The sequence below is a fragment of the Pseudorca crassidens genome, chromosome 6 (assembly GCF_039906515.1).
Source record: "Pseudorca crassidens isolate mPseCra1 chromosome 6, mPseCra1.hap1, whole genome shotgun sequence".
NCBI classification, from domain to species: Eukaryota; Metazoa; Chordata; class Mammalia; order Artiodactyla; family Delphinidae; genus Pseudorca; species Pseudorca crassidens.
Genome location: NC_090301.1, coordinates 1,390,430 through 1,517,844, shown reverse-complemented (window position 1 = coordinate 1,517,844; position 127,415 = coordinate 1,390,430). Strand labels below are relative to the sequence as shown.

At 53.9% G+C, this 127,415-nt stretch overlaps 4 protein-coding genes and 1 long non-coding RNA gene across 6 annotated transcripts in view; all 5 read right to left on the bottom strand.

Annotated features, from left to right (window-relative positions):
* Nucleotides 1-16,752: 16,752 nt before the first annotated feature.
* Nucleotides 16,753-65,833, bottom strand: NDUFA10 (NADH:ubiquinone oxidoreductase subunit A10). 2 transcript variants are annotated; one of them, XM_067740019.1, is made up of 10 exons: nucleotides 65,675-65,833; nucleotides 62,007-62,175; nucleotides 61,047-61,262; nucleotides 60,420-60,506; nucleotides 58,387-58,508; nucleotides 56,374-56,453; nucleotides 52,532-52,586; nucleotides 50,316-50,401; nucleotides 41,563-41,671; nucleotides 16,753-17,187 (listed from the first exon to the last, which is right to left on the bottom strand). In XM_067740019.1, exons 1-10 carry the CDS (start codon nucleotides 65,747-65,749, stop codon nucleotides 17,119-17,121), a joined length of 1,068 nt encoding a protein of 355 aa, XP_067596120.1. In that variant the 5' UTR covers nucleotides 65,750-65,833; the 3' UTR covers nucleotides 16,753-17,118. The 2 variants fall into 2 exon arrangements, with proteins under 2 accessions (XP_067596120.1, XP_067596121.1); XM_067740020.1 differs by lacking the exon at nucleotides 41,563-41,671.
* A 4,383-nt stretch (nucleotides 65,834-70,216) lies between these two features.
* On the bottom strand, nucleotides 70,217-92,294 carry LOC137225970 (olfactory receptor 6B2-like). The gene is given in 4 exon segments (XM_067739927.1): nucleotides 70,217-71,060; nucleotides 71,063-71,551; nucleotides 72,373-72,424; nucleotides 92,208-92,294. Coding segments are annotated over 4 exon segments (1,002 nt in total). The 3' UTR covers nucleotides 70,217-70,686.
* A 4,255-nt stretch (nucleotides 92,295-96,549) lies between these two features.
* Nucleotides 96,550-101,324, bottom strand: COPS9 (COP9 signalosome subunit 9). Its single transcript, XM_067740018.1, has 3 exons — nucleotides 101,167-101,324; nucleotides 99,157-99,229; nucleotides 96,550-96,813 (listed from the first exon to the last, which is right to left on the bottom strand). Exons 1-3 carry the CDS (start codon nucleotides 101,227-101,229, stop codon nucleotides 96,776-96,778), a joined length of 174 nt encoding a protein of 57 aa, XP_067596119.1. The 5' UTR covers nucleotides 101,230-101,324; the 3' UTR covers nucleotides 96,550-96,775.
* A 4,463-nt stretch (nucleotides 101,325-105,787) lies between these two features.
* Nucleotides 105,788-106,713, bottom strand: OTOS (otospiralin). The gene is made up of 3 exons (XM_067739808.1): nucleotides 106,627-106,713; nucleotides 106,488-106,514; nucleotides 105,788-105,972 (listed from the first exon to the last, which is right to left on the bottom strand). Exons 1-3 carry the CDS (start codon nucleotides 106,682-106,684, stop codon nucleotides 105,788-105,790), a joined length of 270 nt encoding a protein of 89 aa, XP_067595909.1. The 5' UTR covers nucleotides 106,685-106,713.
* Nucleotides 106,714-125,583: 18,870 nt separating this feature from the next.
* LOC137225720 (uncharacterized) overlaps nucleotides 125,584-127,415 on the bottom strand; it is a 2,872-nt gene continuing 1,040 nt past the window's right edge. The window contains exon 3 of the long non-coding RNA XR_010943986.1: nucleotides 125,584-125,786. This is a non-coding gene — a long non-coding RNA (uncharacterized lncRNA). The remainder of the gene's footprint in view (nucleotides 125,787-127,415) is intronic.

Here is a 127,415-nt window from a genome sequence, read left to right as displayed (position 1 = left end):
ATATGCGTTCGTTCACATTCTTTTTCTTCTAACAGTTTAAAAACTGTTTTCCAAGAACCACGAATGTCCAGGCAGCCACCACGTTGACAGAAGCGAGATGTTTCTCGCTTTGCCATCGGCACGGTTTCCGGGGCGCCGGTCAGAGGACGGTGGGCGGGTTTCTTTGTGCGTTTGGCTGCTTTCGACAACGAAGCTGTGAATCCTTGTGTAACGTAGGTCTTTCTTTGGGACATGTTTCCAGAAGTGAGACTCTCTGGTCAGCGTGCGTCACAGATTGCATCATCCATTCATCCGAAAGTCATTTCTCAGGCTCACACCGTGAACGCCAGCGCCCTCCACTCTAGAAGCTTCCCGAGGTGGGGCAGACAGGCCTGTGGGCAAAGGGTTGCAGCCCCGAGCGACCTGAGTTCCGACAAGGGCCCGTCCGGGTGGAGGCAGCGCCGCGGCCCCTGCCGAGGTGGAGCCGGGCAGGACCAGGAGCCCGGGGTGGGGTGGGGATGCGGGTCCGCAGAGCTGGGGGTCCATCACGTCTTCACTCCTTCAAGGCTGACAGCAAGTCTGGGAGCCACACTCCCCCCACAGTCCTGCCCCTTCTTCCCCATCTGGACTGGGCGCTTCCGACACTGGCCAGAGATCCTCCAAGCTCTTCCACGTCTACCCGGGAGTTCCCACTTCCTATGGTGTCCTGAGGGAGACCAGGGCCCTGCGGAGGTGTCGTCAGGGGGAAAGAGGCCTCAGCCAGGCCCGGGGGAGCACAGGCAGGGCGGCTGCCTCGGTGCTGAGCCGTCATCTCTGACGTGCAGCCAAAGGGCCCCTCCCTGGCCCGCGCCGGTCCTCACGGTGCTGGTGCGTGGGGGGTCCTGCAAACTCCTGTGTGAAAACGTCTCAGGTCTGCGGATGCTATGTCGGGGGAACATCCCGAACATCAACAAGATAGGGACGTTCGTTCCCCAAAACCGCGGGCAAGAGAGAGGCATCGGGAGGACACCTTTCCTGGGACAAGCGGCTCTCACACTGAGATGGTCTCATGTTCATTTTTTAAGTGAATTAACAGTGCAGAAGGCCGGGAGTCCCCCATGGCACTACTCCTCTCCTGCCCGGGCCGGGAGGGTGGGCACAGGGCTTCCCACCTCTGAACGTGTAGGCCTGAGCATCCCCCTGTGGGTGTCACACGCCTCCTTCCCGGGAGACTCCTTCCCCGCTAAGCCTCCCTGGGCGCGCACTCAAGGGGCCTGCCTGCCCTTCCAGCAGCGCCGCAGGCGTGAATCAGAGCGAACCAAAGCCACCCAAACACATTTAGTGAAAGGATTGGAAGTAACCCAAGGGAAGAGTCCTTCCTAATGTGGACACTGCCCTGTGTCATTGGGTAGGAACATTGATACAGGCGGTCCCCAACTTAGGATGGTTCAACTTCTGAGTTTTTGACTTTACGATGGTGTGAAAGTGATTCGGGTTCAGTAGAAACCGTACTTTGAATTTTGGCTTTTGCGTTTCTCCTGGGCAGTGGTACGTGGTCCGATCCCCTCTCGTGATGCCGGGCAGTGCACCTCCCCGTCGGCCCCGTGATCACCAGGTGAACAACCGATACACTGACAGCTGTTCTGTTTTTCACTCTCAGGACGGTGTTCAATAAACCACATGAGACAGTCAGCACTTTACTGTGAAATAGGCTTGGTGTTCAATGGTTTTGCCCGATTGTAGGCTGACGTAAGTGTTCTGAGCACCTTTAAGGTATGAGGCCAAGCTGTGATGGTCAGTAGGTCAGGGGTATTAAGTGCATTTTCAACTGACGATATTTTCAACGTAGGATGCGCTTATCAGGACATAACCTCGTTGAAAGTCACAGATCTGTGATTCACGGCAGAATAAGAGAAAGGAACTGCTCTCAGCTCTATCCCAAGATCCCCTGGTCCCGCTGGCCAACGGGACCCCGAGGGGCTGGCTCGGGGCACGTTAACTGCTCAGCTTTTCATTGCGTATTTGCTGATAAACGCTTTTGTAGCCCCCACTGAGCTCACTGGCCTGTAACATCTTCCCACAAAGTCAGGGATGACATCGGCAGGCATGTCCTGACCTGGAGGAGACCCTGCCACCTTCAGAAACGTCCTGGAAGCCGCCCGTGATTTAAGGAAGCTGTCACTACCTGCTCACCCAGGGCTCAGCAGAGCTGGCCAGGCAGCGGGCTGTGTGCTTAGCAAAATGCTGACTGTGGACCCAGCCGTTATTCTTCTGCTCAAGAGCGCTCGTGAGGATGCGGGAGGGTGAGGGAGACGGGGAAGGAAGGACAGAGACAGGCAGTTAGGATGGTTTTGCTGAGAGTAAAGCACAGTTCCCTACACACACCGACTTAAACAGGAACGCTCCAGAACCCAGGATCTCCCGCGTCCCTGCTGGTTTCCTCAAGGCTACAAGACGGCTGGACGTGGAGGCGGGGAGAAGTCCAGGGGCAGGGGGTGGGCAGCTCGTCCGGTGCCTCCTTCTTAAAAGTGATGAACTCTTTTCCAGAAGCCTCAGCAGCCCTCCCCTCCTGTCTTGTGTGCCAGAACCGGGTCACGTGCCCCCTCTCGGTGAATCAGGAGTGGAGGGAACAGCGTGCCTCATTCCTGGCTCAAACTCCAGGGTGAAGGCGTGGACCCAGGAAGGACACGGAGGCTCAGCCAGCAGAGTCTACCTCGACTCTGCTGGGCCTGCGGGCAGGGATGCAGGAGTGTTGACTGGCAAGCGCGCCCAGTAACACACACGGAGTAACGAGGGCAGCGGGGTCTCTCGTCCACCACCTGGTTCCTGTCCAACCATAAAGTTGGGAGGAACACTGCTTGGTGGAGGGACATCACACAGGTGGTGCCACGCATCCAGACGAGGAGGATGTGGGGGGCCTGTGCCCATCAGGGTCCCGGCAGAGAGCACCCATCCTCCCTGGGGGCGCTCAGTGGGAAGAGAGGTGGCTGTCTTAGGCCCCACAGGGTCTCAGCTGGGCGGGCCGTACCCACCCCGGCGTCTTCCCGCAACTTTCCAAGGAGGTGACTCATCCAGCTCACCCCACAGGGCGGCTGCTGAAACAACTGTGGGTTCTGGGGGAGCAGGCAGCAGGGCTCTGCGGAGGAAAGGAGCAGGAATACCCGCCCGCAAAGCTCACGCAACCAGGAGGTGATGCTGCTACGCGCGGCACAGTTCCCCGGGGTTCGCTTATCCCAAGGTTTCCACCGCTGCTTAAAGCATTTCTGCTCTTGCCACACTTTTCTGTGTGTATTTTTAAGAAAAATCTCATTGTTTTGGTAAAAATTATGCAAGTTCATTATAAAGGATAGCCGTGCAGAAACACTCAAGAAATGGTAGGAGATGGGGCTTCCCTGGTGGCGCAGTGGTTGGGAGTCCGCCTGCCGATGCAGGGGACGCGGGTTCGTGCCTCGGTCCGGGAAGATCCCACGTGCCGCGGAGCGGCTGGGCCCGTGAGCCATGGCCGCTGAGCCTGCGCGTCCGGAGCCTGTGCTCCGCAGCGGGAGAGGCCACAACAGTGAGAGGCCCGAGTACCGCAAAAAAAAAAAAAAAGAAAGAAATGGTAGGAGATGTTTGTAATGTGCACAGTTTCTAGAATAGAAAAGGATTTTCTCCATGTCAGCAACAAAAGGACCACAGCTCTCCCAGCCAGAAAGGAGCCAAGAATGCAGCAGGCGACTCGGAAGAAATCGAGCTCGGGCACGAAGCAAGACCCTAACGGATGACCCTGCCCACACCCCTCCCACGGGCAATCGTGCGTCAAAACCAGGGCTCTTCAGGGAGAAACAGTCAGGGAGGGGGCGAGCCCGGCGTGGAGGGGTGTGGGCAGGGGCTGGGAGCAGCCTGCATTGTCACGTGCAGACAGAGCCGCCAGGAGCCTGAGAGCAGATCTGGGCGGCCCGCCCGGCAGAGGCCTGGCTCCCGGACGTGCTGAAGTGGGTTCTGCTTCACCTGATGGAGGCCCTACCACCAGAACAAGGTCAGAAGGCCTTTCCTGTGTTGGAAAGATTCATCTCTGCCCGACAGAAGAGCCAGTGAATGAGAGGCAGCTATGTCCCAATAAAACTTATTTACAGAAACAGACGGTGAGTCGGCCCACGGGCCACAGTTAGCTGACCCCTGATCTAGAACATCACACACGCCCAGGGCCAGGGAAGTGAGCATGGAGCGCACAGGCCTCATCGGGGGGGTCTCCTCTGCTTTGGGGATGTCCTGTCACCTCTACTCCTGGCCCAGAGACCTGAAGGAGTCGTCCGGTGCCACCTGGCTGTCAGGCACCCGGAGGGAGGAGAGAACAGACGCTGGTGAGAACGTGCAATACGGCCCATCAGTGAGATCCTCCTTTGACACGTTTCCCAAAGAAACACTCGCATGGCTCCCTGAGGAGTCAGGGGTCCCCTCAGCGGACAAGATAACTTCTAGAAAGAAAGTCATGTCTCTCAATGGAGAGATGTAAAAAGGAACACATTAGAGATTTTATTCTATTCATTGTAGGAATAGGACTGACGTTATAACTGGCTCAGAGAGAATCCGAAGACCAGACACGGATGGACCCGGATTTAAAGGGACAAGGACATCGTGAGAGGAGGTGTTGGTTAGCGTCCATGGGTGGTGCAGGGCTTGCCCATCTATAAGGAGTATTTTGTGCTCTTCAGTCACCTACGCCCCACAGAGCTGGAAAACAGCCCAAAGCCCACGACAGACTAGAATCGAGTAACCTTGACCGCGTTCTCTAGACAACGTACAGTTTAATGTTGAAGTGGGAACGTTCACACCCGCAGGGTTGTCCTCACAGCGCTGCCGGAGTGTCCGTCCCTGTAGAAGGTACACCACCACCGAATCCCACGGGGCAGTTAGGGATGACCAGCCAGGTGCACATGGCATCAGGACGGATCTTTAAGACACAGCAGTGGGCAAAACATACAAGCAGCGCAAGGAGCTGTAGATCCCATAGACACGCGTGTGCATTAAAATGCCTGCACACAAAACAATGCATCAGGCAACACACACGAACGGCACAGATGGGCTAAGCACAGGAGCCCCGCGGCCTCTGTCAGGGGAGAGACGGGGGACGAAACACATCAGCAAACGAACGAGGAGGGGCTGCCCAAGTATGACGACGCACCAGGAACCGAGAGCCTGGTCATCTCAGTCCTTGGTGTCAGACGTCCCTCCACGCCATCTACACAAAAAATCACGTAAGGAAGGAGGAAAACAGGCCAAGGTCTTCTCTTCAGCAAAACCACCATTCACATAAGCGAAGGCGACACTTTCAAGTGCGTACATACAGAAGGATAGCTACACTTTTATAAAATGAAATCTTACTATAGATGCTACCTCAAAGTATATTTAATTTCATTTAATGTTAGGTTTAACATAATAGAAGTAAAACTAGTGCATTTTCTAAACTTGAAATATTTCTGCACCACAACAGTCTGTACCTTTGATTTTAAAAATCCCTTGAAATGAAAAAAAAAAACAAACCACCAAAACTGGTTTTGCATTTAGAAAGATCACATCATGTGCACACACACGTACACGCGTGCACACCCACCCACACGTGTACACCCCATATGTGTACATACACCCCACTACGTGTGTACACAGGCGTACACACACAAAACACATATGTGCATTCCACACATACACACACACATACCCCCCCACAGGCACACCTTTTAAGTTCCTTTTGCTGGAAGCTCCACTTCAAGAGCACCGATTATCCTTATGTTGGATTGTCTTGTCTATTCTTAATGTGAATTAGGTTTACACAGTTCTTAATAAAAACCTATTTAACTTACTTCATTTACTGGGTCATCTAAACCAGGCTGGGTGTCCCCCTGCACCCGGAGCTTCTGAGTCAATACGGTCTGCCTGAGAACCTGCATTTATAACAGAGTTGCTAGCACCGCTGGTCCAGGGACCACACTCCGAGAACACTGCTTTTCGTCCCCTGCTTGACTTCAGCCTTGTCTGTTTTGCTCCTTGCTCTCTGTAATTCATTTATTGGTTCTTTATTGATACTGTTTGGTTTTCAAGTTGTTTTCTGAGGTCTGGAACCTTATTTTCATTTCTTAGCCTTTGGTATATTTTTGATGCTTATCTTATGAGTCCGTGTTCTTATCAAACTATTCTCTCAGCCAGAGCATGGGAGGAGGTTTCGTTCTGTTCCCTAGCTGTGTTTTTCCTAAGTTGGGTGTGTAGTCATCTTTGCAGGCTATGACCCTGTCCTGTGCACTGAGTCACTTATTTTCCCGTGGTTGTTTGCACACAGCCTGGCCACCCCACCCCTTTCCATCTTGTTCAAGCCTGAGCGACTGTGTCCAAGTGTCCCACTGCATCTTTAACCCTTGTCCCTCCAAGCCTGGCAATGATGTTTTTTTCCCATCGGAGGCACAGACATTTGTGTTCTGGATGACTTGGGATGCTTGAGGGGCTGGTGGCAGAAGGAAGGTCTCCACGACCTGGGAGGGGTGTTGTTAGAAGCCCGACCTTGCTTCCCCCTGAAATCCCGTGAAATGTCCTGGACTCACAGTGGGAGAGTGGCACGTCCAGTCCCAGATCCCAGGCCACTCCCATGGCCAGTGTGCCTGGAGCCTCCCCTTCCCCCAGGGAGGGTCAGCCCACAGCCTGCCCCATTTCTGCTATGCCACAACCTCCCAGGGTCCGTATGTGCAGACGATCCAGGGTTCCCAGCCCCCAGTCACCAGCCGGCGTGTTTCCAAGGCAGGAGGGCGGGCCCGGGCGCCAACCGGTCTGCGCCGCCACTCTGCCGTGGAGCCCTCCCCTCTTTCCTCAGCAACCTGTGTCTGAAGTTTATGACCTAGCTTGTTTTTTGCTGGGATTCTTTTTCTAATTTGTCATCGTTTCCTTTTTATTCGTTCAGGGACTGGGGGCAGGAGCCTCTGCCTCATCTGCTATCTTTGACCTTTTTTTTGAATGTTCACAAGCAGGGACAACTCTTAGCCCCGCAAGAGCATATCTGATTTGGGGATGCTGGGGATGTCCCTGAGAAGGGAAAACGTAGTGCTTTAGGGCCACGACTGGAGCGCAATCCAGGTCAAAAGAGCAAAAAGTAATATCAAGGCCAAGAAGGGAGACGTCCCCCAGGCAGGTTCCGGATCTGACTGACGTCCTCCCAGGCGGGACTCGGGCTCCTTAGAAAGCGAGGCACTTCCCAGACGCCCTGCGGCCGGCGAAGCCCGAGGCGGGTGGGCTGTGCGACCTGGATGCCGCGCCGGGGCTCAGACGTTGCGGTGCCCACTGCTCCTGCACGGCCCGCCCCGCCCTCCTCTTGAGCTCCTGCCCCCTCGGTACCTACCACCCACCCCCTGCAGCCGCGCTGACTTTCCAGACGCAGGACCGGTCGCTCCCCGCTCCTGGGAACTGACTCCAGGGCTCCCCTGCTCTGCCACACTCCCCACCTCGGCCCACCTCCGGGACCCTGGCCCATCTGTACATGGCCCCCCACCCCTTGCTGCTCCGGCCTCTCAAGAGTGATCCTCAGGGCTCTGTGTGCAACCTTCCACTCGGGCCCCTTCCCCCCGTGCCCCGTCACATCCTCGTCCCCCGCAGGCGGCCGGGGGCCTTCCCACCTCCCTCAGTGCTGATCCCTCTCTGCAGAGTGCCTGGCACCCACTGGAGCTTTATAAAGGTGGGAGCGCGAGTGTGGGCAGGTGAGCGTGGGAGCCTGGAGCTCCCGCCTCTTCACGTCAGGGCCCGGTTCCCTATGCCCCTTCCCAGGGATGGACCTCGGCACGCAAGTGCTCGGGGCAAAGAGCTGAGGTCAGCCCTAGCCGGCCACCGTCGCCGGGGGACCTCAGACTCCAGGTGCCCTGCTCCCTCGTCCCGGGGCATCGCGGGGCCTCCCCCGGCATCCTGAGGGTCTGCGGCCACCCAGACTGGTCCTCCCGAGGACACAGAGCACGGATCCAGACCCAGGCTGCTGATACAGGCTGGACAACCCCTGCCGGGCACTGCGGTCCTCCTGCTAGGAGCCCCAGGCCAGACCTGAAAGGACCCGTGGATGCTGAGGCCTTTCCCATCACTCGACGTAGCGGGAGAGCATCCCACGGGGTGGCGGGGTGGGCCTCTGCCCCCCGCTGGGGACCCCTGAGTGCCGTCCCAGACGGTGGAGACCCCCAAGGCCCAGGCTGTCAGACTTGCTCTCGGCGAGCCCACGGGGATGGGTTTTCTCTCCTGTGTTAACTCAGCCCTGGCCTAGCCAGGCCAGGGAGGTGGGGCTCCCACCACGCTGGTTTGGGAGTGTTTTTCTGCACGGGAACTGGCAGCCTGGATCAAAAAAATGATCTGCAATTCAATAGAAGCTGGAGTCTTCCTGGGAAGCAAGATCGAACTCTGGGAGCACGGCTCCAAGGCCCCCTGGCAGCGCTCGCGATGGTGTCCCTGGTCTGGGGCCGCACTGAGCTTGGAGGGAAATGGTCTGCCGCCTGCTACTGACTCAAGGAGCCGATGGTAAAGCAAGGCCGGGTCTCCGGTGCACCCACCCAGAGCCTTGTCAGAGCACAGGCGTGGCCGTGAGACCCCGGGAACCCACAGGCAGCTGAAGCCCGCGGAGCCCTCGAGGCGCCTTCCCCTTGGAGATCAGGAGGGTGGCCAGGCCCTTTCCTGCCCTCGAAGACACCGACTTGGGAATCTGACTGGTGTAGGAATCAGAAGCACAGACCCACTCTCCCACGCCCATCTGAGGCTGCAGGCACTGGGCTCGGGCCGCCACGGAACCAGAGACACCCCAAAGCGGGTCCACGTCCCTCACTGGGTTCGGGGGTAGCACCCATGACACCCCGCTTCTTCATCCTGGTGTCCGGGGGCCCCTCGCGCTCTGCCGTGTCCTTAGAACAGGCAGACACTTGAAGGCTACCGTCCCACAGTTTACAGGGAAACCGTTCTCACGACTCCCACACCTGCTTCAGGAAGGTGTCCTGTCGGCGTCCAGCTGACCACGTGCCGGCCACGGCTTCCGTACCTCTCCACTCCAGCCCGGCTCCCTCGGCAGGCAGTTGATCTTGGAGGGCCCTGCCGCAGAGGATCCGCTAATTAAGTGAAAACTCCTGAATCAACACAGACGGTGCCCACGGAGGCCTCTCCTCGCCAGGCTGGAGGTTGCCGGGCTCCGTGGCCCCTTCTCAGGTCCACGCGTGTCCTCGCTCGCGGGCAAGCTCGGCCGAGACCACGGAGAGGCGCAGGCATCAGAGCTGTGCCCACCACTGCCCGAGGTCCGGCCACAAGGAATCAGGGAACGTTCATTTTGGAAGAGGGAAAACCAGCAAAGCAAAGTGGCAGAGGTACCAACGCCAGCGGCCCCGTGAGATGCCCGCAGCACTGGGCCAGGGTCCACTGCTCAGCACGCTCCCCCCGGTGCCCTGAACCCCCAATACGGGGCACACTGGCCACTGGGCTCAGGTGAGAAACCCCAGGGTGGGATCACAACTTCTATCCCGTCTGGGCAGGGGGCACCGAGCGCCGTCACACTGTCTGGGAAGGTCTTTAAGGACGTGGAGAAAGAGAACACAGCTGACTCCGAAGTCCTCTTCCTTGTTGCCGCCTGGAATCCCTAAATTGTGTAAAACGGTCACACAGTACTGGTGCATCAGGAAGTGGGGAGGAAGGATTGTAAGGAAACGGGGTACTGATGCCACCGGCTGGGCTGGGGCACTTCCCCAGAGCCCTGACCTCCAGGGCCCCGCCTGGTCATCACCCAGACAGCAGGGAGGGCAGGGGGTGGGAGCGTTCCTCTCCGGTCCTGACATCCCCTCCCGTCCCCACGGTCGGGGCTCGAGCAGCAGCTGGTAGGACGTGCCCAGCTCAGTGGGGCCACGGTACCCAAACTGCGCTTGGGAAGGGGCTTTGGTGCCCAGCACTCCTGTCCCTGCCCAGCCTCGGGGTCCGGCCCACGGTCCACACGAGGTATGTGCACGGTGACCCTGCCGGGCCCGGCCCACGCCGTCACGCACGTGGCCCCGACGCTGCATCTCAGAGGAGCTGGGCCATGGGTGGAGCAGCTCGCGGAGAGGTACGCAGCAGAGGCCCCGGGAGACAGAGGCTGCAGGCAGGCCCGGGGAGGGGTTGGGTGGCCGGCAGGGCTCCGGGGACCACAAAGCAGGGCGGCAGCAGAGGGCGCACCCCAACCCGGGTGAGGAGGAGGCAGCGGGTGTCATGGACAGTGAAGGTCCGGGAGGCCGGCGGCTCTGGCGGGGACCCTCCCCAGGGAGCAGCCACCACGCTGGGCAAGCCCATGGAGACCGCTCAGAGCCGCCCCCCAAGGTGTGGGCAGCCGGCCTGGGTACGGGCAGGGTGCCCCGGGGAGGGCAGGGCCCACCTTGGGAGCTGCTGGATCCCAGCGAGTGTGGGCCTGGCTCACGACGGCCGGGGCTGTCGACAGCTGCTGGGACAGCAGGGTACAACCCCGAGGTGGGTCTCAGTGCCGAGCACCTTCTCCAGGGATGGACCTTCCCGGCCGGGCCCCTCGGGAGACGGTCAGGACCGCCAGGAGCACTGCCAGGCCATCCCCGTGGCCTTTAAAGGGCCTTTCAGTCGTTGTGTTATGGGGTTCGTGGTGGAGAGACTGGCGGCCCCCGAGATGTCCATGTCCTGGTCCCAGAACCTGTGGCTCTGACTCTGTGTGGCAGACGGGGCTCTGCAGATGTGATCGGGGACCTTGAGACAGGACCCCCGGCTTATCTCGGTGGGCCATGTCCTCACAAGGCCCTCAGGGAGGGAGGCAGGAGGGCCAGAGCCAGAGGAGACGTGTGGACAGAAGCAGAGGCCAGCGGTGCGAGGAAGGGGCCGTGAGCCAGGGCCTGCGGGCAGCGCCCAGAAGCTGCAAAAGCCAGGGAACTGGCCTCTGTCCACTGAGCCTCCGGGAGGAACCAGCCCTGCCGGCAGCTGGACCCAAGGCCCACTGCGAGAGGACACAGGTGTCCTCTGACCCCCTAAGTCCGTGGCGGCTGTGACTGACGGCCCCACCCCAGGCCCCGCCGAGTGCGCCCTGCAGAATCGCGCGGGGCTCCGGGCACCCACCGTGGGCCCCTCCCGCCTGGACACCCGCTCCATGCACCGGACACCGCCCTTCACAGGACGGCTCCCCACCGCTGCCTCACCCGGGCTCCAGGCCTGGCCCTGCAGGGAAAAGCCAGTCCCCCGGCGTCCCCATGTGCGCTTGCCACAGCTTCCTCTGGGGTACGTCCCGGCCCCGGGGTGGGGGGGGTGGTCCACCGCCAACCGGCTTCCAGAGCAGCGGCGTCGGGGCACAGGAGCGGCTCCTAAGGAGGGCGAGGTGACTGCACACTCGGCCGACCCTGCACCTTCGAGGGAAGCAGCAGCAACAGACATGGACCCACGAGAGAGCAAACGTGATGAGACTTGTTGGCGGAGAGAAAAGGGCTGTTTTATGTTACAACAAAGAAGAAGGTCTGGGGTCTTTCCAGCCACCTCTGACCAGGTAAAGACTATCATTCGATTTTTTTTTGTACTCACAGATGTAAAACCTGCTGACAGCTGGAAAAAGCCAGAGCAAGACCAGAGATGCCTGACTGCACGGCACGGCTGGCAGGCAGTGACTGACGCCATGACGCTGGCTTCGAGTTCGTTCTGGAAACAAGGGTCCTAAGACCCAGGCGTCACCGCCGTCACCGCCGCCACCCCTCCCTGCCACGGGCAGCCACGCTTCCTCGGACAAGCGGCTCATGTGCCGGCTTTTTGCACTGGGGATTTCTTGCCAGCTGGAATTCTTTCTGCATCTAAGCTACATTCTCTTGGCAAGACTGTCCCCCTTCGCAGAAGGGATTCATTTTCGTTTCAGCTTTGACGGGTGCGTTGCAAGTCTTGCTTTTTATTTCAACAGAAACGGGTTTATTGCATTTATCTCCTAAGAAAGCAAGCCTCACATGAAGTACACAAATACTATAGACGTATATATGTGGAAAACTGCCCTGAGAGCAGGTCATCTCGGCAACCTCAGCACTTGGGGGGCTGGGGGTGGGGGAAGACCCTTCTGCAGAATGTGAAGGGGCCAGAGGAGGGTGGAGGGGCCCTCGGGGTGCCTGGCTGTGTGATGACCGGGCGCCAGCGGGGGCGTCCAGGCCTCAGGATGGCAGAGAGCTCATGGCAACGGGACCAGGATGCGGCTGTCCAGCGGCCAAGCCAGCGCTCGGTGCCCAGGCCTCCTCATCCGGGTCCGGCCCACAGGGCCCCTCAGCTCCAGGCTCACAGTGCCCGGTACCCGGACGGAAGAGCCTACGAGGTGAGGGTGAGAGTTGTGAGTCCACTGAAGACCCCCCTCCAGGGCCGCCCACAGGCAGCCTAGGCTGAGGAGGCGGGGAAGCTGAGGGCGGCACTGGGGGAGGGGGCAGCCACCGACCCACGAGCTCTGCGTGGACTCCGCCGCCGGCCCCCTCCGCAGACATGCTCTCCTCCGGCGGCAGCACTGCCTCCCCGCTGAGGGACCAAGGGCAGGAAGGGCGGCAGCAGCAAGGCTCGGGGCTGCATGCACCCACGCCGCAGGGGGATGGGCTGGGTGCCCCGGGACTGGGACAGGAGAGGAGGCAGCAACAGGACAAGGGGCCGGGGCCAGGTCAGGGGCCTGGAGTCATCCCTGGAGACACATGCCGCGCTGACGCAGACACGCTCATCCCTGGCCCCCGACAGAAAACTGAGCTCTGGACACCCCCCTGCTGACGCGCCGCCCACGTGAGCCCAGGTGAGCCCCCAGGGCCACACAGGTGAGACGCACAAACTCAAGCAAAAACACTGGCGTCTTCACCACGTGTCAGGTGACTCCTCTAGAGGGAGAACAGGTGGGAGCAGCAGCGCAAGCAGGAGGGGGCTTAGCACTGGCTCCCGTCCGGCCAGGGCCCTGGCCTCACTTAGCACACGTCTGGGAGATTAAAGTCGACGTCCTCCTTCAGGCTCCCAGACTCCCACGAAAGGGCTCCAGCTGTACACTCCACTGCGACACTCGGAGAAGACGTGGCCTCCCCGGCCCGAGTGTCCCTGCGTCTCGGGAGGGAATGCTCAGCCCGGGCGAGGCTGCCCCCGGTGACCCCCAGCCATCTCTTCACGGCGCTTCCCAAGCAGACGAAGGCTCAGCAACGAGGAACGGGCACGTGCTCACCCTCGTGTACTTCTGGCGTGGGGACTGACTTTACAAGAAGGCCCAGTGGAAAACTCGGAATTTAACAGGACCCTGGCCTCTGCTCCCAGCTGTCCCCACGTGCTTCCCTGCCCCACCTGGTCCCCACCCACCAGGCTCTCCGTCCACCTCCGGATGCAGCTCTTGCCGGGGGTCACATCCCCGGCCGTCTTCCCGGCCCAGATCCTCCCAGGACCTCGGCCCGGCCACCTCCCAAAGCCACACTGTCCCCCGACCTCAGCTCCCGAGTCGGTGCTGGGGTGCCCCGGGGGCCGGCCTGGACCTCCTCGGCCGACACGCTCACCCTGCCGGTCACCGAGCCTCACGGCGTCCAGCGCTTCTCCGCACGAGGGACCCGACATCTGGAGCTGCGGTTGGTGTCTGTTTCTTCTTTGCCCTCCGTCCAGGGCCGCACACGGTGCCTGGGACCCAGGAGGCTCCACACACCCACGTATTAAAGAACCCACCGCCACGCAAACCATGCCGAGGAAAAGGCCTTTTTAAAAATGAAAAGCTGGGATTTTATTAGTCACTAGCATAGCCTCGTGATTAACAAAAAGTTAATTCCATGCAACTACATGGTACCAACCTGAGTACTTTCCAAATTACCAGCAGCAGCCGGGTCTAAGCACGGAGCTTCAGAACCTCAACTAGGAAGCACCACTTGTGAAACACACGTCATTCCTCTTATTACAATTTTTCGTCAAGAATTTCAAGACTAGTAAGTCAACGGTATAGATGTGGCATTTATTTACGTGTTTGAAGGTAAAGTCTGACCACGCTTCACTGCTTCCTGAGGGGAGAATCCTGAGGGCAACTTGAGCCAAACTGCGAGCCCGGTGACCACGCTGCGCGGGGAAGCGTCACCTCTTCCTACAGCCCCGAGGGTCCCAACACCCCAGGTTCATCCTGGCCAAGCCCCCAGCACCTCCCCGAGGAAACCTCTGGTTCAAGTCCTGGATGTGGACTTAAAAGCACACTTTCCTCAGCAAAATTCAAAAAAGTATCAGGCGGTCCCTGCAGCGGGGTGGCACCAGAACCGCTGCCCTTGCGTTTTCCCAATGTCCCCGAAGGAAGCCTCAGGTTCCCGCCTTTCATTTGCAGCCACGTGAAAGCCCCGAATCCCTCGGGCGCACGCTTCCATTCACCCAGTCCTGACCAGCCAGGGGCTGCCGCCCACACAGGCGTCTCCTCTGAAGCCCAACGTGACAGTAACTGCAGCTTTCTCTCCACCCGCGCTCTGCCAATGCCCGAGTCTCACTGATCTGCACCCAGTGCGAGCACGGACCGTGCTTTCCTACAAAAAGGCAGCTGAAGGCTTCCTTCGTTCTGACACGTACAAACACCTCTAAGGACGACCAGCCCAGAAACGGGTAACTGGTAAGGACACAGGACACAGCAAGGTCCCAAGCCAAGCTGGTGGCTGAAGGTGGGGGGGAGGCTTTGACAAACAAAAGGGGCTTTTTGGCAGGCAAGGCAGGCGCGCCTTTCATTCCTGTTGTATCACAGACCCCAGCCCTCGAGATCAGATGAGAACAACGTAACCAGAGAGTCCTCGGCACACCTGCCGTCTCAGGAGCCTCGTCACCTGCCCTCGCTGGGCCACACGCCTTGTCGGCACGAGGCTGCGGGCCCCAGCGGGTGACTGCTGAACGGCTGCGGCCAGCGGGGGATGGTGAGGCCGGGGCGACCCACCGGCTAGGGTGGACGGAAGAAACCGTCTGTCGTTTCCCTCTGGGCAGCCGCCGTTCTCACCTTTCTGCTTACAAAACCTGATAGAACAAAAAATGTACTTTAGGAAAAGAATGAGCACTTTTTCCTCAATACAGAGTCTCTCGCCTGGAAACACACACCTGCAAGACATGTAACCGCGTCGTTCCGTCCCGATCCTCGAGCAGGAAACACTCAGAATGCAGTCTGACTGCCACCCTGGGTCTGCTCAGGGCTGCGAGCATTCTTGTGAGGCGACGACGCGGCAGCTCTGGGGGAAGACGCGGCGTCGGCCGGGCCCCTCGGGGCTTCAATGTGCAGAGACTTGGGCACCATCCACTTGCTCTTCTGCCCAACCTCACGGGAAAGGAACCACCGAACGTGACACCATTCACCCTCTCAGCCCCACCAATCACAGAGCCACACCCCGTCGGGGGTGTAGGCTGCCCCCAAAGCTGGAACCGGCCTTGCCCGCCCGAGAGGCCTGTCTGCCACCCAAGTCCTCTGGCCACACGCACGCCGACCCCGGCGGGAGGGACACTGCAGGGTGGCGGCGAGAGAAGGGACGCGCTGGCCCGTTACGGCCCAGACGCCAGAGCAGCCAGGACAGTAGAACGTGGTCGCCTCTTCCGTCCTGCCCTCTCTAAGGGGTCTGTGCGGCGCCCGGGCCGCGAGACTGCAGGACTGGCCCCACGCCTGGCGCACTTTCAGTCAACCGTGAAAGCGCTTTGGGTTTAGTGAAATGCAAAATGTCGCCCACTTAAATCTAGACTCCAACTCGGAGACTGCTGGGGGTCTTTACGTTCAGTTCTTAAAGTCCAAAGAGAGAGGGGGAGACGGGCGAGGGGAGGGAGGGAGGGGAAGGAAGGATGGCGCGGGGCCAGCGGGAGCTCCAACACGGCCACGCCGGAGGGCACCTTCCGCAGTGAGGATGCCGTCTCGCCCGCGCCGTCCGGGACGGAAGCCGCGGGCCACGTGGCTTCCGAGCACCTGAGCTGTGGCCAGAGCAACTCGGAGACTGCTGGGGGTCTTTACGTTCAGTTCTTAAAGTCCAAAGAGAGAGAGGGGGAGACGGGCGAGGGGAGGGAGGGAGGGGAAGGAAGGGTGGCGCGGGGCCAGCGGGAGCTCCAACACGGCCACGCCGGAGGGCACCTTCCGCAGTGAGGATGCCGCCTCGCCTGCGCCGTCCGGGGCGGAAGCCGCGGGCCACGTGGCTTCCGAGCACCTGAGCTGTGGCCAGAGCAACTGAGGACGTGGATTTTAATTCATTTACATTTAAATAGACACGTGCGGGCTCGGAGGGACCATGCTGAACACAGTGGGGCTCCACAGTAGAAAACCCAACTTAACAGGACTCACAGCTTAACTCCGCAACTAAAACGCGGACCTCAGCAATTGGCCTTCAGGAAATCTTACTTTTGTTTCTAAGTTTCAACAGAGGTGGATAAGCAAGTGCGATTTTCTCTCACGTGACTCAGTTTTGATCAACAACTTGACTTTTAGGTGATAAAGAGAGTATGTTTTGCTTTTGTGTTTTTCCCACTGACACTCTGTGCTTGGAAGTCCCCTCAGGAAGGAGTCGCACCACCAGCGACGGGGGCCGTCACAGGAGACTCTTCCCAAAGCCCTTTCACAGCCAATACTCTGCTCTGTGAATCTAGGGTAACTGCTTCCTCTTTTTGGTATTTCCTCTTTGCTTTTTTTCCTTTTTCTCTAATGTGGTAGTTACATTCTAAAACAAAAAGAAGAAATGCTTCAGAAAAACTCTTCAATCCTAATATATGTCTTGATCAAACCAAACCACATCAAAGCCAACTGTTGGCTAATGGTAAGTGTGTGTGCGTACACACGTGTGTGGCGCGTACGCGTGTGGGCAGATGTATAATGGAGGGATGTGCCACAGGAACGGTTTTATTTCTTGAAGTCTGAACACACAGTGTACAAAACCTGCCTGACACAGAGCATGACTGTGACGAAATGAGATTCTCCAAGTGACACCTGCTCTTTCCAGCAGACTGTTTCTCCCCAGTGATCATCGTCCCAGAATAAAGCTGGAGGGCCCCCCTTTAAACGGGGGTGCCTCCTTCCACTCCCGTAAGTACACTGCAGGGCAGACTGCCGTCTGCTGGGCCGTTTCTTCCGCTGTGCAACTTCAGGATCATTCACTCCCACCCCCGATGTTAAGCTACGTGGAGTCCAGGGGAGTCAGGCGGCCCGGGTGCACCTCCATCCTCGCGAGGCAGCTTCCACAGAGGCGGCCGTCACTTCAGCCAGATCCATCTGTCCCCCACGTCCTCGTTGTACCCAGGGCTGTACCTGCGGCCCGGCAGCTGCGGGAGGGAAAGCCGTGGTCACCAGCAGTTTACAACGTCCGTCCGTCCCCGCAGCTCACCTGACGGCTTCCTCCACTCCACCCTTGCCCTCCCCGCGCCGGCAGGGCCTGCTTCTGGCGGTCCCACTGTAAGGGTGAGGGGTCCCGCGGAAGGAAGCACAACACGACCCTGCCCTCGGGAGCCTCCATGCTGCTGGGAGGGTGGCCGTGGAGCCTCGGGCAGAAGAGGCCCTGACCTAGGGGAGCCGCAGCTTTCGGGGGGGAGAGGGCGGGAGGGGAGATGTCTCAGCCCCTCTCTCTGCCCCACCTGCCCGTCTCCTGCCAGCACCTCCTGCCATGGGCCCCACCACAAATCGGGGGCAGGGGCCCCAGGGGTGCAGGGCACACACAGGGTGGACCTGGAGGGGCACAGAGGCTCCCTCACATGGCCAGGAGGGCTCCCAGGGGAAGGGAGCCTGCGGCGAGGACGAGGGGTCCACAGGCTGGGATGGCGCGTCACGGGGTTGGCCTCCACCGTGGAGCATGGAAGCCTGGCTCTGAAGGCCAGGCTGGAAGGAGTCTTGCGTGGGCCGGGCAGGGAACAGGCAAAGCACAATGAGATTCATCCAGTTAACAGTGGGGACAAAATACGGAGTTTTCTTTTTCCTACCTTCCAGTTAATGTGGTCCAACAGTAGATAAGTACACACTACATACTGCACACAAAAATCTTCCACACTTTGCCCTTGAGAACAAGTACTGAAGCAGCTTAAGAAAGAAATCCGCCTTTCCTTGATTCTCATCAGCAGAGGGCATTCATTACCAGCCACACCGAGGTGGAGGCAGAGGCTACAGTGCAAGGAGGGCGGTCACAGTCACACCCGAGGCCAGACACAGCCCTGCCTGGACACGCCCCGCGGCCACACTACCCATCCCGGCACTGAGCCTGCGTCCCCTCTGGCAGGTGCACAGGCCTGCAGTGGGCGTGCGCGGCTGCAGGACGTGGAGAGAAGTGGGGACCTGTAAGTGGGGAGGACCGAAGTGCAGGCTGACCGCAGCTTCCGGCCCTGGGAGCCTCTGTGCACAAGGTCTCGTCCAGGTGCTAGGAGCATCCTGGGTATACAACAGAGTTGAAAAGAAACACCCGGCTCCCCCCCAGGAGTCATCCTCTTGGGCGGAGACTGGGAAGGGAGCCAGTGGCACACGACGGCCCAGGGTGCCCGCCAAGGGGGAGCCGGCGGGGGGCGCACACGGAGCAGCAGAGCCCGGGGACGGGGTGAGCGGGGACACCTGGCGTGGCCACGGGAGGAGCAGGGGACAGGAGTGGCGGGAGGACCCGGGAGTGAGGGCGGCGCCCCTGCTCTCCAACTCCAACAGGCACTGCGACAGAAGGTGGTCGCTGGGCCGGAAGAGCTGCAAGTGCGGCCCTGCGCGAGGGTCTCAGCGACCTCCACGGGCCTTAAGGGCTCAGGAGAGCCTGGGCAGCACAGCGGAGCACGAGCGGGGGAGAGGCGGGTGGCGCCCCAGGAAGGCGGGCACCCCCCCAGGAAGGCGGGCACCCCGGTTGGCTCCCAAGCGGAATGGAAGCAGCGCGTGGGCCGCCGCGGGGAGACCACCAACGGGAAGGTGGGGAGCTGAGTCGGTGGCCGAGAAAGCGGGGCTCTGCTGGAGACCCAGGTGCACAGCTGCCGCCCCGGCATCTCGAGGGAGGGGCCGCCATCCCAGCGAGGACGGCGCGGGGGAGAACCCGAGGAGAGGAGGGGCCCCGGAGCCTGCGAGCAGGGGGCGCTGTGTGCGGAGACGGGGTGTGAGCAGAGCCTCTGTGTCAAGGGGGTACTGAGATCGCAAAATGCCCCCTAGACTCCCACGCCCTCACCCCCAGACCCTGTGCCTGTGCAGACATGATTCAGCCGGGACCTCGAGGCGGGGAGACCGCCCTGGACTGACAGGTGGGCCCAGGGTCATCATGAGGGTCCTGGGAGAGGGTCAGGTCAGGAGATGCGGTGGCAGAAGCAGAGGTTGGCCTGACCGGGGACGGGAGCCAAGGCGCGAGGGGCCCTAGAAGCTGGAAAGGAAAGAAGCAGAGGCTCCCCAGAGCCCCAGTGGGAGCACAGCCCCTCGCCTGGGTTTGTGCTCTGACCTCCAGAACCGGAAAATGACACGGGCACCTTCTCACCCGCTCCGCTGGTGGCCGTTCGTTACAGCTGCTACAGAAAACCCATGCAGCTTGTTCTGCGTTTTATGACAGAGACACTGGGCGTGTCTGTACAACGAGAGAGAGGCCGCGGAGAGCGGCCACCCCCTGGGAACAAGAACCAGGACGGGGGCAGAGGGGCCACAAAGCAGGAGCCGCGGGTGCATCTCCCCACGTGGTCTCTCCCTGTCTGTCCACAAAGACGTTCCCAGCCAACTGCTATGAATACACAACTGCTGCAGCAATAAAAGAACAATCTTAATTTTTATCACTCCGTAATTTTTATCACACCAGAAAGTGGTTTCTTTTCATCGGAAAGGTTTTCAAGCTTCGCCGACACCAGCACACCGGCACCGGGCCAGCCCCCAGCACCTGCTGAGGAAGGGCCGGGAGGCCACAGCTTGGCTCTCCTGTCTTCTTTGCAAATCAAATTTTAAACCACAGAGCAGAGAATAAAAACTCGCAGGATGTGGAACCGCTGAGTGCAGCCAGCGTCTATTAACTGCATCACAAAATCTGCTCTCTGGACCTCCTGGGGCAGCACCTAACTGGCCCTTCATACCCAGACAAGGGTCCCCAGACCCTCAGGGTTCCCTTTCAGTGCAGTTAAGCCAACAGAGAACCCCAGGAGGGCTCCCATTTGGGATGCTTCACAACGAGAAAGCAAAACAAAGCTGCTTCCTTTTCATCACCTCATACCTGCATCTGCTTCTTTAAGCCAGCCTTCAAACCGCCCAGCCCCAGTCCACCACATTCACCACTTGAGAAAACACGCTCTGTGGCCCTGTGAGGACGGAGTGGCCCAGGACCTCCTGGCGGGAGCATCTCTCAGAAGCTGACGCGGGCACCTCGTCCGACCGTCAGCACGAGAGCGCGACTCCTGGCCGCGGGCCCGCAGTCAGTTTTGTCCTGGGCCAGGCCGGGGAGCCGCAGGCATGGTAGGTCTGAGCTCAGGGTGGTGCGGCTGAAACAAAGTGATGCTGCTAAGTTTGACTGTGAGGACACTTTGAACCCTGGGTGAGTTGTGATTTTAGGAAAAGGCGCCCATCTCTACACGCTACAGGCCGGGACGGCATGGGTGCCGCGAGCGGCTCAAGAGGTCTGGGCTCACAGAGGCTGCTCCTCCCAGGCGCTGCTGCCACACGCAGCTTAGAGATGCCGGCACGGGCTTAAACTGGCAGCCGCTTGGACAAAAGCCGGCTGAGAAGAGAAACATATACGCTCTCACCCTCCTGGAGGAGACCGTGCGCTCCTTCTGCATTCGATACACTGCGTCCTGGCTGCTTTGAGACACGGATGAAAGCCCCATCTTCTCTAACCTTATAACATACACAGAACATATAAACCAGTTGGGAAGTGGGGTGGTAGCAGGTGGAAAGTGCTGGAGGAGTGGAGGGGATGCGGAGGTCCTCCCTGACGGACCCGGACAGCGGAGAAGAGGACACGGTCAGGAGGACGGGGGGGCAAGGGTGACAGGAGGGGGTGGAGCGCGTCCTGCTGGAGCCGCCGGGCGTGGAAAGCTGCTCCCTGATGGCCACGACCTCAGTCGCCTTGGCCTCTAGCGGCGCCACTAGGGACAGCCCAAGCGAGAGGCCAACCCATGCCAGGTGATGCCTGTAGTTCCCGCCACGAGGGAGTAACAGGGCCTGGACTCAACCCCTGGCCACACGCATCTGGAAACTGGGCCACCTGAGTGTGCTGGTGGCACTGCTGAGTGCCAGGGGGACATGGGCTGAGTGCCGGGGGAAGGACCGGGGCAGAAAAGAGCCACGTCCATCCAGCGCGTTTGGTCTCTAGCTGAGCAGCAGGCAGGGTGCGTGGGGCGGTGCCCCCGCGGCGGGTGGAGAGCACCCCAGGCAAAGGACGTCCCAGGGTGTCTCCGGGTGAGCGGTCCAAGAGCTGCCCTGGGGCTGAGCCAGCCAGAGCAGAGGGACCGCTCACTGCACACCGGGGACCAGGCTAACCCTTCCCTAGAAGACAGGCTGCTCTAGACCCACCAAAACGGTTAAACATCAAGCCCCGAAAGCTTAAACTGACTTGCAAGTATCTTAACTGCCTGCCATTCAACAGAATGAAACAAAACCTGGTGCTCATAAACATAAAAGCTCATGACTTACGGCAACCGATGTTCTAGACACGTGAGAGAGAGAAATGTAGCCTGTAACCAGGGGAAAAAAAGTCAAGCAGACTAAGGACATGACAAAGATGATGGATTAGGAAACAAGGACATTAAAACAGCTATAAAAATACTCAATGTAATCAAGAAATTAAATGGAAAAGGAAAACAATGAAAGAACTGGAAAATATAAAAAGAACTTCTAGAATTTAAAAAAACCCAGGATTCCCGAAATACAGATTCCACTGGGTAGGTGTGGCAGCCATGCAGATGTGCTGCTCAGATGCCCTGCTGCGAAGAGGCCCGAGTGGCCGAGGGCCCAGGTGCTGACCCTCTGGGCCCGCCACCCTGCTCACGCAGAGGCCACGCCTCCCACGTAAGGGTGCAGTCCACGACCAAGAGCAGCAGAAGTTCCATGGCAGCCCATCCGTGGGCCGTGGGCCTCTTTCAGCAGGAGCCTTTGGCTCTAGGACACCCCGTCGGCCTGGCCAAACCCTTCCTGGACTGTTCCTCCCCAATCTCCTCCTCCCCGCTTCCCTGTCACAGGGCCAGACTCCTTCCACTTCAGGTCTGGTCCCTTTATCCTTCACAGGGGCTTCCCTCCAAAACCTCATCAGTGTTTACTCCCATCCTGGCTTCTGTTTCTCGGAGGACCCAAACTAACGCAATGAATTAATAGCGTTATTACATGTAACCGCAGAAGAAAACAGCAGTGAACTTGAAGACTGAGCAACAGAAACTATCCCAAACAAGACACAGAGAGAAAAGGTCAAGGACAAATGGACAGACCCTTAGTGGCCTGTGGGACAGGATCAAGTCATCCAGCATATGTGCACTCAGAGTCCTCGATGGGGGAGGAAAACGATCTGAAGAAATAACGACCAAACATTTTCCAAATGATAGGAAAACTAGAAACCCTCACCACCAAGAAACTCAGTAAACGCCAAGCCGGACAAACAGAGAGGAAACCACAGGAGCGCATAATAATTAAAGAGAGAGTAAGGGAAGGTCTTAAAAGCAGCCAGAGAAAAAAGCTCCATTAGGTACAAGGGCCAAAGATAAGAATAATTTCATATTTCTCATCAGAAACTGTGCAAGCCAGGAATCTATGCAGTATCTTCAGTGTTGGCAGAAAACAACCGTCAACCCAGAATTCTATGATGAATGAAAAATCTACCAAAATGAAATGGAAATACATATCTTTCTAAACAACGGCTAATAGAAGTCATCACTAGCAGGCCTGTAGTAGGAGCTCAGCTATTGAAGGGGGCTCTGCTCAGCCAGGTGAAACCTGGACCTGCATGAAGGAACCGAGCACAGCAGGAACCACAGCTGCAGGAGGAAGGGCAGGAAGGAGGAAAGACGGAATAAAAAGCTCGAATGAACTGTTTAAAGCCAAAGTAGTAACAGTATATCCTGAGGTTCCTAACATGTGTGGAAGTGAAATACACACGCGTAACAGCACAGAGGACAGAAGGGGGGAGAGAAGCCGGCTGCGAGGGGCTCGCGTCATGTGTGACGTGGCCCGATGCTGGCTTTCTGGGGGACCGTGACAAGGTAAAGGTGTGCACTGCACACCTCACAGCAGTCACTAACGATGAGATAAAGAGGTGCAGCGGATAGGTCAACGGAGGGAATGAAACAGAACCACGTTAAACAATCAACTAGCACACAGAAGCCAGGGAAAGAGGGAGTAAGACGCTGCTGCAGGGCTGAAACGTGAGCAGGTCAGGAGCAGCGGGTCCCTCAGCAGAAGCGCCTCGCCCTGACCCAGGAAGCCCCTCCCCGGAGGCAGCTGACAGCACAAAGGTCACGGGCGCGCCCCCTTCAATGGATGACCTCGGTGCCGGTACTTCGGCTTCTGCTCAGAGAACGTCTCACTCTGCAGCCCCAGCTGCTACTGCGCACAGTTACCTACCAGCTGGAGAATCACTCTCAGGGAAGAAGTCCCGTAAGAAAACTGCCGCTTTATGAAAACTAACGATTCGGGGGGAAAGAACACTCAGTGAGTCTGATGACCCGATGCCCTTGGAAACACCATTCGGGAGAAAGCCGACCCCACCCCCGCGGCTCAGCCCCCATCAGACGAATCGAGGGTCCTCACGGGCCCACAGCGAGCCTCCTGGACGTGCGCGGACCCGCTCTCCCCAGCACTGGCTGCCCTCCCTGGAGCGCCCTCCTGAGCATCTATCTCTTCCTCCTGAACGCCTGCCCTAAACGATGCCCGCTCCTCCACGGCACCTTTCCTCAAGCTGAGGGAGCCAGCACCACTCCTGGGAACTCCCGAGTCCACCGTCCCATCTTATGGGTACCCACCTTGGTGATGCCTGCCGCAATGAAGATGGACTTGGATCCTAGAGGGCGGCCTGCCTGCCAGTCCCAGCACCGCCTTGGGATCGGACACGGGAGGTCAGCAGGCAGGCACTGTCTCGGAGGTAAAAGATGTTAAGTGACGCACTCGAGGTCACCGGGCGAGAAGAGGCAGGCTGACACCCGAGCCCAGATGCTCTGACTCTCGAGTCCAGGAACGTCTTGCCCACCACCCCCTGCAGGTATCTGCTGTATTAAATGGCGTCTCCGTGCGCTGTTAGCACGTGAAGTCCCTGCACCACGTGGAGCTTTCCCCTCCTGTCACCCGGTACACACTGAGCTCTGCCGCTGTGAGACTGCAGGACGCATGTCAGGGTCCAGTCCACAACTATCCTGCCCTGGGAAGGCCCCGCTTTTCCTGCCCGTTTACGTGTGCCTCAAAGAACTACCCGGGGAGCGGGGGCACTTTTATTTCTTAGCACCACCTCAGGGGTAGTCAGTGATGCTCGGGGTTTCCTGGTTGGAAGAGTTTTCCTGGAGGACTAAGTATATGTCGTAATTCTAGCGTCAAATCCTGTGCTGTATTACCGTAAAAAGGAGAATTTTTTGAAAAAGGATGGACCACGCCTCGCCTCTTCTGGATCTGCTCTACTCCACTGGAGCAGTAAATGGTACTATTAGGTACTATTGACTCTGCTCTGTCTAGATGCACTAAGGAGCTGGAAACTACTAACTAACTGCGGGGTGGCTCGGGGACTCCAATCGCCCACCCCTGTTACTCATTATTGCATACGAATGCTGATGAGCCCGGCCAAGAATTTCTCATTAATTTTAAAGAAGAGCACCAGAGAAATTAGTTATTAAAGTCACTTCTCTGATATACAATTTCCCCAATTTTCCATTACCGTTAAACATAAATCAAGTATAAAAAAAATGAAATCAACTTCCAAAAAATCTTATTTTATCAAAGTCCATTTTCAAAAACAATCTTTTTATTTTAAAAATGAGCGCCTCCTATTTTTAGCACACGAACACCACAGCCTATTACACATACATCCACACTGAGGTCCCATCTTCACACCACACGTGTCACAACATCATACACTTTAAATGTCTGAATCCATTTAACTCATATTAACCGCGAAGAAGCAAAGCTCCTAACTCAAGCGCCCGTTCAAATACCTGGAAGCGGGATGTGTCCTAAAAATTCTAAAACCCAAGTAATGACTGGACACACGCAAAGTCCAGGCACCCCTGGTGGGCCAGGGTGCGTGTGAAACACTACCCTATCATTTCGCACCAGCAGGTCCCTGAGAAAACCTGCAACTGCACACCAGTCAGTGCACCTGGTAGAAAGTCTACCTTTTATCACTAACTTTCTTCTCCAAGGGACATACGTTACTTCCTGCACGCAGAAATACAAATAACGGGACATGGAGACGAACACTGGACTTCGATCATGGGCTTTCCACGGGGCATGCACTGAGGGCAGAGGGGTGCGCGCCTCCTCCAGCCACAACTAATGAAGGACAGACTGAAGACACTGAGCACCTACTCTCACGTTAAACGACTTCTAAACTGAGAATCGGTATTTTAACATAAAAGATAAATACCAAATGAAGCCCTAACTAAGGTTTGAACATCGAGAGGAAACATGAAACGAGCGAGCCTGTACCTTTCTTCTTCGGCGGGTTTAGGCACATCGATCCTAAGGCCTTGCTGTTCACTGCGGCTTTGTCTTTATTAAGGTGAACTTCGTAAAGGCAAGAACATACAGTGTTAACATATTAAAGTTATTAAACGTCTCTATTTTTAAAAATGGTAAAGAGGAACTTGATACGGAAAATGAAAATAGTAACCTGAGATAGTAAAGAAATAAAAATAGCAGGAGAGAAAACCGAAGATCCTGTTGTCCTAGCAACTGTCTTGGACAAGATCGGATTCATGGAAGGAACGCAGTATCTTAACAGCATCTGGCCTCCTTAAATTGGAAAGAGATGGAATCGGTAAAGTGGAGACCGACTCACAGCTTGTCTACCCCAAGGGAGGGCTGCACAGTAACAAAAAGTGACCTGGCACAGTGCCTGAAAAATGACTTAAAAGAATTAGCAGGCGCTCATGCACACACTAGGTATTTACATGAATTTGTCTATAGGGTCACTTCCAAACAGAAAATGGGGGGGGCTGTGTGCATGAAAACTGCGTTGACACATGCTTCTCAGGCTCCGGGGACTCACGCCCCTGAGAGCCCCGGGCAGGCCCTGGACACCAGAGGGGAGGCTGAAGGCCAGCAGGACCCCAGCCGGTCCAGCCACAGGACTGAGCCACACGCCCAGGCCACCAGATCCACCAAACCAAACCAAACCGACGTTACGAGTTCTTCTGTTCTATGAAAACCCGAGCTCCCTTCTCTCCTAAAAAGGTCGCTCCGCACTAGTGGAGGCCCCAGGGCCACCACACAGCTGAAGGGGCAGTGCTGACACGTGAACTGTGCCACGAGCCGCCGGCCCAGGCTGCACGGGAGGCCCCGTGGCCCCAGCCGGGACGTGGGCGTGAAGGGCTGCCTGCCATGGACGGCAGATGCCGTGGCCTCACCTGCCCTCCCGGAGCCGCGGGGCCTCACCTACCAGCGGCGACGAGAACTGTCCTGCCTTCCTGTGGGCACAGCGCGGGGCCCACCCACACGGGGGCTCAAAGCTGGCCAGCGAGGCCACTTCCTCGTCAGCCTCCTCCCCCACCCCGCTCCCGTCCCGTGCCCTCAGGCCCGCTCCCACCGTGACCCTCTGGCCTCACCCTCAGGCCAGCCTCCCCGACTCCCGCCTGCTCCCGCCGCCCCGGGTGCCCCAGGTGCGCGGCCGCGGGGAGATGCCTTCCTGACCCGACCTCCACCCCGCTTCTGCCGCACACCTCCTCCTACCAGTGTCGCCCTGGGCTGGCCCCCGAGCCTCACGCCCTCCCCTCGTCTCTCAGGTTCTCCTCACAGGGCTTCTTGCAGTCAGTGATTCTAAACAAAGCCCGCGGCTCATCCCAGGGGCCCACAAAAGCCCTTTCCCCGCAGCGAGACTCAGGATCCCCGAGCAGCCAGGAGCCCCCGGGACCTGCCTCGGTTCCCAGTCCTCACCACTCCCCCTTCCCGTCATGAACACACGCCCCGGAGCCAACACACCAGCCCCCCTGCCCGCGGCAGCCCCGTCCCGGCGGCCTCCAGCCCTCCAGCCTTCTCCTCTCGGAGAAGACCCAGGCCCCCAGGCTCCTGACGACTCGGCTCACCCCCTCGTCCTGTAATCCCAACACCCGGGCCACCACCGTGAAGCCCTCTCCCCCGTCAGCCCCCAGCGGGAACCTCGTCGCATCCTGTGTCCACGTGTCTGTCGCCCCCACCGGTCGGTGACTCTCCAGAGCTCTGTGTCCTTAGAGCCGCGTCTGGCACTGAGAGCGCAACGAATGGGCGCCGGATGAATACACAGGACAGGGGAGCTCCCAGGGCCCCTTCCTGGCTCTGCGGTGTGACAAGCGTGGCCACCACGGAAACGTATCACTGCACGCTGCGGAGCCAGAAAGCACGCGCCCAACTCCAGGGCTGCAAGAGCTCAGAGGCCCCATGAAGAAGTTCCCGGAAAAACAGGCCCCTTCCCAGGATATGGGCCACCTGTCGGGGCATAAGTCATGCAGAACGCATGCCCAAATGTCAGCGTGCACCTCAAACTACACAAGGGCAAGCAAAAGAAAGAATTACAAACGCCCAGGAAGCAAAATGAGTTGCCTGGGCCCTGTGACCTGGACACTTCCCAGCTCAGGCCCCGGCCCCCCTGAGTCTGTCCAGCCTCTAAAGGAAAGCTATCCATAAACCAGAGTGCCTGACGGTCTACAACGAAAGGCCACTGTTGCCACAAGCAACTCCCCCTCTTAGGAATCCCCTGCACCCCCACATCGTCCCCACTGCCACCAGCATCCAGTTCAGAGCACACCCAGGTGTGGTCTACACTGCTCCCCACTCTCTTCCTAGGACCATACACGTGAGTCTGAAAGTCGTAAGACCAATACCCACGTCCATCGCAGGGACCTCAGGTGCCCACTCTGCTGTCTCGCAGTCACAGCCCTTCCCCTGTGGACCCTCTTTCGTTTGAATCCTTCAATGATAGTTTAGTTTTGAAAACCTAGGGAGTAAGAACAAATCTGGCTGCACAGGGAACAGCAAGGTTGCCCCGGGAGACAGCAGCTGCGGGGAAGGAAGGTGAGCTTGTCCTGGTCACAGCCATGCCCCCGTCGTCTCTCACCCACACCCTGAAGCTCTGCTTCCCCGCCTCCACCCGTGCCCCAGTCGACACCCAACACGGCACGCAGAGCCATCCTCCTAACACGTGGTTCAGACTCTATCGCTCAGAGCATGCCAACGGGCCACAGCTTTGCTACGACTTCAACCGAAGTCCTCACACCACAGCCCACAGGCCCTTGCTGCGCGCGCCCTGCTACCTTCTCACCTCACCTGCACTGGGCCCGCCCCTCCATTTCACCACGTGGACTCTTCCTTTCCTAGAACGTGCCAAGCCTGCCTCTACCTCCCGACCCTGCCCCCTCCCCGCAAGTGCAGCCGGGACACCCACGTCTTCTGGTACCCAAGGCCTCTCTCCACAAAACAGCTCCCACCCGAGACGGCTTTACTTCCGCCCCACAGCACTCAGAGGCCCCCCCACGTATTTGGTGATCGCTTGCCCATTCCTCCCCCAACTCTGTCTTATTCCCCAATATCCCCAGTGCTCAGAACAGTGCCTGCAACAGAAAGTGTTTGCTGAGGGGTAAGTGACTCGATGTAGAACACGGCCTGAGATGACCCCACTGGGGCGTGTCTGCAACGTCAGGCTCAGCACCACATGCGCGGGCTGAGCCACCATCCCTCGTGCCACTCAGTGCTCTGGAGATGCCCGAATAGCTCTCCTGGACAGAATCCTCCCATCACCGCACAAGCCTTTTATCCTCTGCGTTTCCCTCCTACGCCTTCAACGCTGGGGACTGAAAGATTTCTCCATCCCGGGGGTTCACTGAGCAAAGGAAGACACAGAGCTCCCCACTTGGACCCTCTGTGGAAGGGACATGGGAAGAACCAGCACCAAATCAGCTTTCAGATCATACAGAGAAACAGACGCCTTCCATTTCCAGCAAAACAACAGCCCGATACCCTGAAAAACCTCGTGATATAAAACCTCTACAAATGCTTTTAAATGCACTGATGGGCTCTGCGAGAAATCATAAGGGGCTGAAATGAAGAGCGAGCTGGAAACCAGAGGGAGAGTTGCAGCCCCCGCCACCCCGGGGCATCTGCAGAGCCGCTGGGAGGCAAGGCAAAGCGGCGCCCCGTGCAGGTGGACACCTGTGATGCACCTCTGCACATATGCACAGCTCTGAGGGCGCACCCTCAGGGGAAGGCGGGAGGGAAGAAAGCGCCCTGACGGCAAGGGGGTCTCAGCGGGCGTCTTAAGAATTCACAGCCTCAGCCTGTCCTCACACAAGTGTGGGGTTCCAATCCTCACCATGCGGGGCCTGGAATCCCACAAGCAGCAAAGGAAGCTTAAATCCCGGTTCCTCCTGCATCTCAGGGCCTGGAGGCGGCAACAGACCTTCCAGGAGCGGGGCTGTCAGCGTGAGCAAACAACACAGGATGCCCCGTGAACGAAATATTTGGGGCGTGCTTACACCGAGAGAGTCTGGGTTCACCTGAAATCAAACGTCCCTGGGGCCCAGGGATAAATACCCACGAAGCATGAACTCAGTGTCCAAAGTCTCCAAAATGCAGAAGGAAATAAGCCACCACGGGTAAGAATCAGAGGAAACAATAAACGACAGAGTCAGGCCTCCAAACCTGAGATCACACACAGAAGACAGTGACTGCATTTAAGATGTTTAAAGCAAGAGAAGAAACTGAAAACAGAAGCAAGGAGTAAGATCCTACCAACAAATCAGAAAGTACCCACGTAACAAAAAAGAAATTTCAATCTAGACCTATCTTGGTTAAACTCTAAAACACCAAAGACAGGAAGAGTAGAAAGTTCCTGAAAGAGAAAAGGAGACCATAATATTTCATTTAAAAAAAAAAAAAAGGAAGCAGACACTTCTGGGGAAGAAACTGTCATAAAGGGACTTCCCTGGTGGTGCAGTGGTTAAGAAGCCACCTGCCAATGCATGGGACACAGGTTTGAGCCCTGGTCCAGGAGGATCCCACATGCCGCGGAACAACTAAGCCCATGCGCCACAACTACTGAGCCTGCACTCTAGGGCCCACGAGCCACAACTACAGAGCCCGAGTGCTGCAACTACTGAAGCCCGCACACCTAGAGCCTGTGCTCCACAACAAGAAGCCCACGCACCGCAACGAAGGGTAGCCCCTGCTCGCCACAACCAGAGAAAGCCCGTGCGCAGCAACGAAGACCCAATACAGCCATAAATTAATTAATTAATTAATTTTTTAAAGAAAGAAGAAACTGTCATAAATTCCTATTGCTGGGGTGTTTATGGCCATGAACATATGGAAAATACCACTTGCACCTGCATAAACAATTAGTATCACAAATTTTCTTACCTCCCGTTTGTTCCCCTAGGAACAAAATTGTTCTTCTGATGCAAGCTTCTTGTTGCCCCTCCCTTTCCCTTCTGAAGTTAATCATGTAAGCGTCTAATTTTAGCCATTTACCACCTACTTATTTTATAATTCCCCATATGCATATGAATAAATTTTGGTTTACTTTTTCTGTGTTTAAAGAAAAAAAAACACAAAAGGACGTTGCATGACTTTTTCCAAGAATTAGAAGTGTTGGCCAATAATTTCCAGCCACAAAGTATCAACAAGTTCCATATCCACCATAAAATATGCATACGATATAATGGATGTATTACGAGAACACCTCCCTCCTCAGGCTTCCCAAGTGTCTCCATAAGCACAGTGCAAGTGCCCTTCAAGCTCCTCATGAAGCCATGAAGTGTGTCTCTAAGTTTATCCCCTTGTTGTATTAATCAGGATGATACAGTGGACCCCGAACAACGTGGGCTCAACTCTGTGGGGCCACTCATCTGTGGGTACTTCTCGATAGTCAACACTACCGTGCCACCCGGGCCCTGGGTGGCTGAATCCACGGACGGGGGAACCACAGACCGTGGACACCGAGGCCCGCCTGTAAGTTATATGCCCCCACATTGTTCAAGGGTCAACTGTATAAACTTCTCACGTTGTCAGTGGAGTTTGGCTAAAACATACTTAACATTAATTTTTTTTTTTCCTAGAATATGAGGAACCAGGGAAACTGATTTCTACAGACCACTGCCATAAAAAAGCACCCCATCAACCCCCCCTTATTCCAGGAAATAAATGGCCACAAAACACCCTCCACTCTAATACTGAACCAGTCCTTCTCTAAAAGAAACAATTCCTTAAAATGTTCCCAAACTGCTGGCTCCCTCCCTGCAGGGAACCAACCGGTGTCTCGGTGTCTCAGAGACACACCAGCCTCCCGGCCGCTCGCCTGGGCGTTTCTAGAAATACGCTCTGCAGCCTGGCCAGGGAACCTTCTCTGAGGAGCAACAAACCTTTCCAGCTACAAACAGCTGCAGAAGACGCTCACAGAAGGGCTTCACTCATTCGTCTTTATCCCTCATAACACGCTTTCTAGAGGGAAATTTGGTAATAACTGTTGCTCATGTCTTCAACACTCAAAAGAAATTCTGTGAATGAAGAAATATAGTCACCCTATTTACATTCTAATTTCAATTTATCATTTTTTAAAATATCAAGCAACTAAATTTCCTTTCAGAAAACAGCATTCCTCTAAACAGTCACACAATTTTTACCCCACAGACAAATATAAAGGCTACGGCAGGCATGGTGACTTCTGGGAAGGGGGAAAGAGCAAACACACAGCGGAGAGGCCTGACAGACATACCTCAGCCAGGTGTCAACGTCAACACCAGCAGTGATGTGTCACGTTGATGGTACTTAACCCTGTGGTCTTTCTCCCCCAAACACACACATCCAGGCTAATTGTAAGGAAAACACCAGACAAACTGCAGTTGATGGACATTCTGTAAGACACCTGACCAGTACTCCTCAAAACTGTCAGAATCACTAAAAACAAGCAAAGTCTGAGAAGTCGTCACAGCCAGGAGGGGCCGATGGAGACGTGACAATTGAAAGTCACGTGCTATTCTGCATGGGATCCTGGGACAGAAAAAGGACATTAGGGAGAAAACGATGGAAATCTGAATAAGGTATGGACTTTAGTTAGTAACATGTATCAATATTGTTCAGTATTGGTAACAAATATACCACAAATATAAGACGTTAATATGGGAAGCTGGGGTATATGAGAACTCTCCAGTACCTTCATTTTTCTGTAACGCTAAAACCGTTCTAAAAAAAGAAGTTATTTTTTAAAAACAGTTAAGCATTTTAAAAGTTAGATTTCCCCAATCATTTAAATATTGATTAAAAATTTCAACATTTCTAAACTTTAAAATTGTAAGTCCAATACAGTATTAATAGATTCCCTTTAATGCTCACAGATTAAAAATAAGACAGAACTTAACAACGATGAAAACCTGCCAAACAGCCTCCCCGTGTCACTGGGTAAAGCGACGAGTACGTCCAGCTTCTGGTGGACTAGTGCAGAGCAAGCCCCTCCCAAGCCACCAAGACAAACGGACAACATGAAAAAACACCTGTGCCGAGACATCAAAGGCAGGGTGGTGCCAAGGCCCCAGGAAAGGAAAGCAAAAAGGACGGCTGCAAGGTGACTGCTGCCCCCCAGGGCCCCGCCCACTCTCACTGGCAGGAGCCTGGGGGCTGAGCCAGCCCTCAGCAGGGAGGGGGCCATGGGGACAAAACTGCAGGTCAGGACCCACCAAAGAGGGGGGCTCTAGTACAAGTGCTCCACCAGGAAGGTCAGACAGGAAATACGCCAGACCGCACACACCTAAGTGCAGCGTCCCCTGGCTTGGTTTCTGACAGACTCGGGAGCCTGCCCTACTAAAACGCTGCCAGAAGACAGCAAGGACAGCGACAGCAGCCTCACGCTAGCTGTACAGTTCTTCCAAAATAATGACTGGCCTTTTAAAAAATACCAGCATACCAAAAAAGATTAAATGTCCCCAAACGGAAAGGACAGAGGGAGAATCAGTTTAAACAGATGGAACAGAGGTCCAGATATTACGGTTACCAGATAACTTTGTGATTAATATGTCAAAGAATTTAGATAACAAAATAATTTCAACAGACAACTCAAAATTATAAAAAAAATGGAAATTCTAAAATCAAAAAGGACTACAATTAAAGTTAAAACTTCCAATATAGAAAATACATGTCTAGGAGCAGATTGGGAAGCGCTGAAAGAGTAGTAACTTAGAAGACAGACTGAAGAACATATCCAGGCTGAAGGTCACAGAAAAAACAGAATGAGAGACACAGAAAAGAGGGACACAGCACATGGTGAAAAGGTCCAACATGTGGTCAAGTGGAGCCCAAGGAGAGCAGAGAAGACGGGGTGTAGCAACATTGACGAGGTGCCAGCAAGACTCTTCTAAAACTGACAACGAACGTCAGCCAAAGAATGTTCTGAGCTACAAGCAAAGCACACACAGAAGCACAGACGCACACACCCCAAGACAGTGTGACTGCTCAGAACCAAGTCAGAAACACCACCTAAAACAAAACAAAACAAAACCAAACCTTGCCAGAAACACAGGAAAACGGTCTTCAAAAGAGGTTTGCACCTACATGGGTGGGCAGCAGGACACAGCAGAGGCTGGAGAAACACCAGTGGAAACTGTGGAAGGGAGCAGTGGTAGCAGTGGTGGGAACCTGGTGATACACTGGGGGGAATGATCCAGGAAGGAGACGCACTGACCTGAGGGAAGCCAGGTTTCTCACTATCTGAGAAGGACGTGGGCTGGGGGACAATGAGAACGAGCCTTGTTGTGTCACTCTGGAATTGAAGGTACTGATGTGAATTCATAGCTGTCAGTATACTGAGAGACAGAAATGAATACAGATGTATACGGAGAAAACAGAAATCTGTGAGTCCACAGTGATATAAATAAATCAATGAAGAAACAGAGCATTTCTTTATAGTAGAATAGTAACTAATAATGTAGAAGGAATGACAGAATTAGGAAAATTACCTAATAATTAATTTAGCCACGAAAATCAACAGATGCTAACTACTGGGTCAAGGTTTGATGAGAAAATGGATATTTACCTAGTTTCAAAGTACTTCCCCTGAAAATACTTATTAATTACAAGGAGTAAAAGAATAACTTTACAGCGAGGACACTATCTCAGTCAAGTGATCAAAGTTAATAGAAACAGTGATGGGACAAAGAGGAATCACGTGCTACCTGATAAGATATAATGAGTTCTGGGACCTTCCTACAAAAAACACATGAAACCTAAATCCAATCATGGGAAAACATCAAACAAAACCAAACTGAGGGATATTAAAAAGTAACCATCCTTTAATCTTCAGAAGTGTCAAGGTCTTGAATATCAAGGAAAGCCTGAAGAACTGATCAGATTCAAAGACTCTGAAGAGACAAGATAATTAGATGCAATCCATTATCCTGGCTTAGACCCTCTTGCTCTGAAGAACACCCCTGGGGCAGCTGGCTGGCCTTGAGCAAGGTCTGTAGATTAGAGGCAGCAGTGTACGAACGTTAGTTTCATTGATCTACACCTAGCCCAGAGCAAACATAGTATTTGGGGAATTATTGAAAACTTCCTCCACGAGATCAGAAACAAGAGAAGGACGACCACTGTTACGATTTCCCAAACCTTAGTGCATATCAGAATCGGCTGCAGGACTCCTTAAAATAGATTCCTGGGCCCCATCCCCAGAGAATCTCATCCAGTAGGCCTGGGCTGGGGCCTGAGAACTTGCATTCCTCATGAGTGCCCAGGTGATGCCGATATGGGGACCACACTCTGAGAATCTGTGCATTAAGATGTTTGAAGATAATGGGGTATAATGATGACCACTTACAAAGGTTCAGAAGTTATTTTTCTATTCTTGCTCTTTTTGTAAGTTTGAAAAATTCCAAAATAAAAACTAGAACAAATTAAAGACCATTTTAAACAATAAGGGTGAGAATTTGTTGTCAGCAAAGCTTCCTCAGTCAGAAGAACTATGATCCTACCTGGAGGTATGGAGACCAGGGAGGGTAAGAGCAGCAGCAGGGCAGCCATGGGTCAATCTGCACGAACTGACCACATGAACAATAACCACAGTGTCCCGAGGGCTTAAAATACATGAAGAATTACGATATAGGACAAAAACAACACAAAACACAAGAGTTGGGTAAATGGAGTTAGAAGTGTTATGAGGTCCTTACAGTGTTCTGGAACTAGAGAGCTACTAACTTATAACAGAAGTTAATAAATCAAGGATGAACACTGTAATTACCAGGTTAGCCACTAAAAACTATTGAAAGAATGATAACTAGTAAGCAAATAGAGGGGGAAATGGAATAAAAATGTTAAAAAAAAAACCTCTTAATCCAAAAGAAGGCAAGGAAAAAAGACAACAAATACAAAGAACAGGTAAGAAAAATATAAAACATGTAGTAGGATAAGCTATTTAAACACAAATGTATCAGTAATTACACTAAATGTGAATGGACAAATATTCCCAATATTTAGACTGGACAAAAACTAAAGACATAACTGTTTTCAGGTTAAAAGATGTCCACTGGAAATACAAAGATACAGAATGAATGAAATTAAAAGATGTAGAAAAAGCAATAGCATGCAAATGCTAACCAAAGGAAAGTTGTAGACACTACATAAGTTTCAAATAAAGTAACCTTTAAGGTAAGAACCATGACTAAAGTTAACAGGGAAAATTTCATAACACATAAAAGGGTGACTCTATTAGGAATGTAGAGCAAGTCTAAATTTGTGTATGTCTAATAATACGACCTCAAGATACACACAAAGCAGAACTTGACAGAAATACAGGAGGCAGAAACCCACACAGAGTGACAGATTTCCAGACGCCTCTCACAGCAAACTGACAGAAGAAGGAAACAAAAATCAGTGAGCATAGAGACAATCTGAAGAATGTGATCAAGAGACTTCCTTTCAATGACGCTGCAAGAACCTTGCACACAATGGGGCAGAGTAGGCCTTCTTCTCAAGGACCGTGAAACATCACCAAAATGACCAATGCTCGGCCGAAGAGTCAGTCTCAGCCATGTTCCAAGAACAGAAATCATAAGACTGTTTCTGCCTAAAGTGAAATTAAGCAAGAAATCAGTAACAAAAAGACAATTAGAAAGATTCCAACTGCTTTTAAATGATCCAATATAATTTGAATTCGCACACTGGTCAAAAAAGAAACCAGATTAAAATCAGAAAATATTTTGAATTGAAGGATAATGAAAACATAACATCAACAATTATGAGATCAGGACTTCCTTGGTGGCGCAGTGGTTAAGAATCCGCCTGCCAACGCAGGGGACATGGGTTCGAGCAAGCCCTTGTCCGGGAAGATCCCACATGCTGTGGAGCAACTAAGCCCGTGCGCCGCAACTACTGAGCCTGCACTCTCAGTAGCCTGCAAGCCACAACTACTGAGGCCACATGCCACAACTACTGAAGCCTGCACGCCTAGAGCCTGTGCTCCACAACAAGAGAAGCCACCACCATCAGAAGCCCACGCACTGCAACGAAGAGTAGCCCCGCTCGACGCAACTAGAGAAAGCCCGCGTGCAGCAACGGAGACCCAATGCAGCCAAAAACAAGTAAAATTTTTTTTAAATTTTTTAAAAAAGAAAGAATTATGAGATCAAGTTAATTAAGACAAATTTGGAGGGCAATGTGACCAGCTTTACACGCATATATTCAAAAGCAAGACAGGCTGAAAATCAATGATCCACCCACTCATACTAAGAAGATAGAAAAACAGCAAATGAAAAGGAAAAAATAAGGAGCAATAATCAGTGAATTCGAATGTACAACAAACAATACCAAGCAAGAAGCTAGTCCCTAAATGACAAATTTCTCTCAAGAGTATAGAAGGAAGGGACACACCAGGACCAACAACAGGGATGGAGAAGGGGACAGCGGTCACCATCAGATGTGATCTAATTAAAAACATTAAAAAAGGACACTTTAAACAACTTAGTGAAAGAAATTAGAAAATTAGAAATGAGGGCAACTTCCTCAACAAACACAACTTTCAAACCTAAGAAGTAACAGAATATTGAACATTCCGCATCGATTAAACAAATTTATAATTTAAAATATTTCAACATAGCTCCATCAGTCAATCCTAAACACTGAAAGAAGCGGTAATAACAATCTTAGGCAAACTCTTCCAGAGACTAAAATGTGAGGGTCCCATCTCAGCTTAGTGTTTGATAGCAGCATGATCCTGATAGTAAATCTGACAAGGATATTACAAGAAAGAAACATTACCATCCAACATAAACACAAAACTCCTGAACTAGATACGTGAATTAGGTTCAGCTACACATGGAGAGTTTATAAAGCACACACAAGTGGGACTGATCCAGGAAACCAAGGTTGGCCTCACATGAGAAAATCAATCACTATAATTTTTATGACCATATTAACATAAAGAAGAGGAAAATCACCCGTGACAGACAAATGTGATAAAACTCAACACCCGTACTCGACAGAAGGTCCTCGGAAACTACTAATAAAATGGAACTTCCCCAACCTGATAAAGAGTATCTACACCTAACCCAGAGCAAACATAATATTTGGTGAATTATTGAAAACTTCCTCCACGAGATCAGAAACAAGAGAAGGACGACCACTGTTACAATTTCTATCCAACCATGAACTAGAGACACACCCAATGTATTAAGGCAAGGAAGAGACACGGGTATAAAGATTAGAAAGAAACAAAACTGTCATTATTTGCTGGCATGCATTTTCCTTTTTATATGGGACTTTCAAATGCCCATTTTCCACACAGATTTAATTTTTGAAACTTGTAGTGTTTCCCGTAATTGTCGTGATGATGGCCTGGGCTGTTGGTTTGTTGGAATTTATTTTCTGAGAAGTGTCTCCTCCCAGCAGTGAGCAGGGCCACCTGGGGCCCTCACCCACTCCACGAGGGACAATGTCGGTGCAACTGAGTCTCCTCCACGACACGTCAGGCCACTCCGTCCCCAGGAGCCCTGCTGGACCTCCTGAGCCCCTCATCTGCCCACCCATGCTCGACCACAGTGCACGCCCCCCTACCTGGCTATGAGGGTCCTGCCTGTTCTGGGTACCATTCAACTTCTCTGGGGTCATTTGGCTCAATCCTCCTTGCTTACAGAGATAGAGATAAACACAACCTGTTTATAAAGAGACATACATTAACAGAAAAGACGAAATTCCTATGAACAGTCTCCCACTTGTAAAGATAACTGATGAAGTAATAAACACACAAAAGCATAAGCTCCCTGAAGACAGTGACTTGGGCCCCCTGCCGTCTCCCGCCCCTCTGAACCCCGTGCTCCCCTTCTCTCCTCACTGCAAAGCCATCTCAACCAGGACCACAGCTTCACAGGACAGTCAGACGCTGACAACTTCCAGACTCCAAACCCATTACGGGCAGACCTTGGAAGCAGGTTCAGGTCCAAACAACACAATAAAGCAAGTCATGTGAATTTCTGGCTTCCCAGCGCGTATAAAAGTTATGTTTATGCTATACTGTAGTCTATTAGGTGTGCAGTGGCATTATGTCTGAAAAAAACCACTGTGCATGCCTTAAGGCAAACCTTCAATCGGTGAGAAACACAGTATCCACACAGTGCGATGAAAAGAGGGCGACCACCACTCAGCACCTCCTCTGGGGAATAACGAGCATCTCGAACTTGCCATGGCCAATGAAAAATTCTTGATCTTTCCTGGAAACCTGTACCTCTGCGCCTTCCCAAAGTCTGCCGGTTCCAACTCCAGAGTTCTAGTTCCTGAGGCCAGAAACCTAGAAATCAGCTTCCTTTTCTCACTTCCCAATACAAAAGTTCAACAGCCTCTGTCGGGTCTATCCACGACCTGAGCACTGTCCAAAACGCCTATGAGGACCACCCTGGTCCCAGCTGACATACCTCCCAGTCCGTATGCCGTTACCAGCCTCCTAGCTAATCTCCCTGCTTCTGCCTGCGCCCCTACTCAATCCATCCTTTAATCAGAAACCAGAACGTTCCCACTACCAAGTGCATCTCACAAATCATTCTTATTCCCCGTATCCTGCACAGGACAAGCCAGAGCCCTCACACCAGCCCGGGGGGCCTCCGCCACCTCTTACTGCTTGTCCCAGCCCGCCCTCCACGCTCCAGCCACAGTGGCCTCCTGCCTGTGTCTCTGATGTCCCAGACACGTGGAGCTGCGCCACTGCCTGGGTTCTCCTCCCCATGTGGCCACCTCCCCCAGCACACCCACCCCCTCCCCTCGCCCCTGCAGCCTCTGCTCACCCATCAGCTTCTGGGTGAGGCCTTCCTGGACCACGACGGGACTTCAAATCCAACTCCCCCAGCCCACAACAGCTGGCCCTGCCCTCCTCTAGGAATTTAATTTTCTCCACAGCACTTGCCACCGTCACTTAACGAATTCTTTGCTTCACCTTCTGTTTATTTTGTTTCCTCCCACTCGGACGTGAGTGCCTGGGAGGTCAGGGATTCTTCTCCGGGTCACGCGCTGCTTTGTTCCAGGGCCTAGGACAGGTCTGGCACCTAGTACACACTCATAATACCTAGTACCACTCATAACACCTAGTACACACACATAAATATTTAGTGGAATAAATAACTGAACTAATGAACAAATGGAGTAAACGCATGAAAGAACAAGATGAAAGTGCCTGATGCCCAAAGAACCTGAAATGAGCAGAGGCGGCTGCTCAGGTCATCCGAGGGCACCTTGCCCATCAGGTCACAGCTGCATACCAAGTGCACTGCCGCTTACATTAAAAAATGCAATGCCTTTTTTTCTTACGTAAATTCATTTTAAAAGGAAACTTTGTATCAGTAATACAAGTGAAAAGCCATTACCACGCAACCACAGTAGGAAGCATAAGAAAAACCGCCGAAGCAAAGCCACGTCCCTAAACCCCACTCCACGTGGGCGACTGCACAATCTCTGAACCCACTGCCCGCTGCTTCCTTGTTTAAAAGTGAGGTCACAGAACGCTACAGAGGCGTTAAAGACACATTATCAGTAAATCACTACTCTGGTGTAATCAGAAAAATTTACAAGTTAAAAGGGCAATTTATTTATCTGTTTCAAAATTCTCTGTGCACCACCTCCAAACCCCCAGGGCCCCGTATATGGACTCACGGACACCACCAGTGAGACCACGGGCGCTCGCAGGGCTGCGATGAGGGAGGGGACTCTGCAGGGGCCAGGGCACCCACCCTGCAGGACCGAATTCATCAGAGGTCACGGAAGGGCTACAGGCATGGGACAGACTCTGCCGCTTTGGCATTTCAGCTCAGGCACTTCTGCACTGCAGAGGAGGGCTGCAGGGAGAGACCCGACGCGGAAGAGGCCAGACAGGAAGCTGCAGGACAAATTTAAGTAGGACGGTGGAGGCCGGCACAAGGTAGCGGCCCTGATGACAGGACAGCTGCCTGTAAGACAGCCTCATCAAGGCCGGGTGGGTCATTACATGTAGGGTGGGGACAGCGACGGGGTGGGTCTCTCGGCCTCGGCAGGAGCGGCATCGAGGCACCAGCGGCCGAGAGGAGCCAGCTCGGCCTCTGGCCTGCCAGCTCCCCTCAAAAAGAGAAAGAGACACCACGCATGCACTCACATCCCCGCAAACATGAGGAAGAAAGAAATGTGCCAAAATACTAACTGTAGGTCCCTCCGAGTGACACCTTTACAGTTTTACGTACTTCCCCGAATGTCTACATTTAATAACACCACTTCCAAGGCCACCAAAAGAACTTACGTAAAAGAAAAGGCCAAGTATCTCAGGTAAGAAAGAGAGCAACGGGGTACCCCTGGACATTCGATCGGCGCAGCTGCAAGCAATGTGCTAAGCATCAAATCAGAGAATCACAGTCATGCAAAAATATCTAACCCAGATTTCAACTCACCTAAGTATCGACTGCTCAGCTTGAAGTTCTGACCTAAGTACAATCATTTCACACCTTTGCCGATAACCAAACACAACCACCACTGACGCGGAAATGGGTCACGTTCTCACTACCCCACTGCCGCCACGATTCTCAGAGGAGGTGCTCACTCACCGGCCAGGTCCCAAGGCAGAACTTACAATATTCTCTAAGTTCACCATTCACCATGCTGAAAACAGGTAATTCACTAAAAAGCTACGGAAATTGGAAAGACGACCAACAAGCAGTCGGCCCCGCCCAGCTCCCGCCTCACTCCTGCCCCTCCCCCTCCCGAGGGCTCCCGTCCAACCGAGCGCCTTCTGCAGAAACACACACCTTCCCTCCTTATGGAGGATGTACCGTGAAGAGGAAGGCGACGCCAGAGTGAAATCTGACATGAAAGGACATAGAGGAAAGCTGAGGAAGAGAGAAGGTTCTGATGTCAAGACAACACGCTGACCCGGAAGGCCGCCCGCGGCACACACGGCCCAGAGGGGCAGCGCCCTGCACGCAGCCCTGCCGCGTCAATACACTGATGAAGGGGGAAAGGAGAATTACTGCAGTGAAAACGGAGCTCTCTCACTAAAACAAACAAACAGAAAGCATTCTTCAGAGAAGTGACTTTGTGCCAGTCGTCTGAGACCCGGCACTCGAGGGCCTCACCTCCTTGAACTCGTGGAAGACCCGGTCGCTCTGGTGAGAGCCGATGGTGACCTCTGGGAGGTAGACAGGAATGGTTGTGTAATTCAGCACCTCCAACTTGTTCTGAACCCTAGAAGGTAAGGCAGATATAGTCACACTAAACATCAAAGTAAATATAACAAAATAAGCTATCAGGCTGGTTCTTTAAAACATCCATGTTGAGAAATTCATCCACGCGCTCCCAAGCAGGCATCTCAGAAGCCAAACTCCCCCCCAGAGACCGTCCGGGCTGCGGCGGCTGCTCTTCTGAAACCACCTCCGCAGCCGGAGACGGGGTCTTTCAAGAGTCTCATGGCCACAGGTGACTCCCTTTGGGGACAGACACAGTTTTGAAAAATAAAAAAGGAGCCGCAGTGTGTTTTAAACATAGGACTACCAGGAATACAGAGCTAAACACAAACACCACGTGTCACAGTGCCGCGCGTGGTCTGCTCTCATGAACAATGTGCACATTTAATGACTCTTGGGGGAAAGAGAGACGAGCAACTCTCCTGCATCTCCCCCCGCCCCCCCCCCACCGCCCCGCGCGATGCCCACACCGCCTGGGGGACCGATTCCAGGGCGGAGGCTGACGAGACCTTAGTGGAACTGCAGGGCGGGGCTGGGAAGAACTGCCCCGCAGGACGGCCTGCTGCATCCCTGCTTATAAACGTCTCCTCCCCTGCTTTTCTCGGCACCGAGAAACACACATGAGAGGACACACTCCTTGCCTGACCATTTTATTTTGAATGCTAAAATATTTATACTTTGTTATAACTTGCTTATTTTAAATTAAATTTAGTCTGAATATAACCACTATACTTGAAGATAAAAAGCATTCTGAGTGCTTTTAGGAAAAAATGTTAAAGTTTCCTTTCTTAAGGGCTCAAACCAAAGAAAATGATTCTTTTAAATGGCCCCTTTCCCATTAATGACTTAGTTTCTGTCTGTAATGGCCCAAACGGAAGCTCTTTTAAATGGATCTGGCTCTCAGACGCTTTGTGAGGACAAGCCCAGCCTGTCCCCTGCACCCTGGGCAGACTCAGCCGCAGTCAGAACCGCCTGGTCCCAGCCCAAGCCCAGGTGACGCTCGGCCCCTCTCCCATAGAGGACCACAGAGCACTGAGAACCTGTGACAGGCTGAATGTGACTGAACAGGAGGCACAGGCACATCCCAGGGTCACCATAAACACTGTGTCTGTGTCACTCATATGACAACTAGTAATCCAATAACCTAACATCACTCCAAGCAAACACTGCTGCGACATCTTGCATATGGCTATAACATACACGCTCAAACATGAGAAGTGTTTCTCAGTTTTAACCGTAAGTTGGTTATAGAATACCTTTCATCAGCATGTATCAATAAAGTACATATTTATTTTTAACACAAATAGAATTATACTATACTTATTACAGCAAGGATAACTTTTAAAGTGATCTCACCATAAACAATTTCAACTAAAAATGAAGTTTATATTTTTAAATGTTAATAAATATCAAAGTGGGGTATGATTTGATTTTCTCTGTGGTTTGAAAAACCTAACACAACGCTGAAGAACTGGAAAGTACAGACTGGCCTAGGGGCTTGTGTGGAATACACAGAGCAACGGCGCCATCTATGCATAAGTTGGCAGAATTACAGTTTACACACAACCCCCCCCTTTCAAAATGGGTGTATCTTTGAACAAATATCTTCAAACTGCCTTTGGAGATTAAAAAAATAATCTACAGTGACTGTTCTCCCACTTACTCAAACTTGGATAAACTGCTCCTTCACTTTCTGACTACCAGCTTAAACGATGACCAAGAAGAGCCCGTGTGTCCTGTCTCCAGTAAACCCGAAATCTCAGCCTCCAAAAACGACAGACACATTCTAGATTGAAGATAAGCGAGGAACGAAGACAACAGGAAGCCTTTTATGACTCAGGAGCAAAAAGCAGTGAAAGGAAAAATTCTGTTCACAGAGCACTTAGTTTAATTAAGGAGATTCAAAACCTGAGCACACGCTCTTCACATCACAGGCCAAAGTGCCCCCCCACCCCCCGTAAGAAGACAGAGCATCCTACAGTGTGGTTCACAAAACGAGGTGCTCTGCCACATAATTCCAAAACAGAAGAGTGAGGCCAAGAAGAGAAAGAAAACAAAAATAGTAAACTATGACTTATGACTCAAAGTGTTTCCCAATTAACAGAATGCTTATACTTTCTCCTAAAACATGTCCAAAGCATATTCTTTAGTTTCTCCTGAATTGCAAAGTTCTGCTTGAAACCCTATACTTCTGATACCAAACTCATACCCTGCAGTTTTTGTCGCACTGGAATTTCCTGTTAGAAAGCCATCCTCCAGGAGTCTTAGAAACACAAGTCAGCAAGGGCGAGAGGGGAGCCCAGGCTCTGGAGGGCGGGAGGAAGGTAGGCACAGTGGAGGCCTCACTGGTAACAAGTCTCCAGCACCAGGATGAAACCACCAGGGCGGCGCCGGTCAGTTATGGATTACGGATACGAACACAAAATGCTATCAAGGTTGGGAAATAAGCACTCACACGCACATAATTATACCCCACACACGTTCGGAGATGGTACAAGAATGTCCTAAACCAGTAATTTGGTCAGGTTCTAGACAAAATGAGTACAACTGGTAAATGGCAGGTTTACCATAATTATCTTAGAAAATGGCCATAATTTTCACTTGAGTCTCCCAAATTACGAAATGGTACTTAAATGAAAGTAAACACAATTACCATTGTAAACCGTTATGCAATATCCTTGGGAGGCAGAGGAGCAAAAAACTGCGAGAAGGAAGAACAATACCATTTATTTCAAAAATAATTGAACCAATTGAATGCTGTAATTTGTAAACTGTGAGGGAATGACAAGCTCCCTCTCCATGCTCTGGTATCAACATAACCGAATAACTAATAAGACTATGATCTTAAGACACGAACTTTGGACATGGTGTAGCATCTAACTGATACACATTCCAGAGTACCTTTAGGAATTACACTGTGCTTACCACCCGTGGAAGGAGTGGAAAAGGCATCCCACATCCCACTGGGCTGCTGAGCCCGGTCTCAGCAAGATGTCAGGATGCCAGGACAGTCACCTTTTTGTATGTTTTTCACGTACTCTGCCCTGCAGTAGCTAATGCTAACAAGAATCACATATAAATCCACATAAAACGACAGCCAGAAAAGTTAAGAGAAGGGTTCAAGTAGAAAAGAAGGTGCACAGAGCGAGGCTTAGGAGAATGCTCAGATCTTTGGGTAATTACTGGGCAGAGGGGGAGGTAATGGATTCAGGAGACTGTATCCTGATGGAAGAGGTAGAACCAGATGATTAGGACTCTGAATTAATTCTAGGAAATGAAACTGCCTAAACCAAGATATGCCACTGAAGGATTCTGAGTAAAGAAAGAACAGGGTCACTGTGATATTTTATGAAAATTAACCTGGCGGGCGTACGCACAGGGGATGGGTGGGATGAAGAAATAACTAACCAAGGAACGGAGATCAAACCCCAAAGAAGAGTCACCGGAGACCAGCACCACCCTGAGGGCGGGACCCAGGGGAAGGTGAGGGGTCAGTAGGGAAAAGGAGGGTTCAAGCAGATGACCCCCGGGGAGGAAGCAACGACCCCACCCGGCCTCCAGGCTGATAGGAGGGAGGGCACAACGGAGACCGCAGGAGGGCGCGGCGAGCTGAGGGCTCCAGGACCTCAGCGGGGCAGTGCTCTTGGAGGCCCAGTCCCCCACCTGCAAGAGGACGGGAACCTCCACCAGGCGGAGTGCTGTGGACTCAGGAAACGTTTCCCAGACACCTCCCAGACACGGTGTCGACGCTGACTGTGTGCCTGGGATCAAGCTGACACCTTGAGCTCTCAGCAGAGGGAGAACACCACGCAGCAGCTCAGGCAGACCTCATCTCACGTGCTCTGCTCTACCGCACTGTGCAGATGCTGCGTCTCTTACAAGTTGGAGGTTCGTGGCAACCCTGCGCCGTCAGATGGTGGTTACGATTTTTCAGCAATGAAGTATTTTTTAATTAAGGTATGTACGTTTTTCTAGACATAATGCTACTGCACACCTAACAGACTACAGTTTGGTGTAAACATAACTTTTATATGCGCTGGGAAACCAAACAGTTCATGTGACTTGCTTTACTGTGAGACTTGCTTTACTGTGGTGGTCTGGAACCAACCTGCATTATCTCTCAAGTCTGCCTGTAAAGATTACTTTTTTTAAACAAGGTTCAGAACGAAATAGTACATAATATCATTTAGGTAAATTTACAAACACATATACGTATGTAAGTATCTGACAGAAAACAAAGTCAACCACTAAGCTTTAAAAAACAAAGAGGGACTCCAGGTTCAGCTCCAACAAGGAAATAGCCTGGAAACCACCTCTCTAGTCCTTTACAACAAAGGAAGCTGAGAAAAATGAGAATCAATTGCTTGTCCTGGAATAACAGTAGCAACAACATATGGGTGATTAGAGCACACAGAGTGCAATGAACGACAGCAGCGCCATAAGGGATGGAGGGAGGAATCTGCCCCAGCCGTGAAGTGGTATCGCCACCTGAAAGCAGGCAGACATGAACTGGAAACCACAACAACGGTAACAAATTTTTACAGAGTACAACAGATGTGCTAAGAGAAAAGATAGAATGGAATCATACAGAATGCCCAATTAAAACCAGAAAAGGTAGAAAAAAGGGGCAGGGGAAGGAAACAAAGAACAAATGCAACAAATAGAAAATGATGACAAACATGGTAGAAATTAATCCAAGTATATCAACAGCCACTTTAAATGTGAACTATCCAACTATACTAATTAAAGCTGGAGACTGACAGAGTCGATTCAAAACATAAGGCCAACTATATGCCGTCTGTAAGAAACCCACCTGAAATCAATCCAAAGACTCGGACTAAAAGTAAGGGGATGGAAAAAGATACACCATTGCTAGACTAAGTGAAAGCTGCAACAGATGCATTAATTTCAGACAAAGCAGACTTCAGAACAAGAAAGGATCAGGAATCCTTTACACAGGGGCACTGTGTAAGAGTAAAGAGCTCAGTCGTCCAAGAAGAGACTTAACATCCTAAACACGCACGCAACTTACAGAGCACCAAGATAAACGAGGCAAAAACGAATAAAACTCAAAGGAGAAACAGACAAATCTGCCACTGCAGTTAAAGATTTCAACACTCTCCTTCAGGATCGGGCAGATCCAGCAAACAGAAAAGCAGTAAGGACATGGATGACCTGAACATCACCACCAACCAGCTCAGTCTCACTGACATTTGTAGAACACGCCATTTGACGACAGCAGAATACACACTCTTCTCACGCTCAGTCCGAACATTATTCAAGACAGAAAACACTGCTGACCACGAGAAACGTCTTAACAAGGGTAAAAGGGCAGAAATCATACAAAGTACGTTCTAGGACCACAGCGGAATTAGACTAGAGGGAAATTTATAGCATCGAGTGCATACATTAGAAAAGAAGAAAGATCCAATCATCTAAGCTTCTACCTTAGGAAACTAGAGAAAGAAGAGCAATTGAAGCCCAAAGGAAACAGGTTAAAAAAATAGCAATAAAAATTGGAGTAGATGTCAATGAAACTGAAAATAAGAAAACAACAGAGAAAATCAATAAAACAAAGAGCTGGTGCTTTAAAAAGATCAATAAACATGAAGAAAAAATTCACAAAGGACAAATAAATAGCCAATAAAAATACACCTGTTTGAAGTTCAGTGTTTATGAAATGCAAAAATAAAGCAAATGCTTTTCTTTGATATCAAAATCACAAGTTTTTGTTTGCTTCTTATTTTAACTATTCTGGCTTAATAAAGGCTTTCAGAAGACCAGTCCAAGTGTGCAAGCTGGTACACATCTTCTGGAGAACAATTTCAAAATGTGTTCATATAATCTGACCCAGTAACTCCACTTTTATACCTTAAGAAAGTAACCTGAAATGGAACAAAAATAAATACACTACGCTCATTACCGTTACTACGATTATGAAGAAATGGAAATAACCCAAAAGACTGATATTAAAGAAGCGGCAAATGGATTATGCCTGTATCTCAGAGGTCAACAACGTTTTCTGTAAAGGGCCAGATAGTAAATATTTCAGCCTGAGAGAGCTACGTACAGCTTCATATATGCACTTTTTCCTTCAGTCTTTTAAAAATGTAAGGACCATTCTTAGCAGCTGAGGCCTGGGTGGGCCCACAGACCATGGTTTGCCAACCCCTGACTGGCATCAGTCAATGGATTTATGCAGTGTGAGCAGCCATTAAAAAATCGAGTTTTAAACGTCTAACAAGATAGGGACATGCTCATATTAGAAGTTACAATACAAAGACATAATGCAAGGTAATTTTTATTTAGAAATATATGAACACACCAACACTTTACAAAAGACTGGAAGAGCCTGCATTAAACTCTGACGCTGGCTCCTGTGGTGGCAGAACTGTAGGTGGTCTGGCTCCGTCTTGGACTTCTGTTTCCTGACCTTCTTCTACGTGTGGGTGTGACTCTGACCTCTGACCCTCCCGATCCCAGTCTTTTTTCAGTGCCCCTCCCCAGGTTAAATTCTTCATCATCACACTCTCTCAGCTCTCCTGCTCGCTCACATCCACCGGCAAAGCCCGACCCTGTTCGCATGCAGAGCTCTGCCTCACCCCCCCGGTACCTCCATGACCATGCACCCCCGTCCGCGGCAGCCGCCCACAGCTCCTTCCCCGTCCGGTCCCCCCCACGGGCCTGGGCGGCGTTCTGGACCTTCTCCTCCCTCCTCAAACTACAACACGGCCCCTCCCGCCCTCAAGGCCTCTCAGGGCTGATGACCCCTCTCTCATTTCACTATGAAGACAGAAGGCAGCTGAAGAGAAGCTCCAGGCGCGCCTGGCACAGACCCACTTCCCTAAGCCCCGCCCTGTCCCCGCCTGCCCAGCGCCAGCGTGGGAAGCAGGAACTGCCCATCAGTGCACCAGCCCACGCCCTCCTCCAGGGCCTCTCCTGTCCTCTCGGCATCCTTACCCCCAGCCCAGCCACAGGACCTCTCTCATTGGTACAAAACATGCGATTTCTTCCACCTTAAAACACACAACAGGGCTTCCCTGGTGGCGCAGTGGCTGAGAGTCCGCCTGCAGGGGACACGGGTTCGTGCCCCGGTCCGGGAAGATCGCACATGCTGCAGGGCAGCTGGGCCTGTGAGCCATGGCCACTAAGCCTGCGTGTCTGGGGCCTGTGCTCCACGACGGGAGTGGCCACAGCAGTGAGATGCCCGCGTACCGCCAAAAAAAAAAACAACAAAAAACATACAACAAAAACAGTGAAAAATGAATAAAATTTTAAGTCTTAGTTTTAACAACTAAATCAACAGGTTCAAAAGGAAAACTTATTCACTTTCAAGCACAGGATGTGGAAAACTAACGGCAGGTCCATTTTCCATACACGCTCATATTAGGGTGCGTCCAAGTGGAAAGAAACAAGTGCGTTCGCTATTGAGAGAGACTGACCTAGCAAAGGGCTCTGCACGGCGGAAGGCCAGCAGACCAGCTCCGCGGCGCTCACCCGATGGGCTGACGGCAGAGCGGTCACCCAGGCAGAAGGCCACGCGAGGGTCACACAGACGTGTGTTCCCCAACACTGACTGAGCCCCGCCACCGCCTGAGCCCGGGTGCCAGCAGCGCAGGCCGATGCGAGCCTCCGCCAGGCCCCCGCCCCGGGGCACTACGGGGGTCGGCTCCCCGGATCCCTCCAGCACAGGGGCAGTCACCTACGCTCACAGGAAAGTGACGTTTCCTGGGTCGGAGCTGTCTTCTCTGCCTGGAACACTTCTGCAGAAGCACAGCTCGTACGCCTACAGAACTTGCCCATTGCTGCGAGCACAGCAGGCCTGCACCGCCGTCTCCCTGGGCTGGAGTACCAAGCCCCACGCACCAGGGATAGCGTGACCACGGTGAGCACCTGCCTCCTCGCTGGGAGGCTGGGACCCAAGGAGGTACTAAAGCAGAGGGCGCTGTGTGACCAGCACCCAGCACAAGTTCTGCGCACTGAGTGTCTAATGGGCTCTCTGGGCAAAATACTGCCCACGTGTCACTGCATCTCTCATGAACAAAGTAGCCCACTCAGCATGTCCCCTTCTGCCGTGGCCCCTCCACCTCCACGTTCACCATGGCCTCCCCGCCCCTCCTCTCCCGGCTCCAGCCCCAGCGGCTCCTGTCTCAGGACCTCTCCGCCCGCCGGCATCCCTGCCCCACGCTCACCCCAGACACTGCGGGGCCCAGTCCTCACACACTCGGCTCTCCTCAGAAGAGAGGCCTTCAAGCCTTCCCCAGAGCGCCCTCTGTCACTCACCCCAGCCACTGGCTGCCCCATTACGCAGGGTTACCTTTCTCCCCGGCCTTTAGCACCCGTATGGCTCTACTGTTTCAGTGACAGCAGGACTTTTATTTGACACTATATTCCCTAAATCTGGAACACTGCCTGGCACAGGGCGCAAGCAAAATACTTGGTGAGTTAATAATGGCTGCCTATCAATTCACCGCCAGGTCAGAGAGAGCAAGAGCCTGTGTGGAAGGGAACAGGAAGTACGCCTCATTATCTGGCAACCTGCAACACAGTTACCCCCAAATTCTGTAAGTTCCCACAGCGGGCAACGCGCCACACTGGAAGCCAGCCCGGCCCCACCCGGCACCGCCCAGCTCCGGCAGACTCACCGCATCCTCAGACTGTGGAAAGTGCGGTCGTCCTGGTCCAGCCACGGGCCTTTCTCGTACTTCAGATACTCAATATCCTCGATCACCTGGACGGAGGAATTTAATGAGACAACATTCAGTGCACGACAAGCCACGAATACCTGGCGGGAGAAGCGCACCGTGAAAGTCGAAATGAAAGGAAGGCGGGCAGACAGCCTTCTGTGAAGCGGGGGCCGAGCGACGACGCCCAGTGTGGGCACCTGGCCCAGCTGACACCAGGGTGCTGTGGAAACTCCCTGGCAGGCTGGGAGAAAAGGAGCAGGTGCAGGAAGCATCAAGACGAGGGAGGAAAATCAGCATTCCTCAGACTCCTCATTTCCTCCCATGTACCCTTCTTCCAGAAGGCAAGATTCAGCCACTCGAAACAACACGACAAGAAAATAAATACATGTCCTAGAGAGCGCCAATAATCCAAGCTCCTCAGCCCCAAAGCCGGCGGTCCGTACAGCCTGACCTCCCAGAGGGGCGGCCTTTCCAGACGCATTCTCCCCCAAAACACACCGAACCTGGGGACCTCTCTTTAGCTTTCAAGAATTGGAGCACAGGGCTTCCCTGGTGGCGCAGTGGTTGAGAGTCCGCCTGCCGATGCAGGGGACACAGGTTCGTGCGCCGGTTTGGGAAGATCCCACATGCTGCGGAGCGGCTAGGCCCGTGAGCCATGGCCGCTGAGCCTGCGCGTCCGGAGCCTGTGCTCCACAACGGGAGAGGCCACAACAGTGAGAGGCCCGCGTACCGCAAAAAAGAAAAAAAAAAAAAAAAAAAAGAATTGGAGCACATTCAGTTATGAACACAAATAATAACCCAGTCTCAGAGAAAATGTCTTACTCTTCTGCTCAGGCACATGCCACGGAAACAGTCTGTCAAAGGAACAAAAATTACCCAAAGACAAACAAAAATCAACATCACAGAAAAAGAAGGCTGGAAGGAAATGACATGCAACTTAACGGGTCCAAGTAGAAAGAGCCAAGCCGAAAAGAACTGCCAGGGCTGGGCCCAGAGCCGGACTTGACTGCAGGTCTCCCGTCCTGGAGGAGTGAGGCCTATTCCCTCCAACTCTCTCCTCCCCTCTCCCCAAGCCAGGAGGCAGCTGAGGGCTGTGCTATCATTAAAGCAGCCAACTGCTTTGCAAAGCTTTCTGTCTGCTGTCACCACCTACACCCCAACCCCAGATCATAAAACCTGTATTTTCTTCTAGATTTTTTACACCTTTTGTTGTGTGTTTTTAGTAATTTATGCTTAATATATAACACAAAATGCGGGCCTTTTTTCTTTAACGTAACAGATGGTCATTTGCCTCAATACCATTTAAGAAATAATCTATTTTCCTCTATTTTGTTTTTTATCAACCTTTAAGGTACTGACTTTTCCAAGCTAAAGTTACAAACACACATGAGCACACATATGCACCTGTTTCTGCACTCTGTTCTGTTCCATTAAGGTATTTATTAATCCTTGCATTAATACCACAGTGCCTTAATTAACGTAAGTTTGTAATATGTTTTCATACTTGGGCAGGAAAATGTTATTCTTTCTCAAAATTTTTGGTTATTACTAAGTTCTGAAAATTGCAGAGGGTGACTTGATTTCACAAATGCACCTGCGAATCTGGGGAAAGCTGGTATCTTTACACAGTTGGCTGCTGAACAACATGCTCCACGCGGTCAAAACCCCGAGTACAACTTGGAGGCGGCCCTCCCCGTGCGTGGACAGTGCCCTGCACATCCGCGGTGCCGTGTAGCGCCAGGATGTTCATTACTGGAAACTGAAGACCGTGCAGTGCTATAGGATTTACTACTGAAAAAATCCACGTGTGAGCAGACACGCACGGTTCAAACCCGTGTAGTTCAAGGGTCAACAGTCTTAGTAAGTCTTTCCCGTTAACTAACCCAACTTTCAGTTTTACCATCTGTTTAACAAAAATGTTGGTGCAGATAACCTAAGGTTCTTTGCAGCTTCACCATTCCATAATTTTAAGATTCTAGAAGCTGAATAGTTTAAAAGAAAATCAAAATCTCATGACCAGGGGAATGTGATGGGTTGGCTCGGTACTTGTTTTAGATTATAAAACACAGACGCCTCTAAGACCAGTAGGAGCTGAATTCATTACCTGATTTGTAAAAACCTTATACATGAATTAAATTTAAGAATAATTATAAGTTTTTCAGCCATTTTCTTACCTTTTCTGCATCTTCAGCTTCCCTTGCACTGTACTGTAAAACCTCACAGTTTTCACTGTTAGAGAAAACAAGACGACATTCATGTAAATTTCCCACGTGGACGTTACTGTACAAATGAATACCTGACATCAAGGCTCCCACTCTAAGTATCAACACTCCACATTCTCTGAACTGGCTCACGGGGCACGACCAGCTAAGGAGGGCAAGTCAGAAGCAGGGATGCTCGAGGCTGGACGGTGACAGCTGCAGGTCTGTTTCCTGACTTCCCCTCTGAATGGACCGTTCCCGCTGCATGGGCGTGAGGCCAGCGTCTACAGGGAGCAGGGACACGAGTCATCTCTGCTGCCACGCAAACCATCTCCAGCTGCAGCACTCGCTACAGGAAGGTACAGGGGAGCCCGGGGCCTGAGTGGGACGGACGCACAGAGAGCAGCTAAGTGGTGTTTGGAGGGTGGGTGTCGCGGAGCCAGAGGGGGGATGGGAGGGGCACGTTACTTGAGCTGCTGGAATTTCGGAGACAAATGAAACCCTCAAAATAACCTGTTTCAACCAAACTATGCAACAGGACAGCAGCAACTCGGTTCCCTTAGTCCAGGTCCTCAGTCTGTACACTGAAAAGTCACGCTGGGTCCCAAAAAGGGGGACAGTGGAGGGAGCTTCCTGCACGTCTACCCATTTCCTCACCACATCTACTGCTGTGCGGAGACCTGGCTGCCCAGCCAGGCGAAGACTGAAACCCGCCTCCTAGTCAGTGTGCCCTTGCCTCCGCCACCACCTCCAGACCAACCCGAGGGACGCTTCAGAGAGGCCCACTGGAGAGCCTGTCTCTGCAGGAGTGTTTGACTCCGCCCCCCCGCCCCGCTTCCAGGAGGGTACAGCAGAAGGGCAAGGCTGGACCACACTCCCATGAACACCGCTCCACATCTTCTCATTCAGGCGTCTTTACACCAGAGTGCCCCCTACTGACGGGAGCCACATCTACACCAGGGTCACTACTCCAAGAACACACGGCCCCCCACGCATATGCCCACATACAGCTCCTCCAATACAAACTACTGGAAGCAGGGCTCCACCCAACCTTCCTGCAAAGCGGCTCCAGGCGGGAAGCCCGGCCCCTGTGCAGTGTCGGGCAGCAGCGCACAGGACGGCCTGTGACACCATCATAAACAGAGTGGAGTTTCCTCCTTTCAGGTGAATACATGCATCATCTTAAACAGATTCTGTAGTCACAGTGCCGCGCTACATGTCGCGTGAAGAGCAAACAAACATCAACAAAAAACCCTCTTTTTTATTTCTTCTGGTTTGCTCACTGCTTATCAAAGTAGAAGCCAGCGTTCGGGCCTGAGGGGCCCGACTGGTGCTGAGTCTGCAAGGAGAGAGACGGAAACAGAAGGACAGCAGCGCAGCCTCCTGGAGGGGAAGCCCGACTCCGTGCCCCAACAGGTTCGGCTCCACAGGCAGAGCCAGACCTTGGCTGCACCTTCCCCTTTCAGGTGGCTGAGGCTGGGGACCAAGAGAGAAAGGAACCAACCCGGGAATCTGGGAAGTCCGCGCGGCAGAAACAGAGGTCCATTTCACAACGCACAGTAGGTCTAACACTCCTGAGCGACTCTGAACTAACTGAGCCCGTGGCACTTAAAAACATCCAGACCCAGCCCAACCTGCGAGGACGCCGGAGAAGCCTCTCCCTCCAAGTGCGACCTGACTCTAGGAGAGCGAGCGGCCCTGGCACGAGGGACCAGCAGAGGCCGCAAAGGCCCCGCTGTACACGGCCGGCGCACCGCACGTCCTCAGGGGCACCTCCCGACGAGGGCCCCGCACACCACAACACAGGAAGCTCACCCCGCCCGCAAGGTTCCTCAGAATGAGGTGCAGAGAAAGCTGCTGTTTCAAGCCCGGGAATCATCTGGAAGGCACAACACCTGCGCCGTTACGGTGACACCACCAAGCTCCCAGACTGACCCCGCGGGGTGACCCAGCGTGCGGCACCACCGTCCAGCAGAGACCAAGAGCCAGTAAAAACCCATCCTTAGGAACTACCAGTCCATCACCAGCGAGCCACGGCTTCCAAATCGTGCGGCGACCCACAAGGCCCGCACCCAACCACCGAGGCAGGGATGTGACAACAGAACTGAACGTCTGACCGTCTGCCCTGACCGGTGAGGATGTGAAGAACCATCCACTCCACGCTGGGATTCACCAGTCACCAGAGGGCAACGTGCTGGGCTGGGTTCACCAGCGGAGGAGGAGGCTGTCTGGTCTCCAGCACAACGGAAAGCGGCCCCTCGGGAGCGCTGAACCTTGGAGAGGCCACGAGCTGACTCCCAACGCGGCTCAAGGGCGGAGCGCCAAGTGGAGCAACGGATACTTAGAATCACTGCTAAACACTTCATGATCAGGAAGCCCTGAGGGTAAGTTCTGGAAAATAACTGCCAGGTACAGGAAAAATCCCACCCCATCTGCAAGTTCAATCTAGCCTTTACTTTCCTGATGTTACAGCTGAACGGCCTATTGGAGAACCTGCCGGGCAGCCTTGTCGGTGGTGATTTTGTAGCCAGAAGATCTCCAAGAGGAACCTTTGGAACTGAAATCCTAGGGTCAACCATCTCTGTTTATTCTCATAGCTCTATACATTCCCCTGGACAAGATTTACAAAACTGACTTTTTTCCTGCACTTCTGGCCTTGAAAATAGAGCAGTACGACCTACAGTCCGCCCTGTTGCTTCTACCGCCTATGAGAGAAAAGCTTATCACAAGCAAGCAGAGATACTATAAGCCTCAATGCTCACAGCTAAAAAAATTACATTCCAATTTAAAATCGAACTTTTCTTCCAAAACTGCTAGACATTACTTTGTTTTTATTCACAATTTTACAGTTACTTTGAAATTTTAAACAAGAGCATAATACTTTAAGGTATCAAGAGAGGCTTACGTTTTCTAAAAGTCTGAGAAATACTACTAGAGACCTTCAGTAACAGCATTATTCAAACATCCTAATTTTACTTGGACTTGAGTGACAGTAGGAGATGACCCCTTACACATGACACACACGCAGACCACAGAATGACCATCTAGAGAGAATGGATGAAACCACGAATCCCTCGGTGCTTTCAATAAAGAAAGAGGGAGGGAGAGAAGAAACCAAATGGAGAAAGGTCTGGTGGTGTTTTCATTTAACCCAGACCCCACTTAAGAACATCTTTCAAAGGTATGTACAGACGTTGCTGACCTTTCACAAAATCTGTGTGGACTCACTGAGCACCTTCGGGCAAGGCTTCCAGGTAATAAACATGACCATTCAGTTGCCACCTAGAGTGAACACATGAGTTCTCTAACCCTAAAACCTGTCACAGAATACAGCTTCAGCTCACTTCTAGCATCAAAATATTCTTAAAACACAACAAAAAAATGTCTTGGCAAAATAAGCAAATCAAAAAACAAAAGTCAACCCCAAACCTACTAACTCAAACTGATATATCTGCTGTCACTGTTGCTTATGAACGTCACATTAAAACTCCCCAGACGACATCCACTGAAATCAACAAGAGCGCGCCCCTGGGCTGGTGGGGCCTAAGGAACTGCACGTATGGAGTTCTGGCGGATAAATCCTTGCGACTTCCCTGGTGGCCCAGTGGTTAAGACCTCCTCTACCAATGCAGGGGGTGCAGGTCTGACTCCTGGTCAGGGAGCTAAGGTCCCACATGCCTTGAGGCCATAAAACAGAAGCAATACTGTAACAAATTTAATAAAGACTTTAAAAACGGTGCACATCAAAAACATCTAGAAAAATAAAATTAAATAAAATTAAATAAATACATCAATCCACTGTGCCCTGGGCTCACCTCATCTCGGGAAGGAAGGTCCTCTTATAGGCATTCTCGATGCCCTGAAGGTAGGCGGAGGTGATCTTCATCTCATGTGGCTAAAAAGAAGCAGAGAAGTGTGATACGTCTGGACTTTCCTTTTTCCCGTGCTTATGGAAAATGTGAGACAATCAACGAACAGCTTTCCTAGAAAGAGTCACGCTGGGTGCTCTAGGAACTGTGGGGTGATGGGAGGGGCTTCGGTACCAGTTAGAACAGTTCTCATTGCACCGCAGAGAGCACGGAAGCCTGCCCAGGTGAACGTATGGCATGACCTTTCTTCCACAGACTCTAAGAGGTGGACTTAGAACAGGATCAGGAAGAACCCCCTTTATAGTTACAGCCCCGCCTCCCGTTCTGGGCCGTGCCCGAGTGCAGGTGATGCAAGACAACACGCCACACGAGGGGACTGGGAGGGGCACTGGCCCACTTCCCCCCCGAGCCGCAGAACCCGCCCCCGTGGCCCACCCCGCTTTTCTACCACTCACCCCCACCTCTCCCGCTTTTTCCATCTCCACTTCCCTTTCATACAACGTTTGCCAATTTCAGAAACATAAAGCTCCAATTATGAGTGGCAAGTTTCCATACTGAAAACCTCTCACGGTTTAGCAACGCTAAAGGCTAAGTTATCTGTCACCCTGTTTGATTTTCTTCATGGCATTTGCCTTTATCTCCCGTACTTCTTACTTATTTCCTTGTTTACTATTAGTCTCCCCGCTAGAATATAAGAACACACATCTATTAATGACATAATGTTTCTTTGATAAAATGTCTCCTTTACTTAGACACAGTGGTAATTTTAGCCGGTGACAGTATTCATGGAATACTGGAAAAATAAAAATGTTCATAGCTCTAAGTTGTTCCTCAAGATGGTTTCTAAAATATTGCTATCCAGATATCAAAAGTTATCTAGAGAATTCTAAATATATATCTTCGTATTTCTCAATAAACGTCACTCTAATAAGCAAAAGTGTTCAAAATTATTCCACTGAATGATAATTAAATACTTCTGACTTGCAGTTCCCTCCTTCCGCCACCTGATGGAATATTCTCCAAAGTCTACCTTACACATCACACTTAGGAGGAAACTCTCACACAGGTGCAGACTGGTAACCAACAGGGAGCCACGGGTGTCACGTGTGTTCACCACCAAATGAGCGAGGAGGGGGACCCACAGCCTCTTTCAGTTGCAGCAAAGACACCCAGAGCGTCTCTGCCACCCTGGCGAGGACCTGCCATCAGAGGCACTCACGGAGCACCCACGAGACTCCCAGCGCTAAGGACGGGCCCTGGGATGACAGATATACAGGCAAGCCTACCTTTTCATCACAATGTCAAAAAGAGCATTTCCTCCCAGGAAAAAATACTCCAGGTAGGAGGGATCTTTCCAAATAAGAACTAGTCAAAAGGGCAAAGACGGGCCTTGTTGACCTGCATCCTGCATCACACCTGCAGAGCCAACTTCAAATCGCAGGGTTTCTAGGCACCTGCCTGTCTCGACGCTCCTAAGAGTTAATGAACGCGTGTGGAGATCACTGCTCTACTGTTTTAGGGTCACTGAGTAGGAAAAAGAGGAAGACAGGCCCAACATATGGGAGTGGTAAACTGAAAGGGTATTAGAAGTTATTTTCAACTTGTAGGAAACAACAGGGCATGAAAAGCCCATTAGAAAAACAGAAAGGGAAGTCCTGTCAGGAGATGCACCCATCCTCAGAGTGGCTCAGGCGACCCAGGGTCAGGGGACAGTGGCAGGATGGTACCAGGGACGGAGAGCACTGGAGGAGAGCAGTGAGCGGCCGGGGCCTCCTTCAGTCGCCCATCGCGCAAGTGCCCGCTCCCCCGGGGGGACCCATGTGCGTGCCCCCGTCCCTGTGGGGGCCATCAGGAATTCACAGTATCCCACTATAAGTATCGGTGTGAAGCGCTGATCTATGTCAAACGTAACGAGGACACATAAAGAGACAGTGGTCTTGGACTTAAAGGCTGAGTTACGTTTCCCTTCTTCTGGATCCGGCTCTGAATCTCGGGAACGGGCACGTCGACGTAGATGACCACGTGAGGGGGCAGGTACTCGCAAATGGTGACCTTCTTCACCTCGTTGTAGTGGTCCACACCTGGCACAAGAGAGGCACCATCTGTCAGCCGATGGTCCACGGACAGCCCTCAGATGCACACTTCTCTTCAAATAAAAGGCCAAAGGTACACGCGGGTTCCCAGAGCCACGTGTCGACCTGCGAACCATGTAACAGTCACGGCCGTTACCGCCAGCTGCACACACGTGAGGCTGGCACACGGCGACCGCAGCACTCACAGCCACCCTGCAGGGCAGGGCTTCTCATCTCTACAGACCAAAAGAGTCAGGCCAGAGAAATCAGGCAACTTATACCAACACCGGGATTTTAGGCCCGGCCTAAGAGCTTTCTAAAGGCCAGACCTGAAGTGTGCCCAGCCACACGGAGGGTGCAGCACCTTCCCAGCCTGCTGCCCCTCCGGGTCCTCCTCGCTGCTGGCCCCATCGGCCCAGCTGGGTCCACTCTTCCTCTCCCACAGAGCTGAGCAGCCGGGCTGGCCAAGAGCGCGCCCGTGTCCAGGTCCGCCCAGCCCAGCAGGCTGCTCCGCTGCCCGCCACGGGCCTCCCTCCCGCGGGGCCCCCTCCAACCCCGACTTGCGCCCAAGGCTCTCCTTTTCCTTGACCTGCCTTCCCCGAACCATCCTTCAGATAAACAAATTCAAATCTAACCACATGCCTCCCGCACCTAAAACCCCTCAGGGGCTCCTCAGTACTTTCAGGAGGAACCTAAGCGTCCCGGCCAAGGTGCCCGTCCTGCTAGCGCGGCCCTGCCCGCCCCTCCGCCAGCACCCGGCCCCCTCCAAGCCGCACCAGCGCCTGCTGCCCTCAAAGCCCCTGTAGCGGCACCACCAACGGCTCAGCCAGCCTCACTCCTCAGGGACGCTGCCCACAACACCCCGTCTCCCGAGGGTCAGACACTCTCGACACGCTTCCTCTGCACCCGGGGACCAGGCTGCGCAGCCAGCAAGTGCGCTCGCTGCAACTACGCACCTAGGCTGCCCTCCCACCCCTCCCCCCAGGATGGCGCGGGCCTTGTCTCACCTAAGGCGGAGCCCGGCACACAGCGCGCACCCCAGAGAGGCTGGCTGGCTGGCCTCGAGGCTGTCGGAGTGTCTGTGTGACTCAGTGCCGGGCTCAGCAGCACGGGCTCTGGCTGCCCTCCGCACAGGCACCAGGACTGCGCAGACAGCAGGACGGGCCCGCAGACCAAGGGCGGCCCCCTCACCGCTCAGCCTTGGCTGGCTTCGGTCTCCCCATTCAGGAACCCACCGCTCGTACTCTGCGCTCCAGATCTAGCCACCTGCTGGATCCAGGCGACCAAGCTCACGGTGAAAATGCCCACAGGCTGAACGAGAACACGGCCTTTCCACAGCCCTGTCCAGCACACGCCTAGCTCCAGACACCCCGGCCCCAACCGGACGGGTTCCCTCACTCCTCACGGCCAGGCTACTTTAGCCAGGAGCCTTTATTCTTGTCACTGGCCGCTTGCCAGACTTTCAACAATCCCCCACCCCAGTGCTAGTGTCCCTAAAAGCACTAGACCCGCACGTGCAGGAGAGAAGGAAAGGACAAGAATGCTGCAGTCACGGGGGCCAGCAAAGAGGAGGGAGGGAGGCACGGGAACAGGACCGCTCAGTGAAGCTAGCCACGGGCCACAGAGCCACGCGGCTGTGCCACAAGGTGGCTGGAGAGCCAGGGAAGTTTCCTGGGAGGCTGTGTGGAGACTCGGCGTAAGCTGTGCGTTCAGGATCCAGTACACCACTGTGCTTTCACAGGGAGAGACGAATTTAGGAGGGAGAGAGGGTGGAAGGAATTGGTTTTTCCTGTGGAATGGCATTATTCATCTATTTAATGGATGTTCACAAAACGCATACTAACTGCAGGGTGAGTGTAGCAGGGCCTTTACCAAGTTACCCCATGCGCCCAGGAAGGCCAGCCTGCCGGCGGGACTCACACTGCTTCCGGATGAAGCCCTGTCGGTACATCGCCTCCACAAAGACAAAGTCACTGTAGACGGAGCGCTCCAGCACCACACCCTGCCCTGTGTAAAAACATGGAGACAAACATCAAAACTCAGGTAGTAATTAAAGCAACGAAAACTAGCCCTTTCATTTTAGAAAGGGAAAAAATTATTTACAATTCCATTTCCAAACCAAATATTTTCAAAAGAACATACTTGCCCTTCTAAGTGGGAAATCATTTTCAAAACTACAATACTTTTTTGGTTTTGGCGATACAATGTTCTGTTTCATTCTTTCAGCCCTGATGAAAGCATCCAGCTACTAGAGAAAGGGATTTCGTTTTGGAACCATAGGTCCTGCCCCGTGCCCCCCCCACCCCGTCCCTGTCCACTGCAACCCTGCCCCCACCCCAGATGCTCAGTAAGACCCCCCGGGCGTCCGCCCCACGCCCACCACCATGGATCTCAGAGAATCCATGATCTTATTGGAAAGCCAGAGCTTGCCTCATCAAATACCCTTTCAAAAAAGCTCTAATGAGCAGCAATCTAAAGCGACTACATTTCAGAAAAGGGTTCAAGTGCAGGACACGCCCGACAGCTACCCAACCACAGATACTGCACCTGTGCTCAGCAGGTGCTCCAAGGCGTCCGCATACTGCAGGAGGCGACTGGCGTACAACCAGGACTGCAGGCGGTAGCTGTTGCCGTCATTACTTTTCGGGTCATCGTAAAACTTCTCCAAACTGCAGTTGCTGCTGAGCTGTATGTCCAGGGGTTTCCCATCCCCAGTGGTGCTGGCTGCATAATGGATCGCTGCCTCGGGAAAGTGCTTCAGGCCTGAGGAGAGAAACAACCGGACAAAACATGCTATGGGCACGGCGCATCCCACCAGCAAGCGGCGGAGATGCATCTGAACACCATTGCTGAGGCCGGTCGGCGAAGACCTGGGGAAAGTTACCCTGACACCTGTGTTCTTGGTGCGTGAAAGGGAGCACACGAGACACGGAAGACGACATGTCTGAAGCACATGTGCAAGGGCAGCATGAAGGTCCAGGGCTGCATGGCAGCATTTCCCACTGCACCGTCGTATGAACTCCTCCTGAGGAGAGCCTGAGCGTGGGTGCCCGCTGCATGCAACTGGGCTTCGGCTTGTCAAACACTAGAGAAAGGCACGGGGACGACACCGGCTCCAGAGTCGGGAAACGGGCTGGACGCCTGGCCCTACACAAAGCAGCCTGTGACCCAGCTTCTTACTGGGGTTGCCCGTCCGTCCGTAAGTGAGAAGAGATTGTCAGCCCTGTTCCACGGGCTGTTACGCAGTTCAAATGAGACTGCTCCTGTGAAAGTGCTCTGCTTACATGGTCAAGATAAAATCCCAATTCAAACTGACAACCAGCACGGACTTCTAAAATTTTCCAAATCTGAAAGACTAAAAACAGCTTTTTCAGTAAATATTTCAAAAGCGTAAAATACCTACCTGAGGCGCAGCTCTACCTGCTCGATATTAAAGCAAAACCCAACTCAGATAAGTAACCGTGTATCTGAGAAAGTCGCGTCACTCTGCAGGACACAAGTTCATACCTAGCTTCTCTGCTATTTCTTTTGCAAGCCTGCCTTTCCCCGAACATATGTTGCCGTCCACAGTTATCACTTTGCTCTTTCCCGTCAGCTTTTTGGTCGTTCTTTCACCAAGCAGGTACGCCAGCGGGCCGTACTGCAGCTTGCACTGGACACTTGTGTGAATTCCTCCCTGAAAAACACACAGCAGACAACAGCACGTGAGCACTCTGGTCACCGCGGGCACCAGCAGCTATTAGGTAAATATAAATGCCAAGAAGACCCCTGGTGACAAAACACCGACCTCTGTATAACCTATTTGTTGAATTACTGCCTCTCAGCCCCACCCCCAACGTAAGTTCATAAAGACAGCGATTGCCTGCTTTGATCACTGCTAAATCCTCAGGGCCTGGAACAGGACACGCTTACCACGTTCAATAAAAATTGGATGGATGGATGGACGGACGGATGACAGAAAGGCAGGAAGGAGGGGGAGGGGGGACAGGGCGGAAGGGGATAAGGAACATTTCTCTAGTGCAGGCTCCCGTCCTGAGCTCTGGAACGGGTTATCTCATGCCTTTAAACAGCTCCTGATGTCCTAGACGTCCTGAAAGTACCTGAAAGCTAACAGACCTAAAACTGAAATTCAGCATCCGCACCCCAAGCCCCAATCTGCTCCCCTCACAAGCTCCCTATCCACCATCCACCAAGCAGAACAGAGCAAAGCCACGAGTCACCTTTGATACCCTCCTCCTTCCTCCAACTCCATAATCACTCACAAAACCCTACTGATCCTAATCTGAAGTCTCTCGGGCCAGCGGCCCCTCCCCGCCCCCAGTGCACCGATTCTGCGACATCCTCACGTCTCTCGTCTGCAACGCAAATGCCTGCTCTGTCTCCTGTCTCCAGTGTCCCAATCTACTCTCCACACTGAAACTCAAACAACCCCTATCCCTGAAAAACAAAAAAACCCACGGATCAGCAAGGGGAGGAGCTGGAATGACCCATGCAGTACCGCATTGGAGCTACAGACACAGCATGAACTCGTTTAGTGGACACAGAGAAGTACTTATAGATGTGGGCATGTACACAGGTTAGTACAGTACACTCCCTTGCTCTGTCTGCTGAGAGGACCTAGAAGCAACAAAGCTCCAAGATCAGTCACACGGAGTACCTAGGTCTTGGTTTCTAACGCCATTCTCCAGTAAAAGGAACAAGCGCTCCTCAGAGAAATGGCTCATTCTACGACTGCCAGCTTGCCAGGCCAGGTAGTAAGGAAGTGCTCAACACACACCGTGAGGGGCAGGTTACAGGGATACAGGAGCCCCCCGAAAGAGCTCCCAATGGCCACAGCTGGAACGGTCTGAGCAACAAAGGAGAGCTGTACTGAACTTCACCCCCAAATTTAAAATAAATATACACAAGTCCATACTGGTATAAAAAATAAATGCGGAGAAGAGACAAACCTCCCATAAAGAAGAATTCCAAACAATTTATGTGGCTGCTCTGCCTTCGAGGAAGGGAGCCTAACCCCCCACTCCCTGTGTGCACGCAGTGACTCCCCTCCAAAGAGGACACGATGGAAAGGGGGAAGCAAGGGTAGCTTCACAGCAGAGACACTACCGCCACCTCAGCCAGGTGACGAAGGTCCTCAGTGACAAGTCATGCTCACAGTGTACCTTTCATATTATGTGACGAGAACAGCACTTTGCCTCTGTGCTCTTCCTCCTAAGAACACACAGCCCCAGTCAAGTCACGAGACATATCAGACGGGTCCCACTGAGGGACAAACTACCCACACAGTACTGCTCAGAACTGCCAAGGTCAACAGAAACAAGGAGAATCTGAGAAGCCACCGCAACCAAGAGAAGCAAACAGGAGGAATGGTACATATCAAAACGCTCACAGAGTAACACCTGCAACAACAACAACAACTGGAACCAACCAAAGGTCCATCGACAGGAGACCAGGAGAGTAAACGGCAGGATGTTCTCTACATATTCCAAAACTCTCAAATCCCAACAACTGCGAATACCCAATTTACTCAGTTGCAACCGTGTGTCATTCACTCATTCATTTATTCATTCAGCAACTGTTCATTAGATTCCCATACTATGTAGTCTTTTTTCTAGACGATGGGGATAGAGCAGTGAGCCAAAAAATTCCACAGGATAACAAAAGAAGTAATTATACGGCATATTAAGTAAGTGCTGTGAAGGGGAGGACGGTTTACGGATGGGATGTACGTTAAAACGGGTGGTCACGGAACCCTCGCAGAAAGAGTGACATTTGAACCGAGACTGGACGGCAGTGAGGGAACTGGCCACGTGGCTACCTGGAAGAGGGTCTCCCTCTCGGGCAGGGGGAACAGTAAGCGCCCACGCCCTGAGGCAATGTCAGCAAGGCCAGTGTAGCTGGTGCCAAGTGGACTGGGTGCGGGAAGAGTAGCAGATGAGATAAGTGACGGGGTGTTAATCATATTGGTACCTTGCACCCAAGAAATTAATCACTCTCTCCTCCAGGTTACCTCTGAGCCATGTGCAAACTGTCTCCCATCTGTGTCCCCAACTTGAATATACCTCGGATGTGGCACACAGCAGGTGCACAGTGATATGTGAATAAAGCAATCAACTCTTCCCCGACTTCAAATCTTTAGAAAGTGCTTTTTTACGGTTATGACAGTTTTTCTATTATTTCCCATCCTCAGTCCCATTCTTCTGCTCTCTGGAATCACAGGGAATAAGTGATCTTTCACGACACATTTCCAATTCCCTCAATTATTCCAAGTATCAAGCTGTATACCCTTTTCATCTTATTCATTTTTCTCTGGACCTACTGAAGGCCATCTACATCCCCTGTAGGGAGCAGCGTCCAGAGGTGAACACAGTTTTACAGGTGGGTCCATCTAGTGTGTGCCCGGCAGCCCCCTCTACTCTGGGGCCCTCACTGTCACTAATGCAGGGAAGTACGCTGGGTGTTACAGACAATCACCTTTCCCTCTTTCATTCTTTCTCTCTTTCTTCTATTTTGCAGCCCGAGTTATCTCCTGCAAACATTTATATGACTTTTTAATAAGGTTACTGTACTGTTCTGTTCAAAATCCTTTGCTCATCAAAATCCTGAGCACAGAGGTCAAGTCCCTTTACAGTTCGACACCAACGTTGCTCCAGCCACTAGTATCCAAAGGAGCTATGTACAGTCTCTGTCATAAAATAGTTTTCCTAAGGTTTCCAGCCACAGTTCATTTGCTTGTCTTGTTGAATCCGCGTACGACGTCATTCCACTGTCTCAACGTCACATCGCCCCTTACCTGGCCCTTGACAGCGCTGCCACATGAATTAATGAATGCATGAGCGCCCCCAGGCTCTCGGGGCTCGCCCACACCAGCTCATTCGTCTATCGCACAATCGCACTGGGTAATAATATCTGCAACCTGGCCTCCCCGAGGAGGGCGGCCAGGCCGCCTATTCCCCTCCGGGCCCCACGTTCTGCTCGGAGCTGAGAGAAAACGACCTGGAGAAGCTCGCGGCGGCCCTTCCGAGGCCTACCCTCGCGACTCAGGACCAAACTCTCCAGGGGACAGTAGGATCCCCCCCGAGAATGACGCTGGGAGGCCCGGGGAGGTGAGGAAGGGGCGGCGCCAGGAGGACAAGCCAGGTCCCACCCGCGGCCTCCGCCCGCCGCCGCCTCACCACGCGCTGGACGACCGCCGCGAGGCCCCGAGAGGTCGCGGACACGGGGACCAGTCTCAGCAGCCTCAAGGCCATGGCTCCGCTGTCAGCACCGGCTCAAGGACCCGAGGGGACGCAGTCGCGACAGGGCCCCTCCCGCGACCGGCGCGCCACAGTGACGTCACTGCCGGGATGCCCGCGCCGCGCCTGTCGGGAACTTCCGGACGGCGGACGCAGGCGCGCAGAGCGCAGCTGGGGCTGATTAACCTCGGGTCTCCCTTGGCGTCCGCGTCCTCTGGACCTTGTAGTGCCCGCCCGCCGCCAGGGCTCAAAGGGGAGGGTCTCCCGCCGCCCGGGCTCCAAGGGGAGGCCTGCCCACTGCCCGGTTTTGAGGACGCGCAGTGCGGGGAGCCGAGGCCGCCCCAGACCTCGTAGTTACTGCTGCAGCACATCCCGCGTCCAGGACGCTCCCCACCCTCCCAAACTCCCTAGACCGGCAGGTGCGGACTTCAAAACCACCTCCTTGAAAGTGTCTCCATAGCTCACAAACCACCCGAGGCTAGGAAGGCGGCCTGGGGCTAGGGGCGGGGGGTGAAAGGAGGGCCGGCGTGAGAGCGACCCAGCACGAGCGCGGGCGTCCGAGAGGCTCTGAAGGAGGACCGTAGACTGACCTTCCCGACCCACGGCGCTTGTCCAGCAGGGCCGGCCTGGCTGAGGTCCGCGCATCCTCCGCCTCCCCAGGGCCCATCTCCCCGCCTGGCTCATGACTCCAGGTCTAAGAGGTCTCATACCCCTTGGCGGGCCTGGTGTTGTCAACACCTTGAGTAACATGCAAACAAAAGCTGTCCTCATTCCCCTGTTAAAACCTCAATGATCCAATGACCGGGGGCCTCAGTTCCTTTCAGGTTAGAAGGTGACTTTAATGTGAGATTTCTTACCTACCAGGCTGCCGTTTGAAAAGGCTTTAAGATCCTCACTCTCCTCCGCGGGCTTATTGTTTTTAACACCCTAACTTTTCTTTTGTTTAAATTTCATTTGGTTTTCAACTTTTCAGAATGATCATGGAGTTGTAAAAACGAAGGTCCTTTCAATGGCTGTTTCTCTAACAAGAGAATCCCTGCTTGTCCAGAATACAGATTCCTAGTCCCCAGTGCCAGAGGGTCTGATTTAGAAGATCTGGGATGGGCCCTAAAATGTGTTTAACAAGCTTCCAGCTAATTCTGATGTCAATGAGCCACATCGAGAGAATAGTGTTCTGCACCCTGCATTGTCCGGAAGCATGGGCCACTTCCAGATCCTACACCACTGTGCCCCCAGCCCCAAGCAAAGCTCCTAACACATCACAGGTGCACCTCAAATACAGCTGGATGAGCAGGCGTGACCAGGTAGCCCTAAGTCATCCAGCCCTGTGGAATCACCGCTTATCACCCAAGGCTTGGCTCTACATTCTGATGTGTCTGAGAAGCTCCGTGTCCTTGCCAGCGCGTCTGAGAAGTCCGGGGGGGTTAGGGTGGGGACACCTCCCTGTCAGACTCTCTGGCCTTGTGTCACTGTCCACACCATTTGCATCTTCCCTCCAGCACTCCGGTTGTCTTTCCTGCTTCACCCCAAGCAAACACACATCCTTCATCTCACTTCCCAAGACAAAGTTCTGTGTTTAACAACTTTTACTGATGCCCTAGCGAAAAAGGGAGAGCGATCCCAGTAGGAAACAAAATAACCTTAAATTAAATACCGGACATCACTGTCCTGGGACTAGGGAAAGAATTCTTCGGCTTGACACCAAGTGCATAATACAAAAAAGGAAAAATTGGTAAATTGGACCTCATCAAAATTTTTTAGAAGTTTTGCTCTGTGAGAAACCCTTAGAGGATGAAAAAGCAACTGTGGGGATGGGGGTGGAGGTGGACACCTGCAAACCACAGGTGTGACCAGGCACTCGCATCTAGAACACATAAAGAAATCTCAGAACTGAACAGTAAGAAGTAATCCAATTAAAAAGTGGGCAAAAGACATGAACAGACATTTCATTGAAGAGGTTATACACATAGCCAATAAGCACATGAAAAGATGTTCAACGTGATCAGCCATTAGAAAAATGTAAATTAAATCCACAATGAGATACCACTTCACACTTATCAGAAAGGCCAAATGAAAAACATAGTGATAACACCAACTGGTGGAGAAGATGAAGAGAAGCTAGTTCACGCATACACTGCTAGTAAGAATGTGAGAAAGTACAGCCGCTCTGCTAAAGAGCAGTTTCCAAATTGGAAAAGGTGTAAAACTAAAAATGAACTGTAATACAGCCTAGCAATTACAGTCTTAAACATTAACCCCAGAGAAATGAAAATTTAGGTTCACAGAGAAACTCGAATGAATGTTCATAGCAGCTTCATTCCTAGCAGCTAAAAACTGAGAACCACCCACCTGTTCTTCAAAGGTGAACAGCTAAACAAAGTGTGGTACATCCATACCATGGAACACTGCTCGGCTAGAAAAACCAATGGACTGTTGATACAGGCAACAGCCTGGACCCCTGGAGAGAATTATGTTGAGTGAAGAGAGTCCATCTCAGAAGATTACATACAATGTAATTCTGCTTAAGTAACATCCCTGAAATAACAAAATTATATAGAGATGGAGAACAGATTAGTGGTCACCAGATGCTAGGGAATGGGGGGTTGTGATGGAAACGTTCCATATCTTGATGGTGGTGGTCCACGAAGCTACACAGCTAACAAAATAGCATAGAGCTACAAGCGTATCTGCGTGCATGTGCACGCGCACACACACAGGTGCACGCACATAGGTGAATGCATGTATAACTGGGAGAATCTAAGTTCCATGGATTGCATCAAAGTCAGTGTCCCAGTGTGGAGGCTACCATCATGTAGGACAGTGTCATCGGGGAAGACAGGGCGAAGGGGGCACAGAACCTCCCTCCATCTTTCTTTGAAACTTCCTGTAAATCTGTAATTGTTTCAAGAAGAAAGTTTTAAAAATTGTGTTCTATGTACCAGCAACAGGAGAGATAAAACTTTTTAATTTTAACTTTAAAAACTTAAAAGAAAGGATGCCATTTGTGTTAGAATTTTGTTTAAAAAACCCAAAAAACTCAAATCCCCAGAATCATGTGAAAGAGCCCTACACTGAAAACCACAAAAGTATATCAAGAAGTTGAAGGACTTGTAAATGAAGAGAGGATTTGCCTTACTCTTGGATTAAAAGTCTCAAAATTGTAAAGAGGACAGTTACCTCCAAATTGATCTATAGGTTTAATAGAATCCCAATAAAAAGCCCCCCAAGTTTTCTTTTGTTGAAATTGACAAGCTGATTCTAAAATGTCTCTCCCCCAACCCCCATTTGGGAAGGACTAAGAATAACCAAGGCGATCTTGAAGAAGAAGAACGAGGACTGAGGATTTACTACCAGGTATCAAGATATATGAGGAAGCTGTAGTAATTACAACAGCATGGTATTAGTGCAGGAATAGACAAACACGAATGGGACAGAATGAGGAGTACAAAAAGAGATAAGGGTAGATAGATAGATAGATAGATAGGTATTTGGTTTATGAAAAGAGTGACGTTGCGGAGGGGAGAGCATGGTCTTTTCAATAAATAGTGGGTTCTTGGCAATTTCATATCCCTATAGAAAAGAATTAATGTTGACCCATATCTCATACCATAAATAAAAATCAGTTTTGGATGGACTGAATCTAAACATGAAAGGTAAGACAACAAAGCTTCTGGAATTAAACAGGAGAATATCTTCATGATCTTGGAGGCAAACAGATGGAAAATAAAGGGCTAACTATAAACGGGGAAAATGAACAAATTGGACATCAAAATAAAGACCTTCTCTTCATCAAAAGACACCATTAAGAGAATGAAAGGCAAGCCCAGACACTAGGGCATTTTTGCAGTAAATATAACCAACAGAGGGCATGGACCCAGAATATGTAAGAACTCCTGCATGTTAAAAAGAAAAAGGGACTCAATATAAAAATAGGCAAAAGACCTGATTGCAAGAGCCCTCCAGAAAGGGCACATCCGGAAGGACATTAAACCACTAAACTTACAAAAGTGCCCAGCAGCCTTGGTCATTGGAAATGCGAGTTAAGGTTGCAGAGAGAACTTCTTCTGCAACCCCAGAGGAATGGCAAATAGAGAATGCTTAGCGTGCCAGGTGTCGGTAAGGATATGCAGCTACTGGAATTCCCATGCACCCACTTGGGGAAACAGTCTCGCTGTTTCTATGAAGCCTGATCATACGTGAATCTTTTGTTGCAGGAACTGTAGGCGTCGCCTTTATGTACGTAGGTCTGGCCTAGCACACGGATCACAAAACTGCACGTACATTCATGAAAAGACACAAATCAGTTATTTATAGCGGCGCTATCCGTAATAGGCAGTACCCATAATTCTATCCCCAGCAGTAAAATGCATAATTGTGTTGTGATGTATTTGTACTGTGGGACATTACACATTAGGTGCATGTATTATTGCTACATGCAGAAACATTGAGGATTCACTCAAACATCACAATGAACGCGAGAAGTCAAATGTAAAATCATCCTTCATGGTTTTATTCATAAAAACGTCAAAAAGTAGTACCTGGTGTTAGAAGTCTGGATAGTGGAAATCTTGGGGACGGGCCGTGAGGGTAGCTTCTGACTCTTGATCCGGGTGCTGGTGACATAAGTGTGGTTCTTTTGTGAAACCAAATCCGGATGAAGACTTATTATTTATTCACAGTTCTGTGGGTTTGCTAAATTTCATTTAAAAATTTACTTTAAAAAACCTAAAGTGGGAATTCCCTAGCGGTCCAGTGGTTAGGACTCTGCACTTTCACTGCTGAGGGTGCGGGTTCGATTCCTGGTGGGGGAACGAACATCCTGCAAGCTGCGTGGCACAGCCAAAAATAAACTAATTAATTACATAAATTGTCACTATTAAAGAAAGTAAAGTGTCCTATACGGTGTTGTTTTTATTATCACCACAGATTAGACTATAGGACATTTAACTGTGCTACTGTGAAAGTTGACCTAAGTCCAGAGCCTTTTTCAGAGCATCCTTGAATTCTTTGTTCCTCAGACAGTAGATCAAGGGGTTGATGACTGGGGTGAGGACAGTGTAAACAGCAGAGATGAGCTTGTTGGAGCTCCAGGAATCCATGGCCTGGGGCCAGACATACATGAATATCAAGGCCATGTAGACGGTGGTGACCGTGTAGGAGGCGCGGGTGGAGAAGGCTCGCCGATGGCCCGTGGCCGAGGGGATGCGCGGGACGGCCAGCGTGATGTGTCCACAGGAAAGCATGGTGGCCACGAGCGGGAACACCAGGACGCTGAAGGTCAGGACGAAGCCGACCAGCTCGGCGGTCGAGAAGTCCGTGCAGGCAGCTTGAGGATGGGGGAGATGTCACAGAAGATGTGCTTCAGGACATTGGAGCCACAGAACGTGGTGCTGGAGATAGAGTAGACCTTGATCACAGAGATGGTGAAGCCACTCACGAAGGCGAAGGCCACCAGCTGGACGCACAGCCCCATGGTCATGATGGCTTGGTAGCCGTCGCAGGCCATGGAGGCCAGGAGCACACGCCCGGTGCACACCAGGAAGCTGAAGACGTAGAGCTGAGTCATGCAGCCAACGAAGGAGATGCGTCCCCGCTGCATGAGGAAGCCGTCCAGCATCTTAGGGATGGTGTCAGACACGTACCAGATCTCCAGGGACGACAGGATGCCCGGAAAGTAGTGCATGGGCCTGTGGAGGGAGGAGCTGCCCCAGATGGTGAGGATGACGGCCAGGTTCTCCACCAGCACGAAGAGGGAGGCAGCCGGGGCCGTGAGGAAGCCCACCAGCACGAAGGCGCCGACCTCGGTCACGTTCTCCCCTCATCCTTCCGTGTGGGGAGCTCAGGGCTGCAAACCAGCTTTGTGCCAGATGAGGGCCGAGGACAGCTGGGGAAGAAAGCACAGCTCAGCCTGGGGGTGAATTTTGGCCCAAGGAGGGGAGAGCTGGCTCCTGGAGCAGCAGGGGAGCAGAAAGTGTCTCCAAGTTAAGCTTTTACCACTGAACATGGCAGCTCTAGGTCTCCTGGTGACCCGTGGGCCTCCAGAATACGCTGCCCTTTTTCTCCCCCAGGCAATCTTGAAACCGTCTAATTGCTCTTATAGCCCAGACTTTCCCAAGGAATCTAACAACAATAGGGATGTACAGCCCTTCGCCACGGGGTCATCTACACTAGTAGATGCTTGGCCTTTCACCTGGTTTCAGAGACGATTGTACAAGAGGAAGGGACACCAGGAGGGCTCATGGGATGCTGGGGTGTGTGGCAGCCAGCTTAACCAGACCCCAGACCCATGCGGTCCCTCCACAGGGCTGGGGGTCTGCAGGAGCAGAAGCAGCCTCCCAGGCCAAGAGGGGAGAGTGGTCACGTGTCTGTCTTTGCACCATGTCAAGGCCCCCTTAAAATATGGTAAAGGAAGAAAAAGATAAAACCCCATAACATCAAAAAGATCTGGAGGGAGTACAGCAAGGGGAGGTGTCAACACGATCCTGGAGGAGAGAAAACAGAAGGCAGAGGGTGGCTGGGCGGCAGAGGGGAGGAGTCCAGAACGTTCTCGAGGGACCTGTCGCTGAGGGAGAGGCCACCTGTCCAGCACGTGACGGGGTGATGGGGGAGTGAAGGGGGCATGAAAACAGGGCTCCTACATGCAGTGTTTCCAGAGCAGTCCGGTGGCCGCGCCGGCACGCTCTCTCCATCCTGCAGGTGGGTCCCCCAGAGCCAGCCTCAATGCCATAAAGGCGCACCCAGCCCTTATCAAGTGTCAGGTGTGTCCACATAAACCCCCCCTGTAATCCTCACCACGGCCCTGGGAGAACAAGGCTCACATTCTTCAGATGAAAATCTGAGGCTCACAGTGGACAGTTCAACGCCTTACCCAAGGTCGTGGCAGCACCGGTGCACACCGGGTCCTCAAACACCAGGGCTGCGGCTCTTCCCGAGGGATGTCAACAAGAGAAAAAAGTGAACCCATTTGGGTGTGGGCTAGAAATTTGGAATTGTTAAGATGGACAGTTACAGTTTCTGGTTGCCCCCTGACACTATTCTAACAGGCTATAAAATGAAAGTTCACAAAATAAACAGTATTGGCCAGAAGAAAAGGCAAAGATTTACGCAGCGGTTCTTTTTTTTTTTTTTTTGCGGTACGCGGGCCTCTCACTGCTGTGGCCTCTCCCCTTGCGGAGCACAGGCTCCGGACACGCAGGCTTAGCGGCCATGGCTCATGGGCCCAGCCGCTCCGCAGCACGTGAGATCCCCCCGGACCGGGGCACGAACCCGAGTCCGCTGCATCGGCAGGCGGACTCCCAACAACTGCGCCACCAGGGAAGCCCAGTGGTTCTTTTTATAGCTTCATTTTACAGATGAGGAAAATGACACACCAAGAGCCTAGGCGATTCCTAAAGGCAGTCGGTCATGCAATGGTCAGTGTTAGAGCCTCAAAGTCACCACTTTCCGAGAACACTGACAAGTGAAGACAGAAACCTCAACATCACGACAATATAAACACAAGAATTGTTCGGGTTGCTTCAGAGAAAGCCAGTGGCCTCAGATGCTTCAGCAGCACGAATCTTCCCTTTATACCAGGAGCAGAGCTCCCTCATGTTTTGTAAACTGTCACAGGGCATGGGAATTTCTTCCCAATTCATTTCACAAAGTGGCAAATTCCTTTGCACAAAAGGAGAACTCTATGCCAATTTTCTTTTTTTTTTTTTTTACTATAGTTACAAAAGTCAGATAAAAAGCCAGCAAGTAGCACCCAGCAGCACATCAGGAGGGCACACGCTGCAGACAAGCCAGCGTGCCGCCGCTCGGAGTGCAGGGAGGCTGCCAGGCTGGCAAAGTGACCAAAATGGTCACACGAGAGCCCAGCTGCTGTGGAAAGGCTTAGATTAAAAACCATTCCAAACTTGTTATACATTTGTCATCCCCAAATAAGGGGTTTATTTTCATATATAAATAATCTCTGACTCAACACAGAAAACAAACTTATGGTTACAAATGGGGAAAGGGGGGGGATAAATTAGGAGTTTGGGATTAACAGGTACACACTACTATATATAAAATAGGCAAACAACAAGGACTTACTGTACAGCACAGGGAACTCTACTCAATATCTTGTAATGACCTATAATGGAAAAGAATCTGAAAAAGAATAGATATATGTATATACACAGTATATATATATATTTATCTGAATCACTTTGCTGTACACCTGAAACTAACACAACCTTGTAAATCAACTATACTCCAATAAAAATTTAAAACCAAAAAAATCTCAGTACCATTTGTTGTAGATTCTTTCAGCAATGGCTTCTGATAAATCATGACATCAGGTAAAAAAATAATAATAATCTCTTAACCAACAGCCTGTAACATCCCTGTGGTTGACACCAGCATCACTCCCGTCCCACTGAGATCAGATGAAGATGAGTCTTCTTCTTAACCACCACTACACAACAACACTGCCCTCTGCTACCTACTACAAAAAGGAGAAAGTAGACAAAACTCTCATTATTTCCAGATAACATGGCTTTTATTTATTTTATTTGTTTAACGTCTTTATTGGAGTATAACTGCTTTACGATGGTGTGTTAGTTTCTCCTGTATAATGAAGGGAATGAGCTACACATATACATATATCCCGATATCCCCTCCCTCTTGCGTATCCCTCCCAGCCTCCCTATCCAATAACATGGCTTTTAACTTAGAAAATCCAGAACCTTATTATAATTAAGGGATTTCAAAACCGATATTATAACTGTCTTCCTATATCCAGCAATTAATAACAAAGACGTTCCTTGATGAGAAAAATATATTGTAAAGCTATCAATATTTCCAAATGGATTTTAAAATTTAATTTGATTATAGTTGAAATCTCACCAAATTTTATTTTTCTTAAAACAGAATGAAGGGCTTCTCTGGTGGCACAGTGGATAAGAATCCGCCTGCCAGTGCAGGGGACACGGGTTCGAGCCCTGGTCCGGGAAGATCCCACATGCCACAGAGCAACTAAGCCCGTGCACCACAACTACTGAGCCTGCACTCTAGAGCCAGCAAGCTACAACTACTGAGCCCGCGTGCCACAACTACTGAGCCCGTGCACCTGGAGCCCGTGCTCTGCAACAAGAGAAGCCACCGCAATGAGAAGCCCCCGTACCACAACAGAGTAGCTCCCGCTCACCGCAACTAGAGAAAGCCGTGCACAGCAAGAAGACCCAACACAGCCAAAAATAAAAACAAATAAATTAATTTAAAAGAACAGAATGAAATAATTCTTAAAATCATCTGCAAGTATGAACAGACGGGAATAGCAAATAAAATTCATGAAAAAGAAAGGAGAGGATTAATGAAGTGGACTGGCTATTTTGGAGATAAGAAAATACAATAAAATGCAACTAATAGTTTAATAAAATAAATGTTAAAAATAACGAGTACTGCCATTTAGTCAATGGGCCAGTGTGGAAACAGTGTAGAAAGTCCTAACTCAGAGCTCATGGGATATAATTAGTGAGGAAAGGGTGGATTGCTTAATAAGTGATGCCAAGGTCGTAGGTTAAATATTTGTTAAAAAACGAAATGACTCTTTTCTCTCTATGTTACATCAGAAAGCAAACTTCCGCTGGATAAAGCATCAGTACTTGCAGCCCAGCAGTCCCAGCCTCCTTGTCCACGGACACCAGTGGAGCAGAGAGCATGGCCGGCAAGCGTGGAGGCATAATCCACTCGCCAGGGGCCTGCCTGCTCCTCGGTTTCCTTTGGGCTTTGGTTGTTAGAGAATAAGTGAAAGATTTAGATGAGCAACATTTTAAGAATACCTGGGGGGCAGGTTTCGTGGCGGGGCAGAGGGAGAATTTAAATGAAGCCTGAGCAACGCTGCAGGTCCCTCCCAGACACCATTGAGTTATTACGACCCTTTTTATCCTACACGTTTTATAACAGAAAACTCTTTACACCCCTCACTTTTTTTTTTTTTTTTTTTTTTTTTTTTACAGTACGCGGGCCTCTCACCGCTGTGGCCTCTCCCGTTGCAGAGCACAGGCTCCGGACGCGCAGGCCCAGTGGCCGTGGCTCACAGGCCCAGCCGCTCCGCGGCATGTGGGATCTTCCCGGACCAGGGCACGAACCCGCGTCCCCTGCATCGGCAGGCGGACTCTCAACCACTACGCCACCAGGGAAGTCCTACACCCTCACTTTGATCATCGTTTTGGAAAATCAGCACATTCCACACAGAAGCACAGATTTCTTGCTTCTCCTGAACAGTTGGAAGGGCTGGGGCAGCTTCCATGTCCCCGTGCACCCGGAAGGGCTGGACCCTTGGGCAGGGCGAGAATGGCCCTCTCAGCGGGCAGCACCTGCAGCTCCTTTGTGGTCTGACTCCAGCTGTGGGGTGCGGGGCTCCTGCCTCAGAGCCGAGCCACCCCTGCAGCTCTGCTCACGCCCCGCAACCAGTCTCCTTGGGCACGTGCTTCCCGCCCTCTCTCCTCCGGGCTCTCCTGTTTGCCCCTGTCTCCGCTGAGTCCCCAGACGTCCCCCCGACTTGGCATCTCTGTCACGCCTGGACCCCTCTCGTCCATCAATGCTCACGGGCAGCCATGGTCTGGGTTCCTGCCCCCTCGGCCCGCAGCCACCTGGCTTCTGTCCCCACACGCCGCGGACCGGTGGCCCCCCAGATGCCAGTAACCAGCCCTTCCCTAATTTCTGGGGGATGTTTCGTTCCGTCTCCACTCGCCTCGCCTCCGCATTTGGTGCTGTGGCCCCAGCCTTCTGCTCTCACTGTCCACACTCAGCAAAGCCACCCACCTCCAGTCTCCACCAGATGACGCCCGCACCGCCCTGTCTGTCTGCAGATCCCACCCGTGCGTCCAGCCGATGACAGGAGGCCTCCACGGGCCCTGGAGTCCACGCCCTCCTCGTGTTCATCTCGGACCAGGGCACCACCATCTGCCCCGCTGCCCGGGCGGACACCAAGCTTCGGCTCTCCTTACCCCCGTGGCTAAGACAAGGCCGGTCCCACCCCTCCCACAGCCTCACGTCTCTCCAGCAGGCTCCCTTGCCGCCACCCTCGTGGGCTTCCTCCAGCCACCGCGAATTCGGGCTCCATCACCGCACCGGAATGATCGTAACCAAAACTCTGACTGGTCCTCCTCCACAGTCCCTGACTCCATCTGGTCCACCCTGCGCGGGGCAGAGAACTGCACGCAGATCCCTCTCCCAGCCGCATCCGTCCAAACGCCGCTCTCCTGAGCAAAGCCCTCTGCTGCCCCCTCGCTCCTGTCTGTCCCCGTCCTGCCCGAGGAATCACGTTCAGTCCCTGAGAGCCCCTTGCTGACCTCAGGTAGCCCTGCCGCCCCATCACCAGCGGAACTTGGGCGTCCGTCAGGTCTCAGCTGTGATCTCCTCCCGAGGGCTCCCTGGGCTCCCAGCGCTGCTATGAGATGCCCCCAAAGGGAGAGCTCAGGATTTGGGTGCAGAAGGGAGGTGCACACTTGTGAGAGAAAGGAGGAGGAAGACCTTGTTTTGGGACGTGTTGGATCTGAGGGACCACCATGTAGAGACCCAGCGAGTAGGGTCGCAATGTTCAGACCTCACGGAGGAAGCAGGGGAGGGGCCCCTACTTATCCATCCATCTGATACTGAGCGCCCACTATTGGGAAGTGATGGTTTCAAGGTACTTGGGGTCGATGGGGAGAGAAAACAGTCGGAAACTTCTGCCTCCATGAAATGTAAGTTCTAGGGAGGGCAGGGAAGCAGACAGGACAGTAAACACCACTCATAACACGCAGATAAGCTGCTTAGGATGTACGGAGGTGGAGAGTGAGACCGGAAGGCGGGTCCGGGTTAGGGCCGTGGGGAGCAAGTGTCAGTGAGAAGGCGACACCGACCCAGGGGCAAAGTCCCTACAGGGTGAGGATTGGCCAGGGGGCTACAGGGGGGGGGGGGACACCGGGGCACCTCTGGGTGCGTGGAGGGCGGCAAGGACACAGCCTGCCTGGAGCAGAGTGACACAGAGCAGTGGTTGGGGGCTCTGTCACCAAGGAAGGGGGGACGTCAGCAGAACCTCGTGGGCCATGGGGAGGCCACTGGCTTTCACGCTGAGATGGGCAGCAGCCCTTAGTCTGCTGGGCCGGAGCAGAGTGTTTCAAGGAAGTGACTCTTAGGCTCCTCTGCATTTCTTGTTGCTCTCAAAGTTCCCAGTTATGAGGGAAATGTGTGGTCATTTCCAGCCTCATCAGAGAGGGGATCAGTGGAAGTTTACATGAGGGCCAGACACAGTGGGATTGAGGGAGACAGTGGAAGGGGGCCGGAGCCGGGTGAGCAGAGGGGAGGATGCGGGGGCCAGAGGGGAGGAGGCAGGGCAGGAGGGGAGGATGCGGGTGAGCAGAGGGGAGGATGCGGGCAGGAGGGGAGGATGTGGGGGCCGGAGGGTAGAATGCGGGGCAGGAGGGGAGGATGCGGGGCTGGAGGGGAGGAGGCGGGTGAGCAGAGGGGAGGATGCAGGGCAGGAGGGGAGGATGCGGGGCTGGAGGGGAGGAGGCGGGTGAGCAGAGGGGAGGATGCAGGGCAGGAGGGGAGGATGTGGGGGCTGGAGGGGAGGATGCAGGGCAGGAGGGGAGGATGCGGGGCCGGAGGGGAGGAGGCGGGGGCCGGAGGGGAGGATGCGGGGCCGGAGGGGCGGCGGTGGGGGTAGCTCTCCCCCAAATCGGGGGTCCCTTGCACTGAGACTCAGGGCACCCCGACAAGGGACGTGAGCAAAGTGGAGACAGCACCAGCCTGCGCCCCCCTCTCCCACCAACACCCGCTCTGGCTTTGCAGCAAACGGCGAATAGACACAAAGAGTGTTCCTGTCTGGAAACGTCCCTCCATGTCCCGTTTCAGCAGACTCCTTGTGAGGACAGGAGGGAACGGGAGGGGGCCCGGGCAGGCAGGCATGTGTTGGGGAGAGAGATGGAGAGCATCCTGTAAGTAGCTTGGGGTGGCGGGCAGGGACAAGCAGACCTTCGGCAGGGGTTCCCGCATGTTCCTAGAGTGGGAGGAGTCTCCTGGGGGGAGGACGAAGTGGGCGGTGGCAAGAGTGCCCCTCGGTGGAGAACTTCAGAGCTCAGGGGGGAGGATGCTGGAGATGCGGGGTGCAGTGGGGTGAAGCACGCGGGGAGGAAGCCCCCACCTTGTGAGATCAGGGACCTCTCAACCCCGGCCCCGCCCCAAACACTTCCCTCCGAGGGACGAGGTCCAGAGGCAGCCAGACCGGCCACTTCACCGAGGGGCAGGACCCCACGGAAACCTACCTGGAGAGCCGCGGGTGTCCCTGGCCTCCCCGAGCCCACCGCAGGCCGAGCGTTGCTCCTCTCTGCCCACTGGGCCCGGAGCGGGCGGCCCCCAGCGTGGCCTGGCCTGTCCTGAAGCAGCCGGCCTGGCTCTGACATCTGCCCGTTCAAAGGCGGCGCCGGAAGAACGGCTGTTGGCCATTTCCCCATCGCGCACAGATGCGGGGCTCCAGGGTCCACTCACCCCTCCACGGAGATGTAACTGCCCACATCACCAACTAGCGCGGAATCTCCCCTCCCGTCCTGGGCCTCCGGTCCTGCTCGTGACGTCTGCTGGGGGCACAGCCCCGCTGGGCTTCGCTGCTGACACTCCCTGTGCCCTGTCCAGGTGTCCTGGCCCCTGACCGCGCTTCCTCGCCAATCCACTCAGTCTCCAGCCACACAGCACTGTCCTTACCAAGACCTACGCTACCCCTTCCTTTGGAGCTGGGGAGGGGTATGACTCCGGCTTGGGGGCAGGGGTGCTGCATGTGCCATGACCGCGGCGTGGTCCGGGGCGATGGACTCGGTGGGGACCCTGCCCTACCTCAGGGTTCATGGATGTTATTACTCACAAAGGGGCAGGGAAATTTGAGTTTCTGGCATAAGAACCTTTCCCCCATCTATGTAATCAACACACACACACCATTGTGTTAGTCTCAGCCTAAACAGGCCCGTCTTGCAAACGTTTCCAGAAGATGGTTTTGTGTTGGCTGGAGAACAGGAGTGACCTAGAGACCTGTGCTTGCCCAGTGAGTCTGGGGCTGCCCTTGATGGAGAATCACCGAGCTTGGACATGGGGAGGAGCATGCAGAGGGAGGTTGTCATGCTTGTAAAGAAATACCCCAACTTGCCAGTGACTTTCCTGCTCTCGGGAAAGCCAATGGAATGAAAAAAGGACGGCCGATTACAAAATGGGCGGACAGACGCTTCATCAAAGAGGATAAAAGGACGGCCAAAAGCACAGGAGAAAGTGTGCACCTCCATTAGCCACAACCTCACCGCTGGCCAGGATGCAGGGAGACTGGAACTCCCGGACACTGCTGGTGCCGCTGCAACTCTGGTCGTACCGCCACCCTGGGAAACAGCTCAGCAGTTTCTTATAAAGCTAAGTATATTTGCACAAAAACCTATGCACGAATGTTTACAGCAGCTCTTTTCATAACCGTTAAAAGCTGGAAATAACTCAGATGTCCTTTAATAAGCAAATTGTACTACGTCCACGCAATAGAAGCTAACCAACTAACGAAGAGTGTGGATCAAGCTCACATTTTTATGTTCTTGTCCACTTGGATGATGTCTTCTTACATCAGCGTGCATTTCCCTATAGCTGCAGGTAAAGTTGGGCCCCTGCTCATACACTTAGCGTCCAGCTGGCTCTCTTTCTTCAGAAACAACTACTTAAGTCTTTTTTTTAAATTTATTTATCTATTATTTTATTTTATTTTTGGCTGCATCAAGTCTTCATTGCTGCACACGGGCTTTCTGTAGTTGCGGTGAGCAGGGGCCACTCTTCCGTGTGGCGCGGGCTTCTCATTGCAGTGGCTTCTCTTGTTGCAGAGCATGGGCTCTAGGTACGCAGGCTTCAGTAGTTGTGGCACATGGGCTCAGTAGTTGTGGCTTGCGGGCTCTAGAGTGCAGGCTCAGTAGCTGTGGCACACAGGCTTAGTTGCTCCGCGGCATGTGGGATCCTCCCAGACCAGGGCTCGAACCCGTGTCCCCTGCATTGGCAGGCAGACTCTCAACCACTGCGCCACCAGGGAAGCCCCTACTTAAGTCTTTTACTTGTTTTTTTTTTAAATTTTTATTGGAATATAGTTGCTTTACAATGTTGTGATAGTTTCAGGTACACAGCAAAGTGAATCAGTTATACATATACATGTAGCCACTCTTTTCTAGATTCTTCTCCCATATAGGTCATTACAGAGTATTGAGTAGAGTTCCCTGTGCTACACAGTAGGTCCTTATTAGTTACCTATTTTATATATAGTAGTGTGTATGTGTCACTGCCAGTCTCCCAGTTCATTCCTCCCCTCCTTCCCCCCATCCTCTTACCCCCTGGTGAAAGACTTAAGTCTTTTACTTGTTTTTAATTGAACTCACTGTATTTCTTTCATTGATTTGAATTCTGTGTTCATAACTTCAGGTGTTTTTGGTAATTTATTTGTATTACAAGTATATTCTCCACTCTGTATATTGGTATATTCTCCATTCTTCATCCTCTCACTAATTTCTTCTGATGAACAGAAGTCCTGGGCACCAGTCTGTCTGGGGGCCCATCCCTTCCCTACTGAGTCCATGGGACTTGGGGCAAGACCACCTGTTCCTAACTCCTGGGAGAGTATTAACTAGGCTAAGCCTGTTTACTAAGCGTGGTTGTTACACCCATTTGCCCTCAACAGATGCACAAGAACCCAGAATTCAGAAAACCAGCTCACAGTGTTGCCTTGGAGAGAGTTCAGCTTCAGGTAGACGTGTGACCTAAGTTGGTCCATGGTGCTGATAGAGGGAAGTTACTCCTTATTAATGGAGAGATGCCTTCTCCCTTATCAGTCTCGCTCGTTCACGTTTTCTTTTAGGTTGGCACTGTCCAAGAAATGTTTGTTCTCTCAAAGTCACAGGGGGTCTCCCGTGTCCAATTTGGGAGGCTATCTGGACTTCCCTCCTTGCAGATGACATTTATGCATTCCTTTGCCCTCAGGTATTATCTTTCTTTCTCTCCATTTGTCATCGATTTTAGTCCAAACTTTTCCACCTTTGCAAGGGACATTAGTTTCAGCCCCTGTGCTACTCCAGAATCCTGGCAGCAATGCCAGTCCAGCAGGGGCCTCCCCCTCAGCCAGCTCCCCCAACATGGGGGGCACCCAAGGGCAGAGTCCATGGGCCTCCTCAACCAGCGACCACACCACTGCATTCCCCGCCTGCTCCAATGCTTCCAGAGACAATGGGGCACAATTCACCCCATCTCCCTCGGAAATTCTGGCCTAAAGGTTTAAAGCACCCTTATAGGTTCTTGCTGAGGGGCCTTCCCTGCTTCCAGTACCTGCAGTGGCAGCCCTGGTCCCAGGACCACTGCACAGGAAAAGGAGAGTTGAGAACTGCATCTCCCCTCCCCCTCCCCCAGCAAAGGAGGGGCTACTGAGTAGGGACCCTCTCCTGGCCCCCCTCATGCTGAGAGGGAGCCAGTGCTACGTACCCTTTAAACAAGCGTTTCGACGACCCGTCCCAACGCCCCATCAAACCACTACTCTGAGGATGAAAGGCTACATGATGTATCCACCGGATACGGTGTCTCTTTGCCCCCTGTCGGACGCCGTGGGCTGTAAGGCGTGTTCCCTGGTTTGAAGAAATGTAGCTCCGCGGTCCAGATCGGTACAGTATCTTATTTCCAGTCTTTTTACAGTGTTTCAGCATTTTCACCTACCGTCAGGTGTGCAAAGCCTTGTCCGGAGTGTCTCTTCCCATCAGGACCCATTTACAGCCTCCTGGAGTGCCGGGACAGGATGCTTCCCTCCCTGAACCAAGACTCTTACGGTTGGTCAATCAAGCGATGGTCATAGGAAGTTGTCCGCGCGGCAGCAGTACCTGGCCATTCTGCATATGGCCCTAAGGCCAGCCATAGGCGAAGAGGCTCCCAGCGCGTGAATACAAGGAACCGGTCCTCCCACCCCCAGGCAGCGTGTTCCTGAGTGTCCATTTCCAGGTCATCATGGAACTCCCTCCGTATCGCAGTGTTTCTCTGACATCGCCCAAGACATTATGGGTATCTCCGGCTTCAGGACCATTTTACGTCCTCAGTCTCGGGGACACTCGCACTCAATGCCCAACAGCAACTGGTGACTGGCTCTCAGACGGTGTGTACCATCACCGCTGGGTCTGGAGCCGTCCTGGTCCAAAATCCCAGTGTTTGCCACTGGGCGGCACTCACGGGCTTTAGCCATGAGCTCCGGTCTGCAAAGTGTGACTCACGGATTCTTCCAGAGTCATAACTGAGTGGGATCATCAGGGCCAAGGGCACGGTAGAGCTGCTGCTTTTGCGACTCAGATATAACCTGCTGTTGTTTAGTCCCCCATTCGAACATGGCCTTCTTTAGGGTGTGGACTGGAGCTAGCCGTATGCGCAAACGTGGCATTTGCGTCCTCCAGACAACCCAACCATGCATGGTGTTTCTCCTAAGTTCCAGGGATAGGAAGGACTGCAGTTTATTTTCAGTTGCCTGTGGGATGTCAAGAGCGGCTTCTCCCAAGAATTTCACTGTCTGGTCTGGCCCTTCCGTCTTTGCTGGAAACATGAGCCAGCTTCTGTTAATCACGGGTATCAGCGTCGTACATGTCAGGCCCAGCTTGCCCTTCAGTGTCTGATGTTATTTTGGCGATACTTGTTCTTTCCAAACGACCCTGGCCGTCCTACCCAGACACTTTGGTGGGACTCTCTCACTCAGGCTAGTGCCCTCTGGGGGGGCTGTTCTCGTCCCTCATCTCTCTGTAATCATTGGCCCTCCCTCGGTGACCTCCAAGATCACTATCTCCGTATGAGGTCGTCCAATCTCCTCCATCCCCATCCGTAATGCACAAATACTAAGTGTGCAGCTCAGTGACTCTCATGAAAGTCCCCGTGAAACTACCACCCATGTCAAGACTGAAAACACGTTCAGAACCGAAGAAGGCCCGCTTTTTTGTGTTCCTTTCCAATGAATACCTTGCTCCGAGGGTGACGACTCTTCTGATCTCTAATAGCATAAACTGCTTTTGTCTGCTTTTGAACATTATAAAAATGGAATCACATAATGTACGCTCTTTTGTCTGGCTTATTGGTCTCACCGCAGTGCCCGTGAAAGTCATCCACGCTGCTGCATGTAGCAGGGCTTCATTCTTTCCCACTGCTGCCTAGTATTCTATCACATAGATATACAGAACTTATTTATCCTCTCTACTGTTCATAGCCATTCGAGTTGTTTCACCTTGGGAGCTGTCATAACTCAAGCTGCTATGAGCAATCTTTTGCATATCTTTTGATGGTTGTAAGTACTGATTTATATTGCAAATATACCAAGTAAACTAAAATTGCTGGGTCACATGTTTAACTTTAGTAGATAATGCCAGTTAAGAAGACTTCATGATTGTTTATACAGAAAATTTCAAAGAATCTATAAAATATCTCTTAGAACAATAAACAAGCTTGGGCTTCCCTGGTGGCGCAGTGGTTGAGAGTCTGCCTGCCGATGCAGGGGACACGGGTTCGTGCCCCAGTCTGGGAAGATCCCACGTGCCGCGGAGCGGCTGGGCCCATCAGCCATGGCCGCTGAGCCTGCGCGTCCAGAGCCTGTGCTCCGCAACGGGAGAGGCCACAACCGTGAGAGGCCCGCGTACCGCAAAATAAATAAATAAGCTTAGCAAAATTTCAGGATACAAAGTAGGCATACAAAATATTTATATACTAGCAATAAACAATTGGAATTGAAATTTTAAAAGTACCATTTACAATAGCACCAGAGAAATGAAATGCTTCAGTGTGAATCTAACAAAATAAGCACAAGATATATTCGCACAAAATTATAAACACTAATTTTAAAATTAAAGAAAGCCTAAATAAATGGAGAGATAATTTTTGGTCACGAATTGGAATATTCTATACTGTTAAGATATCAATTCACCCAAATATGATATATAGATTCAGTCAATGCAAACCCAATCAAAATCCTCACAGATTTTCTTTTTTTGGGTACATATTTATGAGCTAATTCTAGAATTTACATGGAAATGCAAAGAAACTAGAATAGCTCTGTTATCTATTACCGATTAATAAATTACCCCAAAATTAGAGGCTCAAAAAACCAAAAACAAACAAAACAAAACAACAAAACATTTATCATCTTACAGTTTCTGTGGGTCAGGAACGTGGAAGCAGCTTAGCAGGGTTGTTCTGGCTCAAGGTCTCTCTTGAGGCAGAAATCAAATGTCATTCTGGGCTGTGGTCATCTAAAGGCTCAACTGGGGGAGTATCCACTCCCAAGATCACCCGTGTCCACGGACAAGACTCAAAAGTTCTACTTCCAAGCTCATTAAAAGAAAAGCATCTTTTCGACAGTACTAATGACATTGCAGTTGACTTCCTCCAGAATAAGCAATAAGAGACAGAAACAGAGAGAGAGAGAGAGAGAGAGAGAGAGAGATGGGGAGAAAAAAACCCCAAGGTGGAAGCCAGAGTTGTTTCATAATCTAATCTCAGAAATATATCCCATATTTCTGTGTATTCTATTCATCTGACTCATTTCTATCCCGCATGAATAATACACTCCTCATTCCATCCCAGGGTTCCCCAAATCTCATCCCATTACTGCATCAGCTCAAAGTCTAGGATCTTATCGTTTATATTAGGCCCAAGTGTGGGTGAGGCTCCTCAGGTGTAGCTGCTTAACTATGGCTCACTGAGTACAGTTTTCCTCCATCTGTAGACTTGTAGAACTAAAGAGAGAAGTTATTTGCATCCCCGCACACCAAGACACAATGGTGGGTCAAGAATAAGATAATGTCTACAGACATTCCTGCACACAAAGGAAGGAAACGGGAAGCACGAAGGTGTCACTGAACCACAGCAGGTTTCAAATCTAGCTGGGAAATTCTGCAAGTTCCTTAATTAGGTCTGGACTGCCTGGGAATCATTCTCTCCGGCCCTTCGCTCTGCCCTCTGGGTTCTCAGTTCTGCTATTTGACCCATCTTTCCTTTTACATGAAAGGTGTAAAATGTTTTTAGCTAAATAGCTCTCTCACCCTGACTTCTGCCAATACCCACAGTTCTGGGGACCGGAAGGCCTCTCCGCGTTCTGATTTATCACCGTCCTCCTCACGGCTAGCGGGTGCTGCTTCCGCATACTTAACTCTTTTAAGAACCTGGAAGGTGTCCTGCAAATCCTGGGGGTCCTTGAGGCAACTCCTTCTATCCTTCGGCATCCTGCTGGCAGACGATGTCCTTGTGCCACGCGGAGGCACCATCGCGTGAGTGGCTTGGGGTGCAGCCTTGTTCTCTCTGAAAGAGTTTTTATGGCTGAGGCACCACTTTAGATCCTTCTAAGATCTTAACGAAGGATTTCATGGTCACACCCTTGGCTTCATTTCTTTCCCCGTTTTCCTAGCAGTGCCCTGGATTTGAGCTTTTCTTAGAGCTCATCTCTTTTTTTTTTTTTTTTTTTTTCCGGTACGCGGGCCTCTCACTGTTGTGGCCTCTCCCGTTGCGGAGGACAGGCTCCGGACGCGCAGGCTCAGCGGCCATGGCTCACGGGCCCAGCCACTCCACGGCGTGTGGGATCCTCCTGGACCGGGGCCCAAACCCGTGTCCCCTGCATCGGCAGGCGGACTCTCAACCACTGCGCCACCAGGGAAGCCCAGAGCTCATCTCTTAATTAAAGCACCATTTGTCATCTGGAGAAAATGAGAATTTTCAAAACCACAGATTCCTGGCTCCTTTTTGTTTAATGGCATTTAATTTAGTTTATCTATATCCTCTTGCATTTTACCACAAGGATCAAAAAGAAAACAGGTGGCACCTCCAACACTTTGCTTGGAAATCTCCTTAGCAAGACATCTCAATTCATTAGCCGTAATTCCTACTTTCCCCATTAACGCAGGCAATAGCATTAACCAACTTTCCGCCACCGCAAAACTGGTGTCCCCTTCTATACAGTTTCCAAGAAAACGCCCCTCACGTTCCTGTAAGCCCTTATCAAAGACCATGGGGCTTCTATAAATAGCTTCCTCAAGGCACCCTAGACTTTCACAAATACCTCATCAAAGCTCAACGCCTGGTCCTAAAGCCGCTCCTACATTTTAGCATTTTGTTATGGAAGCACCCACTTCCAGGCGCCAAAATCTGTTCTAGGTATCTATTAATGCACAACAAATTACCCCAAAATTTAGTAGCTTAAAACAAACACATATATTATCTCACAGAGTTACCGAGGGTCTCCCATCTGGGAGCAGCTCAGCCGCGACACTTTGAATTCAGTCTAAGTTTTGGCTGCAGCTGCAATCGGCTGAAAGACCCACTTCCCAGCTCACTCATGTGACTGTGAACAGGTGTCAGGTCCTCACTGGATAACTCACTTCCTTGCCAAGTGGATCTCTCTATATGGTGCCTGAGTGTCCTGACAATAGGAAAGCTGTCTTACCTCAGAGAAAATGATGAGGGAGACAGAGGAGAGAGAGATAAAGAAAGAGATCAAATGAGAAACCACAGTCTTTACATAACTAACCTATTCTTGGAAGAATCACATCATCACTTCTGCCATGTTCTACTCATTAGAAGGAAGTAACAAAGTTCTCAAGGGAAGGGAACTAAACAAAAGCATGAAACCAGGAGGCAGAGATCTTCTGGGGGCCATCTTGGAAGTTGCCTACCGACCACACAAATCATAGACTGGAAGAAAAAATATATATACACATATATGTTTTGCATTACATAATGATGCATTACATAATGATAAAGGGGTCAATTCTCAAAGAAGATATAACAAACTTTAATGTGTATGCACCAAACAATAGAGCATCAAAATGCATGAGGTAAATGTTGTAGAACTGCCAGGAGAAACAGATGAATTCATTATTACAGCTGGAGATGTCAACACTCCTCTATCAGAAATGGGTGAATCTAGCTGGCAGAAAATTAGTAAGGACATAGCTGAAAACAACGCTATCAATCACTATAACGGACATCTATAGATTACTTCATCAACAACAGAAGACACATTATTCTCAAACTTGCTTGGAACATTCACCAAGATAGATCACCTGCTGGTCTGTAAAACACCTTAACAAATTTAAAATAAAAGAAATCTTACAGTTTCTACCCTCAGCCCACCATGGAATAAACTAGAAATCAGTAACAGAAAGATAGCTGGAAAATTTCAAAATATGTGGATATTAAACAACCTACTCCTAAATAACACATGGGTCAAAGAAGAAATCTCAGGAGCAGTTTAAATATATTTTGAACTAAATGAAAATGAAACACAACTCATCAGAGTTTGTGGAGTGCCGTGAAAGCACACGTTAGAATACAAGAAAGATCTACACCTTAGGGAAACAAAGAAGAGAAAATTAAATCCAAAGTAAGCAGGAGGAAAGAAATAATAAAAGTTAGAGCAGAAATTAATGGAATTAAAAGCAGAAAAACAAGAGGAAAATAATGAAACCAAAAGTTGGCACTTTGAAAATATCAATAACATTGATAAGCCTCTATCCAAGCTAACTAAGAAAAAGACAAAGAGGACAAAAATTACTAATATCAGAAATGACAAGAACAGAACTACAGATACCACAGACATTAAAAGGATAACAAAAGACTACTAAAACAACCCTATGCCAAACAACTTGACAACCTAGATGAAATGAAATGGACTGATTCCTTGACTCAATCTTCCAAAACTCACACAAGAAGAAACTGGCAACCTTGTTATGGCTGTCTCTTTTAAAGAAATTAAAATAATAATTGATATCCTTCCAAAACAGAAAGCACCAAACCCAGACGGGTTCACTGGTGAATTCTACCTCACATTCAAGACAGAAACTGTGCCAGGGCGCACCACAAGGAACAGGAGCCCCCATTCGCCACAACTAGAGAAAGCCCGCATGCAGCAACGAAGACCCAACGCAGCCAAAAGTAAATTAATTTAAAAAAAAAAAGAAATTGTGCCAATTCTCTGTAATTTCTTTCAGAGGATAGAAGCAGAGGGAACAATTCCCAACTCATTCTATGAGGCCAGCGCTTTTCTAATACCAAAACCAGGATGTAAACATTACATATGAATGGGGGGTGGTGGCAAACTTCAGTACATAACACAAAGAGCTTTTTTTTTTCATATAAATTTGTTTATTTATTTGCGGTGTGCGTGGGCTTCTCATGGCGGCGGCTTCTCTTGCTGTGGAGCACGGGTTCTAGGCGCGTGGGCTTCAGTAGTTGTGGCTCGCGGGATCTAGAGCGCAGGCTCAGTAGTTGCGGTGCACGGGCTTAGTTGCTCCACAGCATGTGGGATCTTCCCGGACCAGGGCTCGAACCCGTGTCCCCTGCATTGGCAGGTGGATTCTTAACCACTGCGCCACCAGGGAAGTCCCACAAAGAGTTTTAAAGAAGAAAAAATATTAATGATAATACCTACCTTGCAGAGGGGTTGTAAGGATTAAGTGGTAAAATGAGGTAAAGCTCTGAGCAGGGAGCCTCACCCACACTAAAGAAGAGCGAGCCACAACCCTCGCTCACGGTACGCTCTCCAAAGCCACGTTGCTTTGACTACACTCTTTGGGACTGTTAGCCAGTAATACGCGTAGGTCACGGCTCACACTGAAGTGAAGTTACTGGGGAGGGGTGGGGGGACTTTATCGATTAAGGCGTTAGTTTTTACTCTGGATTTTGGCCCTTCAAGCCAATGTGAAAGGACGTTGCTTTGTCATTTCCCCGATTGTCGAGCATCTTGTCAGATGCTCAGTGGCCATTTGCACGTTTCCACGTATCCATTTTTCATTGCTGTTTTTTGCCCCCATTTGCATTAGGCTGCCCGAGTTTTACTGTTGGTTTGCAGGAGCTCTTTATATATTGTGAATGGGTCCTTTGTGAGCTACGTATACTGCAACACTGCCACAGTTGCAGTTCAACCATTCCTCAATGGCATCTTTGCTGAGCAGAAATTCTTCATCTTTTCTTGAGCTGGGTGTTTCTATTGCCTCCACTTGTGCAGATGGGAAATGCAGAGGTAAGGAAGTTAACGAATTTAGAGGTAGAACCGCGACCCGGGCCTGAGTGTCCGAAGCAGGGCGCTCCACTGCGCTGCTCCAGGGTGAAGCCCGCTCTGTCCCCTCGGAGGGCCAGTCCAGGCAGGTCTTGTCAACTCCAAGAGCCTCAGCTTATCCACGTGCAAACAGAGCACACGACCCTCCCCTCTGGAACATTCTGAGGACTGGATGGACTATAAACGCTGCGCCCGAAGTTGGCTCTCAATGAAAGGCAACTTTGGGGCGTTCTTAGGACCGTCAGCAAGATGCTAAGTAAAGGAAAACTACAGCGAACTGTCCAGATGCTCTTCTCACAGCAGGTTTGGTGGTTTTCCTGTCTCAGCAGCAAAAGTTCCAGCAGGTTCCTTCAACATTTATTTAACTGCGCTGGGCACAGTTGGGGACAGAACTGAGCCTTACAAGTGACAGGATAAATTAAGTCTCAGCAAAATAAATGTTAAAGTTGAAAGTCAAAGGAAAAAAATAAAACACAAACGAAAGCAGCAGCAGCGGCCATGGACTGCCGGCTGGAGCGATCATCTGGGTCCCCATACGGGCCCCTTCCGACAGGAAGCCTCCATCTGCCGACCCCAAGTGCCCTTCAGCGGTACAGAGCTGTCTCTGTGCTGCCAGGACATGGGCCAGTCCTCAGGGGAGCAGAAAACGCTGCGGAGCGGGGCAGGCTCCCGCTGAAGACGGCCCAGCACGCCTTCCTCCAGGCAAGGCCCACCCGGCCTGCAGGGCTCAGCCAGGCCCTGACAGTCTCTCCAAACTCAGGAATTCAGCCATGAAATCCGTCCCTCCTTTAGCGCTAACGTCCCTGACCTCGAAGGCCAGGCCTGCCTTCTCTGCTTCGGCTGCAAACCGAGGACCAGAGGAAACGGAGCGGGACCCCAGCTTGGGGCGGACGCAGGAGACAGGAAGAGCCGTGTGAGCGCTGTCCTCCGCCCCAGCACCCCTCACTGCTCGGGGGGCCCCCTCGCCACCCTGCTGTCGGCCCACCTGCCCGCCTCTGGGCCCTGCACACACCTGGGCCGCTCTCTCCCTCCCTCTCCTGAGGTTCCCTCTCCCATTTACCTCAAGGAGCGGGGATGGCCCCTGGCTGCCTGCTCTCACACCTGCCCGCACACCTGCCCTCACACCTGCCCACACACCTGCCCGCACACCTGCCCTCACACCTGCCCGCACACCTGCTCTCACACCTGCCCGCACACCTGCCCGCACACCTGCCCTCACACCTGCCCGCACACCTGCCCACACACCTGCCCACACACCTGCCCTCACACCTGCCCGCACACCTGCCCGCACACCTGCCCTCACACCTGCCCACACACCTGCCCTCACACCTGCCCGCACACCTGCCCTCACACCTTTACAGTGTTTTCACAGGCTCTTTGCTTGTTGTCCTTTCCCACAGGGCTGTGAGCTCCATCTTCTGTGAAACTTTCACATACACACACCTGATCATATATATACACACAAGTATCATCATAACCCGTGGGCTACGGTGGGTGTACAGGAGGAGGTGTGTGTGCACACACACACACTCACCCCCGAAACGTACCTCTTTACACACCCGAGAGGCAAGTTCTATACATCGGATGAACAGGTATGAACGTGCCCGGCAACAGCCCACCTCCTGCATCTCAGCTCCCCATCCACAGGGCCCTGTGGAACCCCTCCAGGTCAAAGGCCACTCGGTCTAGGGGTGCAGGGCTCCCCGTGGTGTGATGCACCAATGCTTCTTCAAGCGACGATCGTTCACTCTTTCCATGGTCTGTTGCCAGGAGGGAAAATGCTGGGACCAACCTCCTGTCCTGGTTCCGCCGGGTCTCCAGTCTTCATCATGGCCACGTCCCATGGTCCCCCCACCCCGCATCAGCGTGGGCAGCCTTCCATCACTCAAAGCCCTTGCCCTCCAGTGAGTAAAGCGGCGCCTTGCCGCCTTAATGGACGTTTACCAACTTATTGTGATTCTGAGCACCTTGAAGTACTTACTGGCCCTTTGAACATGTTCTTCTGCAAACTGACTTTTCAGTAACCTGTGCCCATCATTTTCCAACGCGTCACCCCCTTCGTGCCACTTTGTAAAAGTTCTCTACGTCTGCAAATGTGATCACTTCAGCCCTTTGTGTGGGAGCCAGGTTTCCTGTATTCCTTCCAAATGTGCTGGTTGTCTCCTGGCTTTGTTCGTGGTCTCTGCGGAGAGAGAACGCAGCCCTTGACGAAGGGCCACAGTCCGGCGCCTCTCTGCCTCCCAAACGCTGAGTCACCTGGGGCAAATCACTCGCGCGATGAGAAGACAGTGTTTGTTCAAGGATAGGGACTTAGGGAAGGAAAAAACCCAAGCACAGAGCACAAGGCGTTCCTGTGACTCAGAAACGTGAAAACAACACTGCAGCTCATGTTCAAGGCACCTGCTCCACCACACACAGGGCGCTGTCCAGGTGCAACTCGAATTCACTCTGTGACCCCTCTCGTACCCGCACGGGGAAGGTGTTCATGGTACCCTCACTTCACAGGCTCAGAGGCTGTGGGTGTCCCAAGACCACCCAGGGGGAGTCGAGCTCCAGGGATGCTGTTCACCACAGCTTCGTCTTGAGAGCTCTTCCTCTACCCCCTCCCTCTCCGAATCCCCGTCTCAATCAGAGCTGAGGCCAGGACATTTTTGGGGGCAAAGGAGGGGGCGGTCTTGTTTGGCAGGGCCTGTTTGACCCCGGTGAGGTCTGGCCTGTCCCACCTCCGGGGCCTCTGAATTGAGGGTCTCACACAGCAGCCTCTCTCTGGCCGGGTGTGACCTGAGAACACGTGGCAGCACTTGAGTCCCAGGCTTTCCCTGTGAGTCACGCGTGGGCAGTTCCTGGGGCCTGGAGTTCGGTGCCCCGGCCCTGAAGCCACAAGGCACCGGCGTGGAGCTCCGGGCAGGTGCTCTGCACCCCTCTGGGTCAGGTTTCTCCCCTCCCAGCAGCACCAGGACTCGATTATTACACCGCTGTCTGTTTACATGGATCAGACATGCACCGAGCACCTGCCACGTGGGGGACACTCTGCTCAGCTGCAGGGACAAAGGGACCAGCTGTCTTCTAGCGCAGTCACCCTGCAGGTCAGCTGACTGTCCTGGACATCACTCCACTGTCCCCTCCCCTGGACAACCTCTCTGACTGCAGAGCCCTTGCTGTTTCCACGGAATCACACTCCCTCGTGATGACAGCCATTAAAGCCACTTATGAGCAGTTTATTTTGTGACTTATCAGATAATAATTATTCACACACAACACAGGCACCTAAAAGACCCCTCAGCGCGGCCGTGACCATTCAGTACTGACCCCGGCTTGATGCTGGAGGTGGACGAGTGACATGGAGGCCTCAGGACGCTCGTGGAGAAGCCGCTCGTCCCGTAAGCCTTGTCGGGGAGGAGCGTGGGCAGAGCTGTGCGGGGCACTGGGGGCCTCGCCCTCTGCCCCCTGCTGAGGCCCGAACTCTTGAGACCCAGGCTCCGAGAGCCAGTGGAAAGGCCCAGCGCCCGAAGGCCCACCTCTGGCCTCCTGAGGGACAAAGGAGCTTTTTATTTTAGCACCCTTTTCTCAGCACTTTCTCATCTTGGCTCCAAGCAGAATTCACAGCAGTGAATTTTCTAAAGTCAATAACGTGGCTTCTTAAAAATGTGACTTGTTTGGAAGTGCCCCTAACCCGGCTGCTCAGAGTTCGTCCAGGAATCAGAGGCCTGTCGCCTCTCCCCGGCGGCTTCCCGAGCACCTTTCTACCCAACAAGCGGCCAGTGCAAAGGCTGACCGTGAGACGAACGCTTTCCCTCCACCCGGGAAGAAGGAGAACTCTAAGGGCAGGGGAAGCAGATGGTTTCTTCAAAGGCCATGACTGAAGTCCTCCAACAGCTCAAAGCATCAAAACAGTTCTATTCTCCGGTTACCTCCCCAAACCCAGATTCTCAAAAACCAAAGCGTGTAAAAGCCACGCGCTTGATCACGTGGCTTAGGAAGGGCTCCCTTCATGGAATCCTACCTTCCAAGAGCCCGCAGCTTCCCAAGGATCCACAACACCCCACCTTAGCAGATGATACTCTCCAGGTCCCCACCCCAGCTACCGAGCGGCGGCCCCCATGTGCACCCTCCCCCGGAGGAAAGGGCCTTCCCAATCCTGCGAGCTGTGAGTGGGCGCTGCCCTCCTGGCTCACAGCGAGAAGCGTGGACACTGCCGACGGGCCAGGGAGTGGGACGGACAGAGGGTGCGCCAATCAGAGGCCTTCCCGAGCGCTTGCTGCGGACCCTCAACCCCCAACGGGGTGGCGCTGGCAGCGGAACAGCAGGGCACCGTGGGAACCACACCTCCCGTGTGGATGAAGACCTCCTGGGCCAAGGAGCCAACAGGCGGGTGCGCCCGCAGGTGGCCTGAGCCCCGGGGCCCTCTGCTCGCCTGCCTTCCACAGCTTTCCGACAAATTCTTCTTCTTTCGCTTCCAAGGACTCCAATGCAGGATGCTTCCCTCCTGTCTCTTCTCCAGCCCCCAGGAGTCTCCCTCGCCTTCCGCCCATTCTTCTCCCGGTGGCCGCAGGCACTCCGGCCGGAGTCGTGCTTTGCCGTCCTCTGTTCTGCGGCCGGCTGGCAGCCGAGCTTGCGGGGGAAGGTAGTACAGCTTCCCTCTGCCGTGGGCTTTCCAGACCGGCACGCAGGCCGATCCCTGTGACCCTGGCAGTTAGGAACAGAAAGTGAAAAACACGTGCTTTGTCACTGTGAGCGAAAACACACTACGGACAACGGCTAGAGTTTCCTCGTCAAAGGTATGAGCACCTCCTGAGGAAGCCACCGCTCCCCAAGGTGCCGGCCAAGCCACAGCGAGAGGAGGAAGAAAGGAAGGGACTCTGAACCGCGGCCTCACGGTACTGAGGAAGCTGCGAGGGTTCTGTGAAAGCAAAGGAGGCCTAGAGCCTAGCACGTAAGCAGAGGCCTAAGAGTGCAAAAGACCCGCGCGCGCACACACACACACACACACACACACACACACACACACAGCTGACGTTCACTGAGCACCAGACTGGTCTGAAACTCTGAGGCCAACACGGAGCCCGCTGGGGTCCTACAGCCGCGGCCTGGCAGGGACAGGCCAGCTCCTCACCCGGGCCCGCGGCAGCCCTTCCTTTGCCTGGGCTGCTTCCTCCCTGCTGAAGACCACAGACCCTGAACCAGAAGGCACCGCGGGGACCGAGGGCTGTGTCTACCAACGAGGAACAGAGGCCTGAGGCAGGGGAGCTGATGGGGCACGACCACTGCTCCTCGGTGACATGCTCGACGCAGGGACAACTCGGGGCGCCACCGGCCTGAGCTGTCACCACGCCCTTAACACGGTGAAGTGCAAGCCCCGAAGGGCCTCAACTGAGCCGGCTGCAGGGCAACCACCTGCTGGCTAAGGACTCACCCAAATGCCCAGGTGCTCCCCACAGAGCCTTCCGGGCCTGCTCTGAGGAGCCCGCTGAGGAAACGTAGCTGCCTGTGACTTGACCTCAAGGACAAGCAGATGTCTCTCCCTGAGGTCAGGCCGTGCAGCTCGCCTGGAGGCCCTGTCACTCTGGCTGCAGATCTGAGCTGTGAGTCTGACACAGATGTAGCCCCGAATCCCGACACAGGGCGGGGCTTCAAATGAAGGGTGTTCCCAGTTTCTCCCAAGCTGGTCTTCCCAGGGTCGCTGCCCTCGTGTCAGCCCCTTGAGCCGCGCTAGATGACTGGCCCTCCCTCCCGGGGGCCGAGCTCCATCAGGACGGGCCTGCTAAGCGGCAGAAGCCCACTCGGCACTCATGAGAAAACAGGCAGAGGGAACGTCTCGTTCTGTTTAAAATCTCACCTGGTCTTCGGTGAAATGTCTTTCATAACCAGGCCATCGAGGTGCTCCGTTCGGCAGTTCTCACGGGGAAGGTCAGCACGTCCCAACTCATCTAAGTGGCTCTGCTCGACTCTGAGCTGTGGGGACCGATGAAGCCATGTGCCCTGGGCCTTTCCTTATCGAAGGAACATTCTTCACTTCGAGACTGATATGAAATAGTAATCTTAGTGTTTACAGCCATTACCAATGGCTGAGCTGGGCCAGCAAGAAACTCCCCGCAGGTGCTGCGCCCTCCTTTGAGGTGGACCAGCGCACGCGTTTCTCAGGTAGGGGGCGCCTCCTCCAGAGCCGTTATCGACTTGCCCTGCTTCTTCCAGCCTCAGCTGTGGGGGCAGCAGCTGCTCTGACGCTAGGGGGGGAAACACGCAGCTACATGTGCCTCCGGGGAGGGGTGGGACCCGAGCAAGGTCTCACAGGCACTTCCAGGAGCCGGCCTGCACCGCTTACGGGTCTAACACAAACACCACGTTAGCAACCGCGAGCTGTCAGAATTACTCAAGGCCACAGAGCAAAAAGTGCACCATGTGGGGCTTCCCTGGTGGCGCAGTGGTTGAGAGTCCGCCTGCCGATGTAGGGGACACGGGTTCGTGCCCCGGTCCGGGAAGATCCCACGTGTCGCGGAGCGGCTGGGCCCATGAGCCATGGCCGCTGAGCCTGAGCGTCCGGAGCCTGTGCTCCGCAACGGGAGAGGCCACAACAGTGAGAGGCCCGCGTACCGCAAAAACAAAAAGTGCACCATGTACTTCTATGCTGAGACCTGTTTCTCTTAGCATGGAACACAGGCATGCATGTACACGTATGCACGCGGAGACGTCTAGGGATTGTAATATTCACTCAAAAATGCAAGCATTAAAATCACCCTGCAAGTAATAACATCACTTTTTTAATTGAAGTTAAGGACAAAAGGCGGTCACATTCAGAGATTAACAGGCTTCATCCAGATGGTTAAAACTATCTCTTCCTTCTTCGTTAACCATCTCCGAATTTCAAGTGATTTCCACAAGTTCTCCAGAACCATCTAAAACTGTCCTTTGAGGCAATCCACCACACCACGGCATGGCAAAGCCTGAGCAAACGCACCGCCGGACACACCTCACTGGATATCATCGTCATCAAAGAGATCTTCAAAATCTACAAAATGAACAAAATCACACATTGATGGGGCACACGAGGTCTACAGCTGAGGAAATAACTATAAAATGAGGTATATGGTCATTCAAAACTAGAGAGAAAACAGTGAACAATCTGATAAAGGACTTTTCCCAGGACAGGTTCTCAATTTTATCAATTTTATCCAACCGGGGCTCATACAGTCCAAAGGGACAGCAGTCCAGAGTGCACCTTTACTCTTGTTTCTATTTAGATGACAATCTTAAGAAAATGCACGAGGGCGTGTTCTGGACCACGTGGGCGACCCCTCACAGCCGTGACTGCGTGCCCGTGAGTACGGCCAGGGCTCTGCTCTCCCCAACGCTGCGTGGAGGGCAGGGGAGGCGGGCTGAAGCTGCCTGCGGCTCCCAGCCGTGAGCAGGAAACTGCAGAGCTGGGGGGAGAAAGGCGGTGGAGGGACAGAGCCCCGTGAGAACGACTCCCTTTAAGAGAGTCTGACCTATAGTTAAGCTTGAGAAACACAGCCTGATCCCCATTCCCACTAGAAGAAACGCCAGAAATTCACAGCGCACTGCATCCTGCGAGGGGGTCAAAGCCAAACTCACGGTTATTTGTCCTTCTGTTTACTTCTTTGTATATTTTCTACATCCCCACCACGGGTTATGTGTTACTTTCACAAGAAGAGAAAAAGCCACTCACGTGTACCGTGCACTGAGAATGTGCAGAGTAAACGAAGAGCCATTAGGAGGACGGGTTGGTCCCCACACCCCTGCTCCCCGGGGAAAGGCACCCAGGCACCTCCTGCCCCGCCCCGCCCCGCCCCCCGGACGGCCCCACCGGTGCCCGCCTCTGCCACCGCCTGGCCTGGCCTGTGGTCCCGCAGCTCCGCCACTCTCCCCCTGCGCCCACCTGTCTGGGCTCTCGCCCCGAGCCGTCCCGGCCCACCCCGTCTAGCGCTCCCATTCTGTAAAAGTGAGTGAGCAGAGCGAACCTCGCTCGGGGTTTGAACTCCACTGCCTAGGGGACGACAGGCCATCAAAACCTATCTGTTCAATCATGAGTGAAAAGGACTACGGACAAGTCCTTCCAAAGGCCACTCGGCTTCCTCGCGGGAACGGCTTCCGGCACACCTGGGCCGTCACAACCTGCCGGGCGGCGTCTGCTCGCCTGCGCCCCTTCTCCTCCCTGCCGGACTCGGACTCGGAGGGAGAAGCGCCCTCGTCCGCTCCCGTGCTCACCTGGCCTGGCGGCCTGGGTCCTTCTCACAGGTGCTCTGTCAGAATTAAAGGGCTGTAGGTGGAAATCAGCCAACTGTCTCTAAGCCCCGGGCTGGCAGAGGAGGAGGGGGGCTTGCAAGGAGACCCTCAAAGTGTGAGTGGATCGTGCCATACTGGGGACCACACACCCCTACCCGGGTGAGGTCCTAGCAGCGGCTCTGCACCCCGTGCTCCCCACACCTGCTCCCCCGGAGAACTTAACAAACGTCACCCCCCTCAGTCCTGTGGGGACGCTGCCTGGGGAGAGCAGCTGGGCTCCCCGGGAAGGCTGCCCTCATGCAGCAGCCTGGCTTCTCTCGTTAGGCAACAACACCTGAAAAGCAGCCAGAAAAAGCAACACGGGCTCGGGCGCCAGAGAGGTTCGGGGCCCCTGAAAACCAACATGGCAAGGCAACATCCTGACCGCCACTAACTAGTGACGAAAGTTCTCTGTAGTGGCAGGCACCCTGGATGACAGACGGACGATAAGAGATAAAATACCACTTTACTCTCCTAAGAAAGCGATCTTGTGTTTCTTATGATTTAACCTTTGGTAGGGATGAATATACTCTATAGGAACAAGGCCTTAAGAAACCAGAAGGGGACACGAGAAGGACCCCCTCAAACATATATGAAGACTTCCTATAAAGTTAGTTTCTCACTGTTTATTTGGTAAAACTCCACCCATGTTCCTGAAGCTAGCATTAAGCCCTTACATGCGAGTAGCTCCCGGTGTCAGAGAAAAGGGGCGGAGAAGAGCAGGAGTGTGGCTGCCACTCTGCACAGGCGGAGCCCAGGGGACAGGAACCCAGTGGCGAACAGGGAGAGGAAAGCAAACCAGCCATCGCGAGAGAGGGGAGACGAGAAAGCCAGACGGACCAGACCCTGCTACAGTTTCAGTGTCCAAGTGCACGTTCATGGCTCAAACTCAACAACTGGAACATAAGACTGGAAGCTTTTTTCCCTCCTGAAAAACAGGGCTGCGCGGCGTTCCAAGAATGGCACAGGATCTGGCCTTTACTGGTCTACGATCCAAGTCACTCATGTCTTCTGCATAACTTGCAGAAGAAACAGATTAAAACCGGCCAGCCAATCCCAGCGTCCTTACCATTAAAAAAGTCTGCGTGAACTGCCTTTTCATTGGCCGCCAAGTCCATCAGGAGCCCGGTGCTGCCTCCTGCCTGGGGAAGGAAAGGAAAGCTCATGGCAGCGGGGTTTTCTGAGAGAACGAGTGGTGTAAGTGCCACGCAGGCTCCACACCACTCCTGGGCAGAAAGTGTCCAGGCCGGAGACAACATTTAGTCCAGGGGAAGGGAGGGAGCGCGCGCAGGGCTGGGGAGGCGGCATTCCAAGGAATTACGGCGAGGGTCCCCTCGGGTCGGACGTCCTCGACTCCTCTCGCCTTTTCCGTAGAGTCCTGCCGCTGCCCCAAACAGCAGCACTGCTGCGCACACCTGGACAAGAGGCCCCGAGTGCGCGCAAGACTGAGCCTGACCACTGCTCTGCTCTGGACTGCTTCTGAGAGTTAAACCATTTCCCCTGAGAAACCGACCTGCTGACCTGGGGTTCTGGGGAGGGGGGCGGGGCCATCACGGGCCTTCCCACTGCCACCACTCAACGGTGGCAGTGAAACAACGCCACAACCAAAGCTGGGCAACGTGGCGAGGATTCTGAGCCTCTTTTAGAGTCACATGGTGACAGCCAGAGCAGAGGCCTCTGGTGGCAGCACCCTGGACGGCTGGCCCACAGGCCCGCTGCCACCCTGACTCCCGACCGCCCCCAGGCTGTCTGCCCTGCCTCTTGCTGGCTCAAAGGGCAGAGCACCTCCCGTGCTCCCTTAGCAGCGGGGACTCTCAGAGCCTTCCTTCCTTCCTCAGGCGCCCTCCTGCCCCGTCCCCACAGGAAGCTGTGCGGATTCTACCTGTGACACAGCTGCTGAGTTTGCGCCTACCTCCCTCTGGAGGCACTGCCTTCATTCAGACCCTCCTCGCGCCCCCTGTCCCCCTGTTTGTACTGCCCCACTCTCTCACCCCAAACCCTCCAGAGCGACGGCGCCACGAACCAGTCAGAGCCGTCACTCCGCACCTTAAAGCCCTCCAGCGACTCCACGCTTGCCTAAAGTAGCGCCTGGAGCACAGGGCTGAGAAGCAGGGGGTGAGTGCAGGTGCCTCGGGACTGCGGTGCAGAGGGCCCACCTGTCCCAGGACGGCTACAGGCCATGCACCATCTGCCCCCCAACCCCGCCTGCCCGGCTCCATCCCATTCCCGCTCTCTCAGGCACGACCTGCCCTCCCCTAGACCCTGCAGGCCTCGCTCCCGATCCCGCCAGGCCTCGCCCCTACCTGCGCCCCAGCGCGCCGCCAGCATCTGGCTGCAGCCAGCTGCTCTCCTAAGCCTTTGCTGGGCCACCCCAAAGCCCAAGGGCTTCTAGCAACCCGCACCGCCTTTTGATGCACTAAGAATTGGCACCCAGCGTCTCTCTGTGCTCCCGGGACGCCCAGGAGCACACAGAATGGGTCTGTCCCCCCTGAGGTTTGACAAGGAGAAATCGAGGTCTGGACCCCGCGAAGCCGGCCTGACACTCCGAGCACACACCACCAACACCAGACAGGAACGCCCTGTGCCCAGAGAATGGGGTGACACAACCACCCTACGCAACTGCCCCGCGCGGAGCACAGACCTGCCAGGCGCCCCTCTCCCCCGCTCCGCGGGCTGGCGGCCGCTTCTTTTCCAAGGGCCGTTGGTCAGCCGAGCTCTCGTCTCCCCTCCTCCCAGACGGGGACTCGCCCCCGCCGCGCCACAGCACGCCATCACGGCCGGGGCCTACCTCCTCCCCAGCACCTGGCACGAGCTCAACCCCGTCCCCGGGGTCCCCACCAATCGCTCCTGCGGGGCTCCAGGCCGCGGGCACCGACGCTCACCGCAACCCCGGCCCGTAGCCATCCCGGCCGCCACCTCACTGGGTTCCCGGAGGCCCCATTCTCTCGCCCGAGGTAGGAACCGCCGGGACGGCGAGCACGCCCGCGCAGACCGCCGCCTTCCCTCGCCCCAGACCCGGCCCGCGCCCGACAGCTGGCCTTGGCTCCGCTCCCGCCCGGCCCGGCGCCGCCCGCCTTACCTCGTCCAGATCCACGTAGGGCCCCGCACCCTCGGGAAACATCTCGTCCACCGCCGGCTTCATCTCCCCCTGCAGCTCCGGCGTCCCCGAACCACTTCCGGCCCGCTGACTCCCTCTTCCGGTGCAAGCCCCGCCTTGGCAAGTCTAGACTCGAGAGGACGGCCGACTCTATGGTTTCCTCCCCCCACCATCTGGCAGGTCTAGCCGCCGGAGGACCTTCCACGCTATGGTCCCCTCCTCCATTAGTCGGGGCGGGCAGGACTGGCCTGGTTGGGGCTGGGGTGGGCGGGGTCTCCGCGTGGCTGCCAGCACACAAGGGAAGCCGTGACTTCACCGCGGCCACAGACAGTTTGGACCTAAGGGCGTGACACTGACAGGTGCCCAGGAAATACCCATTAAAGAGTATGCGTGGGTAACAGAGTAAAAAGGCAACCCACAGAATGGGAGAAGATATTTGCAAACCATATATCTGATAAGGGATTAATATACAGAATGTACAGAGGACTCCTAAAATTCAACAACAGAAAACAAGGAGTCCGATTAAAAAATCAGCAAAGGACTGGAATAGACATTTATCCAAAGAAGATTTATAACTGGCCAATAAACCTATGAAAAGATGTTCAATATCACTGATCATCAGAGAAAGACAAACCAAACCACAATGAGATACCACCCCACATCCATCGGCACGGCTACTGTCAAAACCCCAGAAAATACCAAATGTTAGCAAGGATGTGGGGAAATTGGAACCCTTGTGCGCTGTTGGTTGGAATGTAAAATGGTGCGGCTATTGTAGAAAACAGTACGGAGGTTCCTCGAAAGTGAAACATAGATTTACCGTATGGTCCAGGATTCCACCCTAGGCATAAACCCAAAAGAACTGACAGCAGAGTCTCGAAGAGGTATTTGTACACCCACGTTCACAGCAACATTTTTCACAATGGCTAAAATGTGAAAGAACTCGGGTAGGTATCCATCAACATTTCAATGGTTGAGCAAAATGTGGTCCATCCATACAGTAGAATATTATTCAGCCTTTAAAAGGAAGGAAATTCTAACGGCTGCTCCAATGTGGATGAACCTTGAGGACATTATGCTTAGTGAAATCTCCAAAGACAAATACCGTATGATTCCGCTTACATGAGGTACGCAGAGTAATCAGATTCATAGAGACAGAAAGTAGAATGGGGCTGGGGGAGGGGGAGGGGGAGTTAGTGCTTAATGAGGAGAAGAAATAGCCTGGAGATGGATGATGATGGTTGCATAACAATGTGAATGCACTTAATGCCTCTCAAAAATAGTTAAGATAGGGCTTCCCTGGTGGCGCAGTGGTTGAGAGTCCGCCTGCCCGTGCAGGGGACACGGGTTCATGCCCCGGTCCGGGATGATCCCACATGCCGTGGAGCGGCTGGGCCCGTGAGCCATGGCCGCTAAGCCGGCGCGTCTGGAGCCTGTGCTCCACAACGGGAGAGGCCGCAACAGTGAGAGGCCCGCGTACCGCAAAAAAAAAAAAAAAAAAAAGTTAAGGTAGTAAATGTTCCATTGTATGCATTTTATCATAAGTTTTTAAAAAGAATGTGAATGAGAGAGAAGTGAGGGCAGGAGGGAGAGGGGAAGGGATGGTGGGGAAGGAGAGCATGAGATATCTGAGCTAGACTTTTAGAAGTAGGTAGGCTTGGGGGCTAAGCTGCCAGAGAAGTGGGGGTGGGGGGGAGGGGGAAGGGAGGGTGGTTCCAGGGAGACGGGAATTGAGCCTAGATTGAGCAGGGATTGTGGCCCCGGGTCAGGCGTGGGTGGACAGCGCAGGGCCAAGGGAGAAGGGAAAGTGACTGGCCGGGTGGGTGAGCCTCCAATGTCACCATGACACGAGTCACCCCAAGTGCCCGAGGGAAAGTCAGACCAGTGAAGCCTGAGTCCGTGGTACCAGCCAACTCCCCTTCTGAGTCGTTTCAAAGCACAGGGACCCCCATTCCTGTGGAGGGGTGAGGTCTCCAGGAGAGCGGGGCACAGAGTCCGCCCCAGGGGACACATGTTTATGTTTATGGAGGAGCAGAAGCAGGGCAGTGATGTCACAGGGGTGGAAGGACAGGGTAGGCTTGGGGGACCCCCAGAGCACCAGGGGATTGGGCTTGTCGCTGGGTGATCACATCCAGACCATATCCTTTGAGAGTGAAAGGGACCCTATTGGTGACTGCTCCAGGACAGCAGGTGTGAACAAAGAATGTCGCAGGCCATATCAGTAAACAAAGGATGTTGAGGCCTTCAGGCCCTTAGCCTCTCAGCCTCTGCAGCGGCTCCCACTGTGCACCCTGAGGGGATTCAGGATGGAGGGAAGTAGGATCCTGGCCCGCAGGAGAGTTCAGGTGCATATCAAAGGAGTAATTTCAGTGAGCCCAGACGCTTGCATCTTCCCGTACAAAGAAAAGCACTAAATTCATTAACTTGAGATGTCTGGTTTTCTTTAATTAGCAGGAATCTTTTGATGTCCCAACTACCTAGTCTTTTTTGGCAAAAACTATAGATCCTGGCTCCTCCCTTCCCTCTTCAGGACTCTGAGATCTGAGAGGCTGTCTCCTGAGCTTAAGTCCTCAGTATGTCTGCCAAATAAAACATAATTCTCAACTTCTAGGTTGTGCGTTTTTTTCAGTCGACAGGGGCATTGACTGCTGGGCACAGAGGGCGTGTGGCCCCCCAGGCCATCAGCGGCAAGGCAGGGATGAGAAGACAGTGGCTGCCAGTGGTGCTTGTTGGTAGCAAGCATTGAGGGGTGAAGCCAGCTGAGGACATGGGGCAGGAATTGGAGGGGTCCCCCGCCACCAGGTCTGACTGTGAAGGGAAACCAAGAGGGGTGCACAGAAGGGAAATGGAGCTGGGTGTGCTCAGGTGAACAGAGAGGGTCCTGAATGGGGAGCCGGGTGCCCCCGGGGCCACAGGGCAGGCGGGTAGGGCGTCTGCTGAGGGTTGCTTGAGGGTGGGGTTTTCTTCTTCTGAGAACAGGAGGGCAGCTGGGACTTTGAAGACACGCAATAATGCAGCTATGTGTCTTGGGTGGTCATGGGTGTGTCCAAGAGGGGACACAGCTCTGGCCAGGGCACCCCAGGGGCTTCCCCGGGAGGCGCACGGGAGGCAGTCCTTCGAGCACTTTGGAGGGGCATCTGGAGCCGTCATTCTCCAATGCTGGACGTAACTGGGTGCATGAAAATCCGAGTGGCATGTAAATGACCACACACACGCAAACACACACGCACGCACATGAATTAACACACAGGTCAGCACCATGTCCAGGGGGTGAGGGTGCCTTTCGTCTGGTACGTTTGGTCAAGGCCCAGCTGCCACAAGTGGACTCTCATGGGAGTCGGGACTTTGTGTGTGTGTGTGTGTGTGTGTGTGTGTGCAGTTAATTTACAGAAACCAAACTCAGACCAGCTCAAGGGGGAAAAGAAACAAAGAATGTACTGGTTTTTCCCAAAGCGACAGGCTAGGCCAACAGATTCTTCCTCTTTCACATTGAAGCCTGGACACAGGGAGGGAAGCTACACGTTGGCCACAGGAGGTGGAGACAGAAGTGAGGGCAGGAAGCCTTGCTGGACGGCTGGGGCCAGTGGGTAGCCACTGCCTGGGCACCGCGGCCACCTCCCCTCCCCCTCCCAGGTCCCTCCCAGCACAGCTGGGTGTCCATGCCAGGGTCCCGGGAGAGAACTCTCAGAATAACCCCTACTTCTCACTCACCTTAAAGGACAGCCTGCAGACCCTGGAGGCTGCACACAGGATGGAGTTCATTCCATCACATATTTCCAACGAGCAGAACACGCAGCACCCGAGTTTCACAAAACCTTACAAAATTCTTATTGTGTGTAATGGTTGCTATGGTTAGATGCTAGTACAAATACCAGTGTCTAAAGTTAAATAGGGAGTATTTTCTATTATTTTATTTTAAAGACAAGCAGCTTGCAGCCCATTAAACCGATTTCTTCGCCCCCTGATGGGGCGGGGCCCGAAGCTCATGCGTCCTGGCTCTGCCCAGGGCAGGCAGCCCCACTCCCCCCAAGTCCTCGAGTCTGCACTGCTGGTGGTCATGTTTTGGGGGCCCTTCTGCCTGCAGACCCAGCGCCCAGGCACTCGGCGATGCCCACAGACCGGCTGCCCTGGTGTGAGCTGAGCGTGAGGGGTGGAGCCCCGGCAGGGCGTCCAGCCCAGGGAGGCCGCTGTGGGTCTGCCTGTTGTCCAGCTCAGTGGCCAAGGGTGGGGGGGTTCCTGGGGCGCAGCTGCCTGGATGGGACCTGGGTCCTGTCAACAAGCCAGGCAGTTACCTCGTGTCTGCTTGCCTCAGTTTCCCCCCCTACACTCCGAGGATCCTCCTAGGGTCAGTGAGGACAGGGGGCATCGCAGTTGGTACTCTGTGGACAGACACCATGCACAGGCCTTTCTAAGAAGTGTTCCCTGATGGGCAAGAGGGGCCGGGCTGATTTGTCAAATGAGAGAGTAAGTGGAGCAGAGTGGAGATGCTTCTCCTAAGAAAACCAAGAAGACCACCACGTGCGTCGTGCATTCAAGCCAGGAGTTTATTCAGTACGAGGCCGGCCCGACTCCCACGGGCTGGGGGCCCCCCTGCCCCGGATGCTCACTCCTCCCTGTAGGGGACGTGGAAGCCCAGGGTGGTCCCCAGCGGGAAGTGGGCAAAGAAGGTGCGGGCCATGTCCTCCAGCTGGGGGTAGGCCCCCATGGCCTGGAAGTGTTGCACATAGTTCCAGAAGTCGGACGTGGAGAAGGGCCAGTAGGGCATGGCCGGCAGCTCCGCATAGGGGTCTGGAGGGAGGACAACAGCTGCTCAGGGGCTGACCCACCCGCACCTGCGCGGAGGCACTGAGCCTGGCCATCTGAGGAGCAGCTGCGGGTAACACCAGCCCTGCCCCTCAGGACTCCTGGCCTGGGGGACAGAGGAGGGGAGAAGGGCGACGTCTGGCCCATCCTGCAGACACTGAGCGGGATGCAGGGCATGCGGGTGGGATTCGGACGACACCACAGCCCCCAGCCTTGGAGTCCGGATGCTCTGCACCAAGGTGGGACTAGGGGCCTGAGATGAGAATGCTGGGGTCCTCGGGGGCTCAGAGGGTCTCTCTTGCCCGGTGTGTCCCCAGTGGCTGGAGGAGAGGGCCCAGGGAAGAGGCTGCAGTCCCTCTGCCAGTGCGGCTCAGCCTACACCTGAGCCGGGGCTCCCACTTCCCCTGCTCTGGACCGGAGGCCAGCTCCCACCCAGCCACTCTTCTTCCCCCACCGCCCCCCAGACACGTGAGACCAGAACCGGGAAAGCAATACGGTACCTCCTTCCTCCTGCACCGGCTTGGCCCCTGCGAGGGAAGGGAGAGAAGTCACCCCAGAGGCCCCCCAGGAAGGACCTCACCACCCACCGGTACTCCAGTGCCTAGACAGGACAGCACAGGAGGACAGGCAGCCCCTCACCTGCCAGAGGTCCCAGCAGGAGGCAGAGGGCCAGCCCGGGCACCAGGCAGGTCTTCATGTTCCCCAGGCCTGTCCCCCACCGACCAATGGTGCTCAGGTCCACCTGCAGCAAGAGGAACCCGGACAGGTGAGACCACCCACCCCTCGGACCGCCACTGCTCCCGCCACCCACAGGTGGGCCACTCCTGGGAAAACAGCTCTGGTGAAAAGAGAAGTTGCCAGTGTTTTCCTGACAATTTCGATTTCAGTGGCTTCAAGCCTTTCCTCTGAGGCTAACCCCCAGGCAGAATCAGTTGGCCTTATTTAATTTAACTATTTAAGGAATCCCCCCCCCAACCCCGCATATGCCCTCCCCAGAGGTTACCTCGCAGCTGCTGTCCCCCAGCCGTGTAGCCTGGCGGGCGTCTGCTGCCAGCGCACAGGCTCCCCTTTATAAAAGGCCGGGGACAGGGGCAGACGTCACCTCTGTGAACCTTCAAACTGAATATTCCATCCCCGCCCAGAGGACTGAGGGCTTCTGTGACCCTGCTGGCGGCCACCTCCCAGGAGTCCACTTTTGGGAATCTGATCCAAAGATCAAATTGGGAGAAAAACATTTTTGCACAGGCCTAAGGTTTTAGGACTGAATTCAACATTGGTACTCAAAATAAACCCAATTTCCTTTCTACCAGGAGAGAAAGACATTCGAAGTCTGACATTGGGGCTGCGATGCCCCCCTTGTGGGAGCAGGGTAATCACAGAGCTGCCCCGGGGACAGGCAGGCAGGACGGGACCCTCGGGGAGCCAACAGCAGCCCTGGGTCAGCAGTCCCCGCCGACAGGTCACCGTTGAGCACAGTGACAGGCAGGAAGCGGGGTGTCCAGCCTGATGTCCCACCTCCAGACTGGCGCCTCTGGCTTATAAGCAGTGATTAAGTCTGTCGCCACGCAAGACAGCTACTTAGCAGGTGACCATTACAGGTTACTCAGGTATGAGGGGACTATAGCCCCCAGATGCGCAGGAAGGATGTCTTCTGGCAAAGAAGCCCCAGCAGAATTTAGGGGTTCGAGTCCCCGGCTCCACCAGAATCTGCTCACACGTCCCCACCCAAGTGAGGAGGGGCTATGCTTCCCCCCAGAATGCCCAGACTTTCAGAGATGGGACCCGAGAGTCCTCTGTTCAACCTGCCTGTGATGCGGCCGCACACCAGGCTGAACTTTGGGTTTTATTTTCAGAAGTCGGACCCTGTGCCTCCAAGAGAGAAATTCTTTTAGGGAAGCTGAGCTGGGGTCCTCAGGTGGGCACTTGGTAACTGTGTCGGGGACCCCAGAACCTCTCCCAGGTTCGCTAGGAGGCCCCCAGGATTCAGCAGAGGCCGTGCTCACAGCTGGATTCAGGACAGAGAAAGGATACAAAGCAGCATCAGTAAAAGGAAGAGGCTGGTGGGGACAAGTCGGGGACCAGGCGTGAGCACACGACACAGCTCTCTGCCACCAGCCGTGATGACCTGTGACGTGCTGTCTCCCCGGGGAGCCCGTCAGAGACACAGCACCTGGGGCTTTCCTGGGAGTGGTTGCGGGCACCTGTGCCTGGTGAAGGTTCCAGACTCCCAGGAGGAAGCGGCACTCCGCAAGAACCTCACTGGGCACAAACGTCTAGGGGCCATGAGGCCGTCTGCTCCACGAGGGGGCTGGGGACCCTCCCGGCGCGCCCAGCCCAGGGCCAGCCTCGCGGGCAGGCCTGTCTGAGGGGCTTTTCTGCACAGCACAGACGCTTTCTGGTTCTCTGTCTGCCCCTGGCTGGGAATCTTAAGCTCTGAGCTCCTCATTTCCTTTTCCCAAATTCTCCAGCACACTTATAAGCTACCAGCCAACCCAACAGTCTTTACTCCTTATTCCCACTAAGGGGCTGTGACAGCAGCTGCCTGGTCACCCACAGCTGTGCCTCCTGTAGGCACTTGGCTTCGGGACTCGATCTTGCACTTGGTGCCGTGGACGATGGTGGACGACGGAGGCCCTTGACCACTGCGAATGGCGCCACCGATGTCAGAGGCCAGAGAAGCAGCTCCCGAGCCCCTCCTGAGCCCTGTAACCCCCTGGGCCCCTCTCCCGGCTCCAGTACTCCACCCAACAGGGCCACTCGGAGCGTAAGGGGACACGGGGTTTAGGTAGGAACAGGCCTTATGCAGTATGGGGAGCTGAGGATGTGAAGTCTGGAAGGGCGGGTGGGAGCCAGCCTCCGCGGGGTCTGGCGTCTGTGCGTTTCGGGCCCGGCGTTGCGGTGAGCCTGGGACCGCCGGTGCTCTGCGGGGGAAGTGTGCAGCTGGTCGGGGCGCGGCGGGGAGCGGGGACCAGCCGGTCTTGCTACCGTCATCACCACGTTGTCCATCACTAACGGTTCCATGTCTGAAGACGATGTGCGAACATCCCTGTGATGTTGGGGAAAACGAAATAAAATTACAAGTACTTATTTTATAACTGATTACTTCACTATAAAACACTATACATAGAAAAAGTCCACAAGTAATGAGCAGTGATGGTGTTGGGAGCTATGGGCAGTGATGGTGTTGGGAGCTATGGGTATATATGTTTTTCCTTCTTTCTGGGTATTCGTTTTCCTTAATTCATTACTTTTATTTTTTTTACTTAATTTTTATTTTATATTGGGGTAGAGTTGATTTACAATGTTGTGTTAGTTTCAGGTGTACAGCACAGTGATTCAGTTATACATACACATATTTCCACTCTTTTTCAGATTCTTTTCCCATATAGGTTATTACAGAGTATTGAGTAGAGTTCGTCCCTGTGCGGTACAGTAGATCCTTGTTGATTATCTATTTTATATATAGGAGTGTGTATATGTCAATCCCAAACTCCTAATTTATCCCTCTCCCACCTTTCGCCTTTGGTAACCATAAGTTTGTTTACCTTTATAATGGGAAAAAAAAATCTTAAGAAAACCCACCACCCCAAGCTCCCTGTTACTTAGCTTTCTGATCTGCTGGCCTGGGTCAACCTCCTGGGTCTTCCATCCATATCCACCCCCAGGTGTGTCCACCCCCAACCTTTTCTTGCCTCCTGAGTTCTTCAAGCTCCTCTCCCTTGCTGACCTGCACACAGAACGTCTTGGGCACCACCTGGAGGGCTCTACCTGGAGGGGTTCCACCTGAAGGGTCCCACCTGGAGAACCCCAACTGGGGCCCCCTCCTCTGCCCCCTGGAAGATGGCCCCTTCACCCCCTCACCAGGTAGCCTTCCCCAGTGACCCTTGCTGGGGCTCTGCACACCCACCCGTGTACTGTTCTTTTTCAGTGGGACCCCAAAGCAGTGGTTCTCACACTATGTACAGATCGCCCAGGGATCCTGTTAAAATGCAGTTCTGATTCAGCAGGTTGGAGGTAGAGCCTGGGACCCTGCATCCCTCAAGGCTCCCAGGAGATGTCTGTGCTGCTGGGCTCAGGGCACATTTAGGGTAGGGAGGCACGCACAAGCAGGTTCTCCACCTGGGCAGTGTCAGAATCACCTGGGGACATGGCAGAATGCAGATCCCTGGGCCCCTACCTCTCAGAGTTCTGATTCAAGAGCTCAGGGGTGGGCCCAGGACTCTGCCTTTCTATCACATTACCAGGGGTGCGCTCAGCAGATCCAGGGCCAGGCTTTGAGAGCAGCTGTCCAGAGAAGTTCTTAACCCTGGCTGCACATGGGGACCACCTGCAGAGCTTTTAAACAGTCAGGATTTCCAGCCCCTGGCTCCTGAGGCAGGATGCTGATATAATGGTTCAGGGGTGGGACCCAGGCTGGTGGTGGTGGAATCTCTGAAGCCGGGCTGACTGCCCCTGCCCTGCCCTGCCCAGCACCCTCCCTGTGGACGCCTCGGAGCCTCCGAAGGTCCCACCTGCCTGCGGCGAGAAGCAGCTCTGGTTGCAATATACGGGTCTCGAGGGACGAAGTGGACAGAAGCTGCCCGTCTCCCTCTTTGCTACCCAGGCAGAGAGAGGGGCCGGGCTGCGGAGCTCTGCCAGCTGTGCGGGCAGGCGGGGCCGGGGCGGCCGACCTGGGGACCCTTCACCTCTGCGGCTCCACCTGCCCCGGGGCGGCCTGGTTCCGGTCCTCCCTGGTTCTGGTCCTCCCGGGCCAGTCCCGCAGTTGCTCCCATTAGGAGGTCTCGGGGCGCCCCCTGCTGCCAGCTCGGGAGCACCAGGTGTGGCCTCCTGCTACGGTGCCTGAGCCCCCGCACACTCCAGAGCCTGCGCCCCCCAGGACAAGCACCCGGCCCACCTCGGGTCTCCTGAGGGCAGGAGGGCGCTTGCGTCACAGTTCTTTCAGCCGTTCCAACGCAAGCCAGAGCCTTGTTCATTATGAAGTCCTAAAGCCACAGGTCCTCCGGGACACAGGCCCCCTGCCCGGTGCTTCTGGAGGCCCCTCCTCCCTGAGCCCCTCCCAGGACCACCCTCAGCGCGCCTCCACCCGCCGTGTTGATCTGCTGCTGGAAGGGTCCACGCTGCTCACCCAGTCCGCTCCCGGGACCCCAGTGGCCAGCTCGCTTTGCTTTCGGGCCCTGGAATGTGCCCGCCGCTTCAACGCTGGGGAACTTGCTCCCCAGCCCAGGAGCCCCGCCTCCTCTGGAGCTCCCCCATCTCCCAGCCCACGTCGCTCTGTCCCACGTCCCTGGTCCCAGCAGGCGACACTGCCCTCCTTCTTGGCTCTGTGCTCTGCCCACTTCCTTTCTGAGCCCTAGGCTCCTGAGAGAATCCGAGTGTCCCGGGCCTGGAACAGCTCCTGGCCGGGGTGCATGGGGCTGGCTGAGAGCACGGACTGAACACCTGGGTCAGGTCTGTGCTTGGCCGGGTTCACCTGGTCAGTGTGAGAGCCGGGTCCTGCCAGCCACTCACTCGGCTGTCCCTGCGCCCGGCTGTGCTGCCCTCACTCCCCCCCATGACCTAGGTCCGCTCGAGAAGCGCCCGCCCCTCTGCTCCTGCACGGGGAGGGGAGCCTCTCACAGCCACATTCTTTTTTTTTTTTTACATCTTTATTGGAGTATAATTGCTTTACAATGGTGTGTTAGTTTCTGCTTTATAACAAAGTGAATCAGCTATACATATTCATATGTTCCCATATCTCTTCCCTCTTGTGTCTCCCCTCCCTCCCACCCTCCCTATCCCACCCCTCTAGGTGGTCACAAAGCACCGAGCTGATCTCCCTGTGCTATGCGGCTGCTTCCCACTAGCTATCTATTTTACGTTTGGTAGTGTATATACGTCCATGCCTCTCTCTAGCTTTGTCACAGCTTACCCATCCCCCTCCCCATATCCTCAGGTCCATGCTCTAGTAGGTCTGTGTCTTTATTCCTGTCCTGCCCCTAGGTTCTTCAGAACCATTTTTTTTTTTAGATTCCATATATATGTGTTAGCATACGGTATTTGTCTTTCTCTTTCTGACTTACTTCACTCTGTATGACAGACTCTGGGTCCATCCACCTCATTACAAATAGCTCACTTTCGTCTCTTTTTATGTCTGAGTAATATTCCATTGTACATATGTGCCACATCTTCTTTATCCATTCATCCGATGATGGACACTTAGGTTGTTTCCATCTCCGGGCTATTGTAAGTAGAGCTGCAATGAACATTGTGGTACATGACTCTTTTTGAATTATGGTTTTCTCAGGGTATATGCCCAGTAGTGGGTTTGCTGGGTCATATGGTAGTTCTAGTTGTAGTTTTTAAGGAACCTCCATACTGTCCTCCATAGTGGCTGTACCAATTCATATTCCCACCAACAGTGCAAGAGTGTTCCCTTTTCTCCACACCTTCTCCAGCATTTATTGTTTCTAGATTTTTTGATGATGGCCATTCTGACTGGTGTGAGGTGATACCTCATTGTAGTTTTGATTTGCATTTCTCTAATGATTAGTTATGTTGAGCATCCTTTCATGTGTTTGTTGGCAGTCTGTGTATCTTCTTTGGAGAAATGTCTATTTAGGTCTTCTGCCCATTTTTGGATTGGGTTGTTTGTTTGTTATTGAGCTGCATGAGCTGCTTGTAAATTTTGGAGATTAATCCTTTGTCAGCTGCTTCATTTGCAAATATCTTCTCCCATTCTGAGGGTTGTCTTTTCATCTTGTTTATGGTTTCCTTTTCTGTGCAAAAGCTTTGAAGTTTCATTAGGTCCCATTTGTTTATTTTGTTTTTATTTCCATTTCTCTAGGAGGGGGGTCAGAAAGGATCTTGCTGTGATTTATGTCATAGAGTGTTCTGCCTATGTTTTCCTCTAAGAGTTTGATAGTTTCTGGCCTTACATTTAGGTCTTTAATCCATTTTGAGCTTATTTTTGTGTATGGTGTTAGGGAGTGATCTAATCTCATACTTTTACATGTACCTGTCCAGTTTTCCCAGCACCACTTATTGAAGAGACAGCCACATTCTTTGTTTCCAAACCCACAGGCTCTGATTATATTTGTCATTTTAAGAAAAGGATTTAATTAAATACCATGAAAGCCAGTGAACGTGAACAGAGTTTCGTGCGTGAAAACTCAGTTGCCTTGGAAAGGCCCACTCGAGGTGAACATTGCCGGAAACTACTGTCGAGTGTGGGTTGGAGAACTCTGCAAAGTTGGAACCGGGACAGACCCACACCTGACATCATGGGCGGCGCATCCGAGAGTGGGCTCCAGGGGGCGCCACGCTCACTGGAATCTGAGGAGAACTGGTCAAACCCCGCGAAGGCAGAGGGGAGATTCGGGAGTTACACGCCTAAGGCCCGTGTGATTCTTCACAAAAATCATTCCGTCCTTTCAATGATCTGTGAGAATTTGTGACCAGGTCCCAGTTCACTCCACGAGAAGCCTTCTCCTGAGCCGAGGGGACCCTGGCCTGGGGTGGAGTGAGGCCAGGCAGCGCGGACCCATCAGGTGCCGGGGTGGACAGGTGGAATGCAGGACACCCCGATACTCAAAAGCGTTCACTGATTATTTGAGGTTCTAATCTAACTGGAGCCATGTGGCCCTGCCTGGCCCGTGGTGACAAGCCCAGGCTCTGGCCCAGGCCAAGGCTTTAGGCTCCAGCAGGCAGTGAGAGGAGGCTCCAGCCCTGGGGGCGGGGCAGGCATTGGAGGGTCTTTTACAAGATGCTTCTTCCTGGAGCATCGCAAAGGTCTTGTCATCACACGGGATGGGCAGCCGGGCTGCAGCCCTGAGCTCCCCCGGTCAGCGAAGCTCCTGGTCTGAGACACCCCGAGTCCACAGCTGTCTAGGGCCCAGCGGAGCTCGTAAGAGAGAGAGCCTGATGGAGCCGGAGAGGTGGGGCAGACCTTCCTAGAGGGCCCTCTTCCTCTCAGGCTTGGAGCTTAGGGACCTTGGGGCCAGGGATGAGGACATGGGGGCAGTGCCCCAAAGCCCCAAGACTCAGAGAATGGGAAGCATTGGCATGAGATGTGAGCTGTGACAGACGCCAGGAGCCTGTGACGCGTCTGTGACACAGCGCTGGACCAGCTGTGCCCCCAGGCCCCCAAGGCTCCTGTGCAGCGGTCATCTTCCTGGAAATACTCCCCAAGAAGGCAGCCCAGGGCCTCGGCAGCATGGTGGTGCAGGAATCGTGTCCAGGCCGTAGGTGTGGCCCTGGCTATGCGGGAGGAAAGGGCCCTGGAGGGAGAGGTCTGTGGTCGCCACCTGGGAGAGTGATGGGAGACGCAGGACAAGGGGCTGCCCACTCACCCCCCACCTCCCAGGGTACTGAGAGCTCCCGAGGGCCACATCCCAGCACCGCAGGCCTCCATCAGCGTCGCCCGGTGTGGGCGTAGCCAGCATGCTCTGTCTGGGGCGTGGTCAGGGAGCAGGGCTGGGAGTCCGCATGGAGCCGTGAACAGAAGGGGCGAAGCTGGGCCCGGGGCACGCCGTCGCCCACCCGGGGCTCCCAAGTCCTCAGACCAGAGGAAGCGCTGATTTGAGGTCTTCTGTCTCGTTGGTTGGGGGTTGCCCTTGGGAGTTAACTCCCCAAACTCCAGGTGAGGGGTGCCCGCTGGGGTGCTGCTGGGGTCCTGCAGGGGTCTCAGAGAAGCACGGAGGGGATGGAGGGGGGCCGCAGGCGAGGGGCTGCAGAGCAGGTGAGGCCTGGGCGGAGCTGGGCACTACGACTGAGGCTGAGTGGAGGGATGGGCGTGAGGTGGGCTGGAGACCGCTCCAGACCTGTGTATCCCTCAGTCCTCCCAAGGACGCAGTGCAGCACTCTGAGGCCAGACCAGAGCCAAACCCGGGTCCATACTCCCCTCGTGGCAAAGTCAGACTCAGCGATCTGTGTGCCGGAGGGCGCGGTGAGCCTCCAGGGTACCCAGGTCACCTCGCTGTGTGATAAAACACCGCGACACTTACTCAGGTGACCCCATCCCTGGGTTTCCACCCGTGGGCCTGGCATCGTATGGCATTCTGTGCCAGGCCCCTCTCTGGACCAACCACCAAAATCCCTGCCTCCCAGTGCGGTCAGAGCTGTTGCTTTTGTCCCCACTCACTGGGGAAGAAACCAACCGAGGCTCTCAGAGTTGGGGACCTGCCGGAGCCGCCAGTAAACAGTGGAGGCCCAGGGGCAGCCCCGCTCAGAGGGTCAGACCACACTCGTTCCTGCGCCACCCCCCGCCCCGCCCTGGGTGCACACCGTGCCCCTGCGGAGTCTCATTCAGACGGCCTAGCCGCGAGCCCCGGCATTTCGAACACGCTCCCGGCGTCACGATGCCCCCGGTCTTCTGAGGGCCCCTGGGCTCCCGGGAGCTGGTGCGTCCAGCTGGCTGCCCAGACAGAACCACCCGTCCCGTCCCAGGAGGCACATGCCCCAGGTGCTGCTGCAGCCTCCCTGCAGTGTCTCGGGGCCCACCCTGGCCACAAGAAGCCCAGAGGGTTCTGTAACCCATGGCTCTGGAAGGACAGCCGAGGGCTCCTGAGATCGGCGGAGCCGGGTGGCCGCTCACTGGACAGTTACTCACGTTCAACTGTGTCCAGCACTGTGGTGTCTGGACCGCAGGGCTAGGACGCCCGCCTCAGGCCTGTGTCACTGAGGGGCGGGGAGGGCAGCCAGGTCCCTGGCTGGAGAGGAAGCCCCTCCTCTGGCCTGGCTCAGGGGCCCCTGCCCACCCCCTGCCCCTCTTCTCCCAGGCTCTCGGCCCCTCTCAGTTAGCAGGCAGACGCTCGCTGGCAGCCCTCAGGGTGGATCCAACCCAGATGTCTATCCCTCAGAGGTGCGAGTTTTCTTTCACTGGCTTTGGACATCTTGGTGGGAGGGGGCTGGGGACTGCATGGCAGGCATGCTCCAGCCCTCTGCAGGCCGCGTGGGCCCACTCATCTCGTGCCCTCCCGGGTCTGCGGTTTGCATGTCCTGTCCGCTCTCTGCAGGCAGTGGGTGGGGCCTAGGGGGACCCTGCCTCCCCAAGGCTGGAGGAGAGAAGGACTTTCCCGGGAGCCGGGTGAGGGCCGGGCAGGAGAAGGTGGCTGGGCAGGGCGGGTGGAGAGGAGGGTGGTCTGAGGCAGGCTGGGGGTGCACGTGCAAGATGACCCCTGGGTCCCTTGATGCACCCGGGGGGACCCCGGGCTTTGGGCTGTGTGAGGAGGCAGGGTCTGGGGACAGGGAACAGGGTCTGCCGTGCCGCTTGGTGTCACTTGGGGCTGGGGTCGCTTCCACAGCATGTCTGGACCCAGTGGCGGCTGATCCATCTTTTAGGTGCAGTGTCCCGGCCCCCATCCAAAGGCTGGGGGCGCCTTGAAGGACTTGTGCTCTAGAGGGACGGAGAGTGCGCCTCAGGCAGAGACGAGCTCAGGGTGGACCGTGAAGGGCCTCCGTCCTGCCAGCCAGATGTGTGGGAGTGAGGGGCTCCGCCTCCCGGGCTGGCCCCAGACTGAGGCAGGATGGTCCAGTGGTCAGAGCCCAGGCTCAGACGGGGTCCTACTGCCTGAGTCTGGCCTGACCTCTGACAGGCTGTGAGACTGGGCAGGACACACCCCGCCTCAGGGCCTCAGATTCTCACCTGAGAAATGGGCAAAATCGTGGGAAAACATCCAGGAAGCTCTGGGCATTTGGTGATAGCTATTACGGTATCAAGATTAACAAGATTAAAGGTATGAGCCCACATTTAAGGGAGCAGGAAAGAAAAAACGGCTTAAAACATTAATATTATCAGTGCCGGATGAGACATTGTGTCCACGGAACAAAATGGGATGTCACAATGAAAGCAGCATTCTGAAAACAAGAAACAGAATTACAATTCAAAATACAATAATTTAAAATCTTAAAAATCAACAGAAAGACAGGAGGGTAGAGTAACGAAAATCTCTCCTAAAATACAACAAAAAGACAAAAAAGAAAATCGCCGAGGAAAGATGGGAACAGTGGAGGATGAATTCAGGAGATCCGACATAAACGTCAGCAGCGGTCGTACAAGGGAGCGTCCTCGTGGGGAAGGACTGAGCCTCCAGAAAGACAGGGCTGCACCCCGTCCAGTGAGGAAAAAAGACCCGCAGAGGCGCAACTCTGGAAATTTCAGGACACTGGACACGAGAGGAAAGTCTACAAGTTTCCAAGCTGCAAGGACATGTCACATAAAAAAAGTGGGAATTCCAGTGGCATCAGATCTCTCTGGCCACCCTGGAAGCTGGGCGACACAGGAAGATGACCCCGGCCTTTGGATGGGGGCCAGGACACTGTGCCTAAAACATGCATCAGCCACCCCTGGGAGAGAATACAGGCATTTGGGGACCTACACAGACTCAGCATTTTATCTCCCAGGCTCCCTGTCCCGTGTTGTTGTGACACAGTGTACTGAGAAGCTGCGGAACACAGACAGTCGGTCTCACACCTCCAAAGAGAGGTGAAGGGAAGCCCCTAAGCGGCAGGTATCCTGCAGGCCCAGGGAACCAGGACTCCAGGGACGGGGCTAGATTTTCAGCAGAAAAGGAAATGGCAACAGTAGGTTATCTGAGCATTTGAGCTCTCGGGCAGATATGGACGGCATTTGGAAATTCTGATAGAGCATTTATTGAATAATTATAAACGGGTACATGGAAACTACGCTTTCCCCCCACCCTTTTTGTTTTTAAATAAAAGCAAGGCAATAACTAACTCTGGGGGGAAAACATACGGAGAATGAAACACCACCAGAATGCACAGCTTAGCTCAGTAGCACATTTTCTTTACCTGGTCGTAATCCCTTGAGACTGGAATATTGATTTTTTTTTTTTTTTTACTTTTTTTTTTTTTTTCGGTACGCGGGCCTCTCATTGCTGTGGCCTCTCCCGTTGCGGAGCACAGGCTCCGGACGCGCAGGCTCAGCGGCCATGGCTCACGGGCCCAGCCGCTCCGCGGCATGTGGGATCCTCCCAGACCGGGGCACGAACCCGCGTCCCCTGCATCGGCAGGCGGACCCTCAACCACTGCGCCACCAGGGAAGCCCTGGAATATTGATTTTAACCAAACTTTGAGACGTGTTGGGAGGCCAGAGAAGGGAGAATCAGAGCTGAGAGAGGAAGCTGTCAGGAGATAAGTTCTAAGATGATAAAGAAACAGGTGTGTGTTAGTTACCTGCTCCAGTGTCACCAATCACCTCCAACAACAGACCCCGAACCCCAGGCTCAATGTGAGCGGGTTAGAAATGCAGGCACAGGACAGCGGGGTCTCCCAACTCGGGGTCGCCCACAAGGTGTCGCCTGGGGCTGTACCTCCTGAAGGCCGGGCTGGGGAAGGAGCCACGTCACTCGCAGGGCTGCTGCCTGGACTCAAGGCCCTGGCGGCGGCAGGTTTCCTGCCCCACGGGCCTCTCTATGGGGTAGTTGAACTCGGGGCCGCTGGGCTCCCTCAGAGGGAAGGTTCTGACCCCCGAGAGAGAGAGGAGGAGAGGGTGAGCACGATGGGCATCCTTCTGTACCCTAATCCCAGAGGCGGTTTGCTCACCACGGGTGCCAGGCTCTCTGTATTAGGATCCGTCACCAGCCCCCACCCACACTCACGGGAGGGCATGGGCACCCACAGGCAGGGATCACTGGGGACCATCTCGGAGGCTGCCCGCCGCAGGGTGTGGATCAGTCCAGGTCTCCAGGGAGACAGAACCGACAGGATGTGTCTATACAGACAGAGGGAGACAGGCGTACTTTAAGGAGGTGGTTCATGTGATTGCAGGGCTGACAAGTTCAAAGGCTGCAGAGCAGGCTGGCAGGAGGGACACCCAGGGGAGCGGCAAGGCTGCAGGCCTGAGTCCACAGATGGCCTGGAGGCGGGATGCCGTCTTCTTTGGAGACCTCAGTCTTTTCTCTTTTAAAGCGTTCTGCTTAGCCCACCTGCGCTGTGGAGGACTGTCTGCTTTCATTTAAAAAACACTTTCACAGTGACGTCTAGGCTGGCATTTGAGCAAATACCTGGGCACCGTGGCCAGCCCAGGTGACACACAGAGGCAACCGTCATGGGGGGAACACTGTTCTCTGGACAGAAGTAGGTGGAGACCAGAAGAACAGCTGGTAGAGGTGAACGTGGTTGCTTCCAGGAGGGACAGGCTGGGCGTTTCTCCCCATGCACGGGGAGTGCGGCCTGGAGCAAAGGAGCCAGCAGGCCTGGAGCTGGGTGAGGGCCGTGTGGCACTAAGGGCCCTCGGCCATCCCCATGCCCTCTGCCATCGTACCCGGGGGAGGGCTGGGGACAGGGTGATGAGGGCCTGGAGACGATGCACTTTAGAGGGACGCTTGCCTGGAGGAGGAAGATACGGGGTGGGAGGGCGCTATGCCCCCCTGGACCGTGGCAGTGACAGGGAGGGCTGTTGTGCAACTGTGGCCAACGCGCTCCATCAGGCTGCGCCTGGCGCACTAAGTGTCCACCCCACGGGCGGGTTGAGTGTCCGCAGGCAGTGCGGGGCTGGAGGGAGGCACCGTGGCTTCTGAGACGTCTTCGGGGCGGGCTCCAGCAGGAATGGGGAGGTCCCGCCGAGGCTGGCCACCGTGTGGGAGGGGTCGCGGAGGGGCTTCCCGTTCTGGGGGCAGCTGCGGGACACCTCCGGAGGCCAAGGGCCAACCTGTGCTTGCAGAGACGGGGCGATGGGGCAGTCAGCACCAGCTGGGCCCTGCTGGCAGCCGGGGCTGCCAGCATCACTTCCTCCCATGCTGGGAGAGGGGGCCCTGCCAGCAACAGACCCCAGGGGAGGGTGGAATCTCCTCCCCCAAACCAGGCGGACCTGGTCTTCGTGAGGCTTCCATGCCAGCCAGGGATTCCAGGCCCCGCCATGTTGAGGCTCCTAATTGCAGGAGGGAGACCCAGGCTGGGCCAGTTTCTCCGCAGCCTAAAATAGATCCATTGTTTACCCCTATTCATCGCCACATAAAAGCCGGATTTATGGGAACCGGGGCTCGGCGTGTTTCTCAGCCCGACCGAGGCGTCCGGGCAGCGGGGCCCTGTCCTGCCGCCGTCGGGGGCTCCCGGCTCTCCTGCCTTTGAGGGTCTCTGCTGGGAGCTGGGCACCAGCCATCCTGGCGGCCGCCCGCCGGCCTCCTCTGTCTGATCCTGTGGCTCTTCCTTCCCTGGTGCTGGTGGAAACAGGTTGATGACAGAGCAGCTTGCCTGGCTCAGTTCTCGCCGGCTGTCCTAGATTCCCCGATTCATCTGAGAAGCAGGTATTGTGAGCCCGCGACGCAGGCAGCCAGGAGGCCCGAGCTGGGCCAGAGTGGCGGCTGGGAATTAAAGGGCTGCAAATGGCTTTTGAAGCAGCGCTAAATCCGGCTCCTTGGACGGCCGGGAGGCAGCCCGTGGGCCTTGAAAGCCGAGCCCCGCCGCCTGCTTTGCTCCCAGGGAGATGTCAGCCGCTGGCCCCTTAAGCTGGCCAAACAATGGGAGCACACCGCACACAGAGAAATATCTTTAAAGTGAAAAAGAGAGACAAGGTGGTTACCACCCCCTCTCCACTCTGCTTCTCTGAGCAGCCCCTCAGTGCTAACGGCCCAGCGTGGACAGACCCTCTCCCCGTCCCCTCCCCACCCAGCCAAGCACCGTGTGCGCCCAGGGCGCCCAGAGTTTGTCCTGCTCTGTAAACACGCTCCCCACTGCTGCATTTTTCTCTCTGGACCTCTGCCAGGTCTCTGTATATCAGATTCACCCGCTCTCTGCAACAGCCGTTAATACTCTAGTACGGAGTGCCTCCGCCTCACGCCACGGAGGCTGGGGTGGAATAATTCTCCGTGGAGAGGCTGTCCTGTGCATGGCGGACGTGTAGCGGGATCCCCGGCCTCCACGCCCTGATGCCAGTAGTACCCCCTGTGAAGACAGCCCAGAATGTCTGAACAATGTCACGTGTCCCCAGGGGCACACTCACAGGAGACCCTGGCTCTACTGTCAGCCCAAAGCCGCGTCTATTCGACAGTTCTCCTGTGGGTCCCAGGACCTGGCCGCTCTTCCAACCCTGCAGATGCCTGGAGCTGTATCTTATATTCACAGTTTTACTTTATATGATTGATTCCCCAAATGGGATTACCCCCAAAGGCAAACCTGCTTGAATTCAGGGAGCTTAAGCATCAGGACTTGTGTGAACCTGTTCCAAAGATCTGGGAAGCCTCAGCACTGAGTTCAGACAGTCACACGGTTTTGTACATTTTGCAAAGAGCAAGAAGCCAAACGTTAAGCCCGTTACCTTTGCTCTGCTGCCCGTGTCCCGGGTGCTGGGCTGGCCGTGGGCACTCGGGCACCGTGGAGGACATCTTCAGCAGCCTGGGTCTCGTGGGACCCATTCAGGACATCTGCAGTCTCTCTGGGCAGAGGTGCGTCACCATTAGCCGTCCTGGGCTGGGGTGAGCTTGAAGGACTGGTCCCGCCCACACCGTGCCTGGAATCGTGGCAGGGAGGGGCAGGGCCAGAGGTAACATCCTACAGCGCGGAACAGAAGCACGAGGGGTGGGGGAGGAGAGGCAAGGTGAGGTGTGCAGAAGCTGCTCAGGAAAATGGTCTAAGGTGGAGGATGCAGCTCTCAGGGATGCTCGGGCAGGACACCAGTCCTTTCCTGCCTCAGGCCAGCAGTGTCAGCTTGCCTGGGCCGAGGGATGCCCAGAGACAGGGAGACGTGCTTTCTGGGTGCATCTGTGAGGGTGTCTCCGAAGAGACTAGCATCTGAATCGATGGGCTGAGTAAACGTCATCCTCACCAATGCGGGCAGGCATCCTGCGGTCCACTGAGGCCAAATAAGACAGGACGGCAGAGGAAGGGCGACCTTGCTCTCTGCTCGAGCCGGGACACCCAAGGACATCCGTGCTCCTGGTCTCAGGATTCCGACTTGGACCGAATTGACTAAAACTCCGGGCGCACGATTAGAAACTCACCACACACTTTTTTCTTTATAGAGGAATGTGCAAAATAGGATCTCAGAATCCCCGTGTCTAGGGCAAGCGTGTAGGGCAGCGACACCTGTGTGCGCAGGTATGCGTGACGGGCGCCTCCACCTACAGCGTCGCGTCTCGGCCTGGGTGACGCATCTTGTCCTGAGTAAGCCTGGTGGCTCAGATGCAGACGAGAGAGCACGTGAAGTCCATAAAGTGATGTGGGCTAAAGTCAGGGTGAGGCAGTCCCTCCTGGGGGCCCGGGGGGGCCCCTCACTGCCTGTCCAGCTCCTGGCTGACCGGCCCCTCCCCCACCCGCAGAGGCAGCGCCGTCTGTCCATCTGGTGTCTCGGAGCCACTTCCCTGTCACATCTCCTTCTCGGACTCCTGCTGCTGTCGGCCACGTTTAGGGACCCTCGTGAGGACGCTGGGCCCACCGGACAATCCAGGATGCTCTCTCCCTCAGGAGCCTTACCTCAATCCCAGCTGCGAAGTCCCCACACGGTCTCAGTTCCGGGACATGGACGCCTTCAGGGCCGAGGTTCCCCCACCACGAGGCCCAACCCCCCCTTTGCTCAGGCGGCTTCGGGGTTCAGATTCAGCCACGGGGCAGAAAGGCCTTCTTATGATGGGAGATCCGAGGCTCTCAGCGGGAAAGTGGGCCACCTCGGGGCGTCGGGGACGCTTCTCCTCCAGCATGACGGAGGGTCCGGCGGGGACGGCGCTGCCTCTGGTCGCCGGGCTCGGGGCGAAGCTGGACGGTCAGGCCACCCCAGGGGAGCCCGCCCTCCTCTGGCTGGCTGCCTCCCCACCCGTCCCCACCCCTGGCTGGCGTCTGGGGCTCCAGGGGGCCTGTTCTAGGGTCACACAGACAGCCTGTGGCGTCCCCCAGCAGCTCTTTCAGAAAATCGCCTCCCGTGCAGCTGAGACCCACAGCTTCCTCCTGGAGTGGGTGCTACGCCCAGGGTGGCTCAGGGTCGGGCACTGAGGCCTCCGTGCGCCCTCTACCTGCCTGCAGGTGTGCCAGCCGGGGTCTCTAGCCCTCACCGCAGAAGGATGGACAGACAGACCCACTGCTCCTGAGCTCCGAGCCGAGCGGGTGATCTCGGGCCGGCCCTGCCGTTTGGGCAATGCTGCTGCCGCCCCTGGGCCTCCGCAGGGCGTGGGGGGAGACGCCGAGGCCCCCCTGAGGCTTGGCAGGTGGAGGGACATGGAGGGAGGACACTGGCCTCGGCTGCGAGGTCAGCGGTCAGCTTGGCTGGCGGCAGAAGGGAAGGGCTGGGTCCTGGATTGGGGGGCAGCGGGCCATCAGCCTGTAGAGAGGGGGAGAGAGTGTGGGAAGAGCAGCGCCAGCCCAGGAGGGGACTCAGGGTGCGGCCGTGGGGGCAGCTGGGCGGAGGGAAGTGGGGGATGGGGGGAGGAGGGGCGGCCACCCTAAGGGGCCTCACGGGGGGCCTGCATCTCCGGACGAGGTTTCCAGGAGGAGGGCAGGGGTGGGCCGGCCAGGGTGCTCAGGAGGGGAGACAGGCTTCCCCGCGTGGGGGGCTTTCAGAAGGGGGGGAGGGTCAGAGTGGAGAGAGGGCAGGCAGGAGCTGGGGGTGGAAACGGTGAACAGACCACTGGCAGGCAGTGGTGTCTCGGGTCAATGGGCTCAAGAGGGAAGTGGTGTGTGTGGCTTCGGGGTGGGGGGCCCCCTGGGGACCACAGCGGGGAAGGCCTGGGACGCAGGCTCTGGGGACGTGCAGGCTGCGGGGGGAGCCTCCAGTGGAGAGAAGGGAGAGGCAGGTGCTCGTGGGCCAGGGCAGCACCTTCCCCGGGAGCTGGGCCTTCACTGATTCCAGGCACCTCCTCCCGGGAGCCGAGCGCCAGCCCACCCGGCGCGCCCAGGGCGCGAGCCTTCCCACGCGTGCATGCGTACGCGCGTGCGTGCGGCGGGCAGGCGACGCTCTCTTCAGGCGCGCTCTCTGCTGCGCTCCCCCCTTCCGTGCGAGGGCTCGGGGGCTCGCCGTGATCAATTGCTCACTTGGCCATCAGAAAATTGCCTTTAAGGAAACTGATTTTTGTTGAGTTCCCCTAAAGTGGCCAGTGACATGGTGACTGATGGCCTCATTTCTTGAGGAGTGGCCGGGTAGGGGTGGAGGAAGGCTCTGGGGTGGGGGGCATCCATGGCTGGAGGTTCCTTGGCCGGCTGCCATCAGCACCCTGTGCCCAGACCCACCCAGGGGTTCTGTGCACCTGTCCCGATGTGAGTCACAGATGGCCAACCCCGGAATCCAGCCTGGGGGACAGAGCCAGAGAGGCCTGCTGAGGGCCAAGGCTGGGCTCCTGCAGAGTGGAGGGAGTGGGCCTGGGGACAGGAGAGGGTCTGCAGAGATGGCCACTGGAGCTTAAGGCGTCGGAGGCCAAACCTTCTGGGCATGACCATGGGGCGGGGCAGCAGACAGAAGGAGCCGGAATTTGTCCGGAGGGCGAGGGGCCAGCAGACCCCGGTGGGAGACAGCGGTGCAGCAGGCTGGAGCGCTGGCCTGACCCTGTGGGGTAACCGTGCCCCGGGGGCCCCAGGCAGGGACAGTGACTCCCTGTTAGGGGTTGGACTGTGTCCCCCAGAGAGATAGGCTGAAGTCCTGGCCCCCAGCATGGGACTTTACTTGGGAATAGGGTCGTTACAGACGTGATTAGTGAAGGTAAGATGAGGTCACCCTGGAGGAGCTTGGGCCCAAAGGGGATGGGACTGGTGTCTTTCTAAGAAGAGGGGCGTTTGGACTCAGACACACAGGGGAGAGGCCGTGTGGAGGCGGAAGCAGAGATGGGAGGGGTGGGGCCCCCAGAAGCTGGAAGAGGCAGAAGGGACCCTCCCTAGGGATTTTGGAGGAAGCCTGGTCTGGCCAGCACCTTGATTTCGTCCTTCGGGCCTCACAACTGCGAGAGAATATCTTTCTGTTGTCTTAAGCCCCCGGGGTCTGTGGTGCTTTGTTACCCCAGGAGACTAACGCACTCCCTCCCCCAGGCGATCTAGGAGACCTTCATGGCCTCTGGGGTGACGCTCAAGGTGGCTAAAGTCTTTCCTGGGTGGGCCACGTTCTCAGAGATGCCTGATGGGGTTTGGTGCCGGGCCATCTCCATGGTAACAGAGCACGTCCAACCACCAGGTGTGGAGGAGGCTGCCCCCCGACGACGCTGCTTCTCCCGCTCTGAGGAAAGGGGGACGTGGTTCCTGCCGTGACTTCCCCCGCGAGCCTCCTTGACCTCCCTGACCCTCGGGAACTCTGGTCTAGACATTCTAGCCCTGCGGGCCCTTCCCCCTTTGCTTCCTCCCTCCCTGTCTCGCTTCCCAAATTCCAGCTGCTTGGGGCCACCGCAGTGCCCAGGCTGGCCATGGTGCTCTGAGGGGTCATGCTGCCCGCTCTGTCCCTAGTGCTGTCCCCACCCTGAGCTGTCCACCTGGAAGACTGCTCCTCCCTCCAGGGTCACCCAGGTGTCCTCCTCTGGGAAGCCTCCCGGGCTGTTCTAGCTAAATCTGAAAGCATTCGTCACCCAGACGGCCAGCAGAGGCCTAGAGCTCACTGAGGACGGGAAACCACGGGTCTATCCTAACATACATAAATGAGTTCCTGGCAAGTCTGATGAGAAAAGGGACATTAACACACTTTCAAAGAATCTCCTGCAAAACATGTCCTAATTACACAGCAAAATGTACAGTTACGTAGTAACGTAGCAACTTGGCAGTTTGGAAGCTCCGGGGACAGCCGCTCAGGCAACAACGTGCTCACTGTCCGTGACGGGCAGACCGAAGCCGCGTGCCAGCCAACGGGATGCAGCTGAGGACCGGATGGGTCTGGGAGTCCTGCCCTAGTGCGGCGCCTGGACCTGACGGGAGGAAACAGCAGACAGGCCCACACTGGGGGCGGCTATGCCACGACTGCCCTGCGCCTGGAAAGTGGCAAGATCGCCCAAGTCCAGACAAGACTGAGCAGCTCGGGCAGGCGGAAGGAGACTCAGGGGACCTGACAGCTGACGTAACATGTGATGCGACGGGGTCCTTGGGCTGTAGGGACGTCGTGGGGACAGCAGTCAATTGAATAGTCAGACTTCGGGTGGCAGCAATCCCAGCATAACCGCCCTGGCTGTGGCTCCGGTGGGGACGTGCCCTCCACTGTCCTGTGGGGCTCTGGGCAGGGCCAGCGGGGGCTCAGGGTTCAGGCAGGCACAGGGAGGGTGGTGACCGCCGGGGGGCTGTGTGAAGGCAGTGGGCAAAAGGACAGACAGACACGAAGCAGGGCGGGACACGAAGGGCTGGGGAGAGAGGCAGTGTTTTCTCTAGAGCCGCAGACCGAGTGAACAAAGGGAGCCTGGGCCACAGGCAGGAGGCGGGCTTCCCGGACGCCTGTACCCTCACCGGGTGGCCCTCCCGAGGCCTCGGCCCCCTGGCCTGACCCCACCACCCAGGAACCTCTGCGACAGCCTCTGTGCTGCCCCAGCTCAGACGCGCACCCCGTGCATCTCTGGGGTGGCTGTGGGCAGAAACGGGTCCATGGAACCGTCCCCCTGCCGCCCTGTGCCTTGACCGATGCCGCCCAGTGAAGCTGCCCGGAGCGCCCTCGTCTGGCGGGAGGTGAGCCACCAACCCGTGGCGGGGCGTCTATGGAAGGGACGGCTCCCGTCATCTCGCACAGCCACGGTTCAGGGGCCAAGGGGCATGTGACCCATGATGCCCTGAGCCGGCACTGCTAAAGGCAGCGCCACCAAATCACATAGAGTCAAGTCCCTGCTTTTCTTAATTCGCGACGTTGACCACTCAGAACTGCAGCACCAGAAACAGACCCACAGACATAGAAAACAAACACGGCCACCAGAGGGGAAAGGGGGGTAGAGGGATAAATGAGGAGCTGGGGATTAACATATACACACTACGACATATAAAACAGATAACCGACAAGGACCTACTGTAGAGCACAGGGAACTCTACTCAATATTCTGTAATAACCTATGAGGGAAAAGAATCTGAAAAAAATAGATAGATGTGTATACATAAACGAGTCGCTTTGCTGTACACCTGAAACTAACTCAACATTATAAATCAACTATGCTTCAATAAAGAACAATTTTTTTAAAAAAGCTTAGCGTATACCAAAATAAAATAAAATAAAATAAAATGTGGCTCTAAGCTCAAAAAAAAAAAAAGAAAGAAAAATTACACCACCCGGCAAGGAGGGCCAACATGACCTCTCACTTAGGCAGCTCTCCGTGTAGGCTCTCGAGAACTGGTCCAGACAGCTCCTCTGAGAGCGTCCAAGGCGGACACGTGGCTGGTGGGGCCCTAAGACTTCCTGACCCAGCCGGGGGCACAGGGGAAGCTGACCCCGGTGCGGCCAAGGGCAGGCAGGCAGGGCAGAGTCGTGCAGGGCAGCTCGTGGACCAGGGTGCGGGCTCCGTGGCAGACGGACGGCCCGAGTCGGAGTTCACCCTCTTCCATCTGTCCCTCCTTCTCCGGCCTCC

Bases quoted from the DNA above. Each gene is read 5' to 3' on its own strand.
- NDUFA10 (XM_067740019.1), bottom strand. From the start codon at position 65,749: ATGGCCTTGAGGCTGCTGAGACTGGTCCCCGTGTCCGCGACCTCTCGG. The intron at 61,263-62,006 runs GTATGAACTTGT...TTCTCTCCTCAG, and splicing joins AGAAATAGCAGAGAAGCTAG to GCCTGAAGCACTTTCCCGAG. The intron at 52,587-56,373 runs GTGAGCCCAGGG...TTTCTCTAACAG, and splicing joins ACCTTCCTTCCCGAGATGAG to TGAAAACTGTGAGGTTTTAC.
- COPS9 (XM_067740018.1), bottom strand. From the start codon at position 101,229: ATGAAGCCGGCGGTGGACGAGATGTTTCCCGAGGGTGCGGGGCCCTAC. The intron at 99,230-101,166 runs GTAAGGCGGGCG...TTCCTTCCCCAG, and splicing joins CCTACGTGGATCTGGACGAG to GCAGGAGGCAGCACCGGGCT. The intron at 96,814-99,156 runs GTAAGGACGCTG...TTCATTTTGTAG, and splicing joins TCACGCAGACTTTTTTAATG to ATTTTGAAGATCTCTTTGAT.
- OTOS (XM_067739808.1), bottom strand. From the start codon at position 106,684: ATGAAGACCTGCCTGGTGCCCGGGCTGGCCCTCTGCCTCCTGCTGGGA. The intron at 106,515-106,626 runs GTGAGGGGCTGC...CTTCCCTCGCAG, and splicing joins CCTGCTGGGACCTCTGGCAG to GGGCCAAGCCGGTGCAGGAG. The intron at 105,973-106,487 runs GTACCGTATTGC...TCCTCCCTCCAG, and splicing joins GCCGGTGCAGGAGGAAGGAG to ACCCCTATGCGGAGCTGCCG.